Source organism: Epinephelus fuscoguttatus, linkage group LG15 (genome assembly GCF_011397635.1).
Source record: "Epinephelus fuscoguttatus linkage group LG15, E.fuscoguttatus.final_Chr_v1".
NCBI lineage: Eukaryota > Metazoa > Chordata > Actinopteri > Perciformes > Serranidae > Epinephelus > Epinephelus fuscoguttatus.
Window position 1 is genome coordinate 26,765,517 of NC_064766.1, and position 121,546 is coordinate 26,887,062.

Genomic DNA, 121,546 nt, shown 5'->3' on the forward strand with positions numbered 1-121,546 from the left:
AGGTTAATTTTTGACCTTGTATTCTCATTCCTAAATCATCACATATCACCACTTTGTCAGTGGACTTTCACGTCTACATGTTACTCATATATACTTCTGTTGTCATAGGAAATGTACAGTTTCTGCTCTTCACATACATACAGTATGTGAAGTATATGTACAGTATATGTATTTTTAAAATGTTGGTACAACACCACATATTTAACAACATATTTAAGAGAAGGGATGACATGCAACAAGGGGCCGCAGGCCACCAGGCACCCCTTGTTTGTTTAATTGTGCAACAAATTCACGTGGTTAGGTTCAGAAAAAAACATAGTTTGGCTCAACATTCATATGAGAAACGAACACCGGCCTCCTGGGTAAAAGTCCGGTGTTGCTGGACCCATCCACCACCCCTTCCACTGTCCTATAGGGAATCTTAGGTCAGGGGTGTCAAACTCTTTTTAGTTGATGGGCCAAATACAGTCTGATTCGATCGCAGGTGGGCTCAACCAGTAAAACCGTTGCATAATATCCTATAAATACAGTTTCAACAGTATGCCTCAGTCTTTCCACATCCAGTCAGTCAACTACTCATTGTTAGTACATATGCATTTTTCTGTACATTTCCACTCCTGTGTAGTAATCCTTGTGTCACCACACCAAACCTAAGTCTTTGGCAGTGAGCAACAGGGCTCCATAAATACTGTTTGTAGAAAGAAGTCTGATGCAGATTCTTTTGAACTGAAGCTGCTGATCAACAATGGTTTGCACAATTCTGGTTGGGGAGGAAAAACCTCTGAGGCAGCATTTTACATGAAGAAAGCTACTTACTGTTTAATTTTACCCTAAAACCTGACACCTCTTAGCCTTCACAAGTACATCAGAGGGCCCGATTGGACCCATTGTTGTCCAATGGCGGTCCAAACTGACACCGTCTGATGGTGAAACATACCGACATGAAAGGATGCCTCTTTTTCATCACTGTCTGACAAAGAAACCAGTGACCAAGCGGAAGTATTTAACGACTTCCGAATGAGAGCGAGTTGTCTGTTTTACACTTGAGAAGGTTTGTTCCTAGTACATGTTGTGGTCCTTACAACCAATGTACTCTTTTAAAATGAATCTGTACATTTGTCTTTTTAAGGAAAAGGACAACAAGCCTATTTGAAGAACATTAAATTACCTAACATGTACAGATACATAACACATCAAAACAGGATTTTTGTGTACCTCAAAATGTTAACTGTTGCTGCCCCAGCAACCTGGCTTCGGAGAAGCGGCTGAAATAAATGGATGGACATCAGCTAATTCGTAACGTTAAAGTATATATAAAGTTGCCAGGTTGTGGGGGCAGCAGGCCACACAATCGCCACAGATGTCCCTCTCCCCAGCAACACTTTCCAGCTCCTCCTGGGTGACCCCAAGCGTTCTGAGACCAGATGAGATATGTAATCCCTCCAGCGTGTCCTGGGTCTGCCTCAGGGCCTCCTACCAGTGGGACATGCCTCAAACACCTCCAATGGGAGGTACCCACGAGGCATCCTGATCAGATGCCTGAACCACCTCAACTGACCCCTTTCGATGCATAGGAGCAGTGGCTCTACTCTGAGCTCCCTTCAGATGTCCAAGCTCCTCACCCTATCTCTAAGGCTGAACCCAGCCACCCCACGGAAGAAACTCATTTCGGTTGCTTGTATCCGTGATCTCATTCTTTCGGTCACTACCCAGAGTTCATGACCTTATCAGTATGTAATTCCTTTATTCTCCATGTTGACATAGTTTTAAACTAGCCCATGAACTCCCACAGCTTAATCAAATTCAGTTACGGCTTTTGGTTTTGGTGTGACACCCTACGATTTTCAGTGGTCCCATCTGGCTACCCCTACAAAAAATTCTAGGGGCGCCACTGAATTCAAGAAACCAGTTATCTGTTAAAAAACAATGATGCTTTTGAAATGTCCAAATCTATGATAAATTTTGATTTTAATATCGTTTTGGAGCTGTAGCTGTGCAGCCCTGGACCCCTACAAACATGAGGATAAAGTGAGAGATGAATATTCATGAGCACTGATACTAAATCATTATGCCTGTCCAGGAGGATCTTTACTGAAGCAATGTCACTACATATGGATCCAAGTACACACAACCACACTAACAGAGGTCAAAGGAGCTTGAGTCCATATTTTTAAGTCTTGAGGGTTTTATAAACTCTATACCGGACTTTATAATTTAGGATTGTATAAATACACATACAAGGTTTCAACAAGTGGACTGTGAAATCCAGTTACTATCTTAAACAAGATAGAAACATAAGATGACGTCCAGGACTCCTGTGCGTAGGTGGACAGACAGCTCAGGCAGAAATCTTTCTCAGAATCTGATTCAGATGTCAAATATTGTGACCTCTTTCTGTCTCTGGATTTAAAATCCACCCAGTCAGAGATTTCATCACTTGGACCTTTCCAGCCCAAAGCATCATCATCGTTAGCTGGATTTCCCAACAGATGGATGAGACATCAACAGAGCTGAACTCACAAAATATCACAGAGTGTCAGGTTGCCTGAGAATAAAGTTTTATGTTGTGAATCAGTGTTTCAGAAGAAGAGTAAACCTCTGCTGGCTGTGTCTGTGTCGCTGCTGCCCCCTGTCGGTTCATGTGTATCACCCTCCGGAGCAGCAGGGGGCGCAGCTTGCTGCTACACGTCCGGCAGCGGAAGTCTCAAAGTCAACCTTCCGCTATCAAGAGACAGATCTGATTCCGGGAGGAAGCGGTGCTAAATCCCCCCAAAATGGTGAGTTAAATGAATAGAAACACAACCAGAGCAGACAGGCCGGTTGTGTATAGATGTGTTTGACGGTTTAAAAGTGTTTCCGGCGGTTTGACGGTGAGATGATGGCGGATGTTTGCGGCTGTTCGGTCGCACTCCGCCGGTGAGCTGTTGAGCTCCAGCGTGGCGCCTCCATGGCTGACGAAACCTCAGTTGACCTACATACACAGCTCTCACACCAAACTTTTAATAACTTATTTAAGTATTTTTATGTGACACTGTGAACACAGTGACGCTTAAAACAGCTGACATGTTTTTATGATGTGTTTTTATGCTACTTTTCCGGTTATAGCTGACATGGTGACATCTTGACTCTGCTTTTTCTCTCAGGGTTTTGTCAAAGTGGTGAAGAACAAGGCCTACTTCAAGAGATATGAAGTCAAATTCAGGAGAAGAAGAGGTGACACAATATTCTCTAACTTCAAATCCCTGGCTGTGAGCTTTCACCATAAAGCTATGCTCCTTTTAAATGTATAAGTGCTTCAGTAACCATTAACTCTTGTGTCTCTACAGAGGGAAAAACTGACTTCTTTGCCCGCAAGCGCCTGGTCGTGCAGGACAAGAACAAGTACAACACACCCAAGTACCGCATGATCGTCAGGTTCTCCAACAGAGACATCTGCTGCCAGGTAAGTGACTAAAAGTGAGCCACCTGTTGTCACATATTGAAAACAACCTCACTCAACCCTGCCCCTGTTTTCTCCTCCAGATTGCCTATGCAAAGATCGAAGGAGACCAGATCGTGTGTGCTGCGTACTCTCACGAGCTGCCCAAATATGGCATCACCGTAGGCCTTACCAACTACGCTGCAGCCTACTGCACCGGGCTGCTGCTGGCTCGCCGGGTAAGATAACTCACGCAGGGAATTGCAGATGTCAGCACATGAGTAGACAGTGAGATTTGTGCAGACGTAGCAGTCTTGTAGGTCAGGTTTGTTGCATCATATTTCAGAATCAGTGAGTGTGGTCATTGTGTTAAGTGTTTTCTCACATCCTCTTTTGTACTGTCCTCCCCTTGGTTTTTTTTAGCTGCTGCACAAGTTTGGCATGGACCAGGTGTACGAGGGCCAGGTGGAGGTGACGGGAGATGAGTTCAACGTGGAGAGCATTGACGGACAGCCGGGGGCCTTCACCTGTTACCTGGATGCAGGCTTGGCCAGAACCACCACAGGGAACAAGGTGTTCGGAGCGCTGAAGGGAGCAGTCGATGGAGGGCTGGCCATCCCTCACAGGTCAGTATGACACGAGAGTAGCGTTCACACTGCAGCATTTTATTTTAAGGCTGTCTTGCAGCTTTACCTTTGCACTAGATGTGTGGTTTCAAGTGAAAATTTTCTGTTCCAGTTTGTGGTCACTGGTTCTTCTCTGCTTCTTGATGATGATACAAAGTACGCTGAGCAAAATGTAGTTGGTCCTTCATTTGCATTAGCTGATGTTCACTGTCCTTTCAAGACGGGGCTGAGAGAAGCGAGACAAACCAAAGAAACACCTGCCACTGTGTTACAGCGGCGGAGACAGACTTTTTACAGAATACATTTTTGAGAAGTGCAAAAACTTTGTCAGTTGAGAGTTGAAGTGTTTGTAAATGCTAAATCATCTGACTACGTCACTAAACCTAATCTGATCTCTGCTCTTCCTTGTTTCTAGTCTAAAACGTTTCCCCGGTTACGACACAGAGAGCAAAGAGTTCAACGCGGACGTGCATCGAAAACACATCATGGGCATGAACGTTGCTGACTACATGTCTTACCTGATGGAGGAGGACGAGGAGGCCTACAAGAAACAGTTCTCTCGCTTTATCAAGAACGGAGTCACGGCAGACACAGTAAGATGGAGCTCTTCACCCACAAACGTAGACAACAGATGACACTTTGAGGCTGCAGTGACGTGCAACCTTGTCATCCAATCTTAACCAGAGTCGCTTTATATAGAATTCATTTAAGCCAGTATTGTAAACAACGCTGCACTGGGAGTCCAGTGATACATACCCCCTTTTCTAGCTTGATAAAGTAGCCTATAAAGCCCCTTTCATACTGGACAAAGAACCCACCAACACTCCCTAACATCTGGCCTGTCTTCAGGGAGGAAAGGTTACTATCGGCAATGACTCTGTAGTAGTCACAAATATTTATCAGCTCCGGGAGGTTGTGCCAAATTTTGCCCCTCTTCCTGGCGCGATGCAACGACACACTGCCACAAATTGCGTCTGTCCCTGTCCAAGCAGTGCTTGAACGTTGTTCCAAATAAGTCAACACCGACTTTGAAAGAGAGAATGAATAAGTAGCAGATATATAAATTAAGTAACCACAGTAACATTTTCACTAGCTTTCTGGCACATTCATGATGTCAGACATGACCCACCAGAAAAACAACAACAACAACACAAGGAGATAAAGTCTACTGGCAACGGGAAAAGAGTCTCTTACCTATTTTTTTCCCATGTTTAATTAACCTGAATATACATGATAACATTGGTGAATAAAGGGTGTAAGTGGGTGTAACGTGACAGCAGGTAATCAAAACAGCCGTCATGAGCCCTTTTTACATAGCAGGCCCAGAACAAAGACCCTTCATTACACCTGCTTTGCCTTTTCATTTTTTTACACACACAACCAAACAATGCCGGCATTATGCTGCTCCAGTGTGTGACTTTAGATAGCAGGCTGGCATTGACGATGTAAAAGAGGCGTGGTGGCTTTGATGTGTAGCAGCAGAGCGTTGGCCTCTAGTTTGACATGTGCGTCTGCAGTGCTGTATGAACAATAAAATGGCATTAACATGGCAGCAGCAATCATTTACAGTCCCTGTTATATGGCGGCTGAGTTCATCCTCTGCTCTGGAGTAAGGAGCACCTGGACCTTACTGTCTGCCCAATTTGTGGACATTTTCTTCCTCTTTGAGTTAGCTGCTAACTGCTTCTAGCTGCTTATTCAGGTGGGTCATATGCATGACATGTCCTCAAAGCATCAAATCCGTCCTGTCCTGCCAGCTGTCCCTTTTACAGACATTGATACGGCCCTGTTACTACCTCAGCTGATGGCTGAAAGGTGAGACAACTCTGTCCCCCCTTTCTGCAGTCATAGCTTTTGGTAAGGCAGAATAATGTAACTTTTCCACCTTGAACAGACAGTGTAAAGAGGGGCTATGGATTAATATGTTGTTGTTTTTTTGTTAGTTTGTTTTTGACAAAAAATGTGTTTGATGCATACAATAGCACAATGCATTCACTGTCAGATAAAATAATTATTTGGACTGAAATAATAACCTTGTTAATGCGGAAAAACAAAAGCTAAATTCTTCAATTCAAGTGAATGCATTACACTTGAGTAGATGCGCGTCACCTGCACGTGATTGGTGCAGAGTTACTTGTTGTCAGGACATCTCAAAATAGACTAACGGATCACAATCTTTGATGTCACAGATACACTGATATTGGTGTATAGTTTGCTCAATAAGTAACAGATTCCTGTACAGAAATGTCTAAATTATGTGTGAGGTGGTTTAGAAACTGTCTCCATATATCATTTGTCCACCAGAGAGCAGTCACACACTTATTTAGAAACTGTTAGATGTTAAATACATTTCTCGATCACAGTGCTTTTATTACCAAGCGTAAGGGAGCCTTGCCAGAAATGTTTATACATTTATGTAGAATCAAACATCAGATTATATGTTATTGGGTTTATTTTAATTTTGAAACCTCGATCAGTAAAGCAATTAGTATAGGTTGTATATGTGAACCCACAATGCACTGTCCATAAAACCACTGTGAAGGCCAGCGGTCGAACTTAATGTCTCCACTGCTGCTGCATCATTGGTGCACATTTGCCTGAGCCTTTTGATTTGACTGCTGTTTGCTGGTTCTTCTCTGCTTCTTGATGATGTTACAAAGCACGCTGAGCAAAATGTAGTTGGTCCTTCATTTGCATTAGCTGATGTTCACTGTCCTTTCAAGACGGGGCTGAGAGAAGCGAGACGAATCATCAGGCACAGAGTGAAAAGCTCAAGACGTGGTGGATTAACGTGTGTGTCGTTTTGTTTTCAGGTCGAAGAAATGTACAAAAAAGCACACGCCGCCATCAGAGCGAACCCTGTCCACGAAAAGAAACCCACGAAAGACATCAAGAAGAAGAGGTGGGTTCTTAATTACTTGTTCTTTCTCTAAGCCAGTGATGCTGTTACACATGAGACAGACCTGAGAGTTAATTACCTGGTTCTTGGAGCTAAATTGTGAAGAAGTAACTCTTAAAATACCCACGTCACGTCATTGATACTTTTGGAAAGTAACTGTATTTAAAGCGAGCTTCCTGTCTAAGTATCACAGTGCTTTACTGGTAAACTCCCAGTGCTGAGTGGACAAATGTTTCCCTTTGGTGTGCTGAATGTTAATGGAGCTGTTGTTGTGTTTCTTTCCGGGCAGGTGGAATCGCGCCAAGTTATCTCTGGCACAGAGGAAGGACCGCATCGCCCAGAAAAAAGCCAGCTTCTTACGAGCACAAGAACAAGAAGCGGGCGACGGTTAGGGGCTCTGCTGCAAACACACTACACACATCACAGACAAATAAATTTATTGCAAACTCAAGCCTTTGTCTCTCCGGAAATACTTTTTTGAAGAGTTGAGTGGTTGTGTTTACTTTTTTAAAACAAATGTTAAGACCGTGTTTGCTTTTAGTTGTTTAGATAACACCCATGACCAATATTTACAGTGACAGCCTTCAGTCCAAATGACTCGGAGTCTGATAACGGATCATAGTGTTGAGGAGTACCGAGCCCTTAAAGTCCTGAAAGATATTTATTTATTCAGATTTTATTATTTTGATTATATTTATTTATATTTTATTCTATATTTTTATTTTATCATTATTTTAAATGTATTTATTTTTTCAAATTTTGAGTGCACAAGATGAAAAAAAAGATCACCTTGCCAAAAAAAAAAAGTATGTTTCTAGGGTCCTGTGTTCTCTTGGTAAAAACTTAAATTTTAAGAGATGGGTAAGGGCAAGCTTTGCAGTCCAAATTGTGAAAGAATCAACAGAGATGGGCGTTTCAAATACAGTTAGAACGATAAAAATCTGTTGATCAACTGTAGAGATATCTAAAGTCAAAAAACTGTTTTGTCCATAAGTGTGATTGCAGAGGTTTCGGGGAGTGGAACACCAGTAGGCTTCAGGCTGTCGGTGGGTGATTTCAACGTATTAACCCAGGGAAACAAAAAATGAACATCTAACCTTTGGGAAAAACATTTCTGAGAACATAAAAGGCTGGATCCAAATGTCCAGACTTGCAAACTTTGCGAGGGCGTTCCCTGAAGGTCTGCGAGTGCTGAGAGCAGTCCAAGTCCATAATTCATCCAGTCATAAGGGAACCCGTGCAGACTTCCACAGAGCCCGCTCAGGGTTCAGACTTCACTGATTTAATTACAGTTTATTGCTCTACAGACGAGATGTAGTTCTTCCACTTGCCAACTAAAATAAACTTCTTATGAATGTGTAAAACAATTACTGTATTAAAACATCACTGGAATCACGTAGGCCAGAGATGATATCCAACACCATCATGATAAGACATACCAGACAATCAAAATGCATTTTATCATTGCAGCCTACTGTATAAAAGCTGTGCAGTGTGATGTCATCTTCACCAAAAAGGTCAGCTGGCCACATTTGGATGTGAAGCAGGACTGACATTGGTTTTTAGTCATTTATAAAACTTTGAAACAGATGCACATTGCATTCCTTTGAACTCTGAACTCCCAATAATCATTGTACAGATTAGGTCACTGCTCCACATTCCTTTAATCAAAACTGAACTTCTAGACGTGGAATAATCTGCAAAAGACCTTAAACCTCTGTCCCGCCATTACAACTATTAAAACGCTCATTTCAGGTCGTTAATTGACTGTAAATGCTTAAAATATAGGCTACATCTACTCTACAGCAACTTTGTTCTGTATTTTAACTTTTAGCTGTATGTATGGTTATTTTTATATTTATTTAACCCATATTTAACCAGGTAAGTCCCGTTGAGATCAACAATCTCATTTACAAGGGAGACCTGGCCAAGAGAGCAGCACACAAAAAAGTTAAAGCCAAAAAAACAGAGACCAGTTCACGTAGTGTAAAATCTTTTTGTAGGTTATTCTCAGTGAGAGAGGCAGAGCACATTAAAGTTTGCCTTCCCAGCTCAGTCTGAGCACTAGGAACAGTCTTGAGATCTGAGAGTGTAGCTATAATCAGATCTCTGTTATATCAAAGTACAAATGTACAAAGGGAGTTTACCCAGTGTGGCTTGATAAATGAACAAATACCAGTGACTGTTCCACAAGAGGTCAAAGAAGGCCAACCAGCCCTGGAATGAAGCATACAGTGATGAGTGAGGGCTTTAATGGCTTTGTATGGTTTTATTTCTATTTTAACAGGTTTACATATTGGTTATCTGTTTATTTTAACTCAGTTTAAGTTTGCCAATGGTTTATTTGTTGTCTTGTCGGCATCATTGAATATTAGAGTCTCAGTTGATTTCTTGAGTCTTAAATAGAACTCTTGAATGAATTAAAATATAAGCTAAGAAAAATGGGCAAAAACAACAAAATAAAGTCTTCAAATGTAAATAAGACCTAGTTTATTTTGTCATTGTCTGGAGAAATGTGACAACAGCATGGGGGGATTACTTAATGAGCCTTCCTGGGCATAGGCTCAGGGGCTCCCTTGGCCTTCACCTGCAAAATATCACTTAAATTATCATGTCCTGACCAAGAAGACACTCAGAATGACCACAACGAGATGCAAAGAGACACTTAAAAACTGCAAAAAGGCAAAACAACCACAAAGAGACACAGATAGTCAAAAAAAGACACAAATTGACTTTAAGAAGCCTGTTTACACCTGGTATAAACATGTGTTTCAGTGATCTGAACAGCCAAGACATCGCTGTTCCCACCTGTGTCTATTGTGTCTGTCTCTACTTGTGCTCAGATTTCATGACTGCCTATGCCTCTTAGAAGGTCAAAGGTCCTAGGTCCACACTGTTGTATTGTCGACACTCCCACTAGCACGATTGCTAGTCAAATTAGCATGTGTTGGTACAACTGGAGATTTTGCTTTCAGCAGAAATCAACGTGTCCTTCCAGAGGGTAAACCGATAGATGGTCAGCAACATTTCGTCCAACACATCATAAAATTAGCAAGTTATAGACTCCGCCACCCCCATGTGACCAAAACAGCCACCACGGCCAGTATTGATGACATAATACTTGTCGGGGGCTCCTCAGGGCACATTAGTGTTTATGCTACAGAGGATGTGGTTTTTTGTATCTTCTTTTGTATCCTAAGGCCCAGCTAGGGACAGGCAATTAGCTCAGGCTATAAATGCTGTGGTGTGTGGCAGTTATGTATGCTACATACTTGTCCCTATACAATAAATAAATAATTAAATAAATGTGTCCCAGAGCACCTCAGCGAGTGGTATGAGGTGGGTAGTGGTGGTTTACATTCGTATTTTGTGCTGTCCACTTGTCATCGGATCACTTAAGACACATGTTATTATCAGGTATAAACAGGCTCCAAGGCCCTGTGTAGACCTGGTGTTAGCTTGCCTTCACTCAAACTGTGCATCCTTGTCAAGAGCGACATTATGGGTGCAGGACGTAGTGATTGTTTTGGTGTCAGCATGCTAATATACTCTAACTCACCCACTTTATGTCGAGTTGGACAAGGAGTTGCGTGACCATCCAACGTTTTGCCCTCTGGAAGGAGACATTTTGAACTCTGCCGACAGTGATATCTCCAGCTGTACTGACACAACCACTAACAAGACTAGCAAGCGAGCTACAAAGCAGCTAACAAAAGTGAGGATGTAATAATAATGTACTGTGCAACTGTGCATGGGGCAGTTACAGAATCTGAACACAAGTGGTCAGCTCGAGATGCTTGATAGACACAGGTGCAAATGACGATGTGTCGCGGGTGTCCACTTGTGATCAGATCACCCAGAACACGTTTATACCAGGTCTAAGAAGCCAATTAGACACAAGACGACTGAGAGAAGACACAAAATGAACTCTAAGGGACACAAAACAAACAAACAAAAAAAGACATAAAATAATCTCAAGGGTCCATTGCATCATAATCCGCCCATGGACACCAGCAGTCACCATGTATGTAATTGTAGTTGTGCTTGAGGCCTTCACATCAATGTTTTGCGCTCTTGCAGACTGGCAGTGAACATGTCAGAGTATGTACGACTGTGAGGGCTCAGTCCACGAGTCCAGAGGTTGGACATTCGGATTCAGCTAAACCCTTTCAAAAGTCTCCTTAATTATCCATATAAGAGGATGTTGAGGTGGGGAACATGCTTTACGACCCCAGGAACAGAGATATGCTCCCACTTCAGGGGCTCCGATTAGCTGTGTCCTCTCCATCATATGGTGACTTTGTGCATCTGAAGTCCTTTAAGATGCATATAAATTTGTAGTAAGTTACCTTCACAAGATAAAAAGTACCATGTTTCGGGACTTTAGGGGCTCCGTAGTGTTGTGTTAAACAGACCTAAAGAGACAAAGTTACAGTGAAGTGGTATGTATTTTAATTGTGCAAAAATCATGCTGGTCTCTTCAATAAGTAAACTTTTTTTTTCTTCTTTTACATTGTTAAAATTCAAACAGCAGCATTGACCACAAGCTCGACATGCTTTACAGGTCACGCCTGTTCTGCAATGCATTGAAAGTGGTTAAACAAGTCAGGATGTCAACTCAGTCACAGCAACTTCACAACGGCAACGTCCAGAAGTGAAAATGGAAAATACTCTTTATACAGCATTCAGATGAGACCACAAGAGTTGATAAAGATCTCCACCTTCACTGGTGGGAAACATTCATGAATGATTTCAGCATGATCTCTATGGCACTGAGACATAAAATCAAAGATAATCGTGTGATACAGCACATTACCACAAATGCTCTTTTTAGTGAGATAACATTCACAAATTAAATACATTAATTCTCTTCGTGTCGTTGATGCAGCATTGACGATGTCACCAGCGTTACAGATGGGAAATGACAGCAGAGTGACAAACAGGGGGATCCCTGTGGAATACTGACAGACATATACCATCATACTGTCCACATCGAAGCTAACGATCTGTCTCACTTTATCACACAGATTAGCGAAAATTCAAGGAAAAGCTTCAGTGTTCTTGGCATAAATTCTCCAACTCTTTATAGAGAGAATCATTGTTATATTTCTCCACCAATTTATAAAAGTTTTTCCTTCAGTTTGTCAAGAATCTGTGCTTGTTCAAGGCAAAGTCTTGATATTCTACATTTTAACTATTGTCAGCTATACCCCTGAAAAGACACAAACCAACACTTAATTCATCTTTATGTAATTCCAGTGTAGACACAGCCTAAAAAGGTTTCTCAAACTGCTGCACTGGATGACATGGTCCATCTTTATGAGGAACTTAGGCGTAGTAGTTTGATACTGCACACACTGTCCTACTGCTGTAGATGGTAGGGCTGGGTATTGGCATTTAATACCTTTAAAAAGGACAGTTCACCACAACTGTCCCTCTTACCTGTAGTGGTATTTATCTGTCTAGATTGTTTGGGTGTGAGTTGCAGAGTGTTGGAGATATCGGTCGTAGAGATGTCTGCCTTCCTGCCAATATAATGGAACTAGATGGCACTTGGCTTGTGGTGCTCAAAGTGCAAACAAAGAATCAAACAAAAAAGGATCATTTGAGCACCACAAGCTGAGCGCCATCTAGTCCCATTATATCAGAGAGAAGGCAGACATCTCTACGGCCGATATCTCCAACAATAAAGGACACAGTAAATGTAAAATAAAAGAAAAATTCTGGGTAATGCTTTGTTTTACCGATCCATGATTTCGTAATTTCTCAATTTCTTGAAGGTTTTCTGGGAATAAGAAAGTTCTGTAACTGAAATGACTTCGGTGAGACTCCAGTAAATGTTTATTCATCAGTCTGTCATTATTGGAAACTGTATTCTTCATAGCTGACGAACTCTGACACATTTTGAACGTCCAGTTCACTTGCTATCCTCTTGAAAGTCTCAAAGGTCCACTCACTATTTTATCTATAATTACTTCCCTTTTCTAAAGATTTTTGTCTTACGCCAAAACAATGTAGCTTGATGAACAGCACTACAAGAGGAAAATTATGTATTTTTAATATTGAGGTGAACTGTCCCTTTTAGGTATTGACCGAAATAATCCAATACCAAGTAGTATCTAAACTTGTCCTGTCAAACGATACCTGATTCCGATCATTTTTGTACCCAGATCTAAAAATAAAAGACTGTTTGTGTTGTATTGCTTGCAGCCAATCACCACAAATACTCTTTGATTTAATGTGACATGTGATTGGCCCACTACCACAGTAACTACAACTCATATAGTCTATGCTGTGGTCAAGTATTCAATAGAGTTGGCAGTTCAGCATGCTGAGGGACCACAGCGTTCTAAATTATGACTATAACACGCTTGTGGCATCTGGTGGCATTTTATGCAACTGATTGCTTCCATTCACACAACAGGTATCACATGAAGTGGTGTTGGTATTGATATCACTTTAAGCAGTGGTTCCCAACTGATCCACCCATGGGGTCCAGATTTCTCCTTTGTCATTAGTTCAAGGTCCCCACAGTTTAATACATTCAGCGTCATACTTGCGTTTGGTCATGTCGTTGAGCTCGTTTGCTGTCAAGTAGCTGTCTGTTAGTCACTCACTCTACAGCAGGAAACAGCAGTTCAAAATAAAAGCTCTGTGCCGGGAATTCACTGTACTCTAAAATAAAGAGTGTTTTTTCAACGAACGTGACACATTTGCAAGTCACTTGCGGTCCATTCAGAATGGACCTGCGACCCACCAGTCGGGAACCAGTGCTTTAAGGGTGCTAGGATTGTTACTGGTATTGTAAGTTTTAGCTGCAACCACCAGTTCCACAGGTTGATCAGTCAATCAGATGGTCGGTCGACAAAACCTTTCCTCACCCTTTGGCAACTGAAATGTGTGTGTGCGGGATTGCTCATGAGCCAAAGGACAGCTGATCAGCTTCTCATTCCAGCAGAGTGATGGGGTCCTATACCAAAAAGGCTTATGACTCCAAAACAGACTCAAGAAACATGACCAAACTTTATAGAAAGACAAAAGCACACACACCATTTGGCCACATTCCCTTTCATAACTGATTAACTTATTGTCGTAGTGAGGCATCATTGGACTAGTGACAACTGTTTGCCAGGTTGTATGTGTGAACGCATGGACATATGTGGTTGCAGCTATTGCGAATTTACGCTTGTTAAACAATACCCAGCCCTAGTAAATACTCATTAGTGCACCAAAGGTGTCTTAACCTGCAGCTGTGCTGTTTACTACTGTTTGGGTAACCTTTGCTAAAAAGGAAATCATTTCATTTAGAAAAAAATAAGGTATAAATCTGTAACCTGTTTTTAAAAATTAATACCTTCAGTAGGCACTAATTGTCTTGGGGCTATGTGCCAGAGGCAGTGTAGTCAAAATCAGGCGGTACTAAGATGAACTGATGCACTGTTGGTTTTGGTCTTTTCATGGGATTTGCTAGAAATAAAAATCTAGAATATCATCAGTCTTATCCTTCAAACGTACACTCACTGACTGTGTCACGGTGCTCAGTAGCAACCTCAACATAACAAAATTAAGGAGCCTATCTTAAAATTGTGTAGCTTCATTACACTTTAACACTCACAGATTTTCCCAAACATGTAAATATCTTCATGATTTTGTGGCAAAAATAGCAATTTGTTCTCTCAGCTCTCGAGACAAACAACAGTAAAATCTGTTTACGAGATGTTTTTCCAGCAATGCCCCTGAAACATTCCACTGTGGTGAACAATACAACACAATGTGGCTGCATGAAGTGTTTTAAGTGTGACTGATGGCAACATGCAATCATTCAGTTTATTTAAGTCTTATAATTCAAAGTACTCGGATGTGTTTTCCAGGCCCCAAACGTCTGAGACAGGGATAGAGGAGGTAGAGTCTCCACTGGTCTCACCATTCATAAGTGTTAAGAGTTGATAAAAACTACTTCATTAAATTTGCTATTCCTAAATCACAGCATCTGTAATACTCAGCTCCGTGTGAGGAACTGACTGGCAAAATTCCAGAAGGACTTCCTGTCCTCGTCACGAGTCCTTGGTGTGTGAGATCTGTCTCCATAGCAGAGCTTTCAGGTTGTTGAGAATAAGTGAGTGCTCCATGTTCATCTGTCCAGCGTTGCCCTTGAGAGCCATGCAGGCGTACAGCTGCCTCTCGAGCTCCTCTCTCAGTGCTGTCGGCGCCCCACGCAGGAGGTAATCCTTCAGTGCACTGCAAGCCTTCGCCAAGTTCGGCTGAGCTGGCTCCTCCCTGCACCGTTTCTCTGACACGTCACATGACGTCTGGCAGTCCACCCCGTACACACAGTCAGCATCCGTCTCACACTTCAGTACCCGCATGGTGCGTTTGAATTCGTCCTCAGGAACCACTGCTCGGGTGTTAGTCAGGCGGAGCTCATGGCGGTCGGTGTAGCCGAAGTGCGCCGCGGCAAGGTCACAGATCAGAAAGCTGCCGTAGGTGCCATGGAAGATGTCCTCCACCAGCTCCAGGAGGCCCATGGAGATCTTGGCTTTGCGAGGCCATGAGGGCGTGAACCATTGGTCCATAGTGCGCTGCACGCCGCTGGGCACCCAGGATACCAGCGGCCAGGGTAGAGACAGACCATACAGAGGCCCGTAGGGGACTCGCTCTGTCATGTACATGTCCCCGCAGTAGCCAAGGAGGCGAGGAGTGTGTCCACGGTCTTGGAGCAGCAAGCCCAGCAGCACCTCAAGAAAGAACAAAGCACGAAATGTCTAAAGGAAGAGCTCGAGAAATTTTCATGTTTGCAGACACACTTTGTGACGCTCAAACACAGTTAAGACCAAAGATTTGGGATGAGACAAATTCAGACTTACAACTACTTGCAATGTGATGGTCTGCGACATTCAGAAACCTGTCAGATTACACCAATACGACTAGACAAGTCAGTGTATCGTCTCCATAGCAATGACTCTATGTACTTTGGTTCTAACTCTGGCTTTTCAGGTGCAGGTGACTTTGTTTTTTGGGTATGTGTGTGTCATGCACACCAACATATGTGCCAACAGCCGCGAGGATATAACAAGACGGGCTCGGTGGGGCTGGAGGGCTGTTGTGTGAGAATGAAAGCAAAGTGAACACGCCGTCTGCTAACAGTTTTTAAGTGACTTTACCAGCTAACTTCCCCTTCCCCATGCTTTGCGTTCTAAAACAAGCTGCTGGCGACTTAACAAGCTGAGACCAGCCAGTTTACACTGCTGCAACTTTTTGTTTCATCTCATCACAAATCTTTGATCCTAACTGGGCTTAAAGGAATACTTCACTCACAAAATGACCATTGTACATCAGTTAGTCACGCTGGGTTACTTTGAGTTCATGAAGAAAACTGCCTCCATGAAAAACAGTTAACATATTGATTTACTGATTGAGTGGAGACCCCGTTTGACAACATCAGATCTATATCAAAGCATCCATTTACATACTCTCACACAACACATTTTGTTCCACAGATAACAGATGCTAATGTTCCCCATCATCAGTGGCTTGTTTTTATACCTCATCCATCTGCAGGAGGGCCCATGTAGAGCGGGCTTCTGGCAGTGACACCCGTCCATCTTTGTTGCCATCGGCGACAGAGAGGATCTGGCTGACAAGGCTGGCGAGGTTAGCCTGCTCTCCAAGCTTTGACTGATGGAAAGAGAGGGAAAGAGAGTCAGAGCTTTTCTCATTTCTCTACTTTGTGCCTCCACGCCTCCTCTCTCCTCCATCCTGCCTGTGACCTGGAAGCAAATTTTCTTGTCCTTGGGTGGCGAAGGCCTCTGATTGGCTAGCACTTGTTGCTTTTATTGGTTGGGCTGGTTAGGTTTAGGCAAGAGGGGTGAGACTATTAAGGATTAGTGTGAGACTGTCAGGGTAAGCCAATCAGAGGCAGAATAGGGTGGGTCATGCCTTCACCATCCTAAGAAAAGAAAATGTAAGTCCTGGAAGTTGATCTCAGGGTGTCATCTCGAAAGATGTCTCAATTTGTAAAATGCATATGGCCAGAGGAGCCATGAGCGAGGATGCACAGGTGTCTTTTTGACACCTGTGACATATAAAAGAGGTGTGACCAGCATTCCACAAGTCATATTTGATTGGCGTCACTTTCAAATGATGGCTCCCAAGCACTGATATTATTTTGGTAAATGCCTGTTGCCTTGATTCCTCTCTCCTTGTGTCTCTTCCTTGCCTCCTCTGCTCCCATCTCAGGTGGGAGAGACTGAGATCCAAGGAGAGGAGGTGAGGAAAGGAATCGAAGATGTACAATCTAAAATAAGAAAAGCTTTTGGAGAGGGTCGTTCCAGGCTTTAGTCCATCATGCTACTGCCTAAAATATCTGGTTCTATATGAACCTGCAGTCCTTTACCTTGAGGTGATTAAAGACCATCTCTCTGAACTTCTCCACCGACGTGCCTCTGGTGGGCTTGTCGAACACGGGGGCTTCTCTCCGTGGCTCTGGCTCCTCGCCCAGCTCGTAGTGCACGATCTCCCCTAACTTACAGCGAATGATCCCATCGTGGTCTCCCCAGCTTCCTGTGTACACCTGGCAAACAGGATGCCAAATAAAACAGTGAACATGCTGGACACTGCAAGCAGCAGAGTCACAACTTTGAACAGAGATGTGTTTCTTACCTGGTTATTTGGCAGTGTTGACAGACACCTGCTCATGTAGAGTGTTTCTTTGTCACACAGACTGCTGCAGGCAGAGCCATCGATGATTCCCTTCCTGTATTTATCACACTTGAACAAAGAGAGAAAACGCAGTTGTTGGATTTAATGTTTGGCCTCTTTATAATTATATTCATCCATTATATTAGGTCCTGATAATCATAAAGCAGGAATATTAGTTTTCTACATCTTAAAGAGCACAAGAAGTGTTTGCAACCGGTTTTGGTTGCCACACACATTTGTATCTTGAGGCTGACTGGTATAATTTTCAAACCACTTCTAAATAACTGAGGTTGATGCAACATTAGGCTAGGTGTTCCTCATGCAGTGGTAACTACAAAATAAACGGCCATTACAAAAATCTTGCAAAATAACAGGGTCAAAACAAACAAAGCCATTACTCACAATGGCGTTCTTGCACTCGTGTCCTCTGCACAGCTCTGTGTAGGCGGAGTATTGCACATAGAGCACCCAGCTCCCCACCAGCACAGTCAGCCATGTGAGAAACAGGTACTTCACCCGCACAAAGGAGATCCGAGCCTGCGGAGAGCAAGCAGAAACAGAAAGTCTAAGATTGATCCAGAGCCTGAAAATGTACCCGGCCTACAGTCGAGAACAGATTAGTTCAGTAATCTATGTACGATATCATCACGCCACTATGCAATCACAAATATGTCAACATCATTTTTCAATATCTATTAATCTATGTTACCAGACTGAGGTGCACTGCCTGTATGAACATGTTGTACAGGCACAGCACGCCGAAAAGGGTGTCGATTCGAGCCAGACATTTACACTCCCTAATCAAACCTGATCACATAATGGGTTACCATGGTGACAGGGGGTATCCTATAACAAGGCACTAGCTGGCTCATTAGTCGCCATGTGCAACAAAAGCTGGAAAATGGTTTGGAGGTGGAGATCCAGTTGTTCCAGTGTCGCATTCCATACTGGTTATGGCTTGTAAAGACAAAACAAATCGAATTACTGCCCGTGTCACAGGATGCACACATGACATGTCCCACAATGCTGCTTTGGACAGAGGTGCTGCTGTTCCTGTGACATTGTGTAAGTTAATTCAGTCAGTGGCTTATTTTCCACAGTGATAAACACACAGAAATCTTTCCTCCTAAAGAAAAAAACGTATACATGGAGATAAAAATCCTTAGAGTTACAGAACAAGATCTAAAGGCAAGACAACACAATTGAAAAGAACAAAGTATACATACAAACGAGCGGTATTCAATGATTTATTTCAGTCTCTTTACGATACTTTTTAAATTAACTTAAAGGGTAAGTTCTGTATTTTTCCCATGTTTTTGTTTCTAAGTGACTAATGGGAACAACAATTTTTGAGACTGGTCCTGTATTAAGCAAGAGTGTTGCAGCCAGCAGCTGTGTAACAGGCTGAAATGTAATCACTCGCAGCATGTTCGCACCATCAATTTACGTCCACAATAAGTGCTTGTTTCGCCACTGACAAGCTCAGTTTGTTGTTATTGGTTTCTGACAACATTATGGAAAGGATCCCTACAGACATAGACTTTTGTGTCAAAGAGTAAGATCCATTTTGTTAAACCAGAAACAGCCTCGAAATCGCCATCGCTAAACCCACCAGACTTCATTTAAATAAAGAGTCATTCTATCAATGTAAAACACACGTCGTTACTCTTTGACACAAAAGTCTGTCTCTGTAGGAATCCTTTCCACAATGTTTCAGACACTTAGAATAACAATCTGAGCCTGTCAGTGGCAAAAACAAGCACTTCTAGTGGACGTAAACTGACGGTGCCAACATGACCCAAGTGGTTACAGTGCAGCCTGTTTTACCACTGCAGCGGTCTTGCTCAATACTGCACTGAAATCTCAATAACTGTTGCCTTCATTAGTCATTTAGACACAAAAACATGCAAAATGAGGTCCAGGTTGAAAAATACCAAAGTTGCCATCTCACTGGCCAAAAAGTGAATTTCCATCCAAAGTAATCAGAGCCTAAAACTGCTACATTTGCCTTTGAACAACAGCTGAAGATCCCATGCTTCAAATGTGACTGCTTTTATGAGCATTGATTTAGTCAATTGACATATCAAACGATCATTTTAGCAATATGTGACTACTGAAATGTAAGCAAGTAAAAAGAAAAAAAGTTGTTAGAAGGCACGGCAAAGCAGTGAAAAAGAATTTAGGTCAGATCTGCTGTGTCAGCCACAGTATGTGATTTTTACTGAAACAAAACTGCAGCGAGCTTTCCCCCAAGGACTGTAACAGCACTTGGGAGGATAAAGTGATTTTGATTCTCACTCTGATCACATGGTAGGAACAGCTTATGTTGTGTATATTTTGGCAGCATGCTGTTCCTCGCAACTCTGCTCCAGCCCAGTTTCCAAATCCCAACAAAATATGCACCCAGTGAGGCAGGGACGAGCAAACGACTCTTTATCTTTGATGTGCTGTGTTTACTGCACTTGGTTAACAGCTCTGGCTGCGACAGAAGAGCAGTTATTGTTTTGTGTCCATACAAACTGCAGTGTCAGATCCATATTCACACACAGAGGGGCTAATTACTGTTATAAATTCTTTTAAGATTAGGTATATGACTCCTTTTTGTGGATTTTGAACCTGATAAAAACCCTAATGAGGTCTGGGGCTTTTTCATGGCTCTTGTTCACAGAAAATGCAACGCATCCCCACACGGAGCTACCGACTTCAAAGAAAAGCGCAGAGAGGATACAGGAAAACCAGAATTTTCCTGCCTCCCATTCCCTTTGGTGCATTTTTACCAAATTGCCTGCTGGCAGCAGCAGGCTGTGAGAGCTTTAACAGCAGTTTTGTGTTATAGAGCTGTAGTCTCTCTCTGCCGAGCCGCCTTGTTTTCTTAAATGCTTTGCGTCCTTAAGAGATGAACAAACAGATAATGGGCCTCCAGGGAGGGAGCAGGAGTTATCAGGGGAGTACAAATCAGCTCCACAGCACTATCAGATCTGACTCCTTTGGTATGCATGTAGGGTGGTGTATTTAGAAAATGCACGAGACACACACAGACAATGTGATGGCATAAAAGTCATGTGTGCACGCTGGCTTTGTGGCAGTGTGTCTCAGCATGTCTGTGCAAACACGTGATGAAGCCTCTGAGTTAAAGAAGTGAAACCTGATCAACAAAGAGCCTCATCCTTTCCTTACTCCCTGACATCCTTCACACTGTCTCCTCTTCCTTGGAACCTGATACACAGTGTTTGTCCTCGCTAAGATAACATTAGATAAACTGAATTGATCCCACACAGGGGACTGAAGTGTCAAAACAGCAGCTGAATACTATGAGCATGATTTAGAGGTAATATATACAAGGTACTATGAAAAGTGTATTGCAAAACTTTTCGGCATCTTTAAAATGACCCAGAAATGTACCTGAGTAAGAAATGTTAAAGGGACAGTTCACCCCCAAATCAAAAATACATATTTTTCCTCTTACCTGTAGTGCTATTTATCAGTCTAGATTGTTTTGGTGTGAGTTGCTGAGTGTTGGAGATATCAGCTGTAGAGATGTCTGCCTTCTCTCCAGTATAATGGAACTAGATGGCACTCAGTTTGTAGTGCTCAAAGTGCCAAAATAATACATTTGAAAAACTCAACAGCAATGTCTCTTTCCAGAAATCATGACCTGGTTACTCAAGATAATCCACAGACCTTCATGTAGGAACTATTTCCTTTCTACTGAACTCCACCACACAAGAGGAAGTGTGTATCTACTGCTAGCTCACCTAGCACCACTGAGCTAGCTTACGTTACAGCTCAACCGAGGACGATGTCATTAATGTAAACATCTTGCAATGTCATGAGCACGAGCCTCTCATTGATGAGTTGATGCACACTTCCCTCTGTGTGGTGATACAGTTGACTGGTGTGGTTCAAAAGTAAGAAAATATTTCCTGCATGAAACTGCTCACAACCATGTTTGTGGATTATCTTCAGTAACCAGGTCATGATTTTTGGAAAGAGACACTGCTGTTGAGTTTTTCAAATGGCTTTGACATCACAAGCTGAGTGTTCCATATCGGAGAGAAGGGCAATATCTCCAACACTTGGCAACTCACACTAAAACAATCTAGACTGATAGATAGCACTACAAGTAAGAAGACATATATGTATTTTTGATCTTGGGATGAACTGTCACTCTACGTAAATAACAGGAATACAAATATTATTAATAGAAGAGTGGAATAAAGTAAAAAATAAAAACCTAATCCTCCTCAATTAGGAAAAGCAAACATCCTTAAAATGTAACACAGTAAAGGTTCTCATGATAATACTGATGACAATGGGAGCTGGTTCAGTACAAAGCCCATACTGCAAACTATAGGGTTACCATCTGTCAACAGTTAGACTCAGTTACCGTGTGTTAACCCTCATGAAGTATTGACTTCTTTTAGTCTGGTCACTACAGCAGGGACAGAAGACCTGCAGTATCATATCTTGATATACTGTGAGTGAAGCAGCCTGGAGCTGTCTTCAGGGTTTCATGTAGGGACGAGGTGTTGCCCATGATGGCCAGTAGTTTGGTTATCATCCTTTTTTACCCTACTTCCACTATAGAGTCCACAGAAGGCCTCTGGTCAAAGCTTTTCCTGTTGTGGTCGAGAGGTCACTGCCCCAGCAGACCACTGCATAGAAAGTAGTTGTGCTATACCAGAGACGGGGCAAAGTTTACAGCACTTGAAGGGACAGTTCACCCAGAAACACATGTATGTTTTTCCTCTTACCTGTACTGCTATTTATCAACCATATCAACGTGCAGAAGGAAGCATGCATCTGCTCATGGACGAGAGGCTCGTGCCTGTGACAGCACCACATGTAAATTTTAACGGCATCCTCCCCAGATGAGCTGTAATGTTAGCTAACTTGCTGTTGCTAGGTGAGCTAGTAGTAGATACACACTTCCTTCTGCGCTGTGATATTGTTGGCAGGTGTAGTTCGGTATACAGAAAAGTTTTAAAATACCACCGTGAGAAATTGGAGAGATGTCCTCTCGCAAATCCAGCGCAGTTTGGCAGTACTTTGACATAGAAAATGAATTCAGCAGGAATTTATCTTTTTTGAGATGTTATATTATTTGTTAACTTTAAGTGAATTGTTGTCTGATAACGTGCAGGGTTTACATTCATACCGCACCGAGCAAAATGCCTCTCATATCAGCTGAAATTTAAAATTCGACATGGTTGTTGAAGATTGTGATTTAAGGTTTCAAAGGGCTCTTAATGCACACAGTATTTTTTGGGTTAATGTTTCAAATACACAACAATAAATTGTGCTAAAGTTAAAGTGTTTTCCTGTTTTTTTTTTAGACTAGTCTTAATTAAAATTGTCATTTAGTCGACAGGGAAATTAGTCACCAGGAACATCCGTAATCTCCAACGCTCCGCAACTCACACCAAAACAATCTAGACAGATAAATAGAGCTACAGGTAAGAGGAAAAATATGTATTTTTGACTGGGGGTGAACTGTCCCTTTAATATCTGTAATGCTGGTATCAAAGAGACCCAACAGGAAAAGACAGAAATTCACAAAATCCGGAGCTGGCTTTTATGTGGCTTTTTGAACTCGGATACTTCAAAAAAGCTTTGAAATTCAAAAGCCATTCATCCAACTTGAGTCAGGTAGATGTTCAGAAGTTATGAGGCTGCATGGTTTAGTCCAGCACAGTAGATACATGATACATGTGGGGGAAACTGGGTTACTGAGTTAACTAGATAACTTAAGTATGACTAAAAAACTGGAATCCCTTCAAATGTTGAACATGAACTGATGAAGAAACAAAAAAAAAACTGCTCTGGTTTTTGCTCTGCAAAGTGATCCAGATAACCCTGTAGACTTGATTCTTGGAACCCAGATGTAAATCAGACACCATGTCCTGTAACAGACCTGGATACCCTGCCTCTGCCAACATATTTTGGTGTGTCGCCATAAACCCAAACAAGACTTCTTTTAGATATGGTATCAGCCAGAGTTTGCATGATGTTGACCTTTTACCTCAATATAAAGGCACTCATGGGTCTGAAAGTGAGCTCAGTGGACCACAAAATGCACAAAGTTGCTAAAATATAGCAACACTGAATGAACTTCGTCAAAATTGTCCATCTCTTACATACAATACATCTCCTATGTACAAAGTACCAAGACAGGAAGAGAGGCAACCCGCACAAAAACCACATTAAACTACACAGACTTTGCAGGCTTTTTCTGTGTACAGAGATCACATTGGGTCCAGAAGAAACCACTTTGCAACCATATGAGAATTACTGTCTCAAGACAAACTTTTGAGGTGAAGATGGATTTATTCAGTTTCTTTATAAAGATTAAACTGAAACATATGTTTGGCAACTCTGATATACAAAGGTCTGACACACTTGTATTTTAGCCTAAATGCACATATATACCTATAACTACAAATCCCTCTATCCAGACTTTTCGTAGGTTGGTTGAGCAAGAAAAACTTGATTTATTGAAAAACAAACCCACTCGTTCTTTCGCTAATTTCAGTCATGATGAACACTTGGTGATACAAGAACTTTCTTAAGAGTCTGAGATTATCATTAAACCTGCTGACACTATACTCATTCAGATCATGTCAGGCTACAAAGAAGAGGCCTACAGGCAATTAACTGATGAACATTTTTACAGAAAACTGAAGACTAACCCTAGCAAGAGGGTTCCTGGTTCAAACCCAGGGTGGAGAGCCCCTCTGTACAGAGTGTGCATGTTCTCCCCGTGTCAGTGTGGGTTTTCTTTGGGTACTCCAGCTTCCTCCTACAGTCCAAAGACATGCAGGTTAATTGGTGACTCTAAATTGTCCGTAGGTGTGAATGTGAGCGTAAATAGTCTGGTGACCTGTCCAGGGTGTACCCCGCCTCTCACCCAGTGTCAGCTGGGATAGGCTCCAGCCCCCCTGCGACCTCTAACAGGATAAGCAGTTACGGAAAAATGAATGAATGAATGTTATTCATTTCTATTTCATTTTTTGTCAAAGCCACAGGGAGCCACCGGAGAAGGGCTAGAGAGCCACATGTGACTCCTGAGCCACAGGTTGCCTACCCCTGCACTAGACCTTTAAAGGAATGGAGACAAAAGGCTTTTATTTGGCTGGACAAATGCTTTATGGTTAGGCCTATTTAAATTTGAAACCAGTTTTTTAAAAATGGAAGTTTGTGTAATACGTATGACAGGCAGTCGAGGAGTGAAGGGGATGTGAATGTAAGATTCTTTTCCCCAAAACCATATATAAGCAAATGTACATGGTATGACTGTGCAACCCTACTGCACAGTGTGATTTTTTGTGTGTGTAAGGCTGTGGTATAGCAACTATTTTAACAAGTAGCCTACAGGATTAAATGAAGCCTAAGTGTGGCTGATGTTGTTAAATTAATAAGCCCACGAGGCCGCAGGAAACACTGGCAAGTGTTGTTTAATAATGGCTGGTGCCGGATTAAATCAGCTGTGCCCTCATGTTTCACCTCCTGAACTCTACTATAGTCACTGGACTGTAGTCCATCCCCAAAGTTGTGATAAGCAAACTGTACTGTTGTAATGTAGTAATGTGTTTACTCTTCCCCAGAGCAAATACAAGCCTGTATTCTCTTCCTCTTTCATAAGCTTCTTACTGTACTGGAACAGTATGCTGGCACCAAGCCACTGGTACCCAAATGAGATGCTTCAACCTTATTATCCAACCAAAAGGATTACTGCTGCCCTGGCACAAGTGGTGGGGTGGGGTGATGAAACAACTGTGAGATGTGAGAGAAAGTCTAGGCATCTTTTCAGACAAATGTGATGAGAGGAAAATATACAAACAGGAATCCCTCCCTGGCCTGGGTAATAAGTCCTGGCATGGATTACTAATGTCTCCTCACACTGTAGTACCCTCTCAGTGTTAGGCCTGTGCTCTGCTCTGCACTAACCATTCTGGATCAACACAAAGATTGTCAACTCAATCCTCCATCAGGAGTCACATTCCTCAGGTATCAAACAGCCAGCGATGGCTGAGGAGGCACAGCCAGCTGTCAGTCTGCTGTGACACCACGACGACCCCATTACACACAGGTTCACAGTCAATTTAAACACATCCCGGTGATAATCCGCTTCACACAGCACTTAGAGAGCAGTGATGTATTACCTGGAAGTAGAAAGACTTTTTCACCCAGGCCCGTGGAAACAGACCCTTCGCCATCACAAAAATAGATCATCTCAATACGTGGACCTGGCTGTGGGAGATCGTCCAAAATACACGGCAGGGAGCGTCTTCCACATGAAACCACTCCTCAGGTTTACACCACAGGCACAAATGACTCCATATTAACAGATGTGAGCTCCTCTATGATCCACGGCCCCGGACTGTCGTCTTGTCTTGTCCGTGTGAATCGCTCTGATGTTGCACTTTGCCTGCGCCTCTGCTCTGTGCAGCAGCTGCTGGTTTTCAAGCGAAGCAACAACATACCTCAAGCTGGGGAAAACGGAGGATCACGGCGCAGGCGCAACTTGTCCGTCTACAAAGAAAACGTGTCTGAGTTTTACGGTTGTCAACACAACCGACAACATGTTTGCCAACGTTGATCCCCTGCTGTGCTGACATCAGTTACTAATTACGTGTATTGTGTGGCTGCATTGCTAAACTCTGAAGCCACAGCCGGGTCAAGCTAGCACGCGCGAGTCAAAGGAACTTCCGCAATGTCTTTCACAATAAAAGCTGAATTGTGTAAATGATAGCCCAACTTCCGGCCGTGACATAAAATAAAATAAAATAAAAAAACTTTAACACCAGGTGCGGTCGTAGCAAATTTACGAGTTGCCACAAATATATTAAACACTACATAGTTGAGCTTTTGAACATATGAATAAACATATACTTAGGGAGTGTACTTTATCAGAGTTTTATTCTTTTTTTTTTTTTTTTTTAATGTTGACCCTAGTTAAAGCTACACATTTTTTTTTTCTTGAGCCTCCCTTAGAGACTGGGGAAACTGCTTGACCCTCCCTCCACCATAAATAAGAAATTTAAAAAATAAAATAGAATATATATATATATATATATATATATATATATATATATATATCTATATCTATCTATCTATATATATATATACTAATATTCACACCAAATTGACCCTTCGCTAAGTCCTGCCCTGCTCCAGGATGCAGACGTAGCATTGGCCAGGCTCAGACCAGGTCCCAACAACAACACAGCTGTGCTCCATTGATTCTAATGCAATTGTTTCAGATTTCCTTCATTTTCAGGCTGGTTTTGTGGATTTGGAGCTAAATGTTGTGCCTGGGGCATGTGGTGTATTAATGATACTCGTTACCTGGAGAGGTTGGAAAAAGATAAACGTTTCTTCCCTGTTCCAAAACCAAAATCAGACCCTGAAAAGTGTAGGGTTAGCTAGCTAGCTACTGAAGATATAGCCTACTGAATGTATACACATGCTGCTTTTGCTTTGTAATGATTATAACAGTGAATAAAGACCGACCCTGCTACAGGAACCAGTGAAGGGAAGCAGGGAAATTTTGCTGATATCCAACCAGCTGTGTGTCATGGCATTGTGCACAGATGAACATTGTTTGACTTCCTCTGGAGATCCCCACCCATCTGGGTGTGGAGGTCCAGGTGCTGGCAGCAGCACAGGGGCGAAGCCAAACACCGTTCATCTGCACACACTGCGATACCACACAGCTGGTTCAATATCAGCAAAGTTTCTCTTTATATTCATTGTCTTGTGTGGTGATCAGCAGTGATGTGGTGGTTCACTTTTACACTGTGATCTGTAGCCTATAGTTCGGCTTTAGCTTCTATCTTTGTCTTTTTAACCTGTTGTTGCTGCTGAGTCAGTTTGACATCCTGGATATATCCTTCAAACACAGACTGTAGACCCCTCTGTCTGCTTCTCTCTGGAATCACTGTTTCATTTTCCCAAAAATATGATAATATTTCCTCAGGGAGTGCCGTTAGTTACAGTGTGGGCTCCATGCTTTCTCTGACAGCTTGTTGGACCATCACAAAGGGGCGGGGCTTAGTGAAAGAACAATTTCTAAAGCAAAATGTAAATACTACTAACAGATTTTTTAATCATCACATGAGCTGCATTAAAAACATGTACATATAATGACGGCTTTTCTAAATAAACTGTACACATCACATCAGTGGCAACATCAGTAACTTAGCGCCACAGTGGACATTATTAGATTTTAAAAACCTATTCTTTAATGTTAAAAGTGAATGCTGGAGTTGAAAAAGGCCCATCAATCTTTGCAATATTTTGGATTAGGGTATACACTGGAGAGTTCCTTGATTAAGCCCCTCTGAGGGTTTTTAAATCTCTTCATCACTTTTCTCTTGCTCATCTGTTACTTTGTATTTATTTTTTGCATATGTGAAAACCACTAAACTAAACTATTGTCATGCATGCTGGAGCGCAGATATATTTATGTTTTGTTTGTTTGTTTGTTTGTTTTTTACGGAGCAGAGAATTAGTTTTTGGCAAAATTTTAAATGAGACATGTAGAATAAAGGGATTTTTCAAATGGAAGCCTTCCTCATGCATGATGTGTTCAGACCGTCAGAAATTTGAATATTGTCCAGAGCACCCACATGTCTAAGGTTAAGCTATCTAGTATCTACCCTGATACATTTCCCATCTGTGACAAATACAAAAACAATGATGCCACCATGCCATCTTGCTCAAATGGAAGGAGACTGCCCCGCCCACATCTGGCCCGTGACTTCAAGATGTAATGTCGTGCCTAAAATTACGATACTGCACTTCTCTGCCAGTGGTTCAGAGAAAAAAAATGATAAGACCTGGGGACCCTTTTTGTTTCATTTTCATAACACCCAAACAACATCAGCACTCAACGTGTTTTATTTCAATTGACATAATAATTAAAAAGTAAAACCTGACTCCAAGGATGTTGCTATTCTGCATATTATACTCTAGACACTGTGCCTTGGAAATATTTTAAGGTGGGAAAAACTGGGGATAGGAGGAGGATGGGTGGGGGATGGGAGGGAAGGGCTGTTGCATCATATAAGGTATTACTGTAATCACCTCAGTCACGTCTACTTTTGCTTTTGTGTCTGCCCAACCCTGCTGTTTTTCCCCTTTTTTGGTTTTGTTTGTTTTTCCTTTTTGAAAATCCTAATAAAAATATTTTGAAATTAAAAAAAAAATGGAATATCTGACAACAATGTCTGTTGTTACAGATTCTGGCTCTGATAATTGGTGTACATTTGACAATTTTTTAAACAAAACATGCCTTTCAAACCCTCCATCAGGAATTGGGATTCAGAGAATATTTGAAATAAATACAAAATACAACCATTTAAAGTTATATGTCCCACCCCAAAGCCAAAATAAAAAACTAAAGTCCCTGCCCAGTGCTTAAAATATTTCTGACACGCCTACTTCGTTTAGCACCACCCCTTCCCCCATCATTAGTAACGAACAGTCCCTTGATCTGGTAAAATGTCTGACCATTAATTTATAATGTTGATGTCAGTTTGTATTGTATCTACACTTACAGAAAAAAAGTAGTGATCAATCAAAAAAAGTAGACGTTTTCAGGATGTCAACCAAATGGATGAAATGTTTGTCAACATGCATCCACCGCTGCAATAAATAATTCTGAGTATTGTACTGTGAGTATTGTGTTATTATTATTATTATTATTATTATTATTATTATTGTTACGCTATATATATACTATATTACTATATGGTATTGTGTGGTTGCATTGCTGAATTTTTATCCACACCTACAGAAAAAAAGCAGTGATCAATAAAGACAAAAAGCATTATGACTATTATGCTGTGAGTGCTGTGTTATCATTAGTATTATATATTTATATGGAATTGTGTGGTTGCATTGCTAATTTCTTGAGCAAAATAAACTTCCGCCAAGTCTTTCACAATAAAACCCCTCTTGTATTAAGCAGAGTCCAACTTCCGGTCATAGCGTCCACAACAAACGCTTGACCTGACGACCACCACACGATGTCATAGCAGCGTGATCACAAGTTTATCAAACACTAACCTTGTCGAACTTTTAAACGTTTTAATAAACATATATTTAATCAAGGAACATATCTGACCGTTAAGTTATAATGCCTACAACATTAGTTTGTATTTAATCCACATTTGTAGAGCAAAATCCGCAGTAAACGTGTATTGCTCGATGAAAATAGTATCTCCTGTACTTCTTTAAGGGGCGGATATGTTGTGTTGAGTTAGTGCCCTGCCTACAATTTCAAATGTTTGAAAAAAGGTGAACGCAGCCTCGTTTAGACACTTCCCATAATGCACTCCCCGTCCATCAGCGGGAAAGCAAAATGGCGAATATTCAGGGAACGTTTGTTATCTTGTGAAGAAGGCACGAGCCCCGCAAGTTTCCGCGATATACTTTGAAATAAATTCAACGAGAGAAGAAACCGGGGAGCAGTGGCCATTCCTGTTTAGTTATTTTGTCGTACGAGTCGTTTGTAGAAGCGGAGGTGACCGAATGAGGTATTGTTGTCATCTGTTTTCATCCTGGTGGGGGGGTGTGGGTCCGACGTCCTGCGACCTCTTCGGGGGTTACCGCTCCGCATGCGGATTATTCATGCGAAGAAACGGCCCGACTGTTTGCTGATTCATGTACAAGACATTTTAGTATGAAATGTTGTCTCTAGTTGGCCCTTTATCCTCGCTGGCAGCTAATGTTGACCATGTTCACTCATTATCCGAACAAAGGGGATCTCGGACTGACCGACAGTGGGTAAAGGGAAATAGAAAAATTAAGTCTGTAATCTCTAAAATAACCCAAAGAATAATATTTATGCAGCAGAATATGAAAATATTGGGTGCTAAATTTGTTTAAATACAACTGACAAATGCACATTCAGGTGTCAGTTTATATGTAGCTTCAAAATTGATAATAAGTTGTGTGTGTGTGTGTGTGTGTGTGTGTGTGTGTGTTTTAACACCATTTAAGTCCAAACATCTACAGAAATATAGAGAGGAGAGGGAGGAAAAGAAAGAGATACAGTCAGGTCCTAAAACAGAAAACACACAAATAAATAAAGTAACAAAAAACCCTTGCATCATCATAATCATAATCATAATGATACATTTAATTCCAAAAGGTGTCTCAAAACACCCAAGGTCACTGTACAGAGCATAGAATAACAGCCAGAGCAAAATGCATGACTTGGAAAACACATGTTTTTACTGGGATGAAATCTGTTAAAAGGAAGGATGGGCATGGGGTGCAGAGGGTACAGGGTACAGTCAATATTAAAGTGCATAGGCCAGTTTGAACAGGTGAGTTATGAGATGGGATTTGAAGGATGTTACGGTGTGGGACTGTGGAATAAGTGGAGGTAGGGAGTTGCAGAGCCTGGGGGCAGTGCAGCTAGAAGCCCTGGCACCCATGGTGATGAGGTGGGAGGTGGGGATGGTTAGGAAACCAGCAGAGGAAGAGAGCAGGGAGTGGGAGGTGGTGAAACCAGCACAGGAAGAGAGCAGCGAGTAGGAGGTGGGGGCTAGATTGTGGAGGGCTTTGAAGGTGAGCAGCAGAGTTTGGAATGATTTGACGTCTGTTAATGAGTTTGGTGGGAAGGCCAGAGAGAGCTGCATTACAGCAGTCAGTATGAGATGTGACAAATGTATGGACCAAGACTACAGTGATGGGTGGAGTCTGGGTAATATTCTCAATGTGTGGTTCGAATGAAAGAGTGCTGTCCAGGATGACACCGAGGCTCTTGATGTGGCTGGAGAAGGGTACAGGGAAGTTATTAATGATGATGTGTGGGACGTGGGGGCTTTGGATTTCAACCAGGATGTTTTTGGAACCAGTGAGCAGGGCCTTGGTTTTACTGCGGTTGAGCTTCAGAAAGTTCCTGGTCATCCAACTCCTGATGTCCTCGAGGGAGGTGGGAGGAAGGGCAGTGGAGGGTTTAGATGTTTATTTATTTCTTAGTTTATTTAAAAGAGGGCAGGGGTATTGTTTAGATGAGATGTAGACCTGTGTGTCATCTGCATAGCAGTGGAAATGAACACCATGGTGAGGGAGGATTGGTAGATGATAAATAAAAGTGTACCCAAAACCCCAAAATCGTAGTGAAATTAAGTACATACAGGACAGACTGTTTACAGCAGGGGTGTCTAACTCATTTTAGTTCATGGGCCTCATTCAGCTGTTTGTTCTCAAGTGGGCCGGACCAGTGTAAAGACTGTAGAGTACCCTAATGTAAAATCTATTGATTGAGCTGCTGAGGGTGCATCAGATGTTTTCCAGCTGCATATTCTGCATAACATCTTTGATCACTGGCTGTGTGATAGAGGCGTCACATTCTTCCATTTAAGTAGAATTGAGTAGCTAAAATGGAGGAAAAGTCAATGACCTGTAAGAGGGCAGGGGTATTGGTATTTACCAAAAATACCAATTGTAAGAGAAGGCATAATATTACAGCCACAAGCCTTGGAAATAGTGTCAAAAATGACAACCAGAAAGGGGCAAGCTTGAGGCAAGCCCACAACATATGGTAGATGGTCGCCGAGGTCTACTTACACCTGTAACATATCTTCCTGAGACCCTGCGTCGTCCTATGAGGACATCGCATTTTGGGTTTCCTGCAGCTTATACTTCATTTTGCTTAATTTAGACCTGTTGTCCTCGTTTATGGACATGTTTTTGTCCCATCTAGTGGCAGTGAGAGCGAAATACTCTAATCCATGTAAAAACAAGATGGCAGCCATCTCTGCAAAGTCAGTCTGCAGCCGATCCGGACACAAAAGTGGACAAAACCTGATCAGATTTAATGGTTGAAACTTGTTTATTTATGATTAATACTGTTTGTAGTTTGATATGACAACAGATTCGACCAATTTTATCCACAGTAAGAAGCTAAGACACTGTTAATTAGGAAGAACTCGTTTAAGGACACTTGGAATTTATAATCAGTCCGTTTATGGTTGACAATGTTGAGCTTTTTATACTCATCAGGTCCTGTTGATCCGAAATAGCTTACGTTCGGGAATACGCTTGCAAGTGTAGCTTTAGAGAAGTGTAGCTGATGTCTTGACCGAACAGAGGATGAATGAACCATAAAGGAGCCATGTCCCATTCCATATGTGACAGCAGGACCTCAACATCGTCCTCCCATTGTTGTCTAATATGAGATATAGAGAGATTATGTCTAGTCATGATCTTAGTATAAATACCTTTTGTGTTTATTTTAGCTTTTGACATTACTTAGCATTGCCCTGCAGACATCTCACTGACTGCAGGGTCTGCGTTAATTACCTATTAGCACTAATTATGAGCATAATCACCTGTTGTTTGTATCCACTGGAGGGGAAATGGCATGCTTTTATTTTGAGCCATTGTTTTGTAAGCTCTTCTGTGACCATGCAGTGTATTCTTGTATTTTCCATTACACATACAGGACAGAGATTCACACACACATATCTGCACATGATTCCCATTAGCTGTTATAAATGAGTTTCACTGCTGTCCTAATTATAGTGTTGATTGTAATATGATCATTTTTAAGCCACAGAGGTGTTGTTATTGAGGGACTAAGGACAGACTGTGTAGTATGCACCAAGCACACTGTTGGCAGCACGGCACATAGCCTGGGAATTGATGATTACGCAGATTGATATATCACCTGAAAATGCTGTTAAATGTGGTTCACCTCTTTCCCCATTGTAAATTCATCTCTCCCTGTTCTTTCAGAGACTCAGGGGTTGTGGATCACCTGTCTGTCCATCACAGAGCTCTCCCCCAGCGGCAGCAGAAGGCTGTGTCCCCTCCCCCCAAACAACTCTCTGCTCTGGGAGAGTATGGGGAGGACAGCATGTCTGACCGGTTCACAGAGGGACAGGTCGTCTTGGCCCGGTGGTCAGATGGTTTGTCCTACTTGGGGAAAGTCAACAAGGTTAGTATGAGGGAAACACTATCATACTGTCATCAGATACACCAGTGAAGCAGATGCTCAAAAAAATGGAAACTGGAGGCCATCAGCTGCAAACGTTTGACAGTTTTTTGGCCATTTTGTTTCAACTAATTTTACAAAACCTCAGCTGTTACTGAGATTATGCTTAGCAGTTTTCGTCATAAAGTCTATCTGGCAAAATCCTCTACATTGGGCAGATGTGACATGAAACATGTTATCTCATATCTCACTGGACTAAAGTGAAAATGTGCGAGGCCTGAGCAGTATATTTAGGCTTTGAGAACAGTGTGGTGTTAAGGAAGACATTCACCCCTATTTTTGTTTTCTCCTTCAGATAGATCGGGACAAACAGCGATGCTTTGTGCTTTTTGAGGATCATTCAAAGTCGTGGGTTCTGTGGAAGGATATTCAGACAGGTAATTCCCTCAACTTCAAGATTTACAGGTCAGTAAAAGTATTTGGGTCTCACAGTAAAATAAAAATGCAGTCCATGATCATTTGCAGGTAATGTAAGGGACGTCTATGCTTTAATGCCCGGCAGCATTTTTGCACTCTAGCTTCGACAGTTCAAAATCGATTTTGCTCAAATTCTCGGAAGGGCATTGTCCTGGCCACACCCCTGTCTGCTATCGCCTGCATTACTTATCTCCCCACTTGTTGCTGGCAGATAACTGTCCGCAGTGTCTGGCATCAGTTCAGCATAAGTTCACTGCCCACTTGTGACAATGACCACAGGGATGATACACAGAGATGCTGGGGTCTGTTCACCTCCAGATTAGTCTGTTAAAATGTAGATATGACACAGACAGAGTTGCTTTATTGTAAAGCACAACATAATGTGAGATAGATTACAAAAGGAAACATATTTTTACAAATATCCACCATTTGAGTTTATATTTGTTTTTTGATCTTGACTGATTTTAAATTGGGCTGATCCACATGTTGCTGCACAGCTGCATGAACATAGTGTTACACAGCAGCTAAAAGCCTTGTTTTCTGCTGACCTCCAGTGGTTGAAGATCTCACTTTGCTGCAGCAATGCAGAAATTTACCAATAGGCTCAGGTTATTGTTCAAAGTGTCTGACAGCATTATCAAAAGGATCCTGACAGAGATAGAACTTATTAACCACTAATATAACCAGACTTTATATGAACAGTAAAACACGTCTCATTCAAAGTCGACCGAAACAAAATGAACCCACCAAAGCCGTCTTGCTTTTTCTTTCCACTGCCCCAACAATCACCAGCTTTTGGTTTGGATGAAATGAACCCTTAATTCACCCTGTTAGATGTGAAAATGTGCTGGCTCTATACAGTACCAGGCTGGGCGAAATTAATTGAACATTCTACCTCGATTACAGTTAATGATGATTTTGTTTTTGTTTTTTGCCCTCATAGTTCACTGACAAGGTTTGTACTGTAAATACGTTCAACCGTTAAAGCTGGGATATTTTTTCTAATGAAAGATTGCGTATCTTATCTTTGCAATTTTAAGATAATGGAAAGAAACACACAGATGAACTGTTAATGTTTATTTTTTGAATTTTGTGTAGCCTTTGTAAATGTTTGTGTTATCGAGAGCTGCTTTGTGGAGGCACCTGTTGCTAGGCACATGTTGGTCTCTTTCTTTTTTTGAGCCATGCACTGTTAATATTTGGTAACATAATTGTGCTGAAGTGCTGAAACAGATCGGCGGTATTTCCGCAGCGTTTACATTTGATTTCTTTCTGTTTACTGTCGTCTTCACGAAAGCCAAAATGTGTCCAAACGATGGACTTGGCATTTTATTTCTCTTTGGCTCGGTGTTTGCATCCTCCTCCATGTTGCTTCCAGGTCGTGGATTGGAGAGAGTCACATGACTAAACACGCAGTAGTACATTTTTAAAGGGACAGTACATGAACACACTCAGTGGGAAAAGTATTACAGACTCAATACGTGCTAAAAATGACTGTTTATTTAAATGGAGTCTGGTGGCTCTGATGGTGGTGATTTCATGGCTGTTTCTGCTTAAACAAAAAAGATCTTAATCTTTAACTAAAGGTCTGCCTCCTTCAGGGATCATTTTCATTATGTTGTCAGATACTTACAATAACAATCTGAGAGCCTGTCAGTGGCAAAAACAAGTTCATTTAGTGGACGTAAATTGAAAGTGTACATATGCCCTACATGGCTACATTGCATTCTGTTTCGCCGCCGCTGGCTGCAAAGCTCCCGCTCATTTCCAGATACAGTTTCAAAAGCTGTTGTTCCCATTCGTCAATTTGACACAAAAGCAAGTGAAAATAGGGTCCAGGTTGAAAAAGCCCAAAGTTCCCCACTAAAACACTACTTGAGGTGCTGGCTTACCTTTACTCTGTTGCAACTTTGCTTTTGTCCATTTCAGAGAACGAAGGTGATGATGAGGATGACGACGATGACATTGTGTGCTCTATCTGCCAGGATGAAACTTCAGATGAACCCAATGAAATTGTCATTTGTGACAATTGTGGACAAGGTACTGTTTATTGTTTGTGATGCTGTCATACCTAATACTGAACAGAACAGTACGTGCAGCTCTTATATGTCAGCCTCTCTTTTCTAAACAGCTAGTCTTCTTAATTATCTGTTTTTTGTTCATCCACTTATTGAACTCTGTTCATTGTCCTTTAGGCTACCATCAGCTGTGCCACACCCCCATCATCGATGCCGCGGTTGTTGACTCAAAAGACAAGTGGATCTGCTCAGAGTGCGAGCTCGCTTCTATGCCTAAGGTACAGCTTGTGTTCTGAGTAAAGATACCTTTAGTTAAATGTATGAGTTTGATTCAATGAGCATGTATTTATGATAGCTCTTTTGTGAGACTCTATTTGCGCTGCCTGAACTGTAAAATAGAAGATAATCTTTGGGGTAAATACTGTAGGTGTGTACATAGTATTAAGTTGGGTTAAACATGCTTTTTGTCTGTGTGCTTCACAGAGGGGTGGTGCCCACGTGAGGGGAACGTCTACTAAAGCTTTTCTGCAGCACGAACAGCAGCAGCATGTGGTGCTGCACCTGTCCTTCCCATATGCTCTGGACAAACTGGATTGGGACCCGGACCACAGGACTAACATCCAGCAGTGCTACTGCTACTGTGGAGGTCCAGGAGAGTGAGTAACACATTACCTACTGTGAGGAACACACAAAAAAATCGTAGGAAACAGTTGACCCTTTGCTAAATCCCGCCCTCAGACGCAGACTGGCCAATATAATGTAGCATTGGCCAGGCTCAGACCAGGGTCCGACAACAACACAGCTGTGCTCCATTGACTCTAATGCAATTGTTTCAGATTTCCTTCATTTTCAGGCTGGTTTTGTGGATTTGGAGCTAAATGTTGTGCCTGGGGCACGTCGTGTATTAATGATACTTGTTACCTGGAGAGGTTGGAAAAAGATACACGTTTCTTCCCTGTTTCAAAACCAAAATCAAATCCTGAAAATTGTAGGGTTAGCTAGCTAGCTACTGAAGATATAGCCTACTGAATGTATACACATGCTGCTTTTGTTTTGTGATGATTATAACAGTAAAGAAGACTGACCCTGCTGTACAGGAACCGGTGAAGGGAAGCAGTTTTTGCTGATATCCAACCAGCTGTGTGACATGGCATTGTGCACAGATGACTGTTGTTTGACTTCCCCCGGAGATCCCTGCCTGTGGGGGTTGAAGCCAAACACCGTTCATCTGCACACACTGTGATGCCACACAGCTGGTTCAATATCAGCAAAGTTTCCCTTTATATTCATTGTCTTGTGTGGCGATCAGCAGTGATGTGGTGGTTCACTTTTACACTGTGATCTGTAGCCTATAGTTCGGCTTTAGCTTCTAACTATCTTTGTCTTTTTAACCTGTTGTTGCTGCTGAGTCAGTTTGACATCCTGGATATATCCTTCAAACACAGACTGTAGACCCCTCTGTCTGCTTCTCTCTGGAATCACTCTTTCATTTTCCCAAAAATATGATCATATCTCTTTAAGGAGTGCAGTTAGTTACAGTGTGGGCTCCATGCTTACAACTACCATCACAAAGGGGCGGGGCTTAGCGAAAGGTCAGTTGCCTACATGCTCCGTGTTAATTACCATAACCACGCTCTCTTTCTCTCCTTCCTTGAAGCTGGTTTCTGAAGATGCTGCAGTGTAACAGTTGTCTGCAGTGGTTTCATGAGGCGTGTCTACATTGCTTACAGATGCCCATGCTCAACGGAGATAGGTGCAAATACCACTATAAGTGTTTCATACTCACCACACTGCCTTTTTTGTATTACTGCTTGTGTAACAATTCCTGTCATGTCCTCACATTTACCTTAGGAAACAGTAAAGTGCCAGGCTTTAAAACATGTCACCCAATCATTTTGCATTGTAATAAACTGACACATGTCTTGTGTTTGTGTAACTTTAGGTTTTATCAGTTCATTTGTTCCGTTTGTCGTCGTGGACCGGAGTGCCTCAGGCGACTGCCTCTCAGATGGTAAGTAAATCTTAAGTTTCATGTTCAGCTTTGGCACAGATAGATATATTCCAGTCTTATGTGCATTAGGGTTGGGTGATGCGTTAACATTTTCCAACCATCAGCTAGTACGGCAGGCTGCACTGCTGTCTGATATAGAGGCATCAGTAATGAATTGAGACTGTTTCATAACCGATTTAAAAACTCCATGTAGTCACGTTTAAGAGCAGTCCACCTCCGTGTTTTGGTACAGTTGGTTTTCAAACCTAATGCATACTGTACTGGAGTACATGTGAACTGTACTAGAGACCACCTTTTCAACTGCATTTGGGCACAAATTGACGAATCGTGTCTGTGTACGGTACACAGTGTTCACACTAATCAAAGGAACTGGACTTTGTGGTCAAATGTGCTTGAATCTAGGCCCGTGTCCCTGATGTGAAAAGCCCCATTGGTTCGTTTTTTCTTCTGTTCCAACAATAACTAAATCTGGTTAGGTTGAAAAACCCTTAATTTCTCCCCCAGTAATTAGTAGCTCGTTGAGGCAGAGGGTACTTGCTGTAGCTCTGGTTGAGGTTGGGAGGCTGTCAGCAAATAGTTTGTTGGACACAGAGAAATGGAGATCTTTGTGGGTACATGAGACCCTAAAAAAGATGGTGGATCACAGGGAGTACCGCCAGTTGGTCCAGGATCTTCGCCTCCATGATGGCTGTTTCCAGGCGTATTTTAGGATGACTTGGGGGCAGTTTGACAACCTCCTGTCTATCATCGGGCCGTAGAGCTCTGGGTGTCCAGCAACCACTTATGCCAGTCTCCCTCCAATGTTTACCAACTGTAAACCTGTTGTCGTGACCACCACAGAAGGCCCGCCTCTCAAATCATTCGATTGGACAATGGGGAAAAGTCTAAGATGTAGTGCATTTTTCCGCTCTGAGCTGAGTTGTTTTTTTCTTCAACTTGAGGAGTTCAGAGTGCTCTGGCAAAAATGACAGGCGCCTAGAGCCCAGAAACATGAGGCACTTTGCAGCGCAAAAACGGTGATCAAAAAGCTTAATTCTCAGAAAAAAAAACAACTACTAAAAGCCGCCTCCAGCTGCTAAACGCTTCCTGTGTGATCAGGGCCTTAATATGCTGGCTTTACACACTGTTTTTCCCCTCAGTCTCAATCTGTGAGCTGAGTAACGTCTCTCACTTGTTCTTTGGAGGCAGACCTTTAAATCAGACACATAAAATGCCAAAAATCGCCTAATAATAACCACCACTGTGTTTTTAATGTGCCGTTATGCCTTACCACGTCTCTGAATTCCTTCTGAATTCTCTGAATTGTTTCAGGGAGGATGTCACACACCTGAGTTTGTTCAACTTGAGTGTGATCCACAAGAAGAAGTACTTTGACTCTGAGATGGACCTGATGGCTTACATCAACGATAACTGGGATCTGCTGCAGCTGGGGGAGGTAAGGACATTATTTATCAGGTTACATGTGACTGTTCAATAACTTTGATTTGTAACACACTAGAGGCCAATTCTGGGGACACACAGACACAATCTGATGTTCTCACATGTATTTGTGTAGAGTAATATTTAGTCTAATATTAAAGAGTGGATGTTCAGAATTGGCAGCCTGCTACATATTAGTGGTTTCCACACTATGTAGCTGCTTAATGCAACAACATATAGCTGGTTCTGAAGACTTAATCATTATTATTAATTTTTTTCTTGCACCCTGTCTTTCCGGTTTGGCGATCTGCCCTCCCCCGTGTCTGCAGCTCGCCAACACTCCCAGATCAGAGCGATATGAAAATGTTCTGGAGGCATTAAACAATAACAGCAACATGTAAGTTATTCATTTACTGGTTAAACATTTATGTTGATCATATCCTGAAAGTGTTTAACCATATGACTTTTTATAACTCCAATGTGTCCTGTTTGTACCTGTCATTACCCGCCCTCCTTCTCTCTCCCTTTCCAGGTTCATGTCAGGGAAGGAGGTGAAGAAAAAGAAGCACTTGTTTGGGCTGAGGGTCCGTGTCCCTCCTACTCCCCCCAATTCTCATGAGCCGACCAGCAGAGCGCTGGAGAGGGCTTCACATGAGATCACCATCAAGGGCTGCAAGTCCACCAAGGCGCTATCTGGCATTAGGTAAGATGTGAAACCTACAAGTTCTGAAGTTTGGTATTTTTAAATATTTTTGGTAGGACATCGGACCAAATCCCAACGCTGGTTTCAGTGCCTCATTTTGGTGCCAGACTGTGCTCAGCGAGTGTGTGGTTGAGAAATAATGTGTGTGATGGTGACTCATGACAGTGAGGCCGCAGCGACTTGAGCAGAGAGTATGAAGTTAAACGTAGCAGTGCAGTGTGTGAACAGTTCAGGCCGTTTGTCAGTAAATAAATGGTACAACTCCTCAAGACCCATGCCAAGTTCCTGTGTCCTGCTTTTCACCTGCTGATCAAAGTAAAGAGGGTTAGCCCTGAAGTTAGCGAGCCAAGTTAGCCTCCCTGAAGGTGGACTGTAAAGGTAGACCAGCTAATCTCATTGTAGTGACAATCTCAGCTGCTCCTACACAGGTTATAGAGAAATGTTTGGCTGCCAAGTCTCTCCCAGTTATTGTAGTTGGGTTATGTTTTATCAATTATGTGAATTTGTTAATAGTGTTTTGTATATATTCATTCATAAATTTAAGTGTACTTTGACACATGAAGAGATAATATGTTGTTCAGTTCCACAACTGGACTGAGACCTTTTTGAAGAGGATAAAAACAAACTCTGGTGCGGTTCATTTGTGGTGAGAACGTGCTCCCGACCTGGATCTGAACCAACTGCAGTCACATGACGCATTGTTTGGGTTAAACATGAGCATGTTACAGTCCTGGAGGATTATTAATGTGCACCTCCTCCTGTACTGCCTTAATATGCACATTCAGCACATCCAATGCATCAAAACATTGTTTTCTAGTTGGAGCCGCACCTCGTTTTCAAACTGTATGGTTTGACTAAAATGAACAATGACAGCAATAGGGGTGGGAATCTTTGGGCACCTCACGATTCGATAACAATTACGATTCAGGGGCTACGATTCGATTATAAAACGATTATTGATGCATCTTTAATTTATGTATATTGATGCACTTTTTCACAACACACATTTCTTTTTGTCTCACTGAATAAGCATTCAACACTTGCAATTTTTAAAAACAGTGCATTTGTAATAAGAAACAGTTGAATTCATTTCCATTATATTTTATTAAACATATAAATGGAAATGCGTGCAAACTGGAAAGTTACGACTTCGTTGTATGGAACCAAAGGTAACAACAGGTATCTTAAATCACAAGATAAAATGCGCAGTTAGAGTAACAAATGATTCGGTGGCGACAAACGTCCACGCATCACATGTAACTGCTATCCTACCTGCCTGCCTTCAACAGTGAGGCCATGACTTCTGTTTTGGTTTGGTTGTAGAGTGTCGGTGAAATAGCGTCGGGATGGGATGGTGTATCTGGGCTCCAATGTATGCAGCAGTCCTCAAAATCCCTGATTTTCCACGACAGAATAAGGACGCAAATCCTTGGCAATAAATGCCGCGATGGCCTTCGTAATTCGCTTCGCCTTTTCCAATGAGGGTGGCAGCTTTCTAATTGCTTCCTCGATTGTTCTCTGGTCGGTAGCGCCACTAGTTGCTGCAGCAACAACAGCCTGCCGTCTCCCTGACTCCTCCGTCAGATGGAATCAAGTTACATGGCTTCTCATGTTTGTTGTGTTGCCAAAGTATTTTATTTTAGCACGACACAGCTTACATATAACGTGGCTCTTGTCGAGTTCGCTTCCGCCGTCAACGTTGTAGAAGGAGCTGTTCGGATCTCATGGCGAGGTGGGCGGCGGTCAGTCATGTTTGTTTTCCTCTGTGCGCGTGTCGGCGTGTCTGCTCCAGGTGCGCATCCTAAAGTGTCCTGGAGATGACACATACCGCGCGTCTTAGTTCTGCATTATTTAGAACCTTCTGTATTACTCTAATTAACAGATTTAAATAATCGAAATTTGGACGTTTGTGAATCGATTCAGATTCGTCCACGTCTGAATCGCAATGCATCTAAGATTCGGAAATTTCCCCCACCCCTAGACAGCAATATAGTCCACGATGAGCAGCGCTAAAATCAACCTGTGTAGTTGTCCCTCCATTGTGGCATTAGAAAGTGTCACATTTATCTTGCAAGTGTACTCTTCTTCAACGTTTGGTTTACTTCCTGGATTTTTCCCACATGGAAATTCTGACCAATCAAGAGCAGCTTTCTCGTGCAAGGCATTTGATCTGGTCCACTTATAAATCACACCAATACAATCTAGACTGATAATTACCTCTACTGGTAAGAGGAAAAATATGCATCTTTGATTTCAGGGTGAACTGTCTCTTTAAGAGTGACAGTGTCATTAGTGCATAACTGTCATTACTTGTGAAACTGTTTTTGTTATTGTTGCTCTAGAGCGTGCGGCAATTTAACCAATGGCACAGAGAAGAAGAAGAAGAAGAAGAAAAAGGGGAAGCAAGGAGTTCGTTCTCTGGCTAAACCACAACGCGGTGAACTCTTGCCCCAGGTGTGTGTGTGCATGCATTTGTATGCATTTCTTGGTGGGTGTGGGCTGGGTGTGTACATAGTTGTTGAGAGGGATGGGTATTGTGTGTTACTCTATAGGTCTGAACTCACACACACACACTCACTCACACACACACACACACACACACACACACACACTCACACGAACTCTCAAACTGTAACTTTTTCTGGGGATACTGAGAAACTTTTAAATTAAAAAGGAAACCCACTGAGATATGATAATTTTTTCTTGTATTTGACAGGAAGTAAGAAAGTCTCTACCACTAGAGCCCCACACATTGGATCACTTAACCTCTATCAAGTAAGTGAGCAACTGCGGTGCTGAATTTCCATTTCTAAACCATTACTACTGTTCCATTTTGTAGTGGTGGCGCTACCATACTGTCAGGGCTGCAGCCAACAACTGTTTTCATTTTCGACTAAACTGATGGACAAATTGAGTAAATTATTTAGCTATGTGCACAGGAACTGTAACAAACTTTCAGCAGCCTTTTTCTTTGTCTGTTTATAATTGTTTTATCATCATGCCTCTTTCCTGTCAACACCAGGAGTGAGAGGTCTCAGCTGTCTTCAAGAACCTCAGATGTGGAATCCATAGGAGCCCTGAGCACCACAGAAACTACCTCAACTAGCATTTCAAGACAGTCAAGGTATGCCTGCGGTGTTCATTTCTTACTCTGACATCTGTGGCTCTATAGAGGTCTGTCTGTCGTCAGTTTTGGTCCAGACTGAAATATTTCAACAGCTATGGGATGGATTGCAATTAGGGTTTTTTTAGACATTCATAGCCCCCTGAAGAAGAAACCTAAAGACTGTATGGGTCTCCTGACTTTTTGTCTAGCACCACTAGGAGGTTTACATTTCTGGTTTTCAGTGAAATGTCTAAAATTATTGGATGGTATAACATAAATTTAAGACAGACTTTCATGGTTCCCTCAAGTTTTTCTGTGCCACCACCAAGTCCAATATTTTATTAATACAACATACTTTCAAAATATTTTCCCCACATTCCCATCAGCCTTAGCTGTACACTGGTTAGTGTGTACCAACTAGCAAATGTTGCTAATATACCAGACTTGTGTATTCATGTATAAATATGTACATCACACTCATGACTTGCTGAGTATTTTTCCAGAACTCTTTAAAGTCTTCCTCAAACATTCACTCATTTCACAAGACACTCTAAGGACCTTCATCTTCCATTTTGTCGGACTTCTCTTAATCATATTCATTGAAATACAGAGGACCATCTCTTTGGAACAACCTTCTTCCATCTCTGCAATCATCATCTATATTATTGTTATTCAAAAAACATCTGAAGACATCTTTTTATGTATGATTGTTGTTATTTCATAGTTATTTCATTTCTATGCATATGTGCAAATGAACTAAAACTAAAATGTTAGAACGGTTACATGCTAAACTGAGATTTTCAACATGGTGACATCAGCATCTTGGCGTTGTCAAGTTGTCATTATCAAAGCACTGCTGTGCTGAAGTACAGCCACTAGCATGGCTATAGACTCCTAAGCTGCTTTCACACCACTGTGGTTTTATTCACCACCTCCAGTCGTTTTAACAAAGGGTGTCGAACACGGCAGTAGGGGTGTAAAGCCGTCCACACGAACTCGCACAAGGTTCGCTGTGTTAAAATTCATGCGGTGGTCGCTGGCTTTTGCCATTTAGATAGAAGGGGGCAGGCACTGTGGAAGCAGAGAGACGACAAAATGGAGTTGATAATGTTGGTGTCTGAATACCCTGAGTTGTACAACACAGTGCTAGAAACTTGTTCAGACAATTGGACAAAAAAAGTGGCCCTACGTTCTGCATTGCTTACTTGCTCTGTTTACAGTAAGTCCATGCTGCAGCTGCCCCTACAAAGTACGTACTGTTGTATGGAGTGTGCATACTATGTGGACATAATACTTTCTCGTAACATTCCACCTTAAACTTTGACCCTCTTGCTCATTTCTCAGTTTAATTTCCTTAATGCGAAATTCGAAATGATAGGAAAATTTGGGATTTGGTGTGCAGCATGGGCCTGGGATAACATTTCCACCAAACTTTAGATAACTGGTAAATTGTACACATATGTAGAATTCTTTGCTAATTTAAGTGATTTCGGTTCCTTGCTACAGTTTACAGTTATTTTCACGACACCAGGCAACCTCACATTGAAGCAACTGCCTGTTATTGGACAGTAGCGGCAGTGGCAGCTTTTAAAAATGCCTTGCTTCTTTGGGGGATTGCTCGCGCAGGTGTGTGGTTGTCAGGGCAGTTGCTGCACAAGCATTATGAAACCAGCTTTAGTCTTGTTTGTGTAATTCCCCTCTGTATCTTTCTGTTTTTATTACTGTCAGAATTAAAATAATTTTTTTTGACTTCCTCTTTTCCTGTCAAACCCCCTCCAGCCTCTGCAGCTCTAGCAAGACACACACGACAGCCTGCACCATGCCTGTTTCTGCTCCACCCTTAAAAAGGAAACGTGGGCGGCCTCGAAGGGCCCTGCAGCCCCCTAACCCAGAGATCCCCCCTCCTAGCCACGCAGACCCAAACCCCTCAGCGACGGAGATGCTGAGCCCGCTCCCTGGGCTTCACTCCACAGACATAGTTCACAGCATGGACCCCAGCAGCCAGCTCTCCCACCTCAAGAGCTCCATCAGCAGCTATTTCGGAGCAGCAGGGCGGCTGGCTTGTGGGGAAAAATACAAAGTCCTGGCGAGACGGGTCACCCTTGACGGCAAGGTGCAGTACCTGGTGGAGTGGGAAGGAGTCACTGCCTCATAGGCCTGTCATCGCCATCATCACTTCTAACTTTTAACCTGCGCCTGCAAGACGTCTCTGGCTGTGCTAAGGACACGTGTGTGCACAGCCTGTGTGCAGAGCATTAATAGTTATATGCCTTTGTTTAGTTTAGACAGGAGCAAGTTTTGCCTGTTCGGCTCACTGCAAAGCCTTCTGGTCCAGTGCACATTGAAACATGTCTTTTCCTCCTGTGCTTAAAGACTCACTGATAAAGACGACGAGGCACTGTCACTGTACCACAGCTTGTTTGTGTTACTCTGCTTTTAATTTTCATTATTTGCTTTGAATGTTTACAGCAACCCCCCTCCCCATATTCAGGGGCAAATAACTGATCGGTGCACTGCATCTGTCGGCTTTCAGTGAATCGTCATTGTACTTAATTTCTAATCCAGTGATATGCTTTTCATTTCCAGACCAGTTATGTTTGAGATTGTGTTTTTGACAGAACGTAGTTGGTCAGGCATAAAATGGTAAATCTTGGAGGGTAAGAGAAAGAGGGGATGCTTTGTTGAAAGATTGATTAACATTTATTTTCTCACGAATTGGGTTAGGAAACACGTGTCCATTTGCGACACTGTCCCCTCCTTCTCTTATCCCAGCAATGAGTACCTCTTGTCGTCTTGGGCAGACATATCCTTTAGGTGTGTTTTGGAAAGAGGAACTCAAAACAAAAGAGATGTGCTGCTGCAGATGTTTAATTTTATATAGAATTATACTACATTTATTATCACCTTTTCCACATTTGTATTTTCTCATATGCTTTTTTTCTTCTCTTTTTTTTTTTTTCTAAATTATGGATTGCACATATCAAATTATATCCGTTAGGCCGTCATCTCAGTGTGAACAGATAATTTGAGGCAGCATTTTCATCCACGATAGTGTTCTTGATATTTTACGTTGATTATATCTCCCTGTTTAAATTAAAATGTGACATTTAAAAAAAACAATATCCCCAAGTGAAGTGTTAAAAAATATCAGTGTATAAATGTGCAGAAACCAAGGATGACTTCTTGTACATTGTAAATCACCTGAATTTTGTTTTCATAGTACAGTTTTTTTTTCCAGAAGCTCCGCTGCCTTAGTTTAAACGCTTAACCTTTAAAACATCTTGATTTGAAAGTGATTAAAACGACTGTTAAATGTTGACTGAAATCCTTAAGGACCTATTTAGTTTTTACTTTGTCTCATAGTTATTAAAAAAAAAATGTGCTGCATAAGATGAATGTTGTATACCCAGTTCCCATATCTAGAATTAAGTTTTGTGATTTTTTTTTTTTTTTGTGTGTTGCCTATGCAAGTTAGTCCCGGATGAACGTGTCGTTCAATCATATATTTGGACCATACAGCTTAACAAAGGGGAGTTTCCAATTTGACTCAGTCATTGAAATATTTCGTGTGACGGGTGCAAAAATGCACTTGTATTTTTGCTTTCATTGTCAGGTTCACCTTGTTTACACACTCAGGATACGCCCAATAACTTCACTGTATTGAATTGGCCCACGTTTGCAGCTCGACAGGAGGTTAAGATGTAAGTTATACACTCAGTGTTGTCGGTCAGTATTTTTATATCGGGTCCTCTTTTTGTCACATTACTTTTGGATCATATGTATGTATGCTTTTTTTGTGAGCAAAAGAATTTGTAGTCCTTTTTTTACTGCTACACTTGCTTGTTTAAACTGAGTCAGAAAACAATCACTGGAAAACTAATATGCTGTATGTCATTGCATGAGGTAAATATTCAGTTCTCTTTTCTTTTTTGAGATGTTTTTTTTTTTTTTTTAATTAAAATGGACAGAGCTTTTTGACATTGATACCTCTTCAATGTAGAGATGTAGTCAGTGCATTTGAAGCTTCTCTCCTCTGTTCAGCCAGTGTCTTAAGCCTTCATGTTGCTACCACTGGCTTCCAGCAGGCTTCTGTAGCCAAAGAACATACGTGTAACGTCTGTTTTGTCTCTTGAGATTCTTCGTATTACATTTTTATACATCATTATATAGGCTGACGTGTTACTTCTGAACCTGTTTAGTTAAAGGATGAATAAAAGCCGATATTTTGAGCTGTTGTGTTGCCTGTTGGATGTTTATTTGCTGCCTTTGGAGCCTCTTCATTCAATAGTGATGGGCAAAAATGGACGAACAAATCTTTTTAAACGACTCTTAGTGCATGGTAAGTATCAGATTGACATGTTGAACATCTGAGTGCTCGTGACTCTGTAACTGAGTGAATGAGGGAGAGGACTGGTTGGATTGGACTTTGGCTGAGACCTCCAGTAGAGCATTCAGGTGCTCCTCGAATGATGGTTCTTCTAAATTTGGTGTGTTCATGAGCTTTAAGTTGTAATGTGGAGAGAACATGGGCACTTCAAAGAAGCTGTGCTGTATTTTATTTTATTGAGTGTTTAAATAGCTCGTTGATAATGAAGAGCAAAGTTAACGAATCATGGGAACCATAAAATATGATCAGCAAGTAAATTTTCAGATTATTCCAACACCCCGTGATTGCAGCATGAGGCTATGATGGTGTCTGGGATATCTGCTACTTTGCTCGTCAAAGAATAACAGATCACTGGTCACTGACATTTCTGTCATATCATAATGATGTTATGTTGCGTTCACATGGAATCAAAGATGTTAGATGGTGGACCAGATATAATTTTAGGGCACAAGAATTAGGTGAGGCTGCAGAGAATACCATTAACGGTAATGGCAGACGGCATTGCCGTTTAAAGAAACTTGCTGTATTACTTGTTTATTAAATTGGGTGGTAAATTGCTTGGGGATAGTTGTGTATTAGTTGTAAATAAATTTGTAAATTTGTTGAAATAAGAAATGTAAGAAAGGAGTAGGGACATACAAGTTTTATGTCTACCTACTTCTGTTCAGACACTGTTTTCTTTGTCTTGTTTTTTTTTATTACTTAAAAAAATCAAAATAAAGTTTAAATAAAAAAATAATGAATAAAAATAAAAATATTTTGCTGTCCCCTGCAACAGAATTTACAACCATATGTTACGTAACTGTGATGTGACTCTACCCTAAAACTAATTTAATTTAATTAGAAAAACCTTCACAGGGAACCTACTTGTTCGCCGGAGCGCGGGGAATTGTAACAGTGTGACACGTTGTATTATCTTACATTATCTTACATTATTTCCTGTTTAAATGGGTGTGTTATTGGTACTTTGTTGTAATTTCAAAATGTTTAAAATGACTGAATCATTTTGTTTATAGAGTCTATTGTGCACAGATATGAATTCAGGTGTGCCTTGGGCCCATAAACTTTGAAAACCACTGACCGACCTATATACAAGTTGGACGCTGAATCAGTGCATTAAAATTAATATTTTTATTAATGTAAACTTTTACATGGTGACTAGTGATACATTGAAGAGAAGTTTTTGGTTTGGGCAGCACTAGCTGAATGTGCATTACAACAGAGTGTCACTAAGAATGTGAAACCATATTTAGGTGTTAAGGTTTAGGGTTTAAAAGCTTTTCTACATTTACGTGTATCAACTCAAACGCACCGATCCTGAAAGCAGACTCTGTCTGCCCATCACTACCGTTGTAAATTTGACAGTTCCAGTGCACGCGCCAGTGTTCGCGGCCACTGCCATTGACAACGCTCTTCACCAATCACATCACACACAGCCAGAGCTCGTCCAATCACAAACCGCGTTGTTAGGATGTAGGCGGAGACTGAAAATACAAATGATTCCGGCTCCCTTACCTTCTACTACGTCTACACTGTGAAGTTTGGTTCAACTACAAGTTTCAAATACATCTTATTTGTTACTTTTGTAGCGCCAGGACGACAAATTTTAATATGTAATATAAAACGTAATGCTAAACGTTGTCTATTCGGGTAGTTTTGCAGTAGCTTTTATTAGAAGGATAACGTGAGCTAGCTAACCACCTGTTGATACAGTGAGCATCTTTGTTTACATGTAGCGAGCGTAGCTAAGCTAGCTGCTAGTGTGTCATGCTCTGCCAGTAGTCACGGATGTTTTAACGGTATGTTGATGAGCTAGTTGTCGGTGTTGTTTACCTCTCCAAACATTCTCATACGTTTGAAGTGAGAATCTCAGTTGGTTTGATTAGACTAAGCTAACATGCACTCATCATTACTCTGATGTTTGATAACGAGAGGAGTTTAACGGAAGATGTGGTCAGTTTGACGAATCTGCTTCGACTGACGGAGCTCAGTCTACAAAGTGTGGAGCAGAGACTGAGGTGAGCAGCCACAGTCACACAGTGAGCCAGCTGTTAATAGTTACAACACCTGTGAACCTACAGCCTCCAGTGGAGGACATTTAAAAAGAGTCAAAGTGATGCTGTGTATCTTTCTCTCTTGACTCCTTTTTCCCTGATTTTCTGTGTACACCATCTACAGTCAGTCAAAAGGGCATGATGACAGAAGTGAGTGTGAGCAGGAGAACCCAGATTTCCTGACCTTACAAGGCCAACAGACACCTGATGTTCCTCCATCCCAGTCAGACTGTGTTTGCCAGGAGAGGCCTCTCAGTGGGACGACTAATAGACGAGCTGTTGCTGGCAGTCTCAGCCCACCTTCATCCAACTCTAAGGTGAGAAAGAGAGTATTCGTCACTGAAACAATAAGAAACAGCCACCCAGATATAATGTGCATCCTACATTTTATTTGTATAGCACGTTAGTGTTTCACTTAATTGTTGAGCTTTGCTCTGATGAAGGTCTAATAGATGGAAAGCTCAACAATAAAGTGAAACACTGCATAGATGTATGTGTGCGGAAATCTTTTCAACCACTTTGGACTTGATTGATGTTTTCAGCACCTTGCCAAGACCAAGCTGGGTGGAGTGGTGGTTGTTCTGCATCATTTGTATAGCACTTTAAAAGGTACTCAGAGGCAATTTACACGTTCATTAAGACAGTCACGGAAACAGTAAAAGCGATAACAGTATAAATGCAGTGACAGCAATGAAAAGGAAGAGAGGGCTAATAGATCACAGATTAAATTGGATTTAAAGGTCCAGTGTGTAGGATGTAGTGGCATCTAGCAGTGAGATTGCAGAACTGAACCTTCCCCTGTTAATGCTGCGTTTGAAGGAGAGAATTCAATCGAAGATGACACCAAGGTTACAGATGTGTGTGAAAACAGGAACACTGGAGCCACTTTTGCAGTGGGAAAAATTGTGGCTGGATTTGTTGAGGGATTTGGAGCCACATGATGAAGATTTCAGATTTGTTGTTGTTGAATTTGAGGAAGTTGACTTGCGACCAGGATTTTATATCCATGAGGCAGTTTGTGAGGGTGGAAATAAGTGATGTGATGGAGATATAGAGCTGGCAAAATGGAGGCCATGGTGGCGCATGATGGAACCATTGACATTGTCTTATGTGTGCAAGCGTATATAACCAGAAATCTCCCTTTAGTGAAAACACTGGTAAATAGATAAATTAAACCACCTCTGCAGGTTGCCAGTAGAATGTATTTACAAACAGTAGGGTAATTACATCAGTAGCAGTTGTCCCTGTAGTGCTTTTGTTACAGTCAATTTCACAAGAACATTTTATGAGATAGCGTCTCTGTGCAGCAAACTGTGTCTCATAATCCAAAGGTAAATAAACAAACCACAAAACACCTCTCACCACAAGGACATCTCCTTCTTGTTCAGTGTATCTCATTCAAGGCCAGATCTGTAGGGATGGAGTCTTTCTCTACCAGGAGGAAGGGGGGCTGTTTGCGTCAGGAGAACGCCTGTCTGACTGTGCAGGATGAGCAGCTCATCAGTGACCTTGATGCTCTGCAGTACGAACTGTCCACCTCCAAGTCACAGGTATGATGGTCATCCCTATACGTGTAGTTAAGATGGGTCTTTCACACAAGATTGTGTACAAATCTGCACTTCTCTATCTATTTAATTATTTTAATCTAGCAAAAAAACATCCTCTTTATATACAACCTTTTCATATACAGCTACATTTCAGTAAAACAAGCTGCCTGTCTCACTTAAACTAAACCCAGTTGAGAGCAGTTTTAAATCAGATCATAAATCTGATGTAGGTATATAAATGCCTGATGTTTTATTTTCTGTTTGTGTGGGTTTTCTTAAGTTTACTGGTACTCTTGCTTTACACTTCGGTATACAATCTGGCTTTTTTGTGTATTTTAATCCTTGACAATTTTAAGTATCATACATGGGGTCTGTCACTGTGATCAGCCTGTTGTGTATGTTTTAAATTATGTCAAATGAATGCATCTATGATTTGTGAGCTGCTGTAGTTTTAAGTGTTATCGTGTGCTTTGTTTGTGTGCTGATAATGAGTATTGTGTGAAGTCTGTTTTGGTCTGCTGTATATTCACTTAAGCTGTGAGGCCACACATTAAAAGAATAAGAAATATTAAAGCTCTGTGAAGCTGTAGTAGTGGATACATAACGCTGTATGTGTTGTCTTTTTTTTAGGTCCGCCTCAGAGGCCCCAGGGTCGGGGTTAAAAACAGTGTCGCAGTCATGAGTGAGCAGATTCGTCAGCTTCAAGCAGAGCTGGAGACTCAAGCTACAGAACTAAAGTAACCCCATGACCACAACATAGACTACTGTAGATGTTGTTATTTATGTAATTCTAATGTGGCAGTTGCCTTCTTTTTTAATCCCACTGGATACTGAGTTGTTTGTAAGGTTATGTAATGAGCTGTGGGTTACAGTCATTCTGATGTCCTGCAGGCCTTTGACATTATTCCTGTTATTAGTCCTACTGTGGTGTGCTCTTTATCAAGAATATTTTTATTCAGTTTTAACAGCTTTACACAAATATATATTCAACAGGTATCAAACTTAACAAATCATATGTATGATGAGGAACAAAGCATGACTTCCAATCGCAGTCCTCCCCATTCCCACTAGCCTCAAATAACAGCTGCAATATCATCAATAGGACGAATGAATAGTACAGAAATGACAGTTGAGCTGAAAGTCAGGTTTGATATTAAAAGAGAGAGGAAGAGAGAAGGAGAGATGCGAATGTAAAAGGCAGGTTCAGAATAACAGGGTACTTTATCAGAGTATACACTGACAGAAAGCAACAAGAACAAGAAATAAACACAAAATCTTCAGTTTAACTGACAGCTCTTGAAGTATTTCAGAAAGAGGGCTTACATCATTTGGATTTTTTTTATCTGAGTCACAAATTGAGTAATGTATCTTTTCAACATTAAGGCAGGACATAATGTCCCTCAGCCACTGGGCCTACTGTGGCGTGCTTAATTGTGTCTTTTAATGATTTGTCTTTTACCTTTTAATTTTTTCCCTTTAAAACTTTCATATTAACCTCTAGTTGAATGTAGCATTAATATCCTAACAACCCATCCTTGCCTGTGTTTCCCAGGACAGCAAAGCTGAGGGCAGAGTGTAGCCAGGAAGCAGCAGCTCACAGAGACATTTTGGTGGCGACACTGAGCGAGGAGCTGAGCGCGCTGAGAGAGGAGCTGGAGGACAAGACAGCACTCGGGAAACGGTGATGCCTTTATTTTGGCCTGGGTTCCACACACAATTTCATCACATACGTACAGTTTACAGTTCTTCTAATACTTCGGGTAACAGCATGAGCACCAAATGCTGGTCTCGCTTATACAGAGACATAATAAGATATTTAATGTCTGATCTACAGGGTTCCCACCATCATGGGAGATCTGGAAATTTTACAATCACATTTTAAGGGCTGGTAAAGTCATGGAATAAATAAAAATCATTGAAAGTTTTGGAAAAATCATTGAATTTTGTTGTGTGTAATGAAGTTGTTACAGTAATCTTCCGTGGTTAACCTTCTATGTAACATAATGGCAAATTTACTTAGTTTATCATCATGTATGTTTCTTCGTTGAAATGCTGGGTAAGTAGGGTAAGAGAAAGCATTATGGGTCCTTGAAAAATTTTGTCCATGAAAATGTGTGGGAGCCTTGAATTTACTCTCACAACATCATGTATTTGTTTTACACTTTATGTTCTAACTCATCCGGTACAGGGCTGAGCAGCAGAGGAACCAAGCACTTCAAAATGCAGAGAAACTCCAGGAAGCCTTCAGAGATTATAAGGCTACAATTTCCATTAAACTTAAGAGGGTAACTTTGATGTATTTGAGTAATTTCATTATTTAAATATGTACATTTTTGCTGTTGCCTGAAATTTGTTTTCGTTTGTTTTTAAGGTGATGGAGAATGAGAGCAAACTGAAAGAGAGTCTGATTGAATGTGACAGAGAAAAGGAGGAGTTGGAAATGAAATGCACTCTGCTGGAGAGAGGAAAGGTAGAACAGAGCCAAACAATTAGGTATGTCAGACTGATTTTCTCTCTGCTCTCTCTGCAGCTTTGATTTGCTTGTTAACACATTTTCTCCCTGACCCCCCGTCTGCCTCGTAGCCAGCTGAAGGAGGAGGTGACACAGGTTAAGTCTGTGGCTGCTGGCCTCCAGGCTCAGCTGGAAGATGCCACACAAAAGGCCTCACAACTGGAACAGCAGCTTACGGAGCGGGGCACGGAGCTCAGAGAGCTGGCCTCTCTGAGAAATGAGCTGGAAGACCTGCGGACTGTGACTCACAGCCAGGAGCAAAGGGTGGCCGAGAGCCACAGAGAGGCTCAGCAGAGCCAGGCGGAGCTGGCCAGCCTGGAGGCCATACTGGCCCTGCTGCACCTACGCGAGGTGGAGAGGAATACACACAATCACATTATTGTTTGTGTTCTCGTGTCACATGAATTTGTCAAGTCTCCCACAGTGTTTGACCTAAGGGATTGTTACATCATCAGTTTATTTGCTCACCCAAACCACATTTTGGTGACGCCGTGACTACAAAACAAGTTTCCATATTTATCACTGATCTTGAACAGGGGATGATGTGTTTATTGTGTGTCATATGCTGTCTTCTTTTTTTTTTTTAGGGTGCTGCAGGGGCACTGTGCGTCAGGCCCTGTATGGTTCCCCTAGTGGACTACTCAGGAACAGCACACCTACTGAAGCCAAAGCCAGGTATGCTGTCAAACCTCATGAGTACTTTATTACAGTTTGTGTCATGGATGCTATTTAAACAGAGATGTGAGCTCATAGTTTTTTACATTCAGGAGATCTGAAATATGAGGATTCAACCTCCCCTACAGTTTCCCTTCACATTACATTATGCGCACTATTTTTCTACACATCCTTCTTTTTTTTTCCTCAGAGTGATATAAAGGACCCTATTAAAACGATCTATATTGAATGGTCTGAAGTGCATGTAGGGTGTGGCAAGCTCCATTTTTGCAAGTGAAGCAGCACATAATCTGAGCGCAAATTAGGGGGCAGAGGAGTTGCATTTGCTCCATTAATTCATCATAGGTGTGTTTTGGGCGTAACATGAGCTCAGCCAATCAGAGTGTCATCTCCCATTCCCTTTAAAAGCCTGTTATGCCTGCACCCTCTGCAGCTCTGCTCTCTGCCATGTTCACATTTTAGAGAATGTAATTAATATTTTCCTCCGTAATGAGGTATTATTTCAACCCCCTGCAACCCATCTGCACTTCCCTGTGTGTGAGACATGCAAAGTGTACATACTTTGTGAGTACACATATGTAGACGCATCTTACTATCTGAATAATGCACCCTTTAAATAGCAGAAAAATACTGTGTCATTCTGACTTTAGAGCAGGGTTTTGTTGGTCAGTGGCGCAATCACTTTCTGCTGCCTCAAAATAGCAATACACCAACAATACGCCTGACCACACCTCATGTTGAGACTTACACGCCCATGGGCACACAGACGGGTGTAAGAACATTTACTTGTTACACAACATGATTGCTGGCTGTGAAAATGACGACTGGGTGCATCTGAAACTAGCAATGACAGTTGTGCACCGCTTAATACTGGGTGCAAGACAGGGCCCAATTTTCAGATTATTGGAACTTAATAAAGTTGAAATGAGAGACTCATTCTGAATCGGTTCTTGCGCTTTAAGTGAAAGAAAAAAAATGATTTAATTCTTAAAAGAAACTTCATGCAACATGGCAATAGAGTTAACTGCACAGCAAATTAGAAAATGGCAACAGAAGGCTGGTATCATACGTCCTTTTCCTTATAAGTTTTTTAAAAATAGAAACATTCCTTTGCTTTCTTTCCCCGTTGCTCATTTCTCGCAGGTGAAGGCTACCAGCAGCTGCTGCGGGCGCTGCAGTCAATAGAGGCTGAGCGGACCAAACAGAACAACCTGGTGGAGCGGCTTCAGGAGCGTCTGAGCAGAGCCCAGGAGGAGATCTCCTCCCTGCAGAGCTCCATGGCCCAGAGAGCCTCCCACTACCAGAACCTCCACACGGAGCTGCTAGACAAAGTCAGCCAAGCCACTGACACAGAGAAAGAGGTGATATTTCTGATCCTCTCCTCTGTCTTTTCCTTTCAACATATCTTTCATTTTTTTGTCATTTTTTAAAAACTTTTGCACATAACATTTTTTAATCTCTGTTTCACTTCAGCTGAAGAGAAAAAGTGCACGTGTGGCTTCGCTGGAGAAACAGTTACAGGAGAAAGCTGCGGCCTACAGTCAGGCTGCACTGACCAACACTGAGCTGGAGAATCAGCTACTGGTACAACATGTTTTTGTCATTGTTTTTATTTATTATATATTAGTTATTTTTCCCTGATATCCTGAGCCACTGACAGATATGCAGAGGCAAGTTCTGTTCAATTTATCTTTGCATACAACTGGACGTCTGCTTAAATGTAGTCATGATTCACAACCCTTCCTGTCACGGATCATAATTTGTTCCTGCTGAATGTATCCTCTAAATCCACTGTTTTACGCCCCTAACAGAATTGTCTTTATTTCATATTTTTCATATTTCTAATTACAGGAGAAAACCAGCACCCTTCAGCATTATCAGTCACTGATGACCAAAAAGCAAAGAGAGTACCAGCAGTCTTTGGAGAAGTGTAAAAAATCTCAGTCTCAACAACTCATGGACCAACAGCACAGAACAGAAATGGTGATTTACAGCGACATCTTTGTCTCGTTCACTTTCTCCCCACTGAACCTTCACAGTGCAGTTTTGCCACTCATTCCTGTTACTGTTAAATTCATTTGAACCAACCTGTGTCTCATCAACAACAAAGTAATTTATATCAAGTAGGATTTAATTTCAGTTGCACGTAGAAACGCTGGCTATCACCATTTATCTAAAACAGCAACAGTGACGTTACCTTTAGTAAGTAACAGTCTTTTCTCTCTTGTGCAGTTGCAGCTTTCAGTGAAGGAGGCTCAGTCTCGGATGTTGGAGATGGAGCAGGAGCTAAACTCCGTCCAGACGGAGCGAGATGAAGCTCAGGAAGCAGTCTTTCAGCTGCAGAGCTCCTTGGACCAACTCACTCAGGTAAGGACACTTCGTACAGTATGTAGGACCATATTAGTGCATCTGTCTACCTTCACTGGGTAAAGCATGGGAACCATTTCAGACTTAAAGGGACAGTTCACCCCAAAGTCACAAATAAGTAAGTAAACAGCACAACAACTCTTCTTTAACCCAGATGTATACATTCTGTTTATTTTTTTATTTAATTACAGCAGAGGCAGGCTGAAGTAAGACACAACGAGGAGCTGCTGCAGAGTTTCAAAGAGCAGGCGGCTCAGTCTGCTAATAAGGTTTGCACAGTGACCTGGTTCCTGCAGACAAACACAAATAGCACATTTAAGTTCACAAAGACATCGGGCAGAAACCATGAATTCCAACCAGTGTGCACCATCTGTGACTTGTGTTTGTACATCAGGTGGGTGAACTGCAGTCATCTCTGTCAGCATGTAGAGAGGAGCTGAACTCATACCTGCAGCAGACAGAGGAGGTGAAGAAGAACTATGAGAGTGAGCTGCAGAGGAACAAAGACAAGGTAGGTCTCTCACACTTGTCCGTTTGCAAGAGAATTTGAACACTTATATATTTGATCCTCCTCCCTTCTTCTGTTGTTTATGCAAAGCCCCCTTCTCAGGCTCATCCTCTCCCCTGTTCCTCCCTCTCCAGGTGTCCTCCCTGCAGGAGAAGCTCCACAGTGCCACCCTGGTTTGTCAGAGCTCCAGTGAGCAGAACCTGCAGCTGCAGCTTTCGCTCCAGCAGCAGCAGACCATGCTGACGGAGAGTGCTGCTCACATCTCTGAACTGGAGGAGAGTCAGAGCCAGCTGCAGAAACAGGTAAGCTGGAGACTGTAAAAACTTTCTCAAAATAAGGTTAACAAGAAAATGTGCATCTAAAAATAAATATGACACAATGGAAGGGGGGGCTGGAGCCTATCCCAGCTGACACTGGGCGAGAGACGGGTTCACCCTGGACAGGTCACCAGACTATCACAGGGCTGACACATAGAGACAGACAACCATTCACACTCACATTCACACCTACGGACAATTTAGAGTCACCAATTATTCTGCATGTCTTTGGACTGTGGGAGGAAGCTGGAGTACCCGGAGAAAACCCACGCTGACATGGGGAGAACATGCAAAATCCACACAGAAGGACTCTTTAATCCTGGGTTCGAATCATAAGCCCTCTTGCTGTTTCACACTAGCCATGACAAATTATGGACAGGGCTACAAAATTTCCCAATTGGGCCCCTTATCCATACCCGCTCCAGCACCACCACCCACCTTCCTATAGGTCTAATACCAACATGTGCAATTTCCAATAAGCTTTTGGCCATTAGCCTTTTCGTCACAAAAGTGACATCTCAAACAGGCATTTCCAAATCCAGTGTTTTAGACCCATCCAGGCCATGCTCTGTTTTGACAGTTATATTCCTCCTCTGACCTTAAAACAAAACAAGGAGAGAAAAACTCCCTCCGATGAATGATCAGGGAGAAGTAAAATCACACATTGATGAAACTACTGCGAGGCATTAAATCACAAGATCAAATCATGAGTGAACAAATGAAGCTACTCTTCATTCATCACCACTTTCAAATCCAGTGTTAATAATAATCTGTTAGTTCATTGGATTCAGAGACTGTTTATTGACTCCAACATGCAGAATATTCAATGCTCACTTTTTCCCCTCACCAAAATTAAGCCTAACTTCGGAGTGTTATTTAGTCCCTTAACCCTGACAAGATAGCACGATAAGGTTGGCACCAATGTGTCACTGAGGTCATCTAGTTTCATGTAACACTAAACTGAGTCCTCTACAGTGGGTTTTATTTGCTGGTCTGTCTCGCTCCTCACCTTTGCCACATTCAGTGTCATCCCTCATTCCCATAGACCAGTGGTTCCCAACTGGTGGGCCGTGATCCAAAAGTGGGTCGTGGGTTCGTCCTATATGGACCACAAGTGACTCACGAACGCGTCAACTCGTTGTTTCCTGCTGTAGAGTGAGTGACTAGCAGACAGCCACTTGACCGAGTCAGCAAACTAGCTTGACGACATGGTTGAAAGCGTGGACCTTAACCTAATGACGAAGGAACCAGAACCACTACCATAGACCGTATGGTTGCACTTGGTGTGGTCAAAACTGGACTGTACCATTTCACAAAACTGGGGGTGGGGTATCAGATGACAAGTTGACATGTGTTTTAATGTTAACAATACGTGTATTTATTGTCAGTGATGTAAGTCAATAAGCCAATTGTTCAACTTGATCCCATGTAAGAGGTCAACCATAGACCTTTGCATGCGCCCTCAGGCCGTGGGCTGGGTCATCTGTACCCTTTGACCCCCTGATGGCGGGCCTGATTAGTTTTTGTACTTGTGGTTGTAATATGTATACATTTATGTAGGAAATACACCATATAAGCACATTATAAACTGAGATGATAAAGGCTTTAAAACTAGATTTGAACTTGAGGCCCTTCTACACCGCAAGGCCTGATTTGGTGAGACGCTCAGCAGCTCTTTTTGGCAGCAGAGTGAACACAGTGTGTCCTGTCTGGGCAGCAGCAGGTCTCGTGGCGTCTGAATCTTCTAAAGGTTTTTCTGAGTTTTGGCTCAGTCACAGTCTTCACATCATTGACTTTCACTTGGTTAGATTCAGGGCAAGCTTCGTCAAAGGTCTTCTCTCTGCATTGAATGGTCTGTTAATGGTGCAAATCAGTTTTACTGAGTTGTATGTGGCAATAGAGAATTTTAAATTAATATTTTTAGAAATGTTTGATCTTGACAAGATGATTTATTCCCAGAAATCTGCAAATCTGATTTGATTGTGCTTTAAATGACACATTGTGTCGCTCTGTTGTTCTCTTCCACCTCAGTCACAACCAGGCATATATTTGCATTCATGTTTAGTTATCCTGTCCACTAAACATAATATCCTGGAGTCTGGAACACCACTATTGTGTTTTATTGTCAGTAAACTCAGTGAAACATCCTACCAAAACAGAACACCAAAACAGGAGGATTTTTATTTATTTATTTGTCGAGGTCACAACCCATCTTCTTTGTGATAGAGTTTACTTGTTCATAATGTTGCATTGCAGCTTCAGTATAAATTATTTCCACATTATGTTATTATTATTATTATTATTTATTTTTTTTATTGATAATTCAATAAAGATGCACAGAGCATCAACAAAGAAACATAGAGCCAGCAGGGACAAAAAGACAACCCTACCCACTAGCCAACCCAGGGACAAGCAGAGAAAGCCAGGCTAGCCAAAGGGAATCCAATAGACAAGAATGAAAATAAACAAATGAATAAATAAAAGAATAAAAATAGATATAATAAAATTAAATAAAATTTAATTAAATTTAATTAAATTAAAATAGATTAAGATTAAAATGAATTAAATTAAAATAAAAAGGAAAAAAAATGTATATAAAAATTTAAAAAAAAAAAATACAAGGAAAAATGATGACAAATTAATTAACTTGTGTGACATCAGTAGTGTGTTTCATTTCAATTTTTCAACTTCAATATTCATTCATTCATTCATTCATCTTCTAACCGCTTCATCCTCTTGAGGGTCGCGGGGGGGCTGGAGCCTATCCCAGCTACATCGGGCGAGAGGCAGGGTACACCCTGGACAGGTCGCCAGACTATCGCAGGGCTGACACATAGAGACAAACAACCATTCACGCTCACATTCACACCTATGGACAATTTAGAGTCATCAATTAACCTAGCCCCCAATCTGCATGTCTTTGGACTGTGGGAGGAAGCCGGAGTGCCCGGAGAGAACCCACGCTGACACGGGGAGAACATGCAAACTCCACACAGAAGGGCTCCCACGCCCGGGATCGAACCGGCAACCCTCTTGCTGTGAGGCAAGAGTGCTAACCACCACACCACCGTGCCGCCCTCAACTTCAATATTTGCCACAAAAGTTAAAAATGGTTGCCAGGTGGCAAAGATCCATCCATCCATTTTCTAACCACTTATCCTCTTGAGGGTCGCGGGGGGGCTGGAGCCTGTCCTAGCTGACATTGGGTGAGAGGCGGAGTACACCCTGGAAAGGTCCCCAGACTATCACAGGGCTGACACAGAGAGACAGACAACCATTCACGCCTCCCATTCACCATTCACACCTACGGACAATTTAGAGTCATCAATTAACCTAGCCCCCAATCTGCATGTCTTTGGACTGTGGGAGGAAGCCGGAGTACCCGGAGAGAACCCACGCTGACACGGGGAGAACATGCAAACTCCACACAGAAGGGCTCCCACACCCGGGACCGAACTGGGAACCCTCTTGCTGTGAGGCGACAGTGCTAACCACCACATCACCGTGCCGCCCCCACAACAGATTTCCTCCAATTGTAAATGATACATAACATCGCTAATCCAGTGTCGATATATTGGAGGTGAAGAGTCCTTCCATTTACACAGGATGAGCCTTCTGGACAGAAGTCAGCAGAAAGAGACAATGTCCGCTTGGGCTCTACTTAAGTTAACATCTGGAGGAGTTACTCTAAATATTGCCATGGACACAGATGGGGCAACCAGCCGTCCAAACATTGTTGAAAAAAGTTTAAATATTAAATCCCAGAAATGAAATTCTTTTGGACATGACCAGACATATGACATGAAGTGGCTGAAGACTGTTTTAATTTCCCCATTTTTTTCTGCAAAGATTAGTCTCACTTTTTGTGCGTCAAAGTAAAAAAGGAGGACAAAGGCTCAAATAGCTTATTGGCAAACATTTTTATTGAAGCTTTAAACTGTCTCACCAAACAAAGAGCAGAAGATAAACATAAGTGCAGCAGCCCTACATGTGCAGATGTTCAAACTTACTGATACATCCCGTACATGTCACAAAGTTGTTTTAAATCTGTCATTGCTTCGGGGAAACAGCAGTATGAGCGTGTGATATCTTTTATAGTTGAGCACATTTTAGCAGCTATTTGTACTTTCTGTCCTTCACAACAAACGTCTCCACATGTAAAAACTACAACTTGGTGTAAAAAAACATTTCAGTTATCTGAAATAAAAAATAAAAACTAGACTGTAGAAAAAATGGAAACTGAGACAGTATGGTGTACTTGCAAAACTAACTAAAATAATATAAATATATGCTGGAAATGTCTTTAGTTTTAGACAGTTTGGTCTTGTGTGATGAGACAGTGGGATGAGACAGTAGTGCATATGTTTATCTATCTTATCTAAATGTCCTTAATATTGCCCCCTGACAATTTCCCCCCATATTTTAATTTTTAAAAAATTCATACTGAAACTAATAAAAACTAAACTAAAACTAACCATTTTTAAACAATTAAAACTGAACAGAAATGAGCAAATCCACTCTGGAAATTAATTTAAACAAACTGAATTAAAAATAAAAATTAATAACAAAATAAAATGGTCTGTCTGCAGGTGTCCAGTCTGGAGCAGCAGCTTGAACGAGAGCGGGCCTCTCTGCAGGGCGAGGTAATGAACAGAGAGCAGGACGCACAGGAGAAAGACAAGGACCTGCAGGAGATGAACAGGCAGAACACACAGCTGGCCGAGTCTGTCAGGTAAGAACACCTGTACACACAGACAGAGACACTCACAGGAGACACTGAGGGACAAAGGAAACTGGAGTTAAGATGCAGAATGTTTTCATTCAGAGTAAATATGGCCTCACGTGTTTGAACAGCTCAAGTTCAAATGTAGCCTAGATGTAGTCAGAGTTTACACACTACTGACATTTTAAAGGAGCAGTGTGTAAGATTTAGGGGGATTTAGTGACATCTAGTGGTGAGGATGTCAGATTGCAACCAGCTGAAACTGCTCCCGGTTGAAATTCCTTCAGTTATAATTGTTCAGGAGGTTTTTACTCTTCCTCTCCAAAACAAACGGACCAGGTGATTAAAACCGGTTAAAACCCAGAATAAAGCAGTTTCACATTATAAATCAGTGTTTCTCTGATGCTGTTTGACACATTGGAGACGAGCTGCTAGACCAGCACCTGCTAGTTTGCGCTCAACTTTTTGCTTTTGCTCTGATAACTGAAGATCCAGATGTTCGGAAGGCTTTTGCCGGGAGCTGAGTTACCCACAGAGGTCTTGATCTCTTCAAAACAAATGGACCAAGTGATTTAAAGGGACAGTGCACCCAAATATGAAAATTCAGCCATTATCTACTCACCCATATGCCGAGGGAGGCTCAGGTGAAGTTTTAGAGTCCTCACCTCCCTTGCGGGGATCCAAGGGGAGAGGGGGTAGCAGCACTCCCTTGGCATATGGGTGAGTAGATAATGGCTGAATTTTCATTTTTGGGTGTCCTATCCCTTTAAACCAACTTAAAAGAATCAATGTTTTTCCAACGCTTTCTTCGCACAGGGGCTGCAAACTACAGTGGCTGATGTGAAAACGTGATTAGCCCTATCTAGAGCCAGTGTTTGGTTTGTCTGGGTTAGGGTTAGGGTTAGTGCAATATGGTGATCTCTGTAGACAAGGACCCGCTCCTTGTGTAGATATAAGTGGCTCATTCTAAGGAAACAAAAACACAACAGTGCTTATTTTCAGGTGATTATACACTAAAAGTAAACTAACTTATGGTAATATTTTCTGTTTCTGCCAATATACCCCCCTAAATCCTTCTCACTGAACCTTTAAGGGTTGCACCAGCTGAAATAATTCCAATGTAAGCATAAATTAAAATTAAAATTTTACACCTAACCTTTAGTCGGTGTAAAGTCCTCCGTAAAATAGTAGTCTTCATGGTGCATTGTTCTGAAAGGTGGAATAACTTGGAGGATGAGGAGGAGCAAATTTTACCAGCTGTTTTCTGTGACAGATTATAGCCACATGTGATCTTGTGCATTTTATAATCAAATTGTATAGTCATCTGCACAATAAGAACAGGGTACATTATATGACCCTATGTCGTAGTTGAGTTTCACGACTTGTTGTATAGCTATCATCATCTTTGTCCTAGTTTATGTACATTTTTGTTGTTGTTTGGTGAATAACATCAGCTATTTTCTCAGCTGTTAGACTGAATAATGCTTCAGTGAAAACATCATTATCTGCGACAATATTTTGTTTAGTGTCAAGTTAACGTCAGTGTATCTAAGATGAACCTTATGTCTCTGTGGTGCAGCTAAACATCGGCACAGCTTTACTTCCAAACTAACTATTTACCATGTGTCATTTGTAAATATTACATTCAGTACCAAATATTTTGAGATTACAATGGTTCACACTTTAGTAGTTTTTTGTTGATTGTAAATCACTATTTTCCCCACCCTAATTTCCCAAGCAATCACAGCTGAGCCTGTTTAAAGCTGTTTGTATGGGGCTTTTGTTGGTGACTATTTTCTGGCATAACGTTCTTCTTGACCTGCAGCAAAGACAATCAAACGCCTCAGCAGTCTGTGAGACAGTCTCATGATTACACCACATCCCATTTGTCTGCAGGCATGAAGCAGCTCTCCCTCCCCGCCCCTCTGACCCATGAATATGTGTATATATATATGTTGGGATCTTAGCTGTTCGAGACTGGGAGAGAGAAGGCTGTATTTCATTTTGCAGGGCTGCTGATGAGTTTAATTTTGTGACACTTTAAAAGCTCATAAGCAAAAGCATGTCGGTGGCTGAAATGTGCCATCGAAAGACATGTTTGCTTTGCTTAGTTAAGCTAGTCTAACAGCTCTGGAGGGATATCCGTCTCTCTGAGTCTACGATGGGAGCCCTGTTCACACTGAGGTGAGGAAATGGACATGCCGCACGCCTCCAGCTGCAACATCAATCCGATCTGTACACTGCAGCATGTCTTTCTTTTCCTTTCTTTCCTTGCAGCACATTTTCTGAAAACATGTTTGGTTCTTTTCAGACTTTTAATCACTGTAGAGATGTGCTGATTATTGTTTTGTGTGTGTTTATCTGCAGCCATCTGACATCAGAGATGACAAAGTGTCGAGTGGAGCTGGTGTCTAAAGATTCAGAGCTGCAGCGTCTGAGGAAGGATGTTGCTGTCAAGACTTCTCAGATCAGCCGCATGGAGGAAAGCTTGCAACACACGAGGAGCCAGCTCGACAGCAAGAGTGACATGGGTATGTTACACAGTTTCACTGCAGTGTAGAAGAATCAGTGTCTGTTAGTTGCCAGAACGACAGCTCCAGTTAGAATCGGTCAAACAGAGCTATAGAAAACTGAATTTCTCCTCTTTTGTGTCTTGCCTTTCCTAGTGATGGATCTGGAGGAGAAGCTCCATCGCTGCGAAGCCGACCGGCTCAACTGTGTCCAGCTGGTCCAGCTCCTGGAGGGGCAGCTTCAAGGAGTGCGGGGAGAGTTGTCTGAGACTCTTGAGCAACTACGGGAGCTCAGAGATGTTCTACAAAGAACACAAACCATCTCAGATGAGCGGCAAGCCTCGGTGGAAAAACTGACAGTCAGACTTAGGTGAGGTCACGTCCTCATGTGAAATCTCCTTCTACACACAGGGACGAGGGACGAGCCTCAGATGGAGAGGACGTCCACGTGATCCTCCACTGATTGGGCTCATCTGTGTTTGAAACAATATCCACATTGTACATGTGTATCACAAACACACCAACAGACACAGACATCATGGAGCCTGTCACTGTCTCGGTGTCTCACACTTATTGTTTGTCTTCTGGATAATGTCGCGACTAATCTTTGCTCTCGGATGATATAATGACCTTTTGTCTACTGAGGAAATTTTTGCTGTTTGCGAATGTGAATTTCTGATTATTATTTTTAAGTTATTGTCTTTGTTGTCCAAGGTGGATCTTGTAAATGTCGTGTAATTTACTGTGATGGATTTACACTAATGAGCTGGTGTTTGATGTAACAGTTTTCTATTTAAAACACACCACTGACCCAGATATAAATTGTGTACATTGGAATCACACCCGATGTGTAACACACTGTGTGCAGCTATTGTACATCAACCACTCAACTGGAAGTGCACTCAGTAATGAATTATTTTCTTGTGTAAAAGAAAAAAAGGATGCTACATGTTTCAGCACAAATCTGAAATTGGGTTCCTGTATTAACAGGGATGTGCAGATGAGACAGAAAACACCCCTTAAAGAAGAGCAGTTGTCATGATCTAGGTTACAGTCGCAAGCCCCTTTACACACAAACAGGCACTGAAATGAGTTCAAGACCGTTTTTACTCACACATACGGAAGCCCTGAGAGGCAAGTGAACAAAAAATCTGGTGATCCAGGTGAAACAATGTTTTGCCACGATCATTTTTCTAAGTTACTTTTTTAAAATCTGTGAAATCAGGTTAAAAAATGTTTTGGCAGGTCATTTATTGTATTATTTTTATTATTATTATATTATTTTATTTTTGATCAGGATCATTTTGTTGTGTTTGTTGTTGTGATACTCATTTTGGCCACAAGAGGCTGCAGTGCGCCAATTCCCGATGTGGTGGGTACGTTTTAATTTCTCCATGCTCTCTAAACACAAGTCATATATATATATAGTTGTGTTGTGTTAGCAGGTTATGTTACATTATTTTCATGGCTTTAATGTTACATAACTTGCTAACACAATATATATACCTTGTGTTTAGAGTGTATTAAGAAATTTAAACTTGCCTGTAAGAAAACATGAATGCTTTTAGTCCTATTAGAACATGGAATAGTGGTGCACTCCAGCCTCTTGTGCCTGAAATGAGTATTGCAACAACAAACAGTGATACTCACAAAAGAGCATACACTTTTTTCCCAACTGAACTTAAAAAAAATAATTTAATATAATTTAAAAAAAATCATATTTTATTATTCTTTATGTTTTTTATTATTATTTTTTTATTATCCTTTATTTAACCAGAAAAGTCCCATTGAGATAAACATCTCTTCTGCCATGGAGTCCAGGTCAAGATTGACGACAGAATTAAAAGTGTCAAACACAAGTACAAAATCAGGGAAGAATAACATCACAGAAAACATAACAAGACACAAAACATAAAGGAATCAGGGGCTTAAAATAATCATGGCAAATAATGGCACTTATTAAAAACATTTACATTGTTCTGTAAAAACTGATTTCAGAAGATTTTTACAGATTAAAAAAATCATTGAATCATTGAAAGATTATCTTGGCACTTTTTTCTTAAGTTTTAAACTCAGCAGAGAAAATACTTTAGATCAGACTTAGGAAATGGATCACCAGATTTTTTTTGCCTCTCTGGGCTTCCGTACAACAAAAGGTCGACCTAAAAATGTTAAACAATAAACAATTGATAGTCCTAAAATCATGTTTCCTGTATTGGAACCAGAGTCACACAGTTATATCTGCCGAACAGAGGATACGCCCAGTTACTGTGCTGTTTTCTTTAATTATTTTATTTTATTTAATTAAAGTGTGTGTGTGTGTGTGTGTGTGTGTGTGTGTGTGTGTGTGTGTGTGTGGCTTCACAGTGAGACGCAGAGGGAGTTGGAGGAGAGAACTCACGAGGTCTTAGACATGGACAATGCACTGAAGGAGAGACAGGGGGAGCTCCAGCAGAGAGCACAGCTGGTACCACACACACACACACACACACACACACACACACACACAAAACCAAACATAGTCTTCAGTATATTTCATTTAATTTGCGGAATATGTTTTTCGGCCATCTCTGTGCACATTGTTTTTGTGTGTGTTTTGATTTACTTTCCCCTGGTCGTCCTGGTCGTCCTTGTCGTCTTCAGCTGGCTCAGCTGGAAGTGGCCATCAGAGAGCACAAGCAGGAGATGGAGAGGAAGGTGGCGTCTCTGCAGCAGAGCCTGGAGGCCCGAGAGAGAGAGCTGAGAGACGCACAAAGGAAGGTCACAGACAGAAACATGAAGGTCAGGAGCACAAACAGAATAAGAGGACAAAACATGTGAGGAAATGTTTGGTGGTGTCATTTTTGTCTGCCTTTATAGACATTTGAACTTTGTTTTTTTTTTTTTTTTAGTTTGACTTAGTGAAACTTTAGAGCACTAACACAACTGCATGTGTAGTAACTTTAGGAGAGCAGAAAGAGAGGACGAACTGATTGACAGCCAGCAGCAATGAGTAATAAATGATGTCAGTGATAAGTGTTATCTTGTGTTTGTAATGTGTAACCTTTGGTTCATATAAAAAGTGCAGTTAGTGTGTGTGCAGCTATGAACTGAATATAAAGAGAAAGAAAAGAATACAACATAACAACAGGATAAAGGATAAAATAATAAACAATAAAAATATATTTTTTAAAAAGGTATTTTATATAAATGTAATTTAAATAAATGAAAAGTAAAACATCTTTATTGGCAAATTTATTAGATTAGATTAAAAAAATAGATTGCTTTAAATTTTTAAATAAATACACATTTTTATTTATATATTTATTTGTTTATTTATTAATTTATTTATTTAGATTTTTTTATCCAATTATTCATTTGATTAAATTAATTAGAAATTTAATAAATTTAGTGAATTAAGTTGAGTTAACTAAATTACATTTAAATTGAAATTAAATTCCATTAAAACAGAGAAAACAAAATGAAAATAGATTTAAAGTACTGAATTAATTAAAAGAATTAATGAAATAAAAATAAAACAGGTCTATCTAATTAACAAATGTATGATACATCTTGTAAATTGTGTCACAAATTTAATTTATGAAACAAAAAAGCATTTATGTGCTCTCTAACTGAACAAACTTTCACCTTTTCATGGGTGTAATTCTACATTGAGCTCATATTGTGCAGATAATCCTCTGAAGCGAACACGGTCCCTGGCTACCATCAGCTGTAATATGAGATCTGAGGAGCGTTCAGTATGAAACCTTAATTAAACGCAGGCGGCGACACAGTTAATCCCTGAACAAACAAAGGCTGAATAAATATTTGCACACCTTATCTTTGTGTTTATTTTGTATATTAACTCCATAAAGCCATACATAATATAATTTTGTGTGACAAAATAATCTCATCTAATTTTCTTACAACTTGAGTGTAATATAAATGATTATCAGCTGTCATAAAAAGAGGTTTTAAAAATTGTCTTTCAGAAGCAGCAAATAGTTAAATGAATACATTTAGACAGTGATCTGAAATTAGACGTGTTGTAATGCAGATCATCAGACTGTGTGTTGATATTAGTGTGTGTGTGTGTGTGTGTGTGTGTGTGTGTGTGTGTGTGTGTGTGTGTGTGTGTGTGGTTTTGGTGTCAGGAGTCCCAGGAGCTGCATGCATATCAGCAAAAACTTCAAACTTTACTGCAGGAGCTTGAAGAAACTCAGTGTCACTGTGAGGCTCTGACCAGAGAGCTGGACGCCACCAAGCTGCAGACCAAAGAGACGGTAAAGTCAATGCACACTTCGTTATTATTTACCCTTTGTTGTTGAGTGTTAAATAAAAGAAGAGATGACTTATATTTTTGCTCTGTAAATCTGCTGTGCCACTACTACCAGTAATTATCTGTGGTGTTTGCAGGAGGTCCGGCTGTGTGGTGTGGAGGAGGAGTTGGCTTTGAAGGAGGCCCGCTGGCTGCAGTCGGAGGCCAAGCTGCAGAGCACGGTCGCCTCTTTGGAGCAGGAGCTAGAGCTGGAGAGGGAGCAGCACAGCAAGGAGGTACAGTAGATACTGAGGCTTCAACACTGCTGTCATCTTCCTCCATCTAATGCATTAAATCAGTCTATTAAAACAGAGACAACTTAACAGTCTCAGTTAAGTCTTTAAATAAGTTATTTTTTGACTAGAATAAACTTTAGATCCAATTTATGATCTTTGTGATAAGCCTGTAATTTGACACTGTGACATTATATTGTTATCACAAGAATGTGACGCAACTTGTTCTGCAGAATTTCTGTCAGTGTCGGTTTGCTTTTTGATGATAAGACTTTATTAATCCCATACTGGGGAAATTCACGCATCACAGCAGCTCAGGGGTCACAAGCAAAAAAGGAAAGAAAGTGATTGAGTGCCAAAATAGGATAAAAATATTACAAATATACAAATAAGTCACAAGGAGGTCGGGTATGGTGTCTGGGTGTGCTCCAACTAGTATCCTACTGCTCAGCTACCCGGGAAAAGTTTACTCCAGGGTGCTGGAAAGGAGTAGAAAGGAGGCTCTGACCGATTGTCGAACCTCGGATTCAGGAGGATCAATGCGGATCCATCCTGGCCCTGGAACAGTGGACCCGCTCTTTACCCTTGCAAGGCTGCTGGAGGACACTTGGAGAAGGCTGACGACCTCGTCCCTCGGGGAGTCTTGTTGGGGAGTGTTGTGGGACTATGGGGTGCCGGGCCCACTGCTTTGACCCATCAAGTCTCTGTAAGACCAAAGTAAGAGCTGCGTCCGCATAGTCAGCGTAACATCAAACACGGTGGGTGTTGGCCTCTACCAGGGTTTTCCCTTGTCACCATCCTGTTTGTGATTTTGATGGACAGGATCTCGAGGCGCAGCCAGGGGAGGACGGGGTCCAGTTTGGGCACCTCAGAATTGCATCTCTGCTTTTTGCAGATGATGTGGTTCTGTTGGCTTCATCACACCCTGACCTCCAGCATGCACTGGGGCATTTTGCAGCTGAGTGTAAAGCGTACTCGCTGAGGGTCTGCACCTCCAAATCTGAGGCCATGGTTCTCTTCTGGAAACCAGCAGATTGCCCTCTCCAGGTTGGGAGAGGGTTACTGCCTCAGGCGAGGGAGTACAAGTATCTCAGGTTCTTGTTCACGAGTGAGGATAGAATGGTGTGAGGTGGATCAATGGTTTGGTGCAGCTTCTGCAGTGATGTAGGACCGTAGCAAAGCTTTTGATTTACTGGTCCATCTACGTCCCTACCCTCACCTATGGTCATGAGCAATGATCAATGAGATCACGGATACAAGTAGCCAAAATGAGTTTCCTCAGAAGGGTAGCAGGGCTCAGCCTTAGAGACAGGATGAGGAGCTTGGACATCCAGAGAGAGCTCGGAGTAGAGCCGCTGCTCCTTCATTTTGAAAGGGGTCAGTTAAGGTGGTTCAGGCATCTGATCAGGATGCTTCCTTGGTGCCTCTTGTTAGAGGTGTTCTTGGTATGTCCCACTGGTAGGAGGCAGACCCAGAACACGCTGGAGGATTACATATCTCATCTGGCCTGGGAATGCCTTGGGGTCCCCCAGGAGGAGCTGGAAAGCTTTGATGGGGAGAGGGATGTCTGGAATACTTTGCTCAGCCTGCTGCCCCTGCGACCTGGCTTCAGATACATGATTGAAAATGGATGGATATAGACATAAATATGTGAATATGTGTGATTCTAAATACAAAACAAATGCAGGGGGTGAGAGATGTTTTCCAGGACTGACGTTAGTTTGATTAACATCCTCCTCTCACCCACCCACTCAATGGTATCATGAAAGCAGTCTGAGACAGAGCAAGGTTTTGGTTGTGGATCGTCTTTGCTAGACATCACTGTCGTTCCTTCCTATTTTGCGTCTGTTTTCTTTTCCTCTTTTTTCTATCTAAACGTCACCAACACCGTGTGAGTTCCCTATTTCATCGAGCTTCAGTTTCTCTTCCTATGACTTCATCTCCCCCACAAACAGATATTAACATCCTAAAGGGTGACTTTGGTACTTGCCAACCTTGTTCCTATTTTCCCACGTTTTTGTGTCCTCTGCTCACACTACACGACAGGTTGCTGTACTGTTCACGACACTGTTCACGCTGTCTCGTATTGTAATCGGGAGTCTTAAAGTCATTGTGGTTCTCACACAACATGACTGATGACGACAGGGAGTAACACACTACAAGTTTTTTTCTTACCAGGAGGAATTCCTAATGAGTATGTCATGTCATGCGCAGGCCGACCCACAACCCTGGGTCAGGGGAGTGTTTACTAGAAAACATCAAAGTTAAAAAGTGACAAAGCTGCATTCTGAGTAAGCTTTGAGGCTAATTACTTACAGAAACCTTGCAGGCAATAGTCTACCTTCCATCTTCTCTTCTCCTCGCTCTGTCCATTTCTCTCTCTGTCTCTCTCAAACACACACACACACACACACACACACACACACACACACCTTGGAAAATGCCACAGCGTAATTTGTCTCTGTCCTCACCCAGTGTCTTGCGCTCTCATTGGCTGTATCCAATACCAAAGTTACCCTTATATTCCTGCTGATAGTTTTGATGGTGCTATTAGTTTAATTACTTGTTCTGCTTTAAACTTGGGGATCACTTGATTACATGGAAGAAACTGCTTGTAAAAAAAACAAACTTGTCTCATCTGTCTGTTTTTACTCCCCCAGCTGGAGTCGCTGCAGCAGACTCGAGGCCAGCTCCTCAAAGTCTCCGAGCAGATCTCCTCCTCCATGCGCTCCTCCCAGGAGCAGCTCACTGCTAAACTTCAGCAGAGCCAGAGCCAACTCGAGGAAGCCAAAACCCAGCTGGACCAAACTAAGACTGAGCTGAATCACGCCCGGAACCAAGCCAGTCAGCTCCAAACACAGAGAGACCAGACGCAGACCCAGCTGGAGCAAAGCAGGATTCTGTATGAGCAGACCAGAGCCCAGAACAGTCACCTCCATGCCCAGCTCGAGCAACTCAGCAACCAGTTAAATCAAGCCAGAGTCCAGGCTGCCCGGCTCCAGGGTCAGCTCCAGGCCTCCGAGAAGTCCATGGAGACCTCTAATGAGTCCCTCCTCATCAAGGTAGAGTTCTTTAGAAGTGTGAGTGTATCAAAGTTGCAGTATGCAATTATATCTTTAATTTATTTTCAATATTATATAACATTTTTGTGTTCATGTCTTCCTGCAGGAGTCTGAGGTGACCCGTCTCCAAGCCAGGATCTCCAGCCTGGAGCGAGCTGCTGAGCACCAGCATCTGTACAATCACACACTCTCCCTCCCTGCTCTGCACACACAGAGCTCCTCCTCCCCTCCTCCCTCCCCGAAAAAGCTTCAAACAGCTCTCCCCTCTTCTAAACACGCTCACTGGACTCGCCTCCCCTCCCCAACACACACACAAACTTCCTTGTCACCTCCTGCTCACACATACCTTCAGCCCACCTCAGCCCCTCATCTGTCTAACCACCAAACACTCGACTGGCTGCAGAGCAGCAGCATCGACTCCTCTCTGGATCTCCCTCTGAGTCTGAAGGCTACTCTGAGGGAGGCTTTGAGCAAGCATCCATGGGAGTCCTCCTCCTCCTCCATCTCCCCTTTCCCAGACACAGTGGACCACAGCTGGCAGGGCCTCAGTGCCACGGAGGCCACAGTGACCTCTGACCTCTCCTTCAACCCCCTCACATACATGGTGGACAAGCAGAAGGACAGAAACCTCAGCATGGAAGCCACCTCCATGCAGGAGGGAGACGACGAGCAGGCGAGTGAGTCAAGGAGGGAGTCAGTGTGCACTCTGGTGGGTCAGGAGGAGGAGGTGGACATGAGTTCACTCACAGGGATGCTGAGGTTTGTTAATCAGACGTTGGCCATGCAGGCGGACCCTTCTTTGTGGAGCGCCACAGGGCTGTCACAGACCGGACGCAACCTCACACTGCAGGTAACATCCTGTCTGATTTATCAGTGATCAGTCAGTTAATCAATCAGTCCATTAACAGGAACGTATTTAACTGTTTTAATAACTGTTGGATTCAATAATTTCAAGCACAAACATCCCTTTGTTCCAGCTTCTCCAAAGTGAGGATTTGCTGCATTTTTCTAGTTTTACATCATGACAAATTGAATATCTGTAATTTGTAAGTAACTTGAAGACAACACTTCAGGCTCTGGAAAATTTCTAACATTTATAGACTAAACGATTAATCGCCAGAATGTCTGACTTAATTAATTGTACAATATTTACTCATATTTGCAGTAAAATGCTCGCAGTGCTGCGACACTAGCAGGCTGTGCAGAACTCCAATGTTTGTTTAACATGGATGGCGAAGGCATGATCCACCCTGCTCTCCCTCTGCTTGGTCAGTACTTGTTGCCTTTCTTGGTTAGGTTGGTTAGGTTTAGGCATGAGGAATGAGATAGCTCGGGGGTTAGGGTAAAAGAATGTCAGAAGCAGAGTAAGGCCTGGATCACACACACTCGAGGCACATGACATTGCCTTTTCTTTAATGAATGCCACTAGTAAAAAAAAAAAAAAAAGCTTGCTGCATCTTTTTATTCTTCTTCTTATTTATTTAATCTATGTCTCAGTAGTTAGCAGCTAGATAGTAAAATGATCAGGCAGAGAGTACTTGCTATAGCTCTGGTTGAGGGTGAGAGGCTGTCAGTTAATAGTTTGCTGGACACAGGGAAACGGAGATCTGTGTGGGTACATGAGACCCTAAAAAAGAGGGTGGAGCACGGGGAGTAGCATCAGTTGGTCCAGGAGCTTCGCCTTGATGATGGCCCATTCAAGTACTGCACTTGTATGCTTCCACGCCTGCTGTTTTCTGTTAAGACTTTGAAAACTGCAGTTTGTAAAGTCATATAGCTCTGAGTATCCAGCAGCTGCTACCACCAGTTTCTCCTCCATTGTTTACCAACTGTAAACTTGTTATCGTGACCACCACAGAAGGCCCGCCTCTCAAATCATCCCATGGATGACATGGAGACGACATAGGGAGCTTTTCCACTCTGAGTTTAAGTTTTTTCAACTTGAGGAGTTCAGAGCGCTCCGGCAAAAATGCCAGGTGACTAGAGTGCAGAAACACAAGGCGTGCCACAACGCAAAAACAGCAAGCAAAAAGCTTCATTCTGATTTAAAAACAATTACAAAAAGACGCCTCCGACTGCACTTTCTGTGTGATCAGGGCCTAAGATTGAGTGGGGTGGGACATGCCTTTGCCATACAGTAGAATACAGTAAGGTTAAATTTAAATCATTTAAAAACTTGGTTCCAGTATTCTCCAGAACAATCAAGTAACAATCAAAATATTTTTTTTAAAAGACCCTTAATTATCTTTTATTAAGAGTGTAAAGCCCAGTTCAGACCACAGATTCATGACGAGACGAAAGTGTTTTAGAACGTTGCAGAGAAAAGTTGCCAGCAGCTTGTTTTAGAAGATAAAACACGTCACCTGTTTCAACAGCCAATCAGCTTGTATTGATGTCTACTGATCAAGTCAAAATGACTGCTGCAGCAGGTGCTCCGTCCCTGCCGAGCCCTCTGTTTCCGTCCTCACGGTGTGTCGTGTCGGACAGTGGGCCGCTGCTGCTGCTTGCTGTATGTGCTTATGCCCTCCAACACACACACACATTCTCACTGACTGATTAATTGGTGCTGCTCACTTATATTGTTGTGACATATCAATTATGAATACAGTCCATGTGATGCTAGTTTTGATTATTTTTTTCCACCGTTTCATCACTACCACAAATGCAATTGTAGCCAGTATCTCACTATCACTATCCTCATTCATATTTTAAGAACAAATATATATTATATATATTCAGCCACAAAATAAGCCTGAAAAGCTGCAAATCAGAAGGGAAATACAGAGAGTTGTTGCACAGAGATGATACACTGTCTCATCTAGGTGCATTGGTGTGAACCGGCAGGTTTTTAGAACATTACAGAACGGCGCATTGCAAGTAGTTGCCTGTTTCAGATCGTCTTGTCACGAATCTTTGGCCTGAACTGGACTTAACACTGAAAAACTAAATATATTTGGCTCTGACTGATCCACAGCAACATCTGTTTTTTCACATTAGCTCCACCAATTTTAAACCAGTGTCAAACTAACTTCTTTAAAATGTTGTATTCATGTTGGATCCCATCACTCACGGTAAGATGTTTGAGAAAACAGATCCAAAGTTCTTTAATGTAGAGACTGTAGCGTTGGTGTGTCACTGATGCATGTTTCCTCTCCCCTTTTAGAGGGACGTCAAGGAGACATGAAGTTGTGTTGCCAAGGAGACATCAGAGAGGAGACGAGCTGTTTACATTGGTGTTATCCTTGTGTCATGTAATATACATTCATTAACATCTCTAATTTAATCTCCCACGTTGGTGTATTAATGAAATCAAACTGCAGGGAAAAGATCACTACTGTCCAGTCTGTAAATGATTTACTGTGATGTTGTTCCAAACTGTACAAGTGTAGCAAAAATTTCCCAAACGGGTATTTATATATTTTTTACATAAGATTAAATAAGCTAAGGGAATAAAGATGTTTTTATAAAAATATTTTATTTGTCCACCACAGTGATTCTTAATTCTCCAGAGAAATGTAAAGCTGTACTTTCACTGACATCTGTTTAGATGTTCCCATGCTGTTAGTGACTGTGGGGTCGGGTTACCAGAACAACTGGCAGCTTCCTGTCCAGGAGAAGGATTTCTTGGCTCAGGACTGCAGAGGGAGTCATGCTGAATCTAATACAAGCTGGCGAAATTGGATTTGGCACTCTCACATGGTTTACATAACAAGAACATGTTTGGGCTCTGGAGAGTTTTAGGACGAGCTTTACTCCTTCAGGCTTCTTCAGGTCCTGGTATGACTGTTTGTGTGAGCTAACAAAGCTCTATAGATGTAAAGAAGCAAATCTGTTTTGTTTTAAAAGCTGTTGCGCAGTATGTGCAACTCTTTCCTGTTGCTAGTTCTGCTTCTCAACAACCATGTGTGTTAGTACAATGGGACCCCAAAACCCTCTGACCTGGCCTAGGTAACATTACATAAGGTAACATTTCTCTTTGGAAAGTCAGAGGGTTCAGTGAAAAGTAGCGATCTCCAATCATGTTTGTTCCTCATGATCCTGATCTGTATCCTTTAAAGGAGTAGTTGGACCATGTGGGAAATAAGCTTTTGTTTATTCTCTTTCTTGCCAGGAGTTAGACATGAGAGTGGTATTAAATGGTTTATAAAAGCTACAGCCAGGAGACCGTTAGCTTAAAGGGGACCTCATATTCAGGTTAGTGGCTGTATTTTGTGTTTCTACTTGAAACATTTTTACATGCTTTAATGTGCTGTTATACCTGTATTCACCCTCTGTGTGAGATGCTCTCTTTTAGTGCCTGTCTCTTTAAATTCCCCTCCCGAAAAAGCCCAGTCTGCTCTGATTGGTCAGTGTTTCAGGATCTTCTGTATCTTGGCATCTCTGCACCGTCACTGCAGCCAGAGAATGACTGTAAGAATAGTGGCTCTTTTAGCATGAAGAACAAAACAAACAAAACAAAAAAAAAAAACACTTGACATGTTCACGCAGGAATCTGATCCAACATCTGGATGAAATTAACAACATTGGCAACCGAGATTTCTCTTGTTAGCATGTAGCTACATGTAGCAGTGTACTTGCAGCCATTGTTGGGGAGGTTACTTCTGAAAATGTAATAGGTTACAAATGAATAGTTATCCTCTTAGAACTGTAATAAGTAATGTAACTATTTTAGGTACTTCATCAAAGTAATGGAACTCATGGAACAAATGCCCTAGACTAATGAATAAAGCTGAAAAATATCCAGTGCTGCACTGCACTGCCTTTTTTTAAAATGCCTACCTCATCACCTCCTTACCCCAACCTTCACGTGCAATCAGTCTACCGTTTATTATATTTTTTATTTAAGTTATTTTACGGTAATCAGTAGCTAGTTACGAAAATGTTGAGGCAGAGGGTACTTGCTGTAGCTCTGGTTGAGGGTGAGAGGCTGTCAGTAAAACCTTGCTAGTTTGTTGGGCACAGGGAAACGGAGATCTGTGTGGGTACATGAGACCCTAAAAAAGAGGGTGGATCACGGGAGTACCACCAGTTGGTCCAGGAGCTTCGCCACAATGATGGCTGTTTCAAGTACTGCACTTATATGCTTCCACACCTGCTGTTTTCTGTTGAGATCGTGGTGACTGCAGTTTGTGAAGTCATATAGCTCTGGGTATCTGGCAGCCGCTACCACCAGTTTCTCCTCCATTGTTTACCAACCGTAAACTTGTTGTCGTGGCCACCACAGAAGGCCTGCCTCTCAAATCAGCCAGGGCAATGACTGTTACAGACACCTGTGGCATTATCTGCTGTCACTAATCACCAATCAAAGCTTCCAAACCAAAATCTTTACAACTGGACATGTTCCAGCATGAATATCATCCGAAATTGTTGAGAAATCAATATAGGAAACCATGATTACAGGTTTTCCCCATCATTAACATGTAGCTACATGTAGCTGTGTGCTTGCAGTATGACAGTAAAAGTCGCCAGTAAAAGCTTTAACCAAAAGCCAAACCAAAAGCTTTACAACTGGGCATGTTAGAGCAGGAATGTGATGTGAAATCAGGGAGAAATTAACAACATCAGCAACCAAAAGTATGTTTCTCTGATGTTAGCATGTAGCTACATGTAGCAGTGTACTTGCAGCCTCTAGAAGGACTGTTACAGAGAATAGCTGTACTTTTTACTGTGGAAAATCAAATTACAGCTTCTTAACACAACCGGATACAAGAATATGATCCAGAATTAAAGTGTAGATTACGTAATGTAAGCACGTGCCTGAATTAGATGAACATAAGATTTTTGTTCACAGGGATTACTTTTACATAAGTTTACCTCATTATTTGAAAGTCTGGCCACGTTGAATATGAACATCTGACATTATAACCTGATAAAAGAAAATCGGGATAAGCATAATAGGTCCCCTTTAACTCAGCATAAATAACGGATACAGAAAGACAGCTAGCTTTACTCTGTCAAATGCTAACAGAAGCGGTCGCTGGTTGCCAGACATCCTCCTTTGTTCCCCCCCTCAACCTTGCTGTTTTGTAGGAGGGCTGAGGGCTTTTGGCTTTTGTGTATCTGTGCCTGGGAACCCCTTTGTCTTATAACCAGTATGAGCTCCCTCAGGATCAGAGCCAATAGCATTACTTACTTACCACACAGCAGAATAACCAAAATTATGGTAATTTATTTCAGCGTTGAGTTTCAGTCACTTGTTGCAGGTCATATAAATGACGCAGTGAGTGATTTCCTGCCCACATATGAGGGGGCCTGTTCATATTTACATTTCCTCACCACAGGCCTCAGTGGCTATTTTGTCTTTGTGTCTGTGCCGTAGAAGGTTTATGGCTGTGTGTGTGTGTGTGTGTGTGTGTGTGTGTGTGTGTGTGTGTGTGTGTGTGTGTGTGTGTGTGTGTTGCCACTGGAGACAGCAATCATTCTTGTCTGCAAACCACCTTGCCTGTCTCACACTCTCATATAGCAGGGGTGACATGTCTACAATGAACGCTTCTTTGCACACATCACCCTGAGCTGCTGTGACTGTTCATTTGAGTATTCAGGCCTTTTCTTCCACATGTCGTTTGTATATTTTCAGGACCATCTCTGTCCTTTTTTTTTTTTTTTTCTTTTGCTGAGTTAGGGTACGTTAACTTTTTTTTTTTTTTTTTTTTTACTGCAGAGGATGTGGTTCACACAGCGGTATATTGTCGTGCCACATAGCTGTGCTCTAGTTCCTCCATGGAACTTCCTAAGTACAACGTGTCTCCGCAGAAGTCTGCATTATATAGACGTGTTATTGTGCAAAAAAATAGCAGTTCTCACTTTTGTGTGAAAGCAGCTGATGAGATTTCACACAGATTATTACTATGTTTAATCTACTTCCCTCTGACTTTGTGTTTTTGTAGATAAAATTCAACAGAAGTTTGAGGAGGATCACTTGTCTGCACAAAATGTTGCACATACACTTTAAGAGTACAACAAATATACAAAATCAACAGTGTTTAAAATAGTAAAGCTTTAACATAGTGCACAGATGCGTGTAGAAGAGGAGTGATAAAATAACTAGTGGCTCTTTCCTAACACAACAAAAAGTCCTCTTTAACATTTAGGAGTCTTATAAATGTTTTGTATAAAATATTCCAATGAACAGTGGAGAACAGAGAACACCTGAATTGGCAGGTCCGTCATTAGCACCCTGTTCTCTTCACAGATGAGAGCAGGTTCACACTGAGCACATGTGACAGGCGGGAAAGAGTCTGAAGACGCCGTGGTGAACATTATGCTGCCTGTGACATCATTTTGCATGACCAGGTTGGTGGTGGGTCAGAGATGCCCATGTCATAGCCAACAGTACTCTGACTGTTAGGTGCTGGGATGAAATCCACAGAGCGATTGTCAGACCTTACACTGGTAGAGTGGGCCCTGAGTTCCTCCTAGTGTAGCGGGCCCTGGGTTCCTCCTGGTGCAGCGGGCCCTGTGTTCCTCCTGGTGCAGCGGGCCCTGGGTTCCTCCTGGTGCAGCGGGCCCTGGGTTCCTCCTGGTGCAGCGGGCCCTGGGTTCCTCCTGGTGCAGCGGGCCCTGTGTTCCTCCTGGTGCAGGACAATGCCTGGCCTCATGTGTCAGAGTGTGTAGGCAGTTCCTGGATGACGAAGGCATTGATGTCATTGACTGGTCCTCTTGTTCTCATGTTATGTATCGGTGCATCAGACACTGCCAAGTACCACTACAGACTGTCCAGGAGCTCACTGACACCCTGATCCAGGTCTGAGAGGAGATCCCCCAAGACACCATCCGCTGACTCATCAGTAGCATGCCCAGACGTTGTCGGGAAGATGCATCAGCCTGTGATTTCAATTTTTTTCTTTGATTTTGAATCCAACCCTCAGTGGGTTGATGATCTGGGTTTCCACTGACAGTAGTTATGTCATTTTGTTGTAACAAATTATACAATGTACATAAGTCAATTTTCAACTTGAGTAATTTCGTTCATCAAAATCTGATGTGTGATTTAACTGGTCAGGTATCAGTCCAGGTGCACACGTTTGACAGAACACCAAACATGTCTGTATAGACAGAAATGACTGTGATGTAAACAGTTTAAATTTAAAACTTGGAGGTATCAATGACAGGATAGATCAAATACCTAACCAACACTGCAGGTTTCCAAAAAGACTAATAATCTCACGAAACGTGGCCAAACGTTGAATTACAACTTCAGGGTCTATCACATGACGCTGTGGGGCTCAAAAAGACTTTTTCCTGATAGACTTACATGGTGAAAGAGACGTCTACACATCAGTGGATACAAATTTTCCAATATCCAATAGCATGCGTTCTTAATTATTTTACATCTATGGTTATTTTATTGCAGGAAAGTCAAAATCTTTTGGCTTTATGCACCACTGAGCAACTTTCAAAGGAATGAACGAGACCTCCAACACTGTGTCCTGGCTTCTTTATACATCCATGGTGTTATCACACAATGTACCCTGCACTCCCAGTGCTGAAATAGTGAAATAGAATAGAAACAATGCCACATGGAACCTTCTATAAAACTCCAATTTATTGTTTTTACAAGTTTTTTGTACCGTTTAAACTAATGAGATAAATTGAGCATAGCATTAGTTCAGGCAGGACACGATGTCAAGCTCAGCTCACATCCCAGCAAATCATCTGATCTCAAACAGCCTAATCAATTGATGGAGCAGCTGATTGATGACATGATTCCTTTCTATGCAACCAATTGGCAAATCTCATTCAGGGCACACTGCTCTGGTCCGCCTATTGTTGTTGCTTCCTCTGAAAGCTGCTTTACAACCTGCCTCCACCCCAGCTCCTCCTTTTCATGCTGTGTCTGACTTATCAATGTCATTTCTTTGTCTCACTGATGCTGCTTTCTTCTTTTCCTGGGGGATCTTTGCTGCTGCTCTCCCTGTCTTAGGCTTTCCATGTAGGCGCATGGAAGGGCAGGAAGGTTTGCTCTCTCTGCCTCAGGCTCTCCACACAGGTGTGGGGATGAGGCTTTCTGTGTAGGCCCAAGGAAAGGCAAAGAGGCCCCAGAACAGAGCCATGCTGCCAAATATAATACTGCAAATGGAAATAACGTTTTCTTTGACTGAAGTGTTCATGACTGAACTGTTAATTAGTGAGCTTTAGAGGTGCTGGTAGGAAAGCTGTTTCCCCTGTTGCCAGTTCTGTAAACTAAGCTAAGCTAACCGGCTGTACATTCACAGACAGACAGATTTGAAAGTGGTATCAGTCACCTTCTAACTTTCCACTAGAAAGCAAAATAACATTTTCCCCAGAATGTTGAACTATTCCTTTAAGAAAAAAAATGCACTGCAGGACTTTCATGTAATAAATTATCTTTTACATTGTGATATTACAACTTTTTTCTTAAATAGAAGATCACAATAAATCTTCCAACACCACAGGCACCCAGCTCTCTCAGTTTAGATGTAGAAGAAGTTTCATGTGGGTGTAGAAGTTGATTGCATGTTTGCACAAAGCAGAGCACTCAGAACAGAACAGTTGCAGGTCTAGAAACCAGAGCTAGGCGTGTGTGCTGCTGGGTTTTTTTTTTTTTTCCAGGTAGGTGGTAACCACACTGGTGCAGACACACACTGTGCTGTGAGGGGAAGACGGGTTGTCTGGCACACGAGTTAACCACGGCTGGCAATGCCTGGGCTGGAGTTTTTATTGAGTATAACGGGTGATGTACTGAACAATAAAGTAATAATAGTACAATTAAAGGTACAAGATCCTTGTTTGCTCAGTGTAACATCAGGATGTTGGCTCTGTGGGTTGTGATGCTTCACTGACTTAATGCAACAGAGTGGAATCACATCAGGTTCAGGCATGATCGAGTTTGATCCTCTGTTTATTCTGTTCCCTGGTGCTCACCAACTCATGTTTGGCCATGTTTTCATGCTTCATACAGTTGCCCAGTGTTTCCCATACGTGGATCTATTTACAGTAATCTTATTTCACAGCAGAGCTGCAGCGCATTTCTTCAGCTCCTCCTGACCCAACTCTCCTTCAGTTTATCAGACCACAGATTAGACAGGAATTAGCTAGCTAGCTGACTCGAGGTCCCTCCGCAACTCAATTTCATCCCTACACCTCATATTTTGTTGCCTGGGCATAAACCTCGGGCATTACTAAAATGACACCAGGGGCCACCTTAGAATAGACCATGAGATGTGGTTTCTGCAGTGATGCGGGCGCTGCGTTGGACCGTTGTAGAGGGAGCTGAGCCGGAGGGTGAAACTTTCAATTTACTGGTCCATCTATGTCCCAACCCTCACCTATGGTCATGAGCTCTGAGTAGTGACCGAAAGAATGAGGTTGCGGATACAAACGGCTAAAATGAGTTTCCTCTGTGAGGTGTCTAGGTTCAGCCTTAGAGATAGGGTAAGGGGCTCGGACATCCGGAGAGAGCTCGGAGTAGAGCCACTGCTCCTTCGAGTCAAAAGGGGTCAGTTGAGGTGGTTTGGGCATCTGATCAGGATGCCTCCTGGGGCCTCCCACTGGAAGTGTTTCGGGCATGTCCCACTGGTAGGAGGCCCAGGGGCAGACCCAGAACACGCTGGAGGGATTACATATCTAATCTGGCCTGGGAACACCTTGGGGAGAGGGATGTCTGGAATGCTTTGCTCAGTCTGCTGCCCCTGCGACTCGGCCCTGGATAAGCAGATGAAAATGGATGGATGCTCAAAGGTTATTATGGGATTTTTGCCCAATGATGCAAAAATAAAACCGCCTACCCCAGCTTTAATATTAACTCTCTCAGATGTCTCTATCCTCGGGGACAGACTGGTGGACAGTACAGATTATCTGTGTCCGGGCTCTTGATGGCTTCATTCTTAGCATTCAAATGCTTTTAAGTCACCGAAGAGCTGTGCAGTCCTTATCTGACCGCCCACACACTCACACTGACCAATGATATTTTTGACATGGACTTCCTGGAGAAATCTTTAAGTCTGTGACTGATTTCATGATGCTCTACAGTCCAGTTTCCATGGACATAATGGAGTTAGAGGCTCAGGGTTGTTTCACAAGGACGAAGGGGCCGTGCAGTTTGACTCAACATGATAAAAAACAACCATTAGTGGTTGACATTGATGAAAGGTCATTGCTATCTCCTCTCACAGCACTCCACAATCACCAAGGTGCAGCCCTCTAGTTTTAACCTTGCCCTCATTAAACTGAACCTTTATACAAAGGGAGTGGGAGTGGGTATCTTAGTAACCGTTTTTATGACAACCCATGGTTAGAGACTTTTGTGTGTGGTGCAGGTTTGGTTTGACCGACACTTGGTTAGTGAACACCCCCACCCCCCACCACCACCCACAGTCTCTGCTCAGTGTCACGTGTGACGTTGTTGACCCTCTGTGACAAGACCAGTTATCATGTCTTTACTGTGGACACTTTCTGTGACAAGTGTCAAGATAACAGCGAGGGTGGACAAACCTGCAGGAGCCATATTTCTGTCCCACAGAAAGGGATGGGTCTCCATACCTGAACTACCTGAACTGTGAACTTGCTTTTTCCACAAACCGTGTTTTTTTGTCATTAAACACTACTACAGAAAATTTCTGAAATGTAAAATGTAAAAACAAGGAGTTTAAGAACTTTGTCTAAATAACATAATTTAAAGGGGATCTACAATGCTTTTTTTTAGGTTCATGTTTACATGCTTTAATGTAATTTTCCTGATACTGTCTGGGCCAAAAAAACACCATCATTCACTCTCTGTCTGAAACACTTCATTTTAGCACCTGTTTCTTTAAACTCCTCCCAAAAAAACAGTTTGCTGATTGGTCAGCACCTCTGGGTCTTCTGCATCTCAGCATCTTTGCACTGTTATGCAGTCAGAGAGTGACTGTAGTGGAGAATAGCGTCACTTTCTACTGTGAACATTCACCAGTAAAAGCTTGTAAACACAACCGCACATGTTTCAGCAGAGATATGATCTGAAATTGGAGAGAAATTAACAATATCAGCAACCAAGATTACATGTTTCCCTGAGGTTAGCATGTAGCTACATGTAGTGAACTTGTAGCTGTGGGAATGACTGTAATGGAGAACACTGGCATTTCTACCCTGAAAAAATCAGCAGTAAAAGCTTCTAAACCAAAATCTTTATAATCAAACATGTTCCAACAGGAATATGATCTGAAATCAAGTAGAAACTAACAACACTGGCAACCAAGATTAGGCTACATGTTTCCTGGATTTTAGCATGTAGCTACATGTAGCAGTGTACTTGCAAACTATTATGGAGAAAAGCGCCACTTTGCACTGTGACAAAACATCAATAAAACCTTCTAAACACAACCAGACATGTTCCAGCAGAAATATGAGCCGTAATCAGAAAGAAATGAGCAATATCAGCAAACAAGATTACATGTTTCCCTGATGTTAGCATGTAGCTACATGTAGCAGTGAACTTGCAGCCGTGATAGAGAATACTGGCAGTTTCTACCATTAAAAATCACCAGTAAAAGCTTCTAAACCAAAATCTTTATAAACAAACACGTTCCAACAGGAATATGATCTGAAATCAAGTAGAAACTGACAACATTGGCAGCCAAGATTAGGCTACATGTTTCCCTGATATCAGCATGTAGCTACATGTAGCAGTGTACTTGCAGCTGCGGTAATGACTGTAGTGGAGAATAGCGCCACTTTCCACTATGAAAAATCAGCAGTAAAACCTTGTAAACCAAAATCTTCACATTCAGACATGTTCCAGCAGGAATATGATCCGAATTCTGGCCATCTAAGTTTACAGGTTTCCTTGACGTTAGCAAGTAGCTACATGTAGCAGTGTAGGCTATGTTGACACTTGCAGTTGCACGGCCTGGAGCAGATAACTATAAAAAAAATCCGTCAAAAGCTAACGTCAGCTCATCTCAAAAGTAGAAAAACACATTTAAACATTCAAAACGCTTTGATACCTGTGGTTTGGCCATGTTTAAAATGAACATCCAACATTGTAACATTATATATGACGGAAAATACAGAAAAGCATATCAGGTCCTTGAAAACCTTTGAAAATAGTACAAATTTAAGAAGAGTACAACACAAGATTTTGGTACTTGACTGTTTTTCTATACTTCAGACAAATTTGGGTTACCAAAAATGAAAATTAAAAAAAACCACTGAGCCCTATTGTTTTGAATCCACTCAGTGTTTGAAAGCTGAATTGTGTCTGCTGCTCCAACATCAACAGGTCAAGATATCTTCTTTTACTTGGCATCCTGATAATTCACTGGAAAAGTGGAGGAACATTTCTGCTTCAGTGAACCAGCATCACTTTAACAGTGTATAAGCCTCTGACTCTAACAGTCTAATCCATTTTGGGTTGGTCACATTGTCACTGAGGATGTGCATCAGTCAGCTGTCAGTGTGTGGCACAATGGGGCTCCCGCAGCCAGCTATTTGGCCTACATGTCACATCCTGTTTGATGATAAGACTCGCCCGACCCCCCCAGTCTGGCACCAGTCGCTGTCACACTGCACACAGATAAACAGTCAGAGAGATGGTGTCCGTTGTGAAAGAATAGCGACAGAATTAGGTCTGTTTTTTAAGAAATAACCATATTTACATGCAGGATGGAGGAAATGAATTGGTAGAAAACAACTCTGTGTTTGAAGATTAAACAATGAGCTTTAGAGAGTTTATCGATCCCAGGGGATAGAAACGAGAAAGACAGATGTTTCCTCTTTTTACTGATCTATTCGGCTCTGTCAGTCACATCTTATTTGGATGTTTTGGTTACTATGTAAAGCACACACATCAACACCAACATCAGACAAATGAGGAAACGTCACATGCTTGTGGTTGTGATGTGTGATTGCCTCATGACCAGCTGTTGGTGCCATCTGTATCTAATGAATTATAAAGAAAAGGTACCTGTTCTGCATTACGGACAAAGTGTTGGTGCATACAGGTTGACAATAGCTTTAGGAAGGTGTTTATTGTTTCACAAAACTGTCATGATGAAATGGCATCAGAGAGGACAGTCTATCAACTCAACCCACTTCCCTTTAATACTAAGAAAATACTTGTAATCATCATCATCATGTTGTCACCATGCCAAATAGAGGAAGAGCTACTTATTTCCAGTAGGCCGAAGATATCTTGAATTTAAGTGAACCTGAAGTTATGAGTCATCTGTGAACAAAAGTGGCCCTCTTTAGTTGAAAAGGTCACTGACAACTGAGACCGGATTTGCTTTGTAAGTAAGTAAAAAGCTACGGTTGGTGACTTTTATAAAAATACATTTTTGTCATAGTTGAAACAAATGAGCTGAAACAAAACACCGCCCACCAGCCAGGCAAACTGTCTCGCTTTACAGCTGAAAAGTACACTAGAATATGTTCCTGAAAGCATTTCAAGCAAGAAATAGTCAGTGCAGTGACAGAATATTGATTCATATTTGATCAGTGCTGCCGAGTTTGACAGTTTGACCACAGTTCACAAGCAGTGATCAACGTGACGGACAGCTGCGTTAAAGACTCCTTGGCTCTGACTGTTTTTTTGTTGTTGTTGTTGTTGTTTTCTTTTTACGTAAAGGCCATTAGAAGCAGTTCAAGAGGGCAGAGTAACATTATTGTTTTAACACATTATTTGTCTCGTGTACTACTGTGTGGCTGTAGTGACAGTTTTAGCAAATATAAGTTATTTTTATAAAAGTTACCAGCTACCACTTTAAACAAACTTTCATTTTGTATTGATTTTGGCACCCCCTGTGGAAAAAAGTGGTTGTGTTTCCATGAGCACCACAGCATCGTGTCGTAAAGATCTTGATCTGGCTTTCTTTCGGGAGCAAGTGAAAGGAAGACGCATCTTATTTTGAATACTAGTTTTAAACACAGCTGTTTGCAGGATGCACTGCGATTAGAGCGGAGCCCTGTTTTGAAGCCTCGAGTTCGGCATTTTGGTCGTCACCATCTTGTTTTATTTGGAGCAAGAAGTAACCATATTTCGAAGAGAGGGTGGAGCTGTGGAGGAACGGATTGTGGGTCTGACTCTTAAGGCCAAAGCACAATGGTGGCAAACGCTGCGCGCCCCTATTATTTTCATTATACAAGCCAACGCTAGCAGCGGCTAGACGTGCGGCTGCATTCCTGGACGCACCGCCCCACAGCACTTTATACCACTGTTATATTTACAACCTCGCTGCCCGCAGAATTAAATGCATTTCCCCCCACTCGCTCTCTGCTTGTACACACCAGCTCCCGCAGCAGCTCTTTTTCGCTGCTCCTATGGCAGCTCAACTCCTCTCCTCACCACTGCTATGTAAAGAGAACTTTGTAGCTGTTGCTGTGTCTCGTGTGCGTGACAAAGAATGGATGTGGAGAGACTGTGAGGTTGAGAAATATCCTGAGCTAAACAACCCACAATCCCATCATTATAAAGACAATAGCCACAAAGATATTGTCTTGTGAGTCATAGCTCTGAATCGGCTCTTCAAGTGAGATATCAAGTTTAGTCAGGGGCTGTCCACACATGATTTTAAGCTAAGTAAAAAAAAGTAGTGTTACCAGCTCACCCTTTTCCCCTTCAAGGGTGGTGGCCTTGCAGGTAACCTTTGAGATGTACTTCATTGTGTGTGGAGGGAAGCAGCTCTCTCGAGGTGTCGTGGCAAAGACGGTAGGCAGCAAAGAGTGATGATAGTCAGCAGAATTGAGTGTCTATATGAGCTCAGGGCTGCTGTTAAACCTCATGAGAAGGCCATGTTTGTTGTTCTGTGGTGAAGACTGCAATAAAGCCAATGTTGGTGAATGGCACCCAAACGCCTCGCCATCCTTCCCTCTGCAGACTGGTCCGGATCGCTAAAGCTAGTTAACAGCTAATAACGAGCCAAGCTAAAAATTATTGTTAATAAGCCAGCGTGTTCTCAATTACATTTCAGGGCGACGCGTCCAGTGTGTGCTAGGGGCAGCACTTGACACCCGCCATGCGACACACTAAAATTGGGTATTTAAACATGGGGGTCTGTGGGGATTGACTTACTTCTGCCATTCAAGGAACTGCAGTTTCTGGCACTTCCACATTGGCTTCATTTTTCATCTCCAGATGTTGTCACATCCAGAGCCCATTAACTTTACAGGAACCTTCCTCCTACTCCGCTCTCTCAGTGGAGACACGGCGGTTAAGAGGGCCGAGCAAGAGGACGTTCCTGTAAAGTTCCTGCCCCCAAATAGTACCAGGAACTTCTTCAGTGGAAACAGGCCTAATGTTGGTATGATACGAGGGCCAGTCACCGTTATAGTTTTAACGGCACTTGGTGGCATCAGGGGGAAACATGGTGGGACAAGAATGAAAGTTAAGGCGGAGAAAGTCCAAATAGGGCAGGCGGAAGGGGTGGTGGATGGGTCCAACAAACACCGACGTTCACCTGGGAGAGCGGTGCTTGCATCTCGTAAGATTCTAAAGCGAAGCCATGCAATTTGCGTTGTTGCATTTATTTTGAAAGAGACTGTATGTAAACGTTAAATTTCCCATGAAAACTGAAGTGTATTTTGAAAGAAGACAATGCATGTAACAGGCGCGGTGTCCCAGAACGTCAACCAACAAACCCAGGGTACTTTTCACGTCTTATGTGGACATGGAAGGTCCATGACCAAACGTTAATATGTGATGCAGTCAGAGGGAGAATGTGAACCTAGGCTCTTCCAGTCTATGTAAATCATCTGATCTGATTTTGTCTGATTTAAGAATAACTGTTTAGAAACAGCCAGTGTTCTCGCTATGATCTTGTTTGCTTATGTGGGTCATATAGAGGCAGCTGTCTGAAATTAAGGGCGTTTCATAAACACTTGAAATGTGCTTATAGCTGATGTACCAGCTGTGGCATTGTGGCTTTAAGTTCCTGCCTGTATATGGCTTTAGTTCTGCCGGATGTGTACATATTGTCATCACTGTGTGCTTAACATATATGTATAAACAGCCACATTAATCATCACCTCCGAGGTGACGATTATATCCAAATAAACACTGTCTGCAGTAAGGGAAGACGTTCAGTAAGCGTGACCTGTGGGAGCATGTCTTCAGAGGCTGAACTGGGATTTGCTATACTTAATGAGCTTCACAGCAGGTCCTCTGCAGGGTGGTATCAAACGGCTGAGATGATGTAAATATGTGTTTGGTTTGTGGGTAATGAGACAGTGCTCGTCAAAGTCAATATTTAACATCCTCTCTTAGTGCTGTTTGTGGTGTCTTATATCTGCAGAGATGGTTTTTGAAGCAGGAGGAGGGTTTAAAGAAATATTTAAAACTAAATACATTCATTTTGACTGAACTAGTTTTCTATGTAGTTTCAGTGTCACAGTTTCCTGCATTTTTTTCCGTGTAAATCCTGCTGGCTCCACATTCTCGGAAATTAAAGGGAGGCACATTTTCCTCACTGTTATTTTTTCAGTCACACTTTTCCTTTGAGCCGAAGACAAACAGGCACTCTGTTGATTCAGCCACTGCTTCATGAAGAAACTATATGACTTCATGGACTTTGGTCCTTCCTATCTGAACACTTTCTAATCTGCGCAGTAAATAACTTCAGAGCGCAGAGTCAAGTTCGCACAGCACTTAGAGGAAAAGCTTTAAAGGTCCCATGTTATTCTCATTTTCAGGTTCTTACTTGCTTTTATGTTAAAAAAATCTCTTTATTTTCCCATACTAGTTACCTGAATATACCTGTATTCACCCACTGCCTGAAACATCCTCTTTCAGTGCCTGTTTCTTTAAGCCCACCTCCTAAAAAAGCCCAGTCAGCTCTGATTGGTCATTGTTTCCAGGTCTTCTGCAACTGAGTTCAGCGTCTCTGCAACATCATTGCAGCCGGGGAATGACTGTAGTGACTTTCTGTCTTTATTGACTAAATCACTGTGACATTGCGCTGACACTTCTGGGTAGACACATGGTCATTGTTTTTATTTGTGGAAATATGTAAAATCAGCAGACTTGTTTATTTCCGTTGTCATTTTTTTTGGCTGTAACTGTAACACTATATACTTAAACATGGTGGTCACACCTATCTGACGTTTCTGCTGTGTGTATTTTATGTACTATGTCACTATGCTAGCATCTTTAGCCCTTTTTACACAGAGATTGTGCTATAGGGCTGCCATAACCCTTCTTTATACCCCCTTTGCATTTTTTACACAGAACCAAACGATGGCGGCATCATTCTGCTCCCATGTGTAATTTTAAACTGCATGCCGACAGCACAGAATAAAAAGAGGTGTTGGGCATGACGTTGAACACAACACCGTCGGCCTCTAGTGTTACATAAAACATCTGCGTCAGCTGTGCTTTAAAAGCAGTAGCAATGGCACAACATAGCAATAAGCTACCGAATGTCATTGCTTTCCCAATTTGCGAAGGTTTACCGCTGCTGTTCTTCCTCTATGTGTTAGCTGCTAACTGCTATCAGCTACTTTTTGAATCTCCTGTGGCAGGTTGCACGCATAACACGTCATCAAAAAGTCCTGTCCTGTTTATACAGACGCTGTGCCTACCTCCTGTGCCAGCTTTAAAGAACAACAGTAAATACTTTTCCCCTAACATGATATGAAGTGTGTGCACATGTGAGCATTTTCGATGATTGCCTCCATCCATGCCTTTTGTCTTATCATGTTTAACCACCACTTTGTTTTTGTTGATGGGCAGTGGCGGCTGGTATGTGTTCAAATTTATGATTTGAGCCTATTCTGGCTCCTAATAACACAACAATACAACATTTTAAGATCTACAGCTAACAAACTGATGTCACTGTGACGTCAGCCCTAAAAGGGTCTATACACCCATGAAACAAACATTGTGATTCAGTCTATTGTACGGTTATGACATCACAACTTCACAGAAGTCCTGACGACTCATTCAAAGGCACAGTTTCTGAATATGGACTGTGTGCATTCCTCTTTGGATTGAGCGTTTTGATATTTTCACAATATTTAAAGCCAACAGCACTGATACCTGTTTCATAATAATAACAACAAAAAGTCACTTGAGGAAATATAAGTTTTTACAGTATGTGACCTTTAAAAAAGCAAAGCGTCCTGAGTTATCACAGTTTAAACGCATCTTTGAGGAACTCCTCTCTGAGTGCACACAGGCTGATTGAAGCATCTCGATCATTGCTTCTTCTGTCGACCAATCAGTGTTCCCTCTCCTCCTCCTCCTCCTCCTCCTCCTCTTTTACTACACATTAAAACATAAAGCCTCCCCACACTCCGCTCACTCCCTCATCTACAGCCTCCATCAACGCTTCTGCTCCTCTCTCCTGTGTGATTCATCCTGCAAACTGTGAGTTCACTTCTTCCACCAGACATGAATGCACCTTTTGTGACTCTGTGGACTTTGATTTATCCGACCAGCCTTTCCAATCGTGCAGTTTTTCTCTGCTCCCTGCTGCAAAGCTCGCGTTGTTAGAACCGATTATTATGCTGTTTGTGCGCGTATGTGGCCGGTTCAGTGTACGGCTGCAAAGTTTGTAAGTGATTCTCCAGATGTGGAAAGTCTCCGTTCATTTTCTCTTGTGTGAGTCACAGCAGCCAGCGAAAACAGAGGGACAAAAGCGTTTCCATTTATTATGGAAACACGGGCTGTTGCTTTGCTTATTATGGGGAAAATACTCTGGGCGATAGAAGTGCAGGAAGTAGTAGTCTGAACATTATGTAACACTTGAAAAAAAGAGAAAAAAGAAAAAAAGGAGGTGTGCAAAAGTGTAGGTGAATATGAAAGCAACATATATGAATTTTATTTATTTTTTTAAATGCATTTCTCCTGTTAAATAATTTAGAGAAACATCCCATCAGCCTCACCTCCAGTCTGACCGGTCAGCAGAAACAGCAGACAGATGAAGTCAGTTTGGGGCTGGGCAGTGTATCCATACTATATCAATATTGTAATGTGAGACTAGATATGATCTTAGATTTGCATATGGTAATAACATACGTGTTGTTTCCTGGTTTTAAAAGCTGCACTGCAGTAAAATGATGTAATTTTCTGAACTTACCAGACTGTTCTAACTCTATTATTTACCCACTTTATCATCATATCCATATTACTGATTAATTATTTATCAAAAATGCCATTGTGTATACATATTTTTTATCAAAATAATTCAAATTCCTATTGGTTTGGAAGGCTCAGTAAATGGCATACATATATTATTTTCAAGAATATACAAGAATATAAAATATATATATATAAAATATACAAGAATAGAGGGCACGTACTTTTCCTAATATGGAGGTGGACTCTTACATAAAGAAAAAATCACAAATACGCCTGGAAGGGAAGAGAAAGATACAAACTAACAAACAAAAACATGCCACACATATGTCCTCGTACATCACTCTGCAGGGTCACATAATCACAGAGCATGTTCATAATTATGTAGGCTTATATTCCGAGTCCATAACCGGTCCGAAAGGGATTCATAAAATGCTACTTCCACCATTGCATTAACCCATTCTTTCAATTCTTTGCCTTTCTTGTTGTCCAGTGTCTCAGGATAACTTGACAGTTATTAGTCTCACAATAATAACAGCAAATGCACACTTGGATACGTTTGGTATTTGCGACTAATCCCCCAGTAAACACAACTTTGGACTTAAATGGATTTCTGAACCAAACCAATGACTTAAGCTGTCTCATTGTGTAGATATTTAATGAAAGCACCAGTAGTCAGCCCTACAATATCGTCTATCGAGGTATTTGGTGAAAAATATCGTGATATTTTATTTTCTCCACATTGCCCAGCCCTCATTTACCCGCCCATTGCTCCTCCAAGCAGACATATCTGCAGCATTATAAACATTATGTCACACCAGTGTTGTTAGCAGTGCATCAGCAGACATCCACGGATCTTAAGTGATCTGAAGGCGTGTCCCTTGTGCAGCATTTATTGATCAGCCTCTTACAGGAAGTCCACTGGGTGTTCTCTGTCTGCACTGAAACCTGAGCTGCCCATCATTAAACACACGGCTGAACAAACTCCACAGTAATGTTACTCCTTCAGGTGGTGTTGATGATGATGATGTGGTGTGTTTGGATTGTCTCTGGGTGCTGTAATCTTTTAATATCTAACTGTAAACAGTAATGCATCATGCATGCAGGTGTAGGGTGTAGTTACAGAGCAGTATGTGGATCACAGGGTAAAGGAAGTTGTGGCAGAAGTGAGGAAGTGGACGTTGTGTCATCACAGCGGACGTCAGCCTCTCGGCAGGCAGCAATAATCCTGCTGCCACAGTGACTTGTAATCTGGCTCTTGTGTAATCGGGGGGGAAATCTGCATAATCTCTCACTCTCATCATGATCTGAAGATTATTTCTAACTTCCTGTCACTCTGAGTGCCAGATTAAGTGATACTGGAGAGTTTAAAGAGACAGTTCACCCCAAAATCAAAAAATATTTCCTCCTCCCTGTGGTGCTATTTATCAGTCTAGATTGTTTTGGTGTGAGTTTCTGGGTGTTGGAGGTGTCAGCTGTAGAGATGTCTGCCTCCTCTCCAATATAATAGAACTAGATGGGACTCAAAGCGTCAAAAAATACATTTGAAAACTCAACAGCAATGTCTCTTTCCAGAAATCACGACCCGGTTGCTCAAGATAATCCACAGACCTTGTTGTGAGCAGTTTCATGTTGGAACTATTTTCTTTCTAACTGCGCCCACCAACTGTATCCCTGTGCAGAAGGAAGTGTACATCTACTCTCTCATGGATGAGGGGCTCATGCTTGTGACAGGGAGATATAATAATATACTGTCTTCCTCAGCTGAGCTTTAACGCTAGATAGCTAGTGGTGCTAAGTGAGCTAGCAGTAGATGCACTCTTCCTTTTGCATGGTGATTCACGTAGGAACTATTGTCTTTCTCCCGAACTACACCCGCCAAATGTGGGGCTTGTGCTTGTGGCAGCAAGAAATGTAAACAATGGCATCCTCCTTGGCTGAGCTTTAACATTAGCTAGCTCAGTGGTGCTAGGTGAACTTGAAGTAGATGCACACTTCCTTCTGCGCAGTGATCCGTTTATTTCGGTAGAAAGAAAATAGTTCCTACATGCATCAACATGCAGAAGGAAAGGTGCATCTTCTTTTTGCTCTCACCTAGCACCGCTGAGCCAAGTAACATTACAGCTCAGCTGAGGAGGACACCATTAATGTTTACATTTGCCTGTCATAACCACCAGTCTCTTGTTCATGAGCAGATGCACGCTTCCTTCTGCACAGTGATACGGTTAAGGGGTGTAGTTCAGTTAAAAATTAACATAGCTCCTACATGAAACTGAGTAGCCGCATCATGATTTCTGGAAGGAGACTTTTATGTTGAGATTTTCAAATGTATTTTTTGGCACTTTGAGCACCACAAGCTGAGTGCCATCTAGATCCATTATATTGGAGAGAAGGCAGACATCTCTACAGCTGATATCTCCAACACTCAGCAACTCACACCAAAATAATCTAGACTGATAGACAGCACTATAGGTGAGAGGGAAATATGTATTTTTGTGGGGTTTTTTTTGGGGTGAACTGTCCCTTTAACTGCGCCTGCAACGAGTTCACAAGATTAATTTATTGAAGCGGTCTGCAGTCATGCTGCAGTAGAAACATAATAACATTAAACGCTCCACTCTGACTCCATAAAAACATAAGATGTGGGAGTTAAGTAATTGGGTCATGCAGGTTGTGCAGCATTGAATTTGGGTGTGCAGTGTTATCTCTCGATGTTGGCAGGAATAAGCATCTGCTGATAATGGGTCAAAGTTTCTCAGTTATTAAAAGATACTTTAGACAATGTTATAGGTTTTATAAGCTTTATTTTCAGATATTACAAAGTAGTTTTCTTTCTTGTCACTTAAATTAATGCAGAGAGGCCAAGGGGTTGAGGGTTAAAGTCATTTTCAAACCACATATCTCTAAACTTCTCATGAAAATCGTCCTTGCTTTAGGCTTTGAGGCAATGCATTTTTGAGAATACCCAGTGGGTTTTACTGGCACGACAAGTTGGAGAATGTTCCCAACTCATTAAAGAGCATTTAATCCTGCAGATTATGTGAAAACTAAATAAAGAGAAGCATGGCTGTCACCTGTCAGAGTCAAATGTCAGATGGTGTTCATGTCAGAAAATCAATCAATCAACTAATGCATGTGAAAAATGTATTCATGTGACAGTAGCAGCAGTAATGCTTGACTAACTGCAGGTCTAAGAACTAGTTTGTCTGGTTGCGGAAAGTATGCCTGAGCCCTATACCTTTATACACTGAAAGCCTAAATATGGTGTTAAAAAAAAGCCTCTTGTCAACAACACATATGTGCAGTGCGTAACCACTGCAGTTTCGTCTTTCTCAGCCGTTATCCACAGCTCTACAGAATCATACAGTTCAGGAAATGATGCTGATATGTAAAAATAACTTCCCCACATTTACTTGGTCTCTTCTTTTCATCGTTTGCTGCCTCTCTCTGTCCTCCTCTGCATCCTTAGGTTGGGAATTAAAAGATTTGCAAGGAAAGTTTTACAAGGCAGAAATATTAAAATCACCCCCTGTTTTTTCTCCCTCTGACCTCCTGCATCTCCATATTTACTCTCATCCTCCTTCTTTCTTCATCCCTGTCGTTCCCTTAGAGTCATCATGGTTTCCCATAAGGAGTTTGCGACAGCAGGAAAGCAGCCGGGCCTGCAGGTGTGGCGTATCGAGAACTTGGACCTGAAGCCGGTTCCTCAGGCCCTGCATGGCAGCTTCTACACCGGGGACGCCTACCTGCTGCTCTACACCACCTCAGCTCCTTCATATAACATACACATGTGGCTGGGTAAGACATGGACACACACTGTGCACCCAACATCTTAATAATCCCATTTTCAGCCACTTAGAATTTTAAGTGTAATGACTTTGAACAAAATTCTGCTAATTGAAATCTTCCTCTTTGTCTTGCTTTAACAAAAGGGTTGTTTTCAAAACAGGAAGTCTTTCGTTACATTTTTGAGAAATAATAGAAGCAATTTCACTGCAGTGTGTTCCCTAAATGCTATCATCCGTTTGTTCCCCTTGTTATTTGGTTATTTTGTGCAAAGTTTTATTGTTTGACAACTGTGATTTTATAGTAGCACTACTTCTGTAAGTGGTGATATGATGTCCTGAGGTTCAGCTCACTAAAACGAATTCCCATTGTTTAAATGTCAATAAAGTATCGGCTCTTGAAATGAGTAAAAGAACAATATTGTAATCACTTCCTTGGAGAAGTCAGTGACAAACTAAAGTAAAACTAAAGTAAAATATTAACAAATTAAGAAGGAACTACTTCCAAAGCTGAGACAGATACAGGCATGGCACAAGGCTGAACATCTTTGCATTTTGACCGAGGCAAATACACTAACAAGCACAAACTCACAATAGCTGAGATCACGTGTAGGCATGCATTGACGCATTGTCCCTTTTTTATTTTTATTTTCACAGATAGATAAACACACCATGTTCACACCGTGCCCCAGTATCACGCAGCCGCCCATCAACTGTCGCCTGGCTGTTCACATCAATAGCACATTTATTCACGCCAGTCAGCAACAGTTCTGCTCCTCTGCTCTTTTCTAGTCACTTGTAGAACTCTGTCACTGTCTGTCTTTGTCTCTCGCTCTCAATTTAGACACAACTAACAAATCAGTGGAAGCACAGGGTCCATATTCTGTCATTTATAATAATCAGCTCATGTATAACATATAGATTATATTCATTCATTTTCTTTAACTGCTTATCCTGTTGGGGGTCACTGGGGGGCTGGAGCCTATCCCAGCTGACATTGGGCGAGACGCAGGGTACACCCTGGACAGGTCACCAGACTATCACAGGGCTGACACATAGAGACAGACAACCATTCACACTCACATTCACACCCACGGGCAATTTAGAGACACCAATTAACCTGCATGTCTTTGGACTGTGGGAGGAAGCTGGAGTACCTGGAGAAAACCCACGCTGACACGGGGAGAACATGCAAATTCCACACAGAAGGTGCGCTTTGCGGTGCATCTGTGTCCAGTTTAAGCCCGGCACTAAGCAAAGGACAGCTCCTTTGTCTCGTTATGAATTTTTCCACAGTGTCTTGGGCAAGTTGGTGAATCCATTTGGAAGTTACACGCCTTTTTTTTTTAGATAGGCCACACCCACTCCCCCCCTATCCTGTTGGTATGAGCACTATCACACAACTTCACACATGTTTGACCTCCTTGCCAAATTTCAGCGACCACCAAAGGGTGGGGATATTTTTGCAGACCAACCGACAGAGCAGTTTATAGAACAAACTTGTTGAGACTAATAGAGCAGTTTACACTCATGTGATTGTGTCACCACAGCTGTGGTTTAGAAGTGACTATAGATCAGATAAGGCGTCTGATCTCAGAGCTGAAACATCCTCTGCTGTATGAGTCGCTGAAAAATTCTTCTCTGTAAGTCAGACCAGTTTGTGAAATTCCTCTCAGCTGCACAGCTCCCTCTCTGTGCTGTCTGCTCTCATCCCAGCTCAGGCCTGTGCAGAGGGAACAATAGCAGCCAACTTTATATCCTAAATCAAAGTCTTCCCATGCTCCGAAAACTCTGAGTTGCATAACAGACTCAAATGAAACCACTGTAGGCCTGTTACTCACTTCTGGAATACCCCCGGAGGCCACAAGAGACCAGTCCCTGCATGTTTGTAGTGATCCTGCCAGTTCTCCAGCGCCGGCGCACAGTCTGTCCTTTTACTTCTCTGCTGCCATTGCAACAGCCTGTAAGACACTGTAGCAGAAATAACATGAGAACATAATTAATCCCTCTGTCTGGGATCAATGTTAGTCATGAAGGATCATGGAATAGTTTATCCATGTTGTGTGCCATCTGACAGTAATAGCAGGATACAGAGCGGCTCTGCTGCAGATGTGGTTTGTGGGATTCAAAGCCTCCGGTCCTGACTCAGAGGCGCCATAAGGTCACTGCAGAAACTACGGTGCTGCAGTTTGCTCTGCTAATGTAAAATAACAGAATGTTTTTATGAGAAACTTGATCCTTGAGTATCTGTGTGGAGCAAAAGTGTGAAAACAACCCAGGAAAAGACTACAAATGTCTCTTTCTCCGCAGGGGATGAGTGTTCACAGGATGAGAGCGGTGCGGCGGCCATCTTTGCAACACAGCTGGATGATTTCCTGGGTGGAGGGCCGGTGCAGTACAGGGAGTTGCAGAACACAGAGTCCAACACCTTTCTGGGGTACTTCAAGTCAGGAATCAAGTACAAGGTGAGCTCCACTGTACAGATGTTAAACATATAACAATATACAAAGATGCTAAACATCAGCCTGTTGGTATTGTCATTGTGAGAATGTTAGCAATGCTGTTGTTAGCATTTAGCTTAAATTCCTGCCCTGCATCCATGCCCCAACCTATGGGGTTGAAAGATGAAGCTGATGCGAAAACCTAAAGTTACGTGTAATTAAGGGCGTGGCTGCCTTGAGTGACAGGCTGTCTGCGAGGTGTCACCACTGTTCAGTCAGGAACACTTTAGTCAAAGAAAACTTTATTTCCATCTGGTGCTCCATCAGTTGATTGGGCTGTTTGAGATCGGCTGACATAGCTGGGATGTGAGCTGAGCTTGACATCGTGTCCTGCCTGAACTAACGCTATGCTCAATTTTTTACACAGAGACGTCGGCCTCTAGTGTGACACATAACATGGGCGTCAGGCAGTGCTTTATAAACAGTAAGAATAATATAACATGGCAACAACAATAATTTACACCTCCTGTTTCATGGTGGTTGATCTCACCCTCTGCTGGGAGGGTAAGAAGCTCCCAGACCTCATTGTCTCCCCAATTTGCAGACATTTTTGGCTGCTTTTTGCCTTTTTTGAGTTAGACACTAACTGCTAGTAGCTGCTCATTAAATCTTCCGGTAGCAGTTTGCATACATAAGATACCGTCAAAATGTCACACCTGTCCCACTCATGGTCCCATTCGGCCAGCTTTTTCACAGATGCTGATACAGAACAGTGAGGGAGAATTATGGGGCGACATTCCCGTCTTGAACAGGCACTGGTAAAGGGGCTTATGAGTCAGATCCACCCCTCGCTCCTCCACAGCTCCGCCCTCTCATCAAACATGGCCACTTCCAGCTACAAAAATCTAAGATGACAACAGCCAAAATGCCAAACAGGAGTCCACAAACCAATGGGTGATGTCACGGTAGCTTCATCCACTATTTTATACAGTCTATATGTGCCTCTCAGATTTGCTAACATGTCTCAGGTCTCATTTCTTTTAAAAAATACTGTACAGTTTTACCCTTTTTAGGCCTCTAATGTCATGAACGTGGCTCGGAAAGGACACAAAGGCTCAATTCTTCTTCCGGTTGACAAGAACGAGGTTTATTCAAAAGACAGGCAGGGTTCGGTACACAGAATAACAATCAGAGCTGGCAAAGGTATCCAAATCGTGAGGCGAAAACTAGATCAAAAGACAAAACTGTTATTACTGGCAAGGCGAGACAAGATAGAGAGCTGGGACGAGGACTGTGAAGTATGACGAACTGGCAACAAGACAGGGGAAGACATGAGGGTTAAATACATGAGGTAATGGGGGTTGATGAGACACAGCTGGGGAGGAACAATCAGAGAGCAGGTGTGACAGCGCCAGACAGGAAGTAAAACCTACGGAGACAAGGAGAGGCAGGTGAACACTTCAAAATAAAACAGGAAGTACAAGACAAGACACAAAACGTGAACATGAAATGGGTAACAAAACTTAACAGAAAAAACAGGATCATGACATCTAAAAATTATTCAAATAGTTTGAGAAGGGAAAACTTAAATAAACTGCTCACAGTTTATATGTATGCACCATGACGTGTGGTCACAAAAAGGGTTAGAGACCATTTCTCTAGGTTATTGCCCTCATAAATGAGTCAACTTTAAAGACATGCTTCTGTCTTTTTTAGTCTGCTATTCCAAAATACATGCTTAAAAATATAAAGTGTGCAATGAAGAGGTTACAGTATGGTTCTTACAACATAAACATTAATTTTAAATGACGAAAAAGTGACAAACACAGCAACGATCTGTCTCAGGAATCTGTTTGACCTAAATATATCCACAGGGATTAATGATTGTCAGCATCACATGAACTTTGTCAAACAGAGCGACTGATGAGTCTGAAGTTCAGAGGTAACTCAACATTCCCCTCTCGCCATGCCAGGGCGTGCCTGCCCGACTGACTGACTGTAACTGAGGCAACCACCCTGCTCAAAGGAGGACATTTTGAAAAGACACAAGCCACTTTTTAACCAGCCATCTGTTTCGTATTACCATGAAAACCATCCAAACCTCCTTCTGGCTATAGTTGGATGTAATTAGGCCAAACTCTTGTTTACCGCTTTGCAGAGTTGGTGGGTGGAAATTCTGCTCTGCACATGTGCACCAACACACACACAGTTACACAGTGTTTTTCAGAGACAGAGCTAAACCTCATTATCTCTTCATAGTTTTGGTAACTCCACTGTTGGGAAACAATCCTACCATTAGAATAAACAGAGCCAGCATTGTAGCCATGGAAAGTTTTACTGCCTCTCTAGTGAGGAAGATGAACGGCATGAATGTGGTTTCCATTTTGAGGCCTAAAGAGCCACTCCTCCAGATGCTCACAAGACTCTGTGCCTTTGTTAGTAAATGCTAAACCCTCAATAGACATTTTAAGGACAAGGAAGTTCTTATTTGTATTTGTTCTTGTGAAGAAACAGGTCTCAGCTTCAGTTTCTCCATGTTAAATAGTGCATCAAACTAAAGCAGTCAAATTGTTTTTTCTCCCGCAGAACATGTCTGTTGCTTATTTGCAGAGAATTATTTGCATGCCTTGTAAATACTTGTTTTGTTTAATGGCTTCACCAAGGACGGCTCGTTACGACACAATCCCGCCTTGCAGGTACACCACTGTTGCTCAGAACAGACATGATCCTCCTTTCCAGAGGCAGGCATCATGTTAGTTTCATTTCTCCCCATCTGATAGGGTTTATTGGCTTTGTTAGCTGTGATTTATGGCACATGTTAATCCCATTATTTGGCACAGCACAAATTTACAGCCCTTTGTCCTTTGAGGTTTTTACTGTGCTGTGTGAAACTCATATCACCCTCACTGTGCAGCGAATATTGAGCTCTTTCTCTCATTAAAATCATCTGTCTCCTCACATCCTGCCTCAGACCTCTCAGTAGTGCATTTGTGACTGTTTATTCGACTAACACAAGGCAGTCGTAAACCACACACAAGATGTACAATTTGTGCCCTTTTCTCCCCGTAACTGTGCACGTGTAATGAAGGAGACATTTCAGGAAGGATTTCCCTGCATGTAAGCTGACTTGAATTAGTATCTTTTTTGTCACAGCTGGGGGGTGCGGCCTCAGGTTTTCAGCATGTGGTGACCAATGACATGAACGTGAAGCGCCTGCTGCATGTCAAGGGTCGCAGGGTCATCAGAGCGACAGAGGTGGACATGTCTTGGGCCAGCTTCAACAAGGGAGACTGCTTCATTATTGACCTCGGCAAGGTGGGCTGGATTCATCTGTTTCAGTGTGTATATGTGTGATAAAGAGTGTATTTAAATGCTTACTTAGATATACTTACTGTCATAATACTAATGGAAGCGCTCATGGACTATATTCTGTCTTCATTGCCATCATTTGTTTACTGTGAGAGAGTGGTGACTTAAAGGGACAGTTCACCCCAAAATCAAAAATACATATTTTTCCTCTCACCTGTAGTGCTGTTTATCAATCTAGATTGTTTTGGAATGAGTTGCAGAGTGTTGGAGATATCAGCCATAGAGATGTCTGCCTTCTCTTCAATATAATGGAACTAGATGGCACACAGCTTGTGGTGCTCAAAGCTTCAAAGAAATACATCTGAAAAACTCAACATCAATGTCTCTTTCCAGAAATCATGACGCGGTTACTCAAGATAATCCACAGACCTTGTCGTGAGCAGTTTCACGTAGGAACTATTTTCTTTCTACCAAACTACACCTGCCAACCATATCACCACACAGAAGGAGTTTGGATCTACTCATGGACAACAGGCTCGTGCTTGTGACAGTGTGAGATGTAAACATTAATGCCGTCCTCCTCAGCTGAGCTGTAATGTTAGCTAGCTTGGTGGCCCTAGGTGAGTTGCACATTGATACAGTTGGATGTAGTTTGGAAGAAAGAGAATAGTTCCTACATGAACTGCTCACATCAAGGTCTGTGGATTATCTTGAGTAACCAGGTCATGATTTCTGAAAAGAGACATTGCTGTTGAGTTTTTCAAACGTCCTTTTTTTAGGTGCTCTGAGCACCACAAGCTGAGTGCCATCCAGTTTCATTACATTGGAGAGGATCTCTACGCCCAATATCTCCAACACTCAGCAACACAGTTTAATATATTCCTGTACTGGTGTTAGGGTCATGTTTCGGAGTTAGTTTGCTGTCTCTTTTAGGTAGCTGCCGTTTTTCACTCACTCTACAGAAGGAAATAGCACTTTAAAATAAATGGTCTGTGCTGGAAAATCACTGTACTACAAAATAAAGTGTGTTTTTTACAAACTTGACAAGTCTGAGAGTCAGTTGTGGTCCATTCAAAATGGATCCACAACCCACTTGTAGACCCTGACCCACCAGTTGGGAACCACTGATCTAGATTGATAAATAGCATGACAGATATTTTTGATTTTGTGGTGAACTGTCCCTTTAAAGTAACAATACTTAAGTTTCTTTTTTTTTTTTTAATTTAAACCCCTGTTTATGGTCATAATTTTTTTCAGCCATTCAATGTATTTACATCCTGTACTGTAATTACCCCTTTATATAGCTGTTGTCATTGTTAGCGGCTGAGTCTGCCATTTTGGTGCTGAATTCCCACTGCTTACTGAAGCATGAAGGACTCATAGAAGACAGCACAGCATACAATACCATCTATGCTGATAATAAACCCAACATTTCCCACTGATGCTCCTTTACCTATAAACTAGATCATGGTTGCTCATCACATGATGCAAAGGGAACGAATGAGTTTCTTCTTTATTAAAACAAACTAAATTTGTTTGGCTGCACTGTAAACAGATACACCAGGTGCTCCTCTGTTAAAAACAGCCATATTTGCTGCCTCAGAAGTCTCTGACCTGTTTTTAAGGACACCTGCTGTTACCACCAGTAACCATGATTGTCAGCAGATCAACCAGGACTGAAATCTTGAAGATTCTAACTTTGATATGCATTTCCTGTCTCTCCCTCTCCTGCAGGACGTCTATCAGTGGTGTGGCAGTGAGTGTAACCGTTTTGAAAGGCTGAAGGCCTCTAACGTCTGCTTTGACATCCGAGATAATGAGAGAAACGGCAGAGCCAAATTGCACATGGTGGAGGAGGGAGAAGAGCCACAAGCAGTCATTGATGTAAAACACAATCTCCCGTACATACACACATTCCTCATTTTGTGTCCTTCTTCCGGTTGAATCTTGGCCACATGCTGAAGTTTTCACCCTAAAGGTGATCACTCGTGAGCTAAAGCTATAAGTGGTATTGATGCATTTCACAGTCGGTGATTAGTCAGCGTGGGAACGAGTGGACACAATGCTGTCCTTTGTAATGCGCTGCTCATGTGCCAACTCTGTGCCAAGGCGGCATTGTAAACACTTCCTTTACAACAAGAGAGGAGAGTGTGGAGGGGGAGGGGGTGTTTACAGAATATGTTTTAAATAAATCAAGATCTTTTTCAATCTGAGAAAAGCTGAACGTTGTCTACAAAACGCATCACTGTCAAGGCTGTCGTGCCTTTATTTGTGTATAAAACCTCAGTTGTAACTGATAATTATGACAAAGATGAGAACAATGATTCATTCCTCTACTTGTTTAGGCTCTGGGGCCCAAACCCACCATTGCCCCCGCTACGGACGACATAAAGGTGGACACCGCCAACAAGAAGAAGGCTGCCCTCTACATGGTGAGTGACGTAAGTGACAGTCAGTTCAAATGAACTGAATTTTTATATATGCATGATATATATGCATGACTTTGATTTCTAGGCTGGGATTAAGATTTTAACTCAAACTCAAAAGGAGATATTTCAAATGAAGCCTGATAATTGATAAATCTGCATTTTGTGGTGCTGATTTGAATTTGAAAACAATTCTTGAATATTATAGCCTGAATCAAGGGCAAATGAATTTGCAAAGATGCCTGCATGTTTAAACTGTCTGTCACTGAATGCAACTTTTAGAAATAAGTCTGTAACTTTAAATAGTTATTAATGTAGTTCATATAATATATATTACACTATTGCATAGTACAGTTACAGCATAAGACTGTAAAATAATGCATTTCTGAAAAAATCTGTTTTATATTGCAAGAAATTAAGATGTTTTGAGGTTGTTGAATGACCAACTGAAGGAATACTTCACATACATAGTTTTTCTCACGTGCCTCTGGTGAACGAAGATTTCAAAAACTGAGAAAATTCATGGTGAATTAAAGTAAAAGGCAGCTGAGGTGCATGAGACAGATAATCTGTGAAAAAGAAATATTCTTTGGGGTGCTTGGTAGCTCATCGAGTAGAGTTGGTGTCCCATGTACAAAGACAAATGTCCTTGCCACAGTGGCCACAGGCTTGCCCTTTGCTGCATGTCATCCCCCTCACTCCCCTTTTCACATTTAACCTGTCCTGTCCAATAAAGGCATAAAAAGCCCAAATAATAATCTTAAAAAAATCTATATGCCTTCGGTGAACTAAGAAACCAAACACATTGAAAGTTCTTGATGAACTGGGGTAAAATGGGGCCACGTTAAACAACAGCAAAACATCTGTTTACAAGCTCTCTCACACAAGTCTAGCAGTATAATCCAAGTCTCATTTATCCAGTCATTTGCTCATTTAAAACAGTTCTGCATACAAGGTACGTGCTTGGGTGAGCTTGCCCGATTGCGCGACTGGTCTACATGTGAGACCGTTAATGCTGAAGTGTTTTAAATAGTCAAGTTTTAATGAAAATGAAAGTGTTTGGGAAGTTCTGAGCATACGACCAGATAAATGAGACTTGGATTATATTGCAGGAGTTGTGTGAGAGTTTGTAAACAGATGTTTTAATGTAGTTTTGCTGTTGTTTAACGTGGTCCCTTTTTACCCCAGTTCATAAAGAATTTTCTCCATTTTTGGATTCTTCGTTCTCCGAAGGCACGTGAGAAAAACAAAGTTTCCTTCCTGAATTCAACCCAACACATGACGAGTAATTAATGTACAAATGGTCATTTATTGGTTAAGGTAAGGTAAGGTAAGGTGATAAGATAAGATAATCCTTGATTCCTCAGGGACAGTGCAAACAGGAAGCATCATTAGAGAAAAATACAATTCGAAGCAATATATATGTAAAATAAGTAAACTGAACAAAAACAAAGAGAAATATAATAAGGAAGCATGTTCCTCAAGCATGTCTAACCGTACACTTTGAGAACAGAGCTGGTCGCTGATATGGTCCCTCTGCCTTGTAGATCTCTGATGCCTCTGGCACGATGAAGGTGTCGGTCGTGGCTCAGGCCAGTCCCTTCAAACAGGCCATGCTGTCTCCTGATGAGTGCTACATCCTGGACAATGGGGTGGACAAGAACATCTTTGTTTGGAAAGGTGCCGACAGCATCACAGACTCAATAACACAGCAGGAAATGACTGTTTTTTCTGCTTTAATTCTAAACATGCTAATTGAAGAAAAATGCTCACTAGGTAGTTTATTACATAGATTCTCTCTTGAAGTAGCATATGGGAGGGTCAAACTGCACAGTCTTTTTGAAAATTACGACCATCTTATAATTCTTGATCATCATGTCATCTCTTATGTGATTCCAATCAGGTCCCAAGGCCAACACAGCGGAGCGTAAAGCAGCCATGTCAGCAGGTCAGCAGTTCATCAAAGACAAGGGATACTGCAATAAGACACAGGTAAAGCTGACAAGTGCATGAAACAAACATGAGTCTTGCAGAAAAGCAGCATCTGGTATCACCTGTATTCACACATATAATACCATATCAAAGATACAGCTGATAACCTCTCTGACCTCCCTCCTTTACAGATCCAGGTACTTCCTGCAGGAGCTGAGACGACCTTGTTTAAGCAGTTCTTCAGCGACTGGAAGGACAAAGACCAGACCACTTGCCCCAGTAAGGCCTACGCCATTGGCAGGATAGCCAAAGTGGAGCAGGTGCCCTTTGATGCCTCCACCCTGCACAGCAACAAGGCCATGGCAGCTCAGCACGGCATGGTGGATGATGGCAAGGGCAAGGTCCAGGTACGAATGTGCTAAGAGGTTGTTTTTTTTAAAGACTCAGATAAAACAGTGTGGTGAAGTTTGGAAAAACAGGTTGTGTTCTGGCTTTCAGATTTGGCGTGTTGAGGGTGACAAGGTGCCTGTGGATCCCTCTAGCTACGGTCACTTCTATGGTGGAGACTGTTACCTCATCCTCTACAGCTACAGACTGGGAGGCAGGGAGCAGCACATCATCTACACCTGGTGGGTAAAAAGAATGATTAACAAAAAAACCAGAGGTGGAGCTAGAAGGAAACATCTGGAGCTCAGCCCAAACCTGGGGGGGGGGGGCATTTACAGCAGTTTTACGCACTATTTTTTAGCCATTTTGGGTAATAAAATGCATAAAATCTGTACATCATTTTGGAAAAACCATAGACTGTATAAAATAATGGATAAAGCCACCTTGACATCAGCCATAAGTTTGTGGACTGCTGTGCTAAAGCCTTGACTTTGGCATTTTGTCTGACATGAGGGTGGAGCTGTGGAGGAGCGAGGGGTGGATCTGAGGGTTGTCTCCTAGAACAGTTCAGTGAAAATCCTAATGTCAGGACAGCTGAGGAGCTCTTATGATCTTCATGGGGGAGAAAGCGGGAATGATAGGTGGGGTGCTGCAGGCACTTATAAAGGGCTATGGGCTAGCCCATGCAACTCAACATGATTGGTCTGTCTCCCTACAGATGTGGTTGTTATTGGAGCTTCCATGATTGGACACGCCTGAAAGGGGGCTGCATTAAATAACAGCAAAACTCTCGTTGTGATATACCTCACTCCGTTTATCAGAGGGGTTACCGTGGTAAACTAAAGTTTTTAGCACTTCCACATTGGCTTCATTTTTCAGGCCCAGAGGTTGCCGCCTGGGAATAACATGAAATTCGCCAAGGAAAAAAAAATCATCCTGTATAATCTACATCCTATTTTGTATCTAATTAATCTCCAACTGTCTTCATTATTCTGAACTGCATAGAAGATGTGGGCGGAGCCTCCAGGTCTGAAAATTGAAGCTAATGCGGAAATCCCTTAAAGCTGCTTTCTCTTTTATGGCCAGCAGGGGGCGACTCCACTGGTTCAGAAAAAAAGAAGTCTGATTGTATCAAAATGTACAAGAAAATGACCAGACTTCTCACTTGGTTTTGTCCAGGTCCAGACTTTTGAATTCACCCACTCCATTGAATCAGAGTTGACTGATTCGTCTGGCATGACACGAAACAGCAATTTCTCAGTTAGTCAGTTTAGATTAGCCAACAATGCCACAGGTTGGACTAAAGCTGTTGGCAAGTGTTGGTAAGCGGTGCGCCAATGATGAGTAATAACAACAGTGGCAAGCGCTATAGACAAGACATTGGCTGCTATCAAGGCTGTCCTGAATCAACATGTCTTCTTAATATCACCCAACCTCTTTGTTTGTTTTACTTCACTCTGCTTCACTCTTAAAATCCTGGCAAAACCAACATGTTACTATAGGTTAGGGAGAATTCAAACCACCCTTCGAATGCAGAGTGGACGCAGCATCAGACTGACGATGAAAACGGAGTGTAATGAGTTCACAGTTCTCTCTGATATCAGGCAACACTTGATTTTTTACCTCAGTATAATTTTCCTGAAGTTTACGGTCTCAATCTCTAGCTACAAATCTTCTTCAGTACAGCATGACGTTCATTTTGTAAATTATAAACCCATTAAGAGTCTGAGGCCATGGCTCTCTGCCAGAAAACAGTGGATTGCCCCCTTCAGGTTGGGAGTGAGTTACTGCCGCAAGCAAGTACAAGTACCTCAAGGTCTTGATCATGAGTAAGGGTAGAATGGAGCGTGAGATGGATTGGCGGTTTGGACTGGACTGTTGTGGTGAAGAGGGAGCTGAGCCAGAGGGCAAAGCTTTCGATTTACTGGTCCATCTATGTCCGAACCCTCACCTATGTTCATGAGCTCTGGGTAGTGATCTAAAGAGTAAAGTGGCAGGTACAAGCAGCTGAAATGAGTTTCCTTCGTGGGGTGGCTGGACTCAGCCTTAGAGATAGGGAAAGGAGCTCAGACATCCGGAGGGAGCTCGGAGTAGAGCCGCTGCTTCTTTGTGTCGAAAGGGCTCAGTTGAGGTGATTCGGGCATCTGATCAGGATGCCTCCTGGGCGCCTCCCATTAGAGTTCAGGGCACATCCCACAGGTAGGAGGCCCCGCGGCAGACCCAGAACATGTTGGAGGGATTACATATGTCATCTGGCCTGGGAACACCTTGGGGTCCCCCAGGAGGAGGTGGAAAGCGTTGCTGGGGAGAGGGATTTCTGGAGTGTCTTGCTCGGCCTGCTGCCCCTGCGACCTGGCTTCGGATAAGCAATTAAAAATGGATGGATAGTCCCATTTAGACTTAAAAAGACGATGAAGCAGGGTATGCTTCGGGGCGTAGCTACTTTTTGACTGTCAAGTCGCTACCGCCGCAATGTCCTCTGGTTCTCAGTTGGATCCACCCCCTCTCCACACCACAAACACATCGGTTCATGAATGTATTGCAAATCAAGGATTCCAAACAATGGCGAGCAAATATGGTCGTCAGTACTCTGGACTGAATTAGAATTAGAATTAGACTAACAGAAGAACGTTTACTTAACTATACTTACTTATTTTGGACTTATTTTGGGAATAGCATAGTCAATGTGGGCATATATTATTAACTGAGTGACACAAAGTTGAAGGTGTTTTAAAAATCTGCATGTATGTACAGTGTAATTTATGTAACAGTGTGAATAACAAGCTTTAGTTGAGCGTGTACACACAGTACCCTACCACACCCAGTCTGAGACAACACACAACCACACAAACACACCAGTAACGATGGTGACTGTAGGAAACTAATTCAGGCTGTGTGTGTGTTGCTGTGTCAGGCAGGGGCTGAAGTGCACACAGGATGAGCTGGCAGCTTCGGCGTTCCTCACTGTGAAGCTCGATGACTCAATGGGAGGATCCCCGGTTCAGGTTGGAGCTCAACGTTGACACAATATTTACCTTTACATCACGTGTGAAAACAAGTTCAGACTCTGCACAGTCTCATTATTGTATCTCTCAACATAAGCACCACATTAAGCTGTGAGCCAAGAGTATTAACGGAATAATAAAAGATAATGAATTTAGTGAGTAATAACTCATAATAATATTAGGAGTTTTCTTCCTTGAATCTGACATGAATAGACAAAGTTTTTCGAGTTCTCTGAACATGAGAGGATTAAGGAACTTGAGTAAGAAGTTGCAGCAAAGGTGTCAAAACTGAGAACTAACTTGAAGCTTTCACAATAACATTTAGCTTATTGATTTGCTCATTTAACCTTGCACATAACTTACAATTTTTCTCTTGGGTGCCATAAAGGGCGAGTGTAAAAGAGACAGAGGAACATGATGTGTGGTTACCTCACGATAGCAGCATGCAGAGTGCTAATGAGGGTTCAGCTCCTCAAACTTATTAAACCAGTTATTACAGAGGATTTAAAACCAGAAATAACTACCAATAAATAACCAGTAATAACTTCACTCTTCTGCCATAAAAAACAACCGACCTTGGACAACCAGCAGAGGGCAGTGTTACTTTAATGTTGCTATTAATACCGCTCTACTCAAGCTGCTGCACTTCCTTACTGTACATACATAACAGTTTCAGATCCTCACACTCGTAACAGAGTGCTGCCACATCACCTACTACCATGTGAAGCTTCAACTCCAAACTAGATCAGTTACTTAAGAGTTTCATTTACTCTCTGTCCCAGTGATGCAGGCATCAAAACATAATTACAACTTAGCCCGTTTACAACAAATTACATGACTTCGTCCACAGGTGCGAGTGACTCAGGGCCAGGAGCCTCCACATCTGATGAGCCTGTTCCAGGGCAAACCCATGATCATCCACAGCGGAGGAACGTCCCGCAAAGGCGGACAGTCGCAGACTGCTAGCACTCGCCTCTTCCACATCCGTCAGAGCTCCTCCCGTGCTACCCGGGCTGTGGAGGTGAGCCATCCGCCGGCGCGTGGTCTTGTGTTGTTGTGGTCACATTCTTGATTTCCACCTGTCACCTGTCTACATGTGTTCCCCCAGGTCGAGGCCTCTGCTTCCAATCTGAACACCAATGATGTGTTTGTCCTGAAAACACCCAGTGCGTTATTTGTGTGGCGGGGCGTTGGAGCCAGTGATGAGGAGATGGAAGCTGCCAAGCATGTGGTGGGCTTCCTAGGTGGCAGTCCCTCCCAAGTGTCAGAGGGCAAGGAGCCAGGTGGGTGTCCTCTGTCGACTAATAGACTGTGTGTAAAATAACAACAGGAGGGACCAAATCATTTGGTACATTCACGTGCACACTAATATTTCACCATTATTCTGACGGGGGTCATGGAAACAGCATGCTCCATTTCAATATTTGGAATCAGTCCTTATTCTGAATGTAGCAGTTTCCGATTGAGACGTGGGATACGCCGATATTATTCAGGTTTTAGGGGCATTCTTTGTGCACAGACAAGTCCGCTACTGGTGGAAAAAAAACTCTGGGCCCTAAATTTTGCCTTGATAAACAACATATCAGCATATGCACAGAATATAGGTTTTTGGCAACTTTTTTAAGAAGGTGATCAAAGGAATGAAAGAGAGGCTGGGTGTGCATGGTCCAACAAATCTGCCAGTGCTGGGAAACTCTGAAAAAATCCTGTTTTGATTTAAAGCAAAATTACAAGCAGCTTTAGCCATTCCACTTTACCATATTTTGATGTAATGTTGGGGCACGATAATCGGAGTATGCTTGGCTGTATGTAAAAAGAGTATTAGTGGAATATTCGTTTCCATCAGCCATGTGAACAGCTTAGTAGGAATAGTTTTTTTTGGAATAAGTGCAAGAACAGGAATATTTTGTGCATGTAAAACATAGTCATTGTAACCTACAGTGTTTAATTTGAGGCCCATTCATGCCTTGTCATTCTGAATGGTCACACATCAAACCGACGAAAACCCCATCCTTCTGCTCTGCCAACTGAGCTATCAAAGACAAAATGACCCGTTAGGGGTTGCGGGGGGGCTGGAGCCTATCCCAGCTGACACTAGGCGAGAGGCGGGGCACACCCTGGACAGGTCACCAGACTATCACAGGGCTGACACATAGAGACAGACAACCATTCACACTCACATTCACACCTACGGACAATTTAGAGTCACCAATTAACCTGCATGTCTTTGGACTGTGGGAGGAAGCTGGAGTAGAGAAAACCCTACAACTCGATTGGACGCTGTCAGACCGGTTCACACAAAGTGGATCATCTGGTGAATTCAGACTTACTTTGATTAAGTTAATATTAGTTGATCCAGGAAATGAAAAGAAATTAATTGATTCGTGGCATAGTCTTAACTCTTCGGGCTCGAGGGAAGGTATCAAGTATTTTCAGGTCAAAAGGCTCAAGTCCATGTAAAGTCACGAGTCATTGGTGTTAAAGTCCAAGTCTTTTATTTCTGTCAAATCAAATCTAATGTAATCAAATTCGTAACTCGAGTCTGACTCGATTCCACACCTCTGCTTATCCATGCATGAAAATAAACTGGGCAATCTGTCGAGACACATTTTTCTTTATTCATATGCCAAATATTTTAGAGGATATCGCTGACAGAGCTAGTCTGATTTTGACAGCTACAGAGGGTGGATGCATCATCAGTCGTCATAGACATACTCATTAGCCTAATGGCTGCACAGTCCTGTAAAGCCAAAAGTTTTCTTCAATCAGTTCTACTTTATCTTAATCGTTGACTTGACTTTGAGGAATAAGAAAAGCTTGACTGTGTTTAGTTGGGAAAATTACACTGATTGTTCCAGTGACGACCAAAACTGCAGCTGAGTCATGTCTGATTGCTACGTGCTGCGTGTTGCTGTGCAGATCAAGTCATTGGCCCGATGACTGACCGGCCTGATAAACAGTTACTGCTGCATTTCTGGTCTGGTTTTGATTAAACTTAAAAAGATGAGGCATCTCCTCAAGAGCTGTGGTGGAGGACGCGAGTCACTTCCTGTTTAAACAAACAAAAGCACCAAAAATGGGACAATCTACTCGGAGCTGATGGATGTATTATTTTCTTCTGTTCCAGCTGATTTCTGGTCTGCTCTTGGTGGCAAGAAGGATTACCAGACCTCCAAGAGTCTGCAGCAGATGATCAATCCCCCACGTCTGTTTGGCTGCTCCAACAAAACTGGACGACTTATTGTAAGTCACAGTGGTATAACAGCACAATCTGTTTTCTTATTAAGGCGTATATGCTGCAGATGTGACACATTTATTTGGTTTAGCCTGTCAACACAGCTAATATAGTGTAATATAAAATAATCCACACACTGTGCATCTGAGTTTGTTTCCTGCTCTTTCTCTCAGGTTGAAGAAGTACCAGGAGACTTCACTCAATCCGACCTGGCTACGGATGATGTCATGCTCCTAGATACCAGGGACCAGGTAAGATGAGCTCCCTGTTGTCATCATCTGAGCTTGTGGAAACATTTTTAAACTGTAAAATGTTGGTATGCAGTTCAGAGCCTCCACAGACTACACTGAGGCATACAGACTCTTAAAATGCTGCATAGCTGGTGACTGTTTGAGTGACTGAGTGTGTTTCTCTTCCCTGTAGATCTTCATTTGGGTTGGCAACGATGCTAACGCAGAGGAAAGGAATGGAGCTCCCAAAATAGGTTTGTTGCATGAAAACGCTAAAAGGAGAAACAGATGCAACACACATATCATATTGTCTTTCTGCCAGAAAGCACGACAGAGTCATAACTGTGGCGTTGAATGAAAGTATTGCAAGTGTTTTCAAAATTACTTGAGAAAATGGCCATTGTTCGTTTTCTTAAACCACCATGAGTGTCGCAATTCAGGATCAATATTTTTCTATTAATGAAAAAGATGATGTGAAAGGTGAGAGGTGTTGCTCATAGTGATGAACTCAGACAATTATTACCCGACGCTGCAGCTCTAAGGAGCTTTTAAGTCTCTTATGGGCTCATTGTTTTGGTTTTAAGGCCTGCAACTTAACTATTATGCTGAAAATACGCCAAGTAGTGGCGACATGAAGCTCGCAACAAAATTTTTCTGTAGCCGACAGGTGTGTTCCAGTGTTTTAGGTAGGAAGAAATTCTTTGTTACATAGGTCAACATGTCACAGAAGTCACACAACTTTGTGTAGTGACTGGATGAGGCTTTTCTCTCGCTGTAATTTGTTGCTAAAAGTTAAACTACCCTGCTTGCCGCCGCTTGCTGTGTTTTCGGCCTTATATTTCACTTTCACCGCTCTCATCAATGTCTTTGATTTGCTGCTGTTTTCAGGATAAAGGCAGATTTGTACTTGTGTGTGCAGAGCCTATTTGCCATGGCCTACACAGCTGTGAGCATTTATACTCGCTCAGTGGTGTGTGTGTGTCACTCTGCAGTTACACCTCCACAGCACTAGTCGGCTGCAGCGTTTCTGTGAAGTGCTGTAAAGTTGAGTTGATTCAAAACACACATTAAACATGGCTCAATAGCGACAATTTCAAACACAAATACACAAATCAGCTTCACTGTAACTCGCAGCATACACAGACAAACACTTGTCTTTATCTGGACACATTTTCCCCACAAATACAACATGCTAATGTTATTAGCACAAGCCTATGGCGTTTTACATTGTATAAATTAACCTAGCAGCTAGCGAATTTTCCTCTTCTCATATAAAACCAGGGACAACAGCAACATTTAACAAAGGAAATGTTACAAAATTTGGCTCCATTACAGCTCACAAGGTTCACCGACAAAACTTCTTATTAACGTCTTATACTAAATTTGTTTTCCAAACAAATATAACATGCTAACATTATTAGCACAAGCCTATGGCATTTTACATTGTATAAATTAGCCCTAGCGACAAGCGGAGGTTTCCACTACTCATATGAAGTCAGAATAACAGTAAATAAAAGCTTTGTTTCCACTGAGGGAAATTGTTTCAGCTTACAAAAATAGACAGGACAATACATAGATTTCTGGGGAGGTGCACGTCAGGCCAAGGTAGGGTACGGCATAGGCTCAGTGTCGACACAGAGCCTCCAAATGACTGAACATGCTCTGTATATGATGGATGAGGAAATGCCCATTTATCTTCAAGGTGGTAAAATGTCAGTGTTTTGTCTTCAACCAAGTGGGCAGAACAATTTATGCAGGTTTAAATTTCCTTTCTGCAGTTACGCTGCTATATGTTCTCACTTCCTGACTCCTGCCCCCGTGTCTGCCTTTCTGTCCCTCCCTGTATCTACTTCTTGTCATGCAGCAAAAGAGTACGTGGACACAGACCCATCTGGTCGCAGAGGGCTGCCCATCACCACCATCAAACAGGGAGCAGAGCCTCCAACTTTCACTGGCTGGTTCCAGGCCTGGGATCCCAAGATGTGGGAGACGGATCCGTTGGACAGAATCCGTGCCCGTTTCTGAGCTCAAAGCTAACGTCTCTTTTTACCAATCTGACTCCTTCCCTGTCCAGCACCTCCTGTTGCTACTCTGTTTATTTTAACTCCAATCCCTAAGTGCCAAAACCAATGTAATCACTGTTATCAGGTTGTATGGCTGCCTCTATGCCTTGGTCACGGTGCAGCGCATCGGACTTTATAATCAGAAACGCATCACATCAGTCGTCAGATGACTTCCTGTAGCAACGTTATCTTTAATTGCTAGAAGTGGTTTACTGATCTGTTGCATCCAACAGCTTGTCGCCTTCATGTCTTTATCGAAGCCCCTAATATGATGAGGAAAAAGGAAAGGAAGCCATTTTAGACAGCTGGAGATATCCTCTGTTTCTCTCTGCTCTCTTTCACTTCAGAAGACGTCATCATGCTTTCCTTTGTTGTTTTTATTCTTAATGACCTAGTATGTCAGAAAGTTTACTCCATGACTCTGCAGTGTCTACATGTTGTGTTTTATTATTGGTACTGGAAAGCTGGACACTTACTAGAAGTTGCATGCTGCATTTTGTTTTTATCATATTCTGTGCTTGTGAATTTTAAAAGGCGTACAGCGGTGTGTACATGATGTCTTTATTATTTGACCCTGAAACGCTCACATGGATGGCTTTAAATAAAACTCCCAGTATTTCAAATCTCTGTTTTCTATTGGAATATTTTCAAGGCTGATGAGTAAAGGATTCAGATTAATCCTACATATGCACATTCTGCACATCCAGCGTTTGTAATCTGAATCAAACATACAGAAACTGTCAGAGGGTTTATCAGCCAGCTTTCACTCGGTCTCTCTGTCCTCTCTCGGGAAGAGAGAGCGGGATCTTGTTGCAGCTCGCAGCATCTGTCTGAGTAGGAAGAAGACATGAAAGCTCAGCTCACAGCTGCCGTCCTTCAGGATGCACAGAGACAGCAGCCTGTGTTACAACCCAAAAATGACTGTTTTTGTCAGTGGAGTCTGGTGGCTTTTATGAGCGCATGGATGGAGAACTGAGGCCATTAACAGCTTCTGAATGGGCTGTCTGACACTGAGGTAAAGCGGTGAAAAGACTCTCAATACAGTGTACATTTACACTGTTTTGGGTTTTTCTATTTAGGACTCTTTTTTTGTAGATGGCTAAAATAGGTTTCGCTGCTGCACCCCATCCACAGCAGCAGGTTTGCACTGCTTATCTTCTGTGTGTTGCCACTCCTCCCACTTCTCCCAAAGCAGAGGTAGTCACGTGTCCTGGGCTGAAAAAATACCATCCAGTGAATAATTAGAAAAATTAAAATTAAATTTCTGCATGGTATTAGATTATAAGATTAAATCTGGAGTGAATAAACATTTTTTCTTCATTTATTTGTTCAATCTTGAGGGCCAAAATTAACTTGGGAGCATTATTTGGCCCCCTTTGAGACAAGCTAGCATAACATGGTTGGTACCAGTGGTTAGTGAGTACATATAACTTGTACTGTCAGTGATTTAAGTCACTAAGTAAATTATTGTACTTGATCCCATTCAAGGGTCAACTGTAGACCTGTTCATGGGCCCCATCTTGGCTGGGGTCACCTGTACCCTTTAACCCCTATAATGGCTATGAGCCAATTACAATGTTCCACATCATCTAAAGGTGACTGCACTGGAGCCACACCCCCTTTTTCAACAAGTATGATGGACCATAAGGCAAGGAAGAAGCACAAGGTATGTTTCAGTCTATTTATCATATAGTTTAAGTACATAATTTGTGTTTAAACAGTTTTAAAGTAATCATGAGACGTTATATTATTTATACATGTCAAAAAATCATAAATTACCTGAGTGTCACTGGAAAATGAACATGGGAAATACTGCTCTGATTGGATTTTTCTAATGAAACAATCAGCTTATGATGCATTTTATTGATTATATCCACAGAATATTATTCATCTCAGGAGGTTTTCAACAAACTGTTTTCTGGAAATACATTTTGAGTCCTGATATGGAATACAACAACTGCAGGATATTCAACTGACTCTGCAGGTGACAGACGAGCTGATCACCTGACCTTCACCTGCATATAACATACTATACTGTCAAAGTGCCTTGCTGGGGCTTTAAGGGGATCATCTGCATGCTTTAAGTTAATATGACAACATTTGAAGGGACAACAATCCCTTATTTTGGGTTTACATTTGAGCCTGCACTTTAAGGCCTCCTGAAAAAAAAGTCACACTAACTGTATACTGTAAATATTATGTTTCATAGTAGCATGCTTCATTTCCATTATCAGTATCAATCTCAGGTCTGTGTTAAAAGAGACATTCTGGGAAAAACACTCACCAGCTTTGTTGCTGAGATTTAGATAAAAACATTGATATTGCAGTCAGACATGAAATTGGTGTTTTCTCAACTAACACTCGGCAAGAATGTCAGTATTTACCAAAATGTCCAACTATTCCTGTAAGTGTGGATGGGTTACTTGGAAGCAGCGTCATGATGGAGGGTTGTTGATCTTGTTATACATCTTATCCATTTTGCAGGGTCACTATGCACATTACGTACCCTTGTTCATTTGCTGCTAAACATTTAGTTTGCGTGGTCACTTTTATTTGATCTTTTTTTACGTTGCATTGGCTGTATTGCGGCGTCCAAATAAGTTCAAAAATAGCCACCCACAGACGCCATAACGGGAGATACGGTGAACTCACTGTCTTTGGTTTAGTTTGCTCATTGTTTGATGATCCAGGTGCTTCAGTTGGTTTTAGAGTTGACTGCTTTTTTAATGGGGTATTACACAATTTCATCAAACAATAAAAAACTAATACTAACCAAACAGGCAGCTGTTAAAGACTGTAACCCCATGGCGTCTTCCACGCTCCACACTCACTTCAGCATACCTGCCTTTAATTAAAGGTTCCTGAGATGCCAGGTCAGGTGGTGTATTAGAGTGACTCAAAAAATAATAGGAAACTAGGACTTGCTAGAAATGGCTCTAACAGGCTGTATACCAGTGTCCACTGTTGTTTCAGCTCACTGTATTTGGCTCCCCTCACCTTTCTCTGATTATGTATGTGCATTTTTATGTGTTCACTCATGCCCAATTGCCCTCCAGGGACAAAAATAAAGTTGAAGTTACTGAACTGCCCATGCCTCATACCAGGCACAGTGGCCGCCCTGGCCTACACCTGCAAAATGCCTCTCAATTTCACATGTACCAACAGGGAGGAGACTCAAAATGACCACCGAGAGTCACAAAAAGACCACAAAGAGACACAACAAAAAGAGGCAAAGCCAACACAAAGTCTGTGTGCCGTGCTCCTGTGTAGGAGGGGTGGTGGGGCCTTTTGCATGTCTGTGCCCAGGGGCCCATTGTTTCATAATCCGCCCATGCTTGATAACCAGGACAATGGCTTGGATGAGCATGCTTTTGTCAGACCGAGTTAAGCAATGAAACCCACAGCTCTGCAAATGAGGCCCATGTACAGCTTCTTTTGGGCAATTAACCAATGAAAAGTCTATCCTTCGAGCCGGAGTTGAACCAGCGACCTAAGGATTACTGTTGTTATCAACCTACAGTCCTCCGCTCTGCCAACTGAGCTATCGAAGGGAGCAAGCATCCCCCAATTGTTAACTGTCTCGATGGATGCTGAAACTGATGCTTAACCAAAGTTTTTTTTTAAAGTCTCAACATTATGACACATTTACAAAGTACCTGCTTAAAATCACTGGGGGACATCTACACTCTATAACCAAGCTGATGCGTTCAACACATATTCTTTTGTCCAACGATATCAAGCAATACAACCCACAGCTCTGTATAGGAGGACAATTTACGGCTTGTTATCAACGAAAAGTCCATCCTTCGAGCCGGAGTTGAACCAGCGACCTAAGGATAACTGTTATTATCGATCTACAGTCCTCCGCTCTGCCAACTGAGCTATCGAAGGAAGCACATGTCACTCTGTTGTTCACCATCTGCATGGATGTTAAAAACTGATGCTCAACCAAAGTTTATTTCACTTTACAAAGACTTTTATGTGACAGTCTATGTATATGCTCATTTAACACTGGTACAATTATGGCTAAGTTAATAAGCAACTGCTTAAAACTGATCCAGAAGAACTACACTTGATGACCATCATTGTATTTAACAAGCATTCTTGTCAAAATCAAGCAATAGGTACGTTTACAGTCACATTATTCCCAATATGGAAATATTCTGAATTTGATGCAGGTCATGTACAAGATTATTCTGTTTAGATATTCCTAATTTGTCATTTTTCGTTTAAGACATGTTGGATATGCTGATCGGTTGGTTTTTAGAAGCATTCTTTGGGCACTGTGCGTTCAGAATATGCATCTCAACTGGGGTTTTTGACAAATGGCCTCGTCTGTTTATGTCCACATCTGTACGTTGTACACAAACCAACTAGCTGAGAGTTTGAAAGGCAGGCCCAAAAGAAAAGCCCACTTTTTATGTCAGGAGAAACACACCTACTCAAACATGAAAGACTTGGATATCAGCAGGTTTTTGAATATGCGCAAATATCACAACATCGACCTTTTCAGGAAGGTGGTTGGATGAATGAAAGAGGGAAACTTGGGGCGTCGGTGGCTTAGTGGATAGCGCAGGCGCCCCATGTACAAGGCTGTTGCAGCAGCAGCAGCCTGGGTTCAACTCCAGCCTGTGGCTTTTTGCTGCATGTCATTTCCCCTCTCTCTCCCCCTTCACACTCAACTGGCCTATCTATAAAGGCAAAAATGCCCCAAAAAATATCTTTAGAAAAAAAAAACAATAAAGAGGGAATCTGATCACACAGTCCAACAAATCTGCCACAGCTGGAAAAAATTCAAAGTGGCAACATGACATGCAACTTCAGCCTTTCTACTTTTCTGTATTTCAACTTGATAAATGACATTTTAGGACACGTAAATTGGCATATGTATGTCTGCATGTAAATGGGAGTATTAGTGGAATATTCATTTCTATCAGCCATGTAAACAGCTCAGAAAGAATATTGTCTTTTTTAGAATAAGCTCAAAAACAGGTATATTTTGTGCATATGAGACATAGTCAAAATTAGGCCCATTGACATCTTGTCATTCTGAATGTTCACACATCAAAAACTCCATCCTTCAAACCAGAGTTGAACCAGCAACCTAAGGATTACTGCTGTTATTAACCTACAGTCCTCCACTCTGCCAACTGAGCTATTGAAGGTAGCGTGCTAGCCTTCATTGTCCACACTCTCGATGGATGCTGAAACTGATGCTTAACCACAGGTTATTTTGTAAAGACTTAACATCAAAACATTTATAACAAATTTAGAAAGTAACTGATTAAAAATCACTGGAGGACATCTACACTCCAGTGGCCATTTGAGGGGCTTGGTTAAGCATCAGTTTCAGCATCCATCGAGAGGATGAAAAATAGAGGGTTGTTGCTTCCTTCGATAGCTCAGTTGGCAGAGCGGAGGACTGTAGATTGATAGTAGCAGTAATCCTTAGGTCGCTGGTTCAACTCCGGCTCGAAGGATGGCGTTTTCATTGGTTAACATTCATAACAAGACATAAGAAGACCTCATTGAGAGAGATGTGGGTTGTATTGCTTGATGTTGTCAGACAGAAAGGAATAGGTGTTAAATGCATCATTTTGGTTATCGATTTCAGTTGTTCTCCAGTGGTTTTATGCAGCTACTTTGTAAAAATAAACTTTGGTCAAGCCTCAGCTTCACAGGAGAGGCTGCACAATGGAGGGCTGTTTGCACCCTTTGATAGATCAGTTGGCAGAGTAGAGGACTATAGATTGATAATAGCAGTTATAATGAGGTCACTGGTTCAGCTCTAGCTTTTACTTTCATTGACATAAAATTTTCGTCAACAAGCTTTTTTCCATGACGAAAATGAGACGATGACGAACTAAAAACAGAATCAAGTAAAACTGAGACGACAAACTAAATACTAAGACCAAATCTATGTTTCATTTTCATTGACGAGGCGAGACATAACAAAAATGTTAATTGTGGACTATTTGACATTGAAAGCTGAGAATGGCCGTGCTTATAATTGATTTAGTGGCCCATCTATGTTCCAGCCCTCACCTATGATCATGAGCTCTGGGTAGTGACTGAAAGAATGATATCATGCATACAAGTGGCCAAAATGAGTTTCCTTTGTGGGGTGGCTGGGCTCAGCCTTAGAGATAGGGTGAGGAGCTTGGACATCCGGAGGGAGCTTTGAGTAGAGCCACTGCTCC

General features: G+C 42.0%; 5 protein-coding genes across 7 annotated transcripts; 4 read left to right on the forward strand and 1 right to left on the reverse strand.

Annotated features, from left to right (window-relative positions):
* The first annotated feature begins 2,642 nt into the window (after window positions 1–2,642).
* Window positions 2,643–7,394, forward strand: rpl5a (ribosomal protein L5a). Its single transcript, XM_049599081.1, has 8 exons — window positions 2,643–2,777; window positions 3,144–3,213; window positions 3,327–3,442; window positions 3,523–3,657; window positions 3,842–4,044; window positions 4,460–4,637; window positions 6,858–6,946; window positions 7,233–7,394. Exons 1-8 carry the CDS (start codon window positions 2,775–2,777, stop codon window positions 7,333–7,335), a joined length of 897 nt encoding a protein of 298 aa, XP_049455038.1. The 5' UTR covers window positions 2,643–2,774; the 3' UTR covers window positions 7,336–7,394.
* Window positions 7,395–9,418: 2,024 nt separating this feature from the next.
* dipk1aa (divergent protein kinase domain 1Aa) lies at window positions 9,419–26,321 on the reverse strand. The gene is made up of 6 exons (XM_049599067.1): window positions 25,804–26,321; window positions 18,044–18,178; window positions 17,603–17,710; window positions 17,337–17,513; window positions 16,487–16,618; window positions 9,419–15,678 (listed from the first exon to the last, which is right to left on the reverse strand). Exons 1-6 carry the CDS (start codon window positions 25,855–25,857, stop codon window positions 14,998–15,000), a joined length of 1,287 nt encoding a protein of 428 aa, XP_049455024.1. The 5' UTR covers window positions 25,858–26,321; the 3' UTR covers window positions 9,419–14,997.
* Window positions 26,322–29,962: 3,641 nt separating this feature from the next.
* Window positions 29,963–47,546, forward strand: mtf2 (metal response element binding transcription factor 2). Of its 2 annotated transcripts, none has more exons than XM_049599042.1 (15): window positions 29,963–30,183; window positions 33,398–33,599; window positions 33,952–34,033; window positions 36,003–36,113; window positions 36,269–36,369; window positions 36,575–36,747; window positions 37,749–37,844; window positions 38,034–38,102; window positions 39,414–39,537; window positions 39,851–39,918; window positions 40,054–40,224; window positions 42,567–42,678; window positions 42,941–42,999; window positions 43,247–43,348; window positions 45,110–47,546. In XM_049599042.1, exons 1-15 carry the CDS (start codon window positions 30,179–30,181, stop codon window positions 45,483–45,485), a joined length of 1,851 nt encoding a protein of 616 aa, XP_049454999.1. In that variant the 5' UTR covers window positions 29,963–30,178; the 3' UTR covers window positions 45,486–47,546. The 2 variants fall into 2 exon arrangements, with proteins under 2 accessions (XP_049454999.1, XP_049455000.1); XM_049599043.1 differs by lacking the exon at window positions 29,963–30,183 and adding an exon at window positions 30,263–30,327.
* A 1,681-nt stretch (window positions 47,547–49,227) lies between these two features.
* On the forward strand, window positions 49,228–75,963 carry ccdc18 (coiled-coil domain containing 18). The gene is made up of 26 exons (XM_049599012.1): window positions 49,228–49,735; window positions 49,896–50,088; window positions 51,160–51,321; window positions 51,949–52,055; window positions 52,871–52,999; window positions 53,507–53,603; window positions 53,690–53,811; window positions 53,902–54,181; window positions 54,418–54,505; window positions 55,649–55,866; window positions 55,979–56,089; window positions 56,357–56,488; window positions 56,738–56,872; window positions 57,064–57,141; window positions 57,267–57,383; window positions 57,515–57,682; window positions 62,287–62,429; window positions 64,788–64,951; window positions 65,087–65,300; window positions 67,298–67,397; window positions 67,574–67,711; window positions 69,064–69,192; window positions 69,326–69,463; window positions 72,121–72,522; window positions 72,629–73,372; window positions 75,686–75,963. The coding sequence occupies exons 1-26, from the start codon at window positions 49,635–49,637 to the stop codon at window positions 75,704–75,706; spliced, it is 4,431 nt and encodes a 1,476-aa protein (XP_049454969.1). The 5' UTR covers window positions 49,228–49,634; the 3' UTR covers window positions 75,707–75,963.
* A 15,730-nt stretch (window positions 75,964–91,693) lies between these two features.
* On the forward strand, window positions 91,694–115,969 carry scinlb (scinderin like b). 2 transcript variants are annotated; one of them, XM_049599032.1, is made up of 17 exons: window positions 91,694–91,822; window positions 96,144–96,331; window positions 98,629–98,783; window positions 101,913–102,074; window positions 103,803–103,952; window positions 104,414–104,509; window positions 106,042–106,174; window positions 106,398–106,486; window positions 106,618–106,833; window positions 106,925–107,055; window positions 109,728–109,818; window positions 110,669–110,839; window positions 110,927–111,101; window positions 112,946–113,061; window positions 113,227–113,304; window positions 113,477–113,537; window positions 115,148–115,969. In XM_049599032.1, the coding sequence occupies exons 2-17, from the start codon at window positions 96,151–96,153 to the stop codon at window positions 115,306–115,308; spliced, it is 2,166 nt and encodes a 721-aa protein (XP_049454989.1). In that variant the 5' UTR covers window positions 91,694–91,822; window positions 96,144–96,150; the 3' UTR covers window positions 115,309–115,969. The 2 variants fall into 2 exon arrangements, with proteins under 2 accessions (XP_049454989.1, XP_049454991.1); XM_049599034.1 differs by having other exon boundaries at window positions 104,414–104,500.
* Window positions 115,970–121,546: the final 5,577 nt, after the last annotated feature.

Bases quoted from the DNA above. Each gene is read 5' to 3' on its own strand.
- rpl5a (XM_049599081.1), top strand. The intron at 3,214-3,326 runs GTGACACAATAT...GTGTCTCTACAG, and splicing joins CAAATTCAGGAGAAGAAGAG to AGGGAAAAACTGACTTCTTT. The intron at 3,658-3,841 runs GTAAGATAACTC...GGTTTTTTTTAG, and splicing joins GGCTGCTGCTGGCTCGCCGG to CTGCTGCACAAGTTTGGCAT.
- scinlb (XM_049599032.1), top strand. From the start codon at position 96,151: ATGGTTTCCCATAAGGAGTTTGCGACAGCAGGAAAGCAGCCGGGCCTG. The intron at 106,175-106,397 runs GTGCCGACAGCA...GATTCCAATCAG, and splicing joins GAACATCTTTGTTTGGAAAG to GTCCCAAGGCCAACACAGCG. The intron at 110,840-110,926 runs GTGAGCCATCCG...GTGTTCCCCCAG, and splicing joins GTGCTACCCGGGCTGTGGAG to GTCGAGGCCTCTGCTTCCAA.
- dipk1aa (XM_049599067.1), bottom strand. From the start codon at position 25,857: ATGGCGAAGGGTCTGTTTCCACGGGCCTGGGTGAAAAAGTCTTTCTAC. The intron at 17,514-17,602 runs GTAAGAAACACA...CCTGTTTGCCAG, and splicing joins CAACACTGCCAAATAACCAG to GTGTACACAGGAAGCTGGGG. The intron at 16,619-17,336 runs GTAAAGGACTGC...TCTTTCCATCAG, and splicing joins TGGTCTTTAATCACCTCAAG to TCAAAGCTTGGAGAGCAGGC.
- mtf2 (XM_049599042.1), top strand. The intron at 33,600-33,951 runs GTTAGTATGAGG...TTTCTCCTTCAG, and splicing joins ACTTGGGGAAAGTCAACAAG to ATAGATCGGGACAAACAGCG. The intron at 39,919-40,053 runs GTAAGTTATTCA...CTCCCTTTCCAG, and splicing joins TTAAACAATAACAGCAACAT to GTTCATGTCAGGGAAGGAGG.
- ccdc18 (XM_049599012.1), top strand. From the start codon at position 49,635: ATGTTTGATAACGAGAGGAGTTTAACGGAAGATGTGGTCAGTTTGACG. The intron at 51,322-51,948 runs GTATGATGGTCA...TCTTTTTTTTAG, and splicing joins TGTCCACCTCCAAGTCACAG to GTCCGCCTCAGAGGCCCCAG. The intron at 54,506-55,648 runs GTATGCTGTCAA...CATTTCTCGCAG, and splicing joins CCTACTGAAGCCAAAGCCAG to GTGAAGGCTACCAGCAGCTG.